The sequence below is a fragment of the Nycticebus coucang genome, chromosome 18 (assembly GCF_027406575.1).
Source record: "Nycticebus coucang isolate mNycCou1 chromosome 18, mNycCou1.pri, whole genome shotgun sequence".
Taxonomy (NCBI): Eukaryota; Metazoa; Chordata; class Mammalia; order Primates; family Lorisidae; genus Nycticebus; species Nycticebus coucang.
In genome coordinates this window covers 12,452,138-12,595,300 of record NC_069797.1, presented here as the reverse complement: position 1 = coordinate 12,595,300, position 143,163 = coordinate 12,452,138, and the positions used below count along the sequence as shown (strand labels likewise).

Here is a 143,163-nt window from a genome sequence, read left to right as displayed (position 1 = left end):
CAATCGGTTTAAACTCGCCCGCAACTGTAAGTTCAGTAGCAGCGAGACTGCAAACCGGAAAGGCCTTACCTGTGAACTGTTTTGGTGTCTTTGGACTTGGCACTCAGTTGAACTGCCTTGGGGAGAGCCTGAGCGGGAGTGCGGAGAACTTTGGCCATTGTCCAGGGCCCCAGTCTGAGCCGCTGAGCCAGACGGAGCTAATAGTGTTTGGTTGTGGGTCACAAGGAGCCATTGTGAGCGATCTGCCCTGGCAAGCTCCACCCTCAGGGTCGCAGAGAATCAGGTGGGAGCTGGTAACCCAGCAACCGAGTAGCCTAAGGATGGGGTCTGAGCTGCGTTGCAGCCCTAACTCTCAGAGGCAGAGTGAGACCAATCTTGGCACACTGGCTAAGTGGATAGCCACTTCAGAAGTGATTCCAGCGACAAGCACTTTCCTGGGAAAGCTTCTGCTCAGCAAGTTTTAAGTGGGCTGAAGAGAGATTTAGGGTGTCTACCTGCTGGGGGTTCAGAAATCAGCAGCCTCCAGTCATATCAGAACTGTGATTAACATCTCATACCCCAGAAGACCACGTGTTGCCCAGACAATATTCAATAACATATACATACTGCTTTGTTTTTGGTTGTGTTTTTTTTTGGGGGGGGGGGTTGATTGTTTTTTTGTTTATTTTGATGTTGTTGATGTTGTTTTGTTTTTAAATTTCAATCTTTTCCATACAGATCCTTTTTCTTTCTCAATTTTTCTAGTTTAATTATAATTTTCCATTGCTGCCTTTTTCAATAACTAGAACTTCATTTTTGCTAGTGTTTCTACTGCTATTATTTGGTTTTTCACCCAATTTTATCCTGTAAAGTTTTCTGTTTGCTTGTTTTGGTTTGATTTATAGCATTTTTGTCTTACCTCTCTACTTAGTGGAGGTGGGGTACTGTGTCTGATCAGGTTAGCAAAGAGCTGCTGACCTCAAGGGAACCACCCAACAGGGCACCCCCAGAAGGTGGGGTTTTCTTAAGGTTGTGTCAAAGTACCCTACTGTACACCTATATTGCTCTCTCTCCCTCTTTCTGTGCCTCTCTTCTTTTTGTCAATATTCCTTTTACCCACACACTCTCCTTTCTCTATTTTTCTTATCACTCGGTCCTCCTTTCTTTCATCCCTTTTTTGCTCTTCAACCTTCTCACCCTTCTGGTCCTGTAACCCATAGTCCACAGACACGAGAACTTAAAGAGCAAGAGGAAGTGACAGGAAAATTAGGGCAAGGAAACAGATAAAAAAAATCACTCATGAGGAAGAATCAGCAGAAAACTCCAGGCAACATGAAGAACCAGTCCAGAACAACCCCGCCAAGGGACCATGAGATAGCTACTGCAGATGATTCCACCTATAAAGAAATGTTAGGTATGACAGAAAGGGAATTTAGAATACACATGTTGAAAACAATGAAAGAAATGATGGAAACAATGAAGGAAACTGCTAATAAAGTGGAAAATAACCAAAAGGAAATCCAAAAACAGAATCAAATAAGAGATGAATGATATGAAGAATATAAAAAGGATATAGCAGAGCTGAAGGAAATGAAACAGTCAATTAGGGAACTTAAAGATGCAATGGAAAGTATCAGCAACAGGTTAGACCATGCAGAAGAAAGAATTTCAGAGGTAGAAGACAAAGTTCTTGAGATAACTCAGATAGTAAAAGAAGCAGAAAAGAAGAGAGAGAAAGCAGAACATTCACTGTCAGAATTATGGGACTTTATGAACCATTCCAACATACGAGTTATAGGAATTCCAGACGGGAAGGAGAATGCCCCAGAGGAATGGAAGCCATACTAGAGAATATTATAAAAGAAAATTTCCCAAATATCACCAAAGATTCTGACACACTGCTTTCAGAGGGCTATCGGACCCCAGGTCACCTCAACTCTAACCGAGCTTCGTCAAGACACATTGTGATGAACCTGTCCAAAGCTGCCAGGAGTAAGCGCCAGTTGACCTACAGGGGCAAATCCATCAGAGTGACCGCAGACTTCTCTAATGAAACTTTCCAAGCAAGAAGACAATGGTCATCTACCTTTAATCTACTTACACAGAACAATTTCCAGCCCAGAATTCTGTACCCTTCTAAGCTAAGCTTAAAAATTGACGGAGAAATCAAATCATTTACGGATATACAAACATTGAGGAAATTCGCCACAACAAGACCAGCTCTACAGGAAATACTTCAACCTGTTCTGCACACTGACCACCACAATGGATCAGCAGCAAAGTAAGAACTCAGAAATTAAAGGACAGAACCTAACCTCCACACTGATGCAAAAGATAAAACTAAGCAATGGACTCTCACAAAATAAGACGAATAGAATACTACCACACTTATCAATTATCTCAATAAATGTTAATGGCTTGAATTCCCCACTGAAGAGACATAGATTGGCTGACTGGATTAAAAAACACAAGCCATCCATTTGCTGTCTGCAAGAAACACACCTGGCTTCAAAAGACAAATTAAAGTTCTGAGTCAAGGGTTGGAAGACAATTTTTCAGGCAAATGGAATTCAGAAGAAAAGAGGAGTTGCAATCTTATTTTCAGATACATGTGGATTTAAAGCAACTAAAGTCAAAAAAGACAAAGATGGTCACTTTATATTGGTCAAGGGAAAAATACAACGAGAAGACATTTCAATTCTAAATATTTATGCACCCAATTTAAATGCTCCCAGATTCTTGAAACAGACCTTACTCAGTCTGAGCAATATGATATCTGATAATACCATAATAACAGGGGACTTTAACAGTCCTCTTACAGAGCTGGACAGATCCTCTAAACAGAAATTAAACAAAGATATAAGAGATTTAAATGAGACCCTAGAACAACTGTGCTTGATAGACGCATATAGAACACTCCACCCCAAAGATAAAGAATATACATTCTTCTCATCACCCCATGGAACATACTCCAAAATTGATCATATCCTGGGACACAAAACAAATATCAACAGAATCAAAAGAATTGAAATTTTACCTTGTATCTTCTCAGACCATAAGGCACTAAAGGTGGAACTCAACTCTAACAAAAAGGCTCGACCCCACACAAAGGCATGGAAATTAAACAATCTTCTGTTGAATAACAGATGGGTGCAGGAAGAAATCAAACAGGAAATCATTAACTTCCTTGAGCATAACAACAATGAAGACACAAGTTACCAAAACATGTGGGATACTGCAAAAGCAGTTTTGAGAGGAAAATTCATCGCTTTAGATGCCTATATTCGAAAAACAGAAAAAGAGCGTATCAACAATCTCACAAGAGATCTTATGGAATTGGAAAAAGAAGAACAATCTAAGCCTAAACTCAGTAGAAGAAAAGAAATATCCAAAATCAAATCGGAGATCAATATAATTGAAAACAAAAGAATCATTCAGAAAATTAATGAAACAAGGAGTTGGTTTTTTGAAAAAATAAATAAAATAGATAAACCATTGGCCAGACTAACGAGGAATAGAAAAGTAAAATCTCTAGTAACCTCAATCAGAAATGATAAAGGGGAAATAACAACTGATCCCACAGAGATACGAGAGATCATCTCTGAATACTACGAGAAACTCTATGCCCAGAAATTTGACAATGTGAAGGAAATGGATCAATATTTGGAATCACACCCTCTCCCTAGACTCAGCCAGGAAGAAATAGAGCTCCTGAACAGACCAATTTCAAGCACTGAGATCAAAGAAACAAATAAAAATCTTCCAACCAAAAAATGCCCTGGTCCAGATGGCTTCACTCCAGAATTCTATCAAACCTTCAAGGAAGAACTTATTCCTGTACTGCAGAAATTATTCCAAAGAATTGAGGAAGAAGGAATCTTCCCCCAACACATTCTATGAAGCAAACATCACCCTGATACCAAAACCAAGAAAAGACCCAACCAAAAAGGAGAATTTCAGACCAATCTCACTCATGAATATAGATGCAAAAATTCTCAACAAAATCCTAGCCAATAGATTACAGCTTATCATCAAAAAAGTCATTCATCATGATCAAGTAGGCTTCATCCCAGGGATGCAAGGCTGGTTTAACATACGCAAGTCCATAAACGTTATTCACCATATTAACAGAGGCAAAAATAAAGATCACATGATCCTCTCAATAGATGCAGAAAAAGCATTTGATAAAAACCAGCATCCTTTTCTAATTAGAACACCGAAGAGTATAGGCATAGGTGGCACATTTCTAAAACTGATTGAAGCTATCTATGACAAACCCACAGCCAATATTTTACTGAATGGAGTAAAACTGAAAGCTTTTCCTCTTAGAACTGGAACCAGACAAGGTTGTCCTCTGTCACCTTTACTATTCAACATAGTTCTGGAAGTTCTAGCCAATACAATTAGGCAAGACAAGGAAATAAAGGGAATCCAAATGGGAGCAGAGGAGGTCAAACTCTCCCTCTTTACTGATGACATGATCTTATACTTAGAGAACCCCAAAGACTCAACCACAAGACTCCTAGAAGTCATCAAAAAATACAGTAATGTTTCAGGATATAAGATCAATGTCCACAAGTCAGTAGCCTTTGTATACACCAATAACAGTCAAGATGAGAAGCTAATTAAGGACACATCTCCCTTCACCATAGTTTCAAAGAAAATGAAATACCTAGGAATATACCTAACGAAGGAGGTGAAGGACCTCTATAAAGAAAACTATGAAATCCTCAGAAAGGAAATAGCAGAGGATATTAACAAATGGAAGAACATACCATGCTCATGGATGGGAAGAATCAACATTGTTAAAATGTCTATACTTCCCAAAGCAATCTACCTATTCAATGCCATTCCTATCAAAATACCAACATCGTACTTTCAAGATTTGGAAAAAATGATTCTGCGTTTTGTATGGAACTGGAAAAAACCCCGTATAGCTAAGGCAGTTCTTTGTAACAAAAATAAAGCTGGGGACATCAGCATACCAGATTTTAGTCTGTACTACAAAGCCATAGTGCTCAAGACAGCATGGTACTGGCACAAAAACAGAGACATAGACACTTGGAATCGAATTGAAAACCAAGAAATGAAACTAACATTTTACAACCACCTAATCTTCGATAAACCAAACAAGAACATACCTTGGGGGAAAGACTCCCTAGTCAATAAATGGTATTGGGAGAACTGGATGTCTACATGTAAAAGACTGAAATTAGACCCACACTTTTCCCCACTCACAAAAATTGATTCAAGATGGATAAAGGACTTAAATTTAAGGCATGAAACAATAAAAATCCTCAGAGAAAGCATAGGAAAAACACTGGAAGATATTGGCCTGGGGAAAGACTTCATGAAGAAGACTGCCATGGCAATTGCAACAACAACAAAAATAAACAAATGGGACTTCATTAAACTGAAAAGCTTCTGTACAGCTAAGGAGACAATAACCAAAGCAAAGAGACAACCTACACAATGGGAAAGGATATTTGCATATTTTCAATCAGACAAAAGCTTGATAACTAGGATCTATAGAGAACTCAAATTAATCCACATGAAAAAAGCCAACAATCCCATATATCAATGGGCAAGAGACATGAATAGAACTTTCTCTAAAGATGACAGACGAATGGCTAACAAACACATGAAAAAATGTTCATCATCTCTATATATTAGAGAAATGCAAATCAAAACAACCCTGAGATATCATCTAACCCCAGTGAGAATGGCCCACATCACAAAATCTCAAAACTGCAGATGCTGACATGGATGTGGAGGGAACACTTTTACACTGCTGGTGGGACTGCAAACTAGTACAACCTTTCTGGAAGGAAGTATGGAGAAACCTCAAAGCACTCAAGCTAGACCTCCCATTTGATCCTGCAATCCCATTACTGGGCATCTACCCAGAAGGAAAAAAATCCTTTTATCATAAGGACACTTGTACTAGATTGTTTATTGCAGCTCAATTTACAATCGCCAAAATGTGGAAACAGCCTAAATGCCCACCAACCCAGGAATGGATTAACAAGCTGTGGTATATGTATACCATGGAATACTATTCAGCCATTAAAAAAAATGGAGACTTTACATCCTTCGTATTAACCTGGATGGAAATGGAAGACATTATTCTTAGTAAAGCATCACAAGAATGAAGAAGCATGAAACCTATGTACTCAATTTTGATAATGAGGACAATTAATGACAATTAAGGTTATGGGGGGGAAGCAGAAAGAGGGATGGAGGGAGGGGGTGGGGCCTTGGTGTGTGTCACACTTCATGGGGGCAAGACATGATTGCAAGAGGGACTTTACCTAACAATTGCAATCAGTGTAACCTGGCTGATTGTACCCTCATTGAATCCCCAACAATTAAAAAAAAAAAAAAAGTCTTAGCCATAAAAAAAAATAATAAAAAAATAATAGAACCTTCCCTCCCCCTGTGGTGATTAAGTGAGATATTGCAGGTAAGGAAAGTACTTGGCTCCAGGCCTGGAGCATAGTTAAGACACATTCAACATTGGCTATTATTAAAAGAACAAGTTTTATGTGCTTTACTCCATTAAAGATCCTTTTGAACATCTATATGTAAACACCACATAGAAGGTGGCTATAAAAACCCAGAAAACAGTCTTTGCTCTCTCAGAGCCCCAGGACAACTGAGACAATGAAAGAGTTCAGGGTCAGCTCAGTGCAGGAGCATTTAGCACAAAGGAGGAGATGACTGTGGCTGCATTCAGGCCTGTTTGCCCCTTCACATTTGTGTTACCTTATTCCTTGGTGGTGGAGGAAGGGCTGTTTTTGTAGGCTGCAGACAGCAGAGTGTCTATCATTGGCCTGATTCCTGCTTTAGTGAAGAAGCGAAAGCTGCTTTTTATTTGCCTATTACTACTACAAAATATGTTATTTTCAAGGGATAAATCACAAGACAGTTAACTTCTGCAAAAATAAGCAAGCAAAACTCAAAAAAAGAGGTTTATCTTTTTACATAATTGGCGAGAACAAAATGGATCTTGATAGCTTCAGTCATAGCTGGATCTAGGTGCTCAAATTTCAATCTCTCCCCTTTTCCTTCTCTGTTCTCTGGTGGGTTCAGGCATACACAGTAAACCCTCAGCTCATGGTTTCAGAGTAAGAGAGAGCCTCTCATGGACCAATAACTCTGGGCAGGGAAATGGAGCACCTCAGTTGCCTAGAACAGGGTCCATGCCCACCCCCAAAGCCAGGAGACTGGTGACTAGCAGCCCCACAGCACCCACAAGGGATAGATGAGAGTGCAAGGCAGATAAAACTCTTCATGTCAGTGGGAGACCCTGTGGAGAGAAAGTGTGAGCAGACACCAAGCATTCCATGGGAGCAGCTGGTGCAGCCTTTATCCTGTGTCTTATCCAACTGCACTTAAAATGGCTTATCTGTAATACTTTGAGGGCACAGCCTAATTCCTTGCATTCAACAGCTAAGCGGTTTCTAACTGCTCTTGAATCAAACCCAGTGAATGAGGATGAAGTTCTCCTGAGTAGAGCCTGTATATGGCACCAGGGTAGGAGGTCCAAGGTGGTGCCCAGTAATCCTTGTTTCCTGACCAGTAGTCACATCCTCAATCTGGCTACAATCTATGTAGGTAATAAGAAGGCAGAAATAGCTTCCCAGGCTGCATCATAAAACACATTGTGGCTCCATCTTGTTCTCTTTGAACTGCTCACTCTGGAACTGCCAGATGCTGTGCTGTAGAGATGCTCGAGCAGCTCTCTGGAGGAGTCTGTGTGGTGAGGAACTGAGGCCCCCAGCAACCAGCTCAAACAAGGTATGTGGGTACACTATCTTGGAAGTGGGTCCTGCAGCCCCACTTGAGCCGCTAGTGATGTAGCCCTGGGTGACACCCTGACTGCAACCCCAGGAAAACCCTGAGTCAGGCCACCAAGCTAAGCCAGCCCTGGATTCTTGACCCTAGGAACTATGAAATAATAAATGTTCATTGTTTGGAGCCACTACATTTTGGGATCATTTGTTTCACAGCAGTAGAAAACTAATACAGGCATTTTAGGATCTCTTCCTCACTTCACAGAGAGAGTCACTTGGTAAGTTTCTCTGCATCATTTTCAAAGCTTTTCTCAATGATCGTATTAGTTATTGATACAAAGTTTAAATGTTAGAAATGGAATCATGCTGATACCACAGGCCATTCCTACTCTCTGAAACCTGAGTTTACAGATTTAAAAAAATCATGTCTACTCTGTACTTCCCCCTCCTGTGCTAGATATGGAAGGAGTCAAAATTTGAGCAGGGAGGATGCCTTCAGAGATTTGCCTATCTTCCCCTTATTGCATATGGCACACCAATCACAGTACAATGGTAACACAGGGTGAGAGTCCCCTGGATTCTGAACCCCCACAATGTCTTCAGGCAGTCTTCTGGCTGAAGCATCATCTCTCTGGAAACTGAGCTAGAATTCAAGGAAACCCACACTAGTCTGCTGGGATCTGGGAAGGCTCAGAGAAGAGGTGGACCCCACTCCCCACGATGACTTGGGTTCACCCCAGATATCCCCACCTGGACCCCCTACTTGGTGATCAGGTCCCAACCCTGTTTTTCCAAAGAAGCCTCCCTCACTCTCCTCCCATCCCTCAGTCAGTCAGGTGCCAACACCTGGGCCCCTCCCTGGAGAGCCTTGTGCTGAGCAGTTTTTGTACCTGCTCGTCCTCCCACTGAGGATCCAGCTGTTACCATTCAACAGAAGCCTGTCTGAAACTTTCTGAAGTGCTCCATCTCCCTGCTCTCCCGTTACCAAACTCCAATCCAAGAAAGAAAGCCACAGAGTTCAATGCCTGTTCAGTGCACCAGCCAGAGCACTACAAGTGACAAAAGAAACCACTGGAGGGGTCAAGCTGCATCCTCAGTGTTCTCTGCCCCATGCCCAGCTCTGGAGGCCTCAGTGTGTAAGGTTTGTGTCTGTTCCCCCCATGTTCCTGTGAGGCAGGGCAGCAGGACAGGAAACATAAACCAGGGTACCCCAGCACCTTCCCAAATGAAACAGTGCTGTTGGGGGAGACCCATTTGAAAACCAGCAATAGTTCATGTCCATGGACTCCACCCTCAAATTCACAGAGTCAGGTCCCACCTGTCTCCTCAAGGTCAGGATCTACTTCTACTCCTAGCAGAGTATATACAGAAACAGCCCCCTTATCCTGCCTGTGCTTGCATACCCTCTGTGACAGGGCAGAAGGGTAATCCAGAAGTAATTCCTTTGTGGAATTGGTCTCTACCCCTCTGACTGCCACCCGCTGGGCCAGTGCTGCCAACATCAAATGCTGTGCTGTAGAGATGGGCCCCACACTTCCTCTTCCCTCCCTTCTTTCTCTCTTGTCCATAAGTCACCAGTGGGCAGCTAAAGCCACAGGCCATGTCTAGGGTGGTGCTGTGTTCTGTCCTCCATAGGGCGTGGAGCTCCTTTGCCAAATCCGGCACAATGATGCCGTGGTGTAAGTCCTGCTGTCTGATTTTCCCTCGTGTAAAATAGCCACCTCCTTCTTGAGGAAGGCAGGGTGGTGGGGAGTAGTGGGAGGGATGAGGTAAGTTGTACACAGATGCCTGGTTTGGAAACATTCTTGGAAAGGTCAGCACGGGGTCAAGGCACTTCCAGCTGGTCATTAACTCAAATAAACAGAATGGTGGGAAAGTCAGGTAGGACAGCAAACTACAAATAAGTAAATCATGGACAAATGTACCTCTGTGAAGTCTGACTTTCCTCTAAGGGAATTTGGAGTTATTCATAGACAATATCAGTTCCATTTCTCATCAGATTAGGATTATAGACAGCCAGAGACTCCCAGGGTCACACACAAGAGGATGCATGGCCCTTTTAAGATAAAAAATTAAGGTTCCTTGTCACAGTCTAAAATCCAAAGACAAGCAGTGGCCAGTTTTGAGCTGTCTGGTCCATAGTCAGTTGCATCAACTGGCCTGGGAGGTTTGCCACCAATGTCTGAGAAATCTTCCACAGGTGGGATCTCATCACGGAATTGTGTGTGCCCTTCCTCCCCTCAGCACCTTCCTTGGCCCAGCAGGACTGGCATGGGGCAGAGAGGTCTCCTCACCCTCACTGGGTCTCCATATCTTCCTCTTTTGTCATCAGCAAGTGCCACAGTGCTGAGGGCTCTCCCAGCTTACACAGCTGAGGAAATGGTACAATTTGCTAAAAGCCGCTTAAAGTAACCAACATTGTCTTGCCAGTTTTCCAACAGTGTCTTGCCAGTTTTATGACTGGTCTCACTGTCCCTATGCTGGCTGTCCTGCCTACATTGGACTTGGCTGGACAGAGGGAGATGTTGCTACTTGGGCCACCCCCACCCTATGGTGAGGTGTACTTGGGTTATACCCAGCTGGGAGACAGCTGGCAGGGCTTCACAGTTTGAGGACAGGAGCTAACGTAGCAGGTAGGTGGGTGGGAGGTGGGGAGGATGGTGCTCTTATCAGAAAGCAGGAGATAGATCTGGGGGCAGGTATGTCAGAGGAATGGGGCAGGGAGAATGTTGATTGTTCTTGAAAGGTCATTCCCTCTGTTGGAATTCCCAGCCAAAGCAGGAGTGCCCCTGGCCTCCGTTGACTCAGAAGGACTCGCTGTAGGAGCAGGTGTGGGGCTCAGGCTGGCTGGGCTCAGTCCTGGCCTGCTAGCTTGCTCCTGAGCATTGGGTGAGCGCTTCCAGTTTCTCAGAGAGTAATCTAAAGGCTGCCTGCATCCTGTCACCTGGAGTAAAAGGGCCTTCTAGGTCAAGATAGCTAGGGGGGGGGGGGCCCAGCTGTCTCTTGTATTCACGAGATGTTTCACTACTCAAAGTGCAGTTCCTTGGCCAACAGCTTTGTCACCTGGAAGTTTATCAGAAATGCAGAATGTTGAATTCTTCCTCAGACCTACTCAGTTAGAATCTGCCCTGCCATTGATCCAAACTGACCCATGCACTTTTACCTTTGAGCAGCAGAGCCCGGGAGTGTGAAGACCTTGGCCCAGTCTGAATGGAGGCAATGTCTAGGACCGGCATCCAGAAGTAGTTACTTTGCCAAATATGAAATTCAGAGCCAGGTCAAAGAATAATTTTTGTGATCAGAACCCTGAATCAATGTAGGTTAAATGCAGAAACACGCTTTAAGCAAAGGTGGTGGAGTGGGCTCATTTATGACCCCTTGAAAGATGTTCACATTTCAGAAATAGAATGTGACCTCTTTTGTAAATAGGATCTTTGCAGATGCAAATAAAAATCTTGAGATCATTCCTGAATTATTGAGTGTGTGGGTCCTAAATCCCATGACAAGTGCCCTTATGAGACACAGGAGAGGAGAGACACAGCGACACAGTTCAGAAGACCCCAAGGAGACAGACAGAGATCAGGTCACAGCCAAGGAATATCAGAGCCACCAGAAGCTGGAAGAGGCAGGAAGTGTCTCTCCCTGGAGCTTTCAGAGTGTGTACACCCCTGCAGAAAACTTGATTTTGGACTTCTGGCCTCCAAAACTGTGAGAAAATAAATTTGTATTATTGTAAGCCAGCAGGTTTGTGGTAATTTATCATGGCAATGATAAAAAACTAACATAGGTGGCCTGTCCAGACTATGCAAAGGAAAGGAAAGAAAACAGCCAAAAATGATTCAAGAAAGAGACGATGACCTGACCAGTCCCCAGTTACAGCAATCTTAACTTTGTTCTCAGAATTAGCTGACTTCCTCCATCCCATTTCCTTATTTCTTTTTAATGCTCAGTGAAAATCAAGAACATTTGAGACCCAAGGCAAAAGCTACTAGAATGCCTCCTCATGCTCCCAAACATAATTATTTTCTTTATTCCTAACCCTTGTTTGGAAATTATTTAAAGCAGTTTCGATGGAGTGAAACAGCGTCATATTTTAAATAAGTACCTCTTAAAAACAGACCTTCACGACTCCTTTGGCAAAGGATCCCACAATAGCTTTGTTTTCTAAGCTTAGAGGACTGTAGATCAAGTTAATTTCTTTTTTTTTCTCTTTTTTTATTAAATCATAGCTGTGTACATTGATATGATTATGGGGCATCACACACTAGCTTCATAAACCGTTTGACACATTTTCATCACACTGGTTGACATAGCCTTCCTGGCGTTTTTTCAGTTATTGGGCTAAGACACTTACATTAAGATCAAGTTAATTTAAAGCAAACATACTAGTAGTAGAAACTCGGAATGCTCTGGGGCTATTGGATAATCAGAAATCAGATCATTTCCCTTTAAAAAGTTTTCGAGAGTCACAGATTCAGGGCAGTGGTCCTCTGAAATCATTCCGGGAGCTTTAAAATACAAACGGGGCTGTTTCAGACTCCTCCCAGATGAGGTAAATCAGAATCTCTGGGGGTACCTGGAGGATCACTCCCTTGTGCAGTAGAACCCACTCCCAGGCTGTGTGGAAGCCCCTGCCCCTGACGCTGCCCCCGACGCTGCCCCCCAGTGGGCGTGGCCACGTGCGGCCAATCAGATAGGAAGGTGCAAAGGCCTGCAGGCGCCTGTGAAAATAAACTGTCAATGGGTCAGTCTCTGACCCCCCCATTGGAATGCAACTGGTTTGTTTGTTTGGGGGGGTTGTTTTCGTTTTTTCTTATTTTGAAACAGAGTCTTACTCTGTCACCCTGTGTAGAGTTCTCTTGCATCATAGCTCACAGCAACCTCAAACTCCTGAGCTCAAGCAATCCTATTCCTTCAGCTTCCCCACTACGGGCACCAGCCACTACACCTGGCTAATTTTTCTATTTTTAGTGAAAACAGGGTCTCACTCTTACTCACGCGGTCTCAAACTCCTGAATTCAAGCAATCTACCCGCCTTAGCCTCCCAGAGTGTGGGATTACAAGCGAGTGCCACCGTGGCCAGCTGGAATGTGACTGTTTTAAGAAATTCCTTTTCTACTTTAATTAGCAGAGTTGGTTTATGTTGCTTACAACTAAGCACCTTGGTTGGCTCCCTTTTTTTTTTTTTAATTTTTACATACACATGTGTTTATTAGGTTTCCATTTTTTGCCTTCACAAAGTTAAAAAGGCTTAAAATTTAATAACAATAACAATTTTTAAGATAAGACTAGAAACAAAAACCTCTTAAAGAATGAACGAAAATAAATACATTCAGAAATCAGATGATTGCTGCATCGAAATAGTAAGCAATAATAATAATGCAAAGAAAGTAACATTCACATTGTCAAATAAGAGTATGTCTATTATAGAATGCTTTGACTCTGAGATTCAATATGGAGTTATCAGTTAACTTCTTTTTTTATCTCAAAAAATAGACAACTAATATTTATAAATAAAAGTAAAAGATAATTTCAAAAAACAGATCATGCCAAATCTTATAAATGATAGAAAAAGAAGAAATACTTCAAAATCATTCTACGGTTTGGCACCCTTTATAAGCACTATTATCACTTCCATTTTACAGAGAAGGAAACAATTTCAGAGAAAGGATCAGCCACTTGATCAATGCCCTATCTACAGAGTAGCAGAGCTGCCCTCTTAACCACTCGTTAAGGTACCTGGATACATCTCAGCAATCCAGTAGTTCTGCCTCCAGCCCTAGGGTGGCTTCCCAGTTAACACCTACCCAGAAATGGAGCTGGCTGGGGCTGGGAGCAGGTTGTGCCCAGAGCCACTGGCCCCAGGGCTGGTGCTCAGGAGTCCTGAGGAGAGGATCAGGTTGGTCATGAGGGCTGTGCCATAGGCTCCCCTTCCTGAGAGTAGGAAGCTTCACTCTCAGACAGCAGGGCAAGCTCGGCTGGGAATAGCCACGGTGTGGGCCTCACTGGAGTAGCCAGTGGGAACTGATTCCCAGCCTTCACCCTTTACCTCTCCTGTGCGTGCTAAGAATGGGAATGCCACTCCTGGCTGCCAGTGCACATGCGTGGGGCACATACCTGCCTGCTGACCTTTTGGCAAGTCCAGGTTAGGGAGCTCTCCCCACCCACTCACCTCTGCAAATCACTGCCTGGCATGTGGCATGGAAGGAAGGGACCAGAAGGTAGTGCTGGCCACTCTGGGGTCCATCATAATGAGGATCATCTCCATGCCAGAGAGGTGGGTCAGAGGCCTCCACCAGGGCCCTCTGCGAACAGCATTTGAATCAGATTCACTGTTCTGGAAATTGGATACCAGGGTCCCTGAGGCCCAAGAGCAGGCGCATTGGTGAGAGGTGGCCAAGCAGCACATTTGACAGAATACTGAGACCAAAAGGAGACAAGCCAAGTGTGGTGGCCAATCAACAGATGGTTGAGATCTTCCTATTGTCACTCCTTGAAGTCCTTGAGGTGTGGTCTCTGACCAGAAGCAGCTGCAGCGGCATCTGAGAACTTGCTAGAAATGTACATTTTCAGGTTCCTGCTGTAGCAGAAGTTCTGGAGGTGGGGCTCAGCACTGCATTTTAATATGCTCCAGGAAATTTTGAAGCAGGCTCAAGTGTGAAAGGCAAATGACAGAGGTATTTAATGTTATAACAGTCCTATCTTATAGCCAAGGAAATGGAGACTCAGAAGGTTTGAGCCCTAAATTAAATAGTAGAGGGACTTAGTTAAGATTCAGGCCAAATGTGAATAACAAAAATAGAACTCCAAAGAACAAAGCACTAAACAAAATAGCTTAATTGTCCTTCATAGTCCAAGATAGTTGCTGGAGCTCCAGCCATTGTGTTCACATTGTAGGCAGCAAAAAGGAGGAAAGTTAGAAGGGTCATTCCCTATCCCTTGAAGGATACTTCCTAAAATTTTATATATGGCTTCAGCTTGTATCTTTTTGGCCACAACTTAGTCAATTGCTTTGCCTAGCAGAAAAAGAGGCTGGGAAAATAACCTCTGTGTTCCAAGTGACCATGCATGCAGGTAAACACTGGGGTTCTAGGGCTACAGAAAAACCTTGATAAGGGGGACAAGTAGGATGTCTCTGTCCCAAGGGTGCATGTTGGAATCAAACCTAAAATGGTAAACTGGTAACCATCTGAAGTCATACTTTTGTTTAAATGTTCTTTTTCTTTCCCTTTAAGAAGTCTCCCAAAGACTAAATTTTCTCCTTAGCTGCTATATCCCCAGTACCAAAGACAGTGCTTGGAATGTAGGAGATCTATATTTGTCACTGAATGTAAATTTGTAAAAAATTACATTAGTTAACATGGGTGAGAGAGCTTTTCTCAAGGCATGGCACAGTAGACATACAGAATGTGGCTGCTGCTATTTATTTAATGCAATTATCCCTCAGACTCTCAGTCTCCGTACCCCAGTCTGCCGGCAGAAACTTGTATACAAGCCCTAGTTCTTGATATGGGCCTCTCTTTGGGCTTTAACACATTAACTTCCATGTGAGTTGTATTTAACTCACGCTCGTTTTGATCCCAGGGTTTCAGAGAAAGAAATTCAATACATTTGTCATGAGTCACATACAACTCATGTGGTGTGCAGCGTAAAAATTGATTCTAGCACTGCATGGGCTGCATATAACTCATGCACAGGAAACAATAAAAAAATTCACATTAATAATAATAATTAATATATATTATTAATATAAATATATTAAGAATATATTATATTATTAATACGATAATATAATTATTATTAATATTATAAGGATAATAATAATTATCCTTTTTAGATAATTTCGTTTTCAAAGTTTTTACTCTACTTTCATAACATCGTGTTTCAAAACACTATGGCCCCAAGGAAAATAATTTTTGTCTGGTATGGCAGTCAGTGTGTTAAAAACATCACCCACTGTTCGATTGGGTCTGGAGAATGCACCAGCCACAGCTCAGGTGAGCAACTGGATTGTTAAATTCACATTCTTACTTGCTGTCCAAACCTGGAACTAGGCCTTGAGAACAAAGCAGGCTTGGGCTGCAGTGATGGGGCATCTATCCCACTGATTATCCTTTCATCTTTTCCTTAGTTAGTGCAGCCTCCCCAGGTTCTAGGAACCGCCACCTACCCCTGTTGCCTGTTTGGTTTTGTGATTGCCCCCATTTTATCTAACTGGGTCAGGCTGATGGGGCCTGGAAGGCTGTTTTCATTGGCTGCTTTCTCTCACCAAGTGGTGTACACTACCGCAGCCTCTGTAATCCAATTTCACATAAATCTTGACATTTGGACTAATGCAAGGGGAGTGGGAGAACAGACAATAACAAGTATTCTTTTGTTCAGTTACAACTGTTCCAATTACAGAAATTTCATGCAATTTTTAAAAGTGAAGCAAATCTTTTTTTTTTTTTTTTTTTTTTTGTAGAGATAGAGTCTCACTTTATGGCCCTCGGTAGAGTGCCGTGGCCTCACACAGCTCACAGCAACCTCCAACTCCTGGGCCCAAGCGATTCTCCTGCCTCAGCCTCCCGAGTAGCTGGGACTACAGGCGCCCGCCACAACGCCCAGCTATTTTTTTTTTTTTTTTTTTTTTGGTTGCAGTTTGGCCGGGGCTGGGCTTGAACCCGCCACCCTCGGTATATGGGGCCGGCGCCCTACCGACTGAGCCACAGGCGCCGCCCCATAAAGTGAAGCAAATCTTTAGAAAGACCTGTCCTTGTTTAAAAAACACAGAGAAGTCTAGGAGGGTGCATTTTATTTATTGATAATGTGAACCACAGCCATTCCTAAATCTCATTTCTTTGACCACCCTACCCCACAGGGCTATTCTGAGGAGCAAAACAGAAATGAGGTAATGTTTGCAGAAATCCTTTATGAATGGTGAAGTAATCCAACAGCCTCACCTGGCACTGTGCATTCAACACTCTACCTTGTGTCCTGTCGACAATGACCTTTTACACAAGAGCTCAAGGGCTCTTCCCTCACCTAATTCCCACTACTCATGGTCCCCTTGCCCTGCCTTCCTTTCCTTGAATGTGTCTTCTCAACATTTGCTTTGCAGCTGGAATGTCACCTCCTTGGGAAAAAAGTGTCCAGTTAATCGTTATGGTGATTCTCTACCCCAGCAGAGCACTTCTGAGGTCTTAATATTAGGAAATTACTTTCTGCATTTGTTTGCTTATTTTTCTTTCCTTCCTTCTTTTTTCTTTTCTTTTTTTTTTGTTTTTGAGACAGTCTCATTATGTCGCCTCAGTAGAGTGCTGTGATGTCACAGCTCACAGCAACCTCAAACTCTTGGGCTTAAGCAATTCTCTTGCCTCAGCTTCCCAAGTAGCTGGGACCACAGGTGCCTGCCACAACGCCCAGCTATTTATTGTTGCAGTTGTCACAGTTGTTTTAGCTGACCCAGTGTATGTGGCCGGCGCCATAACCACGGTGCTAAGGGCACCGAGCCAGTGCGCTTATTTTTCTTTCTCTTCCACACAAGGAGCATCAGTTCCATGAGCACAGGGAATGGATCCTCCTGTCACTGTCACATCCCAGGTATCTAGAACAATGTTGGGCACATGGATGTAGAGATGGATATGTGTTGATGGCAGCAGGGGATAAAGTGATTGGTTAAGAATTTGATTAATGTGTTCAGCATTACCCAAGGACCTAAAGAAATGACTAGAGCACCTGGAGTCCTAAGTACCTGGAGGCAGGTGTGTGCAGCAGTACCTAGAGTAGCTGGGGTCCCTCAGTACCTGGAGCAGGTGTGTGCAGCAGTACCTGGAGTAGCTGGGGTCCCTCAGTACCTGGAGCAGGTGTGTGCAGCAGTACCTGGAGTAGCTGGGGTCCCTCAGTACCTGGAGCAGGTGTGTGCAGCAGTACCTGGAGTAGCTGGGGTCCCTCAGTACCTGGAGCAGGTGTGTGCAGCAGTACCTGGAGTAGCTGGGGTCCCTCAGTACCTGGAGGCAGGTGTGTGCAGCAGTACCTGGAGTAGCTGGGGTCCCTCAGTACCTGGAGCAGGTGTGTGCAGCAGTACCTGGAGTAGCTGGGGTCCCTCAGTACCTGGAGCAGGTGTGTGCAGCAGTACCTGGAGTAGCTGGGGTCCCTCAGTACCTGGAGCAGGTGTGTGCAGCAGTACCTGGAGTAGCTGGGGTCCCTCAGTACCTGGAGGCAGGTGTGTGCAGCAGTACCTGGAGTAGCTGGGGTCCCTCAGTACCTGGAGGCAGGTGTGTGCAGCAGTACCTGGAGTAGCTGGGGTCCCTCAGTACCTGGAGCAGGTGTGTGCAGCAGTACCTGGAGTAGCTGGGGTCCCTCAGTACCTGGAGGCAGGTGTGTGCAGCAGTACCTGGAGTAGCTGGGGTCCCTCAGTACCTGGAGCAGGTGTGTGCAGCAGTACCTGGAGTAGCTGGGGTCCCTCAGTACCTGGAGGCAGGTGTGTGCAGCAGTACCTGGAGTAGCTGGGGTCCCTAATACCTGGTGTGTGCAGCAGTACCTGGAGTAGCTGGGGTCCCTATGTAGGGTTGTGTGAGAAATTTTGTAGCCCAGAACACTGACCAGTTAATAGGAAGAATTAGTAGTTCTCAGTAGTCAAATAACTGCCACTAATCTGGGGGTGTCAAATAGTAGGAACGGAGTGTTGAAAATCCAGTGTGGGCTAAGGGGGCACATGCTGAGGGAGACTCAGATGTGCTCCTCAGAGTGGGGCATGGGTGATACCTCAGTCAGCAGGCTCCTCTGTCACCTTGGGAGCACAGCTGTGCTCTGCCACTCTGTCCCTTTGTGCCTGGCCTACCAAGCCCTCCTCTGGGCTCTCCTCAGCAGCCTGCCCCTCAAAAGCAGCTCCCTGTCACTCTCTGCTCTGGAGCCCAGCTTTGAACAGCTGTTGCCACAGTGGAAGTCCCAGCCCTGCCCACACTCAGGCCTAGACTCTGTGTGGCCACAGCTGGCCACAGCCCAGGCTGGATACTGCCCACATCAAGTGCTCGGCAAGGCCAATCACACAGTGGGAGGAGGGGGGCGTAGAGAGCACCTGCATGGTGCTTCTATTTTAGTTAAAACGCTCTTGACATTTCTTCTTTGGCTTGTCTCCACCTCGTTCTCAGCATCATGACCCTCATGAGAGGACTCCAGGAAACCGGCCGTCAGTCTGGCTAATACAACCTTGTGTGTTCCATCTGGGTACCTTGACTGTTGCATTCAAAGGAAGCTTTGAACAACAAATGGAAACCTGGTAGGCCAAGTCCAGTGCGCAGCTTATTAAAATGTATTTAGGTTAAGGCCTATTTTTTTAAAAGCTACTTTATTAGGAAGAACATAATGGATTTATACCATGAAGATGTTTTGTAGAGAGAGGGAGGTCAACTGGCCATAGTTTTGTGATCCTGCTGTTTCATTAGGCTGCAGGCCAGCACGGTAGAGCTGTTCTCAGGGGTTGAGGGGTCAAACAGGAATTGATACTCTCCCAATGCAAAATTGACTCTGTCCGTCACTTCCAGGGGCTTCCCAGCCTGCACATCCATCCCTAAGATTCATGTGGGAGGGACAGATGTGTGGAATGAACAGAGACATGAGACAAAGACTAGTTGACCAGCACCAGCCCTACTGGCCCCATGACATGAGGGTGGCAAAGGGGTGGGAATACTCTGCTTCTAAGAGGGGGCTTTGCTGCTGCCACTTTGTCTAGACTTTCTTCCCTTTACTCTTCATCCCCCTCTAGAGGCCCTGGGTGCTCCATCAGCTGAACTGTCTCTCAACCCCTAGGAAAGCCTGTCCTTGGCAGGAGTCATGGAGGCTCAAGGCTCAAGGCCCTCTTAATCCCTGGCAGTGACACACCTCTCCTCCCTTGTCTGTAGACTACAGAGTCATCAACGAAGCTGGAAGTGGACACTGAGGACAGAAAGGTGAGCTCGTGTCAGACTCTAGGATTGTGCCAGGCAGAGCCGCTGGTCACCGTTGCCCAGCCCTCTGAACCAAGGCAGTGATCCCGCCCTCCTCGTTGCTGTGAGGACTGGGAGACAAGGTGATAAACCAGGGCAAGGTGGGTATGCAGCCTGCCCCCTTGCTGAAGACTGACGATACTTGTAAAATTCACTGCCTCTAAAGCAGGATTGAGGTCTCCTGAGAGTCAACCTGCTAACTCACTGGGTGAGTCACTGGGTGCACCCGGAGGTGGAGCTTTGGCCACAGATCTTTGGGGAAGAGCCATCTTGATCTAGAGAGATGAGAGGGCTTGTGGGTTGCTCTTCTATCAGTGTCTCACCCACAAGTGTAAAAATGGTCATATCATATTGAGACATGTGGCACCATTCAAAGTTGTAATCTCCCTGTGGGGGCTATAGGACACACATCATTGCAGAAATCAGGCGTGGATGCCTTGCTCTGTGGTTTAAGAGCTACCACCATCATCACAATCCTAATCACATCACCATTCTAATGTTTATTGAGCACTTACTGTGTGCCAGGCACAGTGCTAAGCACCTTTGGATTAATTCAGGCAGTGTCCACCAAAGCAGCTTTCTGGGCAGGTGTGGTTACTGTCATCCCACATTTGCTCATGCACGGAGGTCCCATATGTACCCAGATCACACAGCTAGTACAAGATGCAGCTGAGATTTGAACTCTGTCAAGCTTCAGGTTCTATGATTGTTTGGCCAAGACCTGGTGATGAGAATGGAGGGTCACAGTAAACATTTCTCAACTGAGGTTTCAGAATGAGCCTCCTGTGGCCCTATGCTTGGCCTCAGTCATGAATCCTAGGAAGTGTCAGTGAGGAGGGAGGGAGGCTGCATGTCCTGCTGCTTGCTGGTAGCTGCTAAACTGGTGGGAGCTTTGGGAAATCAGGGGTGATCAGTTTTCAGGTCAGTTCAGTCCAGCTTTGTGGTAGCCCTGTGCCCAGGGCTTCTCTCCCCTGTTAAGGACCACTTGCTTGGCCCCACAAACAGCATGGACAGACAGGACCCCTGGGCCACAGAAGGTCACCCCTGGGCAGCCCTCCAGACTCAGATTATTAGATCTGGTTTTCTCAAATTTCTACAGACTAAACGCAGAATGCTGTGTCTCATCCTTTGTGGTTAAAACATGCTGTACCACACACACACACACACACACACACACACACACACACACACACACACGTGTACTCACATCCCTTTTGAAAGAAGCTGTAGAACATTAAGTAACTTTTAAAAATAAAAAGCACCCATGATCCCACCACCAAGTAACTATTTCAAGGTTTAAATATTTATTACCCTATAGTTTACAGGCCATAGCCAGAAATCGAACCCAGCTTGACTCTTTTCCAAATATAGAAACTGATTTTGGATCAGTGCACTGGCTCAAACCTGTAATCCCAGCACTCTGAGAGGCCAGGGATGGTGGATTGCTGAAGCTCAGGAGTTCAGGACCACCCTGAGCAAGAGCAAGACATTGGCTCTCCTAAAAATAGAAAAACAAGGCGGGCATTGTGGTGGAAACCTGTAGGCCCAGCTATTTGGGAGGCTGAGGCAGGAGGATCACTTGAGCACAGGAATTTGAGGTTGCTGTGAGCTATGATGATGTCATAACACTCTAGTGAAACTCTATCTTTAAAAAAAAAAAAGAGGGAGAGAGACCTACTTTAAGAGCTATATGGTAGGATTTCACATGGAGAAGGAGAGATGATGCCCTTTACAGGACCTCAAACTTGCCAGACACAGACTAGTCTCATGGGAATTTTGTTCATGGACAAATCATGATTCAGTCACCAACTGAGAGTTTTGGTCACTCCTTAAAGACTGTCTATTGAACAGAAGTTAAACATCTATTGATGAATAAAGTTCATTAGGAAAAAAATAAAAATAAAAATAAAAAAGTTCATTAGGAAACTCATTGTTAATCATTAGCAATAGGCAGAAATTCCCTTAACCTGTAGTTTTTATCAAAAACCAATCTCATATGTCCAATTTAACAGTAAAGCATTCACCATATTCCCACTGAGCCAAGAATATGTCAACAACTGACACCGTCACTCACCTTTATTCAGGAGGTCTCAGCCCATCGAATGTAACAAGAAAAAGTGAGCATTGTAAACATTAAAAAGCATCAAAAGATTAAAATTCCATCAGTTATTCGTGATATAGTTGGTTATCTAGAAATTTTTTTATTGTATGTAATTGTTTTTATTCATCTTTTTTTATTAAATCATAACTGTATACATTGATATGATCATGGGGCATCATACACTCGCTTCATAGACCATTTGACACATTTTTATCACAATGGTTAACATAGCCTTTCCGGCGTTATCTCAGTTACTGTGCCAAAACATTTACATTCTACATTTACCAAGTTTCGCAAATACCCCTGTAAGATGCACCAGGTATGATCCCACCGATCCCCCTCCCTCTACCCACCGCCCCCCCCTCCCTCCCTTCCCTTTCCCACTTCCCCCTATTGTTAGGTTGTAACTGGGTTATAGCTTTCATGTGAGAGCCCCAAATTAGTTTCATAGTAGGGCTGAGTACATTGGGTACTTTTTCTTCCATTCTTGAGATACTTTACTAAGAAGAATATGTTCCAGCTCCATCCATGTAAACATGAAAGAGGTAAAGTCTCCATCTTTCTTTAAGGCTGCATAGTATTCCATGGTGTACATATACCACAATTTATTAATCCATTCGTGGATCGATGGGCACTTGGGCTTTTTCCATGACTTAGCAATTATGAATTGGGCTGCAATAAACATTCTGGTACAAATATCTTTGTTATGTTGTGATTTTTGGTCTTCTGGTTATATGCCCAGCAGAGGAATTACAGGATTGAATGGCAGATCTATTTTTAGATCTCTGAGTATTCTCCATATATCTTTCCAAAAGGAATGTATTAATTTGCATTCCCACCAGCAGTGCAGAAGTGTTCCCTTTTCTCCACATCCACGCCAACATCTCTGGTCCTGAGATTTTGTGATATAGGCTAGTCTCACTGGAGTTAGATGATATCTCAAAGTAGTTTTGATTTGCATTTCTCTGATGATTAAAGATGATGAGCATTTTTTCATATGTCTGAAGGCCGTGCGCCTGTCTTCTTCAGAGAAGTTTCTCTTCAAATCCCTTGCCCAGCCTGCGATGGGATCCCTTGTTTTTTTCTTGCTGATGCGTTTGAGTTCTCTGTGGATTCTGGTTATTAAACCTTTGTCAGAGATATACCCTGCAAATATCTTCTCCCATTCTGAGGGCTGTTTGTCTGCTTTACTTACTGTGTTCTTGGCTGTGCAGAAGCTTTTTAGTTTGAACAAGTCCCAGTAGTGTATTTTTGAAGCTGCTTCAATTGCCCGGGGGGTTCTCCTCATAAAATACTCACCCAGACCAATTTCTTCAAGGGTTTTCCCTGCATTCTCCTCTAGTATTTTTATAGTTTCATGTCTTAAGTTTAAATCTTTAATCCGATGAGAGTCTATCTTAGTTAATGATGAAAGGTGTGGGTCCAATTTCAGTCTTCTGCAGGTTGCCAGCCAGTTCACCCAGCACCATTTGTTAAATAGGGAATCTTTTCCCCACTGAATGTTTTTAATTGGCTTGTCAAAAATCAAACAGCGGTAAGTAGCTGGATTCATCTCTTGGTTCTCTATTCTGTTCCAGATATCTACTTCTCTATTTTTGTGCCAATTCCATGCTCTTTTGATCACTATCGATTTGTAGTAAAGTCTTAGGTCTGGTAGTGTGATTCCTCCTGTTTTGTTTTTATTTCTGAGTAATGTCTTGGCTATTCGAGGTTTTTTCTGATTCCATATAAAACGAAGTATTGTTTTTTCAAGATCTTTAAAATATGACAGTGGAGCTTTAATAGGGAGTGCGTTGAAATTATATATTGCTTTGGGTAGTATGGACATTTTGATAATGTTGATTCTTCCCAGCCATGAGCATGCCATGTTTTTCCATTTGTTAACATCTTCAGCTATTTCTTTTCTTAGAGTTTCATAGTTCTCTTTATAGAGATCTTTCACGTCTTTTGTTAGGTAAATTCCCAAATATTTCATCTTCTTTGGCACTACTGTGAATGGGATAGAGTCCTTAACTGCTTTTTCAACTTGGCTGTTATTGGTGTATATAAAGGCTACCAATTTGTGGATGTTGATTTTGTAACCTGAGACGCTGCTGTATTCCTTGATCACTTCTAGGAGTTTTGTAGTAGAGTCCCTAGTGTTTTCCAGATACACAATCATATCATCTGCGAAGAGCGACAGTTTGATCTCTTCTGACCCTAAATGGATACCCTTGATCGCCTTTTCTTCCCTAATTGCGGTGGCTAAAACTTCCATTACAATGTTGAAAAGCAATGGAGACAATGGGCAGCCTTGTCTGGTGCCTGATCTAAGTGGAAATGATTCCAATTTAACTCCATTCAATATGATATTGGCTGTGGGTTTGCTGTAGATGGCCTCTATAAGTTTAAGAAAAGTCCCTTCTAGACCAATTTTCTTGAGTGTTCTGATCATGAAGGGATGCTGGATATTATCAAAAGCCTTTTCTGCATCAATTGAGAGAATCATATGGTCTTTGTTTTTTAATTTGTTTATGTGCTGCATTACATTTATAGATTTACGTATATTGAACCAGCCTTGAGACCCTGGGATAAAACCAACTTGGTCATGATGTATAATTTGTTTGATGTGTTGCTGTATTCTGTTTGTTAGGATCTTGTTGAATATTTTTGCATCTATATTCATTAGTGATATTGGTCTATAATTTTCTTTTCTTGTTGGGTCTTTTCGTGGTTTGGGGATCAGGGTGATGTTTGCTTCATAGAACGTGTTGAGTAGTCTTCCTTCTTTTTCTACATTTTGGAACAGGTTGAGTAATATAGGTACTAATTCCTCTTTAAAGGTTTGGTAGAATTCTGATGTGAAACCATCTGGTCCCGGGCTTTTCTTTTTAGGGAGGTTTTGTATAGTTGATGCTATTTCTGAACTTGATATGGGTCTGTTCAACATTTCCACTTGATTCTGGTTAAGTCTTGGAAGGTGGCATGCTTCCAAGTATCGGTCAATTTCCTTCAGATTTTCATATTTCTGAGAATACAGTTTCTTGTAATATTCGTTAAGGATTTTTTGGATTTCTGACGAGTCTCTTGTTATTTCGTCTTTGTCGTTTCTGATTGATGATATTAGAGATTTTACTCTTTTTTTTCTGATTAGGTTGGCCAGAGGTTTATCTATTTTATTGATCTTTTCAAAAAACCAGCTTTTTGATTTATTGATCTGTTGTATAATTCTTTTGTTTTCAATTTCATTTAATTCTGCTCTAATTTTGGTTATTTCTTTTCTTCTACTGGGTTTGGGGTTGGAATGTTCTTCCTTTTCCAGTTGCTTGAGATGTCCCATTAAGTTGTTAACTTCCTCTCTTTCCGTTCTCTTGAGGAAGGCTTGCAGTGCTATAAATTTCCCTCTTAGAACTGCCTTTGCGGTGTCGCAGAGGTTCTGATAGTTCGTGTCTTCATTGTTGTTTTGTTCCAAAAAATTGGCGATTTCTTTCTTAATCTCATCTCTGACCCAGCTATCATTCAGCATAAGGTTATTTAACTTCCATGTTTTTGTATGAGTATGCAGATTCCTGTTGTTACTCAGCTCAAGTTTTATTCCATGGTGGTCCGAGAAGATGCATGGAATAATTTCTATTCCTTTAAATTTACTGAGGTTAGACTTGTGACCTAAAATGTGGTCAATTTTGGAGTAAGTTCCGTGGGCTGATGAGAAGTATGTGTATTCAGTTTTGTTGGGATGAAATGTTCTGTAGATGTCTGCTAAATCTAAATATTGGATGGTTAGGTTTAAATCTAAGATTTCTTTGCTCAGCTTCTTGCTGGAGGATCCATCCAACACTGCCAAAAGAGTGTTGAAATCTCTGACTATTATGGAGCTGGAGGAAATCAAGTTGTTCATGTCTGTTAGAGTTTCTCTTATAAATTGAGGTGCATTCTGGTTGGGTGCATAGATATTAATAATTGAAATCTCATTATATTGAGTATTACCCTTAACAAATATGAAGTGACCATTCTTATCCTTCCTTACTTTTGGTGGTTTAAAGCCTATTGTGTCTGAAAATAGAATGGCAACACCTGTTTTTTTCTGATTACCATTTGCCTGAAATATGGATGACCATCCTTTCACCTTGAGTCTATATTTATCTTTTAAGGTAAGATGTGACTCTTGTATGCAGCAAATATCTGGCCTGAGTTTTTGTATCCAGTCAACTAACCTGTACCTCCTTAGAGGACAGTTTAAACCATTCACATAATGGAGAATATTGATAAGTCTGGTGAAAATGGAAAATGGGGTATCGAGTTTTTCGAAAGTCCAGTGGACATTTTTAATCCTTTTGCCATTGTGGAAGTTGGAGTTTAATCAAAAGTTTCTGAGTGAGTTTACTTTTGTGGTAGAGAATTGGGCTGGTCATTATGGAGGATAGGTCTGAGTATATCCTGAAGAACTGGTTTGGTTGTGGCAAATTTCTTCAATATATGAATGTCTAATTAAAGTATTTAATTTCTCCATCATAAATGAAACTCGGTTTAGCTGGATACAGGATCCAGGGTTGAAAGTTATTTTGCTTTAGATTAAAAGTTGATGACCACCTTCTTCTGGCTTGAAGTTTCAGCAGAGAGGTCTGCAGTCATTCTAATAGTCTTTCCTTTGTAGGTAATGGATTTCTTATGTCTGGCTGCTTTCAGAATTTTCTCCTTCATATTAACTTTAGTGAAATTAATTATGATATGCCTGGGGGATGTCTTATTTGGATTGAGTTGTGCTGGGGTTCTGAAACTGTCTGCTATCTGAATTTCAGAATCTCTTGGCATGTCTGGAAAATTCTCTTTCATAATTTCGTGGAGAAGGGCCTTTGTGCCTTGCGAGGCCACTTCATCACTTTCAGGGATTCCAATGAGGCGATATTAACCTTCTTCGAATTATCCCAGAGCTCTCTGAGAGAATGATCCATTTTTGCTCTCCATTTCTCTTCATCTTTGAGAGTTTGGGAGCATTCAAAGGCTTTGTCTTCAATGTGAGAAATCCTTTCTTGCTTGCTCCACTCTGTTACTGAGGGATTCTACTGTATTTTTCAGATCTTTGAGGGCTGCAAATTCTTGCTTCAGTGTGTCAAAAATCTTTGGTGGTTTTGTCTTTAAATTTGTTAAATTCTTGAGACAACTTTTGAATTTCTCCTCGAATTTCTAATTCCAACTTTTGAATTGCTGCTCGAATTTCTAATTCCAAATTTTCCTCCATTCTATTAATCTTGTTTGCAATCCAAATTCTGAATTCGATTTCTGACATCTCAGCCAGCTGTTTATGAATGGGATCTTCAGTTACATCTGTCATATCTTTCTTTGGGGGTGTTGATCTATTCTGGTTATTCATGTTACCAGAGTTTTTCCACTGATTCTGCCCCATGATTATTTCACACCACTTGATTTTCCCCTGGAGCTTTGTTGAGGACCCGTATAGTTTTATGGCCTGAGAAACTGGGGACCTGTTTGGTGTGTTGTGGCTAAGTGGTTCTGTCTTGTTTTCAGCTGGTATCTGTTCAACCCTAGTGAAACTGTTACTCTGGGTTGAAGTCTCAGCTTTTGTTTGTATTCTTGGGGTCACAGCTCGCCTCAGCGGGGTTGATGTGCGTTCTTCAACCTTCTCTGTTGGTGCAGCTCTAATCCACCAGGTTACTTGCTAAATTTCTCATTCTCCATGGGAGCCTCTGTGGAAAGCTGGCTTCGTCAGCCATCTTGTCTCTGCCCCTCTCGAGGGACTTTTCTTAATTGGACTTTGAAGTAAAGTCCTAGAGTCTGGGAACTGGCCCAACAACCAACACGCTCAGACAACTTCTGCCAAACACCTGGCTAATTTTAGAGACCAATTCTCAATCTGGCTCAGACTAGTCTCAAACTCATGAGCTCAAGCAATCTACCTGCCTTGGCCTCTCAGAGTGCTAGGAATACAGGTGTGAGCCACCAGGCCCATCCTGAATTTATGTACTTGAGATACCTCATATGAGGAGAGTCACGCTATTTGTCTTTTTTCAGCTGATTTATTTCAATTAGCATAATGCCCCCAACGTTTGCCCACGTTGTAGCATGCAACACTGTTCTTTCCTTAAGGCTGAATAATATTCTATTACATGTATATTTTTGTTTATCCATTCATCAGTCGATGGATATTGGGTTGCTTCTACCTCGTGGCTATTGTGACTGGTGCTGCTATGAACGTAAGTGTGCAAATATCTCTTTGGGACTCTGCTTTCAACCAGAAGTAAAATTGTTACATCATCCGGTAGTTTCATTTCTCATATTTGGCAGAACCTCCATACTATCTTCCATAGTGGTTGTACCAATTTACATTCTACCAGCAAAGCAGGAGGGATCCAATTTCTCCAGATACTCACCAACACTTTTTATGTTCTGAGGGGGAGGACTGGTTGGGTTTTTTTTTTTTTTATAGTAAACATCCTAGTGGGTGTTTTGATTTGCATTTCTCTAATGATTAATGATGTTAAGCATTTTTTCATGTGTTTGTTGGCCATTTGTACATTATCTGTGGAGAAATGTCTCTTGAAGCCCTTTGCCCACTTTTAGTACATTAATGTGAGTTATATTTAAATTTCACTAGTTTTGAACAAAGGGCCTTTTTTAAATTTTTATTTATTCATTTATTTATTTATTTATTGCAGTTTTTGGCTGGGGCTGAGTTTGAACTCACCACCTCTGGCATATGGGGCCAGCGCCCTACTCCTTTGAGCCACAGGTGCCTCCCTGAAGAGAGGGTCTTGAGTAGCACATGAAACTCACATGTCTCTTGACCCATCGTAACCTGATAAAATGCTGTGGCCCAAAGGAAAAAAAAATTTTTTTAGTGTGGCAGTCATGTGTTAAATCAGTTTATTTGTTGTTGAGTTGTAGACATTTTTATGTATATTCTTGCATCCTTTTCCATAAATTATTTGCAAATAATTCCTCCCATTCCATAGGTTGCCACTGGGCAAGAATTGGCTCAAAGGCCCTAGCTTCCTACGTAATCCCCCCATCCTCATTTTTGTGTCAATCACGTCAGCTCCTCATGACAATCTGAGGTTGATTATTTCCACCATTTGGTAACTCCTTTCTCTGTCTGTTGGTCCCTTGGCATGGAAAACTCAAAGTGAACAGGTGGCAGTTACAGCTTCAAGTTCAGTGTGACCCTTACTATATCCCCCCAGTGGAAGCACCTCTTACCAGGAACAAGAACCTCCACTCCAGTAGGGCCTTGGACTGTGGGAGTAGGAACCATATATCCCAATAAATCCATTATAAGCTGAAAATATCAGAAGCCAAAATGCATTTAATACACCTAACCTACCGAGCAATCATAACATAGCCTGGCCTATCGTAAATATGCTCAGAACACCTACATTAGCCCACAACTGGCAACAGGGCACACTGTGGAGTGTTGGTTGCCTCCCATGGAGGTTGTGTGGCTGCACGGGAGCTGCTGCTAACTGCTGCTGCCTGGCATCATGAAAGTACCACACCACATATTTCCAACCCAGGAAAAGATAAAAATTCAAAATTTGAAGCATGATTTCTACTGAACACATATCACTTTTGCACCATTCTGAAGTAAAACGACAACAACAACAACTGTAAGTCCAATCATTAGAAGTGGAGTACCACCAGTATATCAAAGCATGGCTACTAGTTCCTAAGTGTACATACCCCAATAACACAACCAGGACCAGGAAAACAAGCATACAGTTAGCAAATGGCCCCAGTATGGGATGGAGTTGGGCCAGAACGCTGATTTTTCCAATCTCCTGGTGGCAGTGGCAGTGAGAACCTAAGTTCAGTGGTGAACAACCTTTGTCCAGTGCAGTCACCATGGAAAATAGCCACTGCTCCAATTAGGGGAGGATTGGATGAAAGTTTATAAGATATTCTCACAGATCCTCATGGGAGGACCCTTCTTCAGGGGCACCTGGCCTCCTTCAGCAGCTCTGAGCCTGTGACTAAGGCGGATCCGAGACCAGGCAAGTGACTGTCATTTCCCGCCATAGCAGCTGACTTCAGCCTTCTGCCCAGCAGTTCTACTTTTTTTTTTTTTATTTTTTTTATAGAGACAGAGTCTCACTTTATGGCCCTCAGTAGAGTGCCGTGGCCTCACACAGCTCACAGCAACCTCCAGCTCCTGGGCTTAAGCGATTCTCTTGCCTCAGCCTCCCGAGCAGCTGGGACTACAGGCGCCCGCCACAACGCCCGGCTATTTTTTTGTTGCAGTTCGGCCGGGGCTGGGTTTGAACCCGCCACCCTCGGCATATGGGGCCGGCGCCTTACCGACTGAGCCACAGGCGCCGCCCCAGTTCTACTTTTTGATTCTTTGATTTTGAAATTACAGATATAAGCTGAGCAACACCGTGTTGCCTTCCGTCTCTCTTGTTCCTCAGCATCCCCTGGGCTGAGGCACCCTGCCTGCCAGTTCCATCATGCTGATGACATCTATGATAACATCTCCCTTCCTCTGTGTCTCTGCCACATAATCCTCACCAATACTAGAAAGCCCACTTTCCTGGCAGCACCTCCCACTGTCAGCCTCAACTTACAAAGGACAGTCACTGCTGAGCTTCTCAGAGATGCTGGTGCCCCCTTGCCCTTTGCATTAATGAAGGGGATGCCCCCTGGGCCCTTCTGAGGACCACAGGCAGGAAACAGGGTTTCTGGTCACACATAATAGGCTCGTTTTCATATACCCATTACCCGTGCTCTCAGACCTTGCCCTCAATACTGTGCTGACAGAGTTCTAGCATCTCTGTTGGTTCCCTGTAGGTGACCAGCAGGGCCAAGCTTTGTGACATCCCATACATGTATTAGAGCCAGCTCCAAGGGACTCTTTCATGACATTGGCTCCATCCACACAGGTCTTTGTGTCATTAATTGTCTGCTGCCCAACCCAGCTTTATATTCCCACCGTACCTCCAGCTCAGCAGCCTCAGGATCCATCCCTATGTCAATTCTCCAAGCACCGCTGGAGGCTTTCTGCAGGTTCTGCCCTCCCTTCCATGTGTCAGCTACTTGTCAGAACAGGATCTCTGTTCTTTCAGAATATGCTAGCTCCCAACCGTGGCTGTCAGCCTGGTCACAGTAAAGGGCGAAAGCAGGGAGTGTTGAAGAAGATACATGTCATCTTGCAAGATGCCATCCTCAGAGGAAGTCTTTGCAGGGTCTACTGACTATGGGAAGCTGCTCCTTTCCAACAAGGTGGAAGGGGCTTCTTCAGAGAAGATCCAGAGAAATATGTTCCAACAGTCTCAGGTCTGTCCATCTGAATTTCTCTATTCCAGGTTTTGGAATTCCACTTTAGTCTCATCAGGGCCCTGACTTTCACACAGGAGACCCAGTTAGGCTGTGCTTACAGTCTCTCCTGCAGCTCCATCACCCTGGCCAGCAGATCCTGGGCCTGATTTTCAGTGCCATCTGCCCTGCAGTTGCAGGAGACAGGGGTCTCCTTAGGCACTTCCCTAGAGGTCCCTGGCTCCCACAGCATGCTTGCAGTTGTTGACTGACTGACCTGAGCCTGCCACTTAGTTTTTCAATGCAGATAACAAAAGCTATCTGACTCCACGACCACTATAATTGTCATTTTCCCTCCCCCATACCATTCCAATACCAAGGCTATCACTTAATCAGCACTTTACCTGAACTGTTCCAACCAGCCTCTGATTGGAATCTTAGTAATTGTCTTATTGTTGCAAACCAGAACTATCTCCTCCCCATCCACAACAAATACTAGCAGCCTTATTGCCATCAGTTCTAAAATCCCATCCCGGGATTCTCTTTTCTAGGGCCATGCTTGGTGCCATCTCTCTTAGCCTGAGGATTTATTTGGAAGGGTGATCCTAGAAAGTAGTAGTGAGTGATGGAGAGGGTGAAACAGAGAAGGGGAGAGCCAACACAAGGATACATTTTCACTTTGGCCATTCAATAGGAAACTAGTTTTCCATCCAGTAGATGGTCTAAGAGATTTTATGAAATGCATCACAAGAATACTTATTTAAGGGAAGACTTTGCCTAGGCGCCCCCCCCCCACCCCCACCAACTAATGTTAACTAACCTGCACTCTGGGTTGCACAAGTGTGAGCATCCTGCATGCCTGGTGCTGAGAATGTCCGAGAGTATGGAGTTGCATGGCTCAAGCTGAGCTGCTGGGTGAATGGGGCAAGGTTGTGCAAACGTGGTCACTACAGCTCTGGGTAGAATGGGGGTGGTGAGCCAAGAGGATGTGCAGCCATGCCCCAGGGGAGCTTGTATGGAGGTTGTCCTTGTTATCCAGCTTCTTTCAGTCCAGGATAAGATGTGTACATTAATATGCCCAGAAAACAGCCCAATCCTCACTGGGATAGTTCAGGGTCATGAACTCACATATTCACAGGGTACATGAAAGGAGCAGTGAGCAAAGTGGACACACACAGTGTGCGGGTTGGGGCTTGAGGGGTTCTGGGAAATTCATCCCTCATCTGAATGAGCCAGCTGCTTCTCACTTTCAGTCTACTGTTGCCATCTGGAACACCAGACTAGAACTGATGACTTAGCATTTTTAAAGAGAAGCTGGAAATTGAAATTTTTCTGTAAAATCTGTTGATTTTTTAAAAATTGAGCCAAACAGATTGTGTCTTTGGCCTAGCAGATAAGCTCCATGGGAGCAAGGGCTTGGTCTTGCCTACTGCTGCAAACCAGCAGATCTAGGGACACTCAGGAACCATCTGTCATTGGTCTTGCCTGCTGCTGCAAACCAGCAGATCTAGGGACACTCAGGAATCATCTGTCAAACTGAAATTGAACAGATATGCCCTTTGCTACAGCTAGAGCTATTGTTCTCTAAAACTTGCCTTTGTCCTTACTAATTACTTTTCTGTCTCTGTCTGTCTCTCTGCCTGCTGAACCTCATTTTCACATTTCAAAACTTAGAGTTTAATCTGGTAACTCTGGTGAGCAATACCTTGGGATACTACATGGGAATTCCAATGGCTTGGTTTGGTTTTTGGGTTTTTTTAGAGTCAGAGTCTCACTTTGTTGCACTAGGTAGAGTGCTGAACCATCACAGCTCACAGCAACCTCCAGCTCCTAGGCTTAGGCAATTCTCTTGCCTCAGCCTCCTGAGTAGCTGGGACTACAGGTGCCGGCCACAACACTCAGCTATTATTTTGTTGTTGTTGTTGTAGTTTCGCCGGGGCTGGGTTTGAACTCGCTACCCTCAGTCTAGGGGCCGGCACCCTACTCACTGAGCCACAGGTACCACCCGCAATGGCTTGGTTTTTAATTCAAAAAGAAACAAACAAAACACAAACAAACCTGCCCTTGAATGTAATTTCTACTCTTCCCTTCCTCATGTGTGGTCTTGTATTTAGACTGTAAACTCACCTGGTAGGAAGTGTGCTTAAATTTGTTTTGTACAACACATAAGGATGTGACAAGATGCCCCTCAAAGTCCTTCTCAAGTTCTGAGGGCCTCCAGAGCCCATGACGAGCGGTTTGTGTCCTGCTGCTTGCAGCCTGGTCCACACCCGTGCCTGAGAAGAGGCCCGCAGGAGGGTTTGCATCCCTCTCCAGTGCCTTCTCAAAATTAAGACTGTATTGTCTACCAAGTGTCTGAACTTCACTGAAACAATGGTAGAGAAAAGACGGCGAAAGCAAGTCTGTTTGATTCTCAACCAAAACATCAGTGGTCTGATGAGGAGGCAGGAAGGCAAGATTTTCAGAGGGGGGTGCCTGGCACCCTGCGAGCCAGAGGCGCTGAGCCCGCCTCCGGCCTGGTGCAGCACATTGGTGTGCACCGCTGTATATTTAGGTACATTTAATTTTTGAGATCTGATACCATTTCCTTTGGCAGAGAGAGATGATAAGGAACCAATAATAAATAATTTTCCCTTTTGAAAAGTTCTAAGAGACTAAAATGAGATTTCAGGACAGCTCAAAAAGTAGGAATCCCAGAGGAAGTGAAATTTGCTTCATTTCAATAAAAATGATCCTGAAAGGCCACTGCCACCACTATGACTTTTAGACATTCTGTGAAATCCTGACCTATTATTACCCTTTTATAGAAATTTTCTGTGGTTTTTTTTTTTTTCTCTTTGGCTTAGGTTTGGAGTTGTTTTTAGTGCATCCTTTTATTGACAACCACGTGGTAAATAAATGTTAGCTTACATAAGAAGCCATTTACAGCATATTGTTAAGCAAAAAAAAAAAAATTGAAAAGTATGCTCCCAAATTTATATTAAAAACACATACATATATTTAAAAAGTGGAAGAAGATAGACATCAAATGGTAAGTGTGGATATTTCTAGGGGTAATAAAGAGTTTTTATTTTCTTTTGCATTCTTTGTACTTTTCCCAAATTCCTCCATTTATTTATTTATTTATTTATTTTTGGTTAATATATTTTTTAATATTGTGTTTATAAGTGGAAAGAATTATCAAGGACATCTCTCACTCCCCTCAAGAATCCTTAAGGAAATTATCATTAAGGATACATTTGAGGGCTAGGGACAGAATGGCTCTTTTTCCCACTTAGTAAGGAGCCATCCGTTTAATTATGCTGTCAGAGACCCAAGTTCTTTCTCTATTTGTGTTCTGCCACTGTACATGTTGTAGCCTCATGATCTCAATAAGGCTACACAGCTCCGGGTATCACATCCACATTCCATCAAGAAAGAAGAGAGAAAGTAACAGCCTCAGCCATGACTATTTGTCCTTTTTCTTTTTTCTTAGAATAATAAAAGTTGTTATGGAAGCTTCACATTCAACAGATTCCTGCTGAAATATCAATGGCCAGAACTGGGTCCCAGGGCCACTCCTAGGCCAGTCCCTGACTTGGGGGTATGCAATGACCATGACTAGCTCTGCCCAGTTACATTTCATCCCCCAGAGCTGGGGGAGGGCATGAGTAGGCAATGGATGTATTTGACAAAAAAAAATAAACAGCCAAAAATGTCCCCTTTGCACTATTGGTTATTTGAGTCTCTCTTCTCCCTGTGTTCCCCTCTCCACCACAAGCTGGGCGCTGTTAGCACATACCAGCAGATTCTTTGGAAACAACTGCTGAATGCTGGCTAGGATAGGAGAAGGGGGATGGACCTCGGCACTGCTGGTGGGCTGAAAGGCCAGCGGCAGCTTCAGACAAGTGGTGTGTTTTCAAAAGGGAAAGCCTTTGAGTGACCAACAAAAACACTTAGGAGGAAAGAAGTGGGACCTTATAGGACACGCGTCTCTCTGGTTTTATTAGTTCTTCTTGTGGATTTCTTCATCACTGTGAAATAACCTCCTTCGCTTATGTGTATTCCCTTGGCATCTGATTTACTTTTTAGAGGTTTTGCCATGTGGGGTGTTGAACCAATATGCATCTAAACTTTAGCTTTGGGGAGGGGTGTTATTTTGTCATCCATATGCTTTTAGTTTCTTCAGCTGAGCCGTGCCAATCCTTGGGTCTGCTTCTGCTGCACCTGCCATCTCGTGTGACTCTTTGTTCCGATGAGATCCTGCCATTATCTTCTTTCCCAGCATCTCCATTTTAAGAGCTGCTTTCCTGGCACATTTGTTCTTTCCCACTTCTTCTTTAGGAGGTTGGTGGCTGGCCTCCTTGGCAGGGCCCACTCTGTTCAGACCAGACTCCGGGACATCTGCCCAAGAGATGAGCAGATGAAGGGCAGGCGAATACCTCGGCGAGGAAATGAATTCTTGGCTAACACCAGCAAATCTCATCATCCATATGACATTTTGTTTTTCCCACAAGATTAAAAGCTTCCTGAGTCAAACACCATTCCTTATACCCTTCGTATCCTCAGAGCACCTGATAACGTGGCCTCACGGGGAGCAGGGCTGCCATAAATATTTATTAATATCCTCATCATTTGTCACTAGAGCGGTGTTAATACTGATGACAATCTTCTCAATCTGGCTGCATATGACACTGAAACCACAGCAGAAATGCAAAAAGCTCAGGGAAGAAGATGCAATAACGTGACCTGTTTGCTCTAATTGGTCTCTGATTTCCTTTCTTTTCAGGGCTGGATAATTTGGAACCACATATGTGAATAAGACATGTGAACAACAAACATAAGAAAGAAGAGGAAACAGCCCCAAGGAGTGAGCAGGAGTCACACTTTTAACTCTTATTTACTGGGTGCCCCCAGAGCACTTAGACTTGTGTGTGACACTGCATGTATGTGGGCTCTCATCCCCAGGACACCTGGATGGGAGGTGTACCCTATTTTGTTACTGAGATACTCATGCATGTACAAGGTGATTGAAATACACAGAGCTGGCACTTGGCAGGTGTGGGTCTTATGCCTCTTCTGACCTGTCCCTAAGGGGACACAATTTATACCAGTCCTCTCTGCAACCTGAGAGTGAGTGGGAGCTGCTCAGGGCCAGTTGCCACTGTTTACCTTCAGCTGCTCTCACTGTTCTGCCAGTTGACTCTGCTCCCCAAGTCCTTTCCCGCTGGTTCATGCTGTGAGAAAACCCAGCTCTCAGCTGGGAGGCAAGTGTCTAGGTCTAGCTGCTATAACAAAATAGCAGGTACTAGGCAGTCCACCATGGGCATCAGTGCCTTTGGTGGTGTCTGGTGAGGGCTGTTTTCCTCCTCACACATGGTGCCTCTTCTCAGTGCCCTCACATGGCAGCAGAGGCAAAAGAGTTCTCTGGGGCTCTTTTATAAGGACACTTATCCCATTTGTCGTGACTCCACCCTCATGACCTAACCCCTTCCTGAGGCCCCTCCTAATATCATCATCGATTAGGATTTCAACACATGACCTTGCAGGTGATACAAACATTCAGTTAGTGGCAACTAACTTGGCTCCAACATGCAGTCCTAGGGCCAACTTGAAGTGTATTGCCGTCTCTGGGGAGTATTCAGCCCGCAGCTGGCTTTGCTCTCCTGCTTTCTGGAGTGACAGAGCTCTGTAATCACTATGAGATCATGAGGTTGGCTTCCAAGGAGTTGTCAAAAGATGACTGTGAATTCGCCATGCAGGAGGAAGCTGGTCCTTCCCCAGGCCTGGGCATGGCTCTCCCCAGATTTGCTCCTCCCTGCTGTTGTAGCAATCGTTGGCCAAGCGTTTATAAGCATTTATAACCCCCTTGCCTACCGTCACCAAGGCCATCTGAGAAATCAAGACATTTGCAAACCAGCAATGGCCTGCCAGAAATATGCTCTTTGCCCCTGCTCTGAGCCTGCTTTGAGCCCTCTCATTACTACCAGCCCTGGGTTTTTCCAAAGCAGGAAATACAACAGTAACATGCATTTGTGTTTAATTCAAAGCCAATTAAGAGGTAGGGTGGGGGACAACACAAACAGGCTAGAGATGGCATCACCCCGAAAACTGTCTGCACCCCTGGTTCCTACTCCCCTGAGGTCAGCTCCACACACCTGCTCCTGCATTAGCTATCTGGCACTGACTAGATACCCAGCTGTAAGCAAGTCATTGGCCTCTCTGGGCCTCTGCATCATCAAGCTGCAAAAGGGAAGGAGACCACATGCGGGGCCTCTCCATTCTGAAACAATCAGTCTGTTCTGCTCTGGGTCAGCCTGGAGTGCCGCTGCAGCCCCCTGCCCCCATCACCACACCTGTCTGTCAGACCTAGCAGGAAGCTAGGTCCCACACCCGGTGTGGGGTTGGGCCTGAAAGATTTCCTTCCAGATCTTAGGATCACACTGTTTATTGGAGCCAGAAGTTAGTACGTGACACTAGATTCATTCTGCCAGGTACAGTGGCCATAGGGGTTCCCATACCAAGTCCCCAAACTCTACCTTGGTCCTTTACGGGGTCCTTTGTCATCAACTCATATGCAGCATTCCCATGCAAGGGACAAAAACATCATGAGTATGCCCAGTCACACAGGTGCAAGAAGTGGGGCTGGGAGAAGGGAAGCAACTCAGATCATGACAGCTGTGTTCTCTACCTAACCCGCTTTAAAGGAGGGCAACATGGCCCAGGGAGGGGGTCCTCACTCTGCAATGCCCTGCCCACTGATGCCAGGGTTCACTCTTCTGGGCCAGCACTCATGTAAGCAAACACTGCTGGGAGGTGACAGAGCTGGCTTCTCAGCCCTTGTGACTGACTGCAAGTCCCGTCCCTTTCAGCCCTCCAGCCTATCTGTATGTCCTGTCTCACATGCTTCCCTACTGGCTGAAGCAGGTCAGAGAGAACCCACACAGAGGAGAACTGCCGGGTCCCTTCCTGGAAGACAGCTGATGAGACCAGTGAGCTGCAATAAAGAGCAAAGAACTTGGCTGCTCTGGGTTCAGAAGGAACGGAGGTGTGAGGCATCAGCAGAGAGGGTTGACCTGAGTCTTTGCTTCTTCCTCTGGCAGGTAGGGTAGTAGATATTTCAGAATTTTTTTTAAAAAGGAAGCAAGTTTATGTAAAATGCCCAGTACAAGATTGGTCAAAAACCAGCCATCATCCTCCTTGCTTCATGTGACCTTTCAGCAGGTACCTGCCCCACCAACACCCCTCTGCCAGCCCTCTGAGAACAAGATATGGTTGTAGCATGTGGGCAGAGCAGCGAGCCAGCCCTCTCAAGTCCACTGGCAAGCAGACAGATGTTACCCTGTGATTGGGCTTGGAGGTGGAGCTGGCGGGGAAAGGCCCAAGATGGGGAGGAAATGTTCATAGCTCACCTAAGTAAATTTTCAAAGACATATTATAGAGAGGGCAGGGGGCTAGGAGATAGTCTAGGTGCTACTACCACATTCCATTGGAATGTATTGCCTTCCACAGCTTTGGATATTTGAAGGCTCTCTCCTTCTGTCCCAAGAGGTCAGAAAGCTGCAGCACAGGGCTGGGCCCCAGTTAGGCACATGACACTCCAAGGCAGGGGGCGTCCCAGCCAGCCCAGTACTGGGTTACATAATCATGTTTAACTATGATTTCAAAACTGAAGTTAGTAGGCAAGAGTCAAAAGATACACAACTAATCCAATACTGTGAGACAAAGTGCTTCCAGAAAAAGGGAGAAGTGAAGAGTAAGAAATGGGAAGATAATCAGGAGAAGAAAGGTATTTTTTAAATGACAGCTTAACATAACAGGGACTTTACCTAACAAATGCAAACATTGTAACCTAATCATTTGTACCCTCATATTAATATAAAATAAAATAAAATAAAAAACACCTCAACAGGAGGTGTTAAGGTTGAGGCTTTTAGGGAGCAGATAGTAGACTGAAAAAAGCTTGGCTAACAAATAATTTGAATAAAAAGCACTTAGTAAAGAGATCAGAAAGAATATGGTGTCAGAACAATAATGAGCCATTTTAGACAAAAGCTGGTTCCTGGAATGGATTGCCTCTCATGTGCATTATATAAAAAGCTACTTGGTAATCTCAGGGCAGCTGGTGGAGGTCTGGTGAAAAATCACAAGAAGGAATAGACTACAGGAGAAAATTCTCTGATTCTGAAAGAAATAGATTTGTACGCTGAAATAACCCAAAAGAAGTGCTTCTGAAAAATGAAAGCACTAACAGAAATGAGTTGAAAAATTGGACATAATGGAGTGTCTTAGAGTAAGAAGAGGATGGTTGGAAAGAATAAAGAAAAAAAACAGATGGAGTTCTGAGAGAGAAAAAAGGCAACCCGCAGGGTGGGACCAAGCAGGTTTTTGTCTGCGGTTTCAGCAATGAATCATGGCTTCAGTGAGCTGATTCCTGGCAGACATTGCATTATGCTCGGCCTGAACAATAATTGCTGCCTATGTTTTTTTTTTAAACTCACAAAAATCAAAGTATTGTGTAGCTTTTCCACCTGCCTGAGGCTTCAGGTTATGAAAAGGATGAATCATGTGTAAGAATATAGCTTTGATGAAAAAGCCCCTAATCACACCATGACATGATCAGTTCAGTAAGACCCATGATGTCTGTCTGACGGAGAAAGGACTATTTTTGGACTTCATGTAGCAGAAATACATCACAAAATATTCACAGGAATTTGTAAGAATATTCGCAGGTATTTGTGGTTGGGCCCACTTGGAGCCTCAGAAAGTTCAGTTCTGGACGCAGCCTGGTTTTTCGCATGTGTCCTTGTAGTAGCAGCTTGTTTTCATAAGGAATGATCTTGGTGGGTTTTTAAAAATAATTTTAGAAAGTGGCAGTAATAGCTAAAGCGTAAATAGTGCTTACTGAGACAGGTACTGTTTGAAGCCCTTGACATACAGTACAGCAACCCTGGGCGGTAAGTACTAAATGATTCCATTTTGCAGATGAGAAGAGGGATTCAGGAAGGTTGAATAACTTGTCCCAGGTCAGACAGCCAGAAAGGAGCAGAGCCTGGGTCTTGTGTACCAAACCCCACATACCTGCCACTGTATTTGCCAAATGTTCATATTTTTCCTATTTGCTTCAAGTTCTCTTATAACATGAAAGAAAGAAAACACTACACAGAGAGCCGCTGGTTACACTCTCATTCCCTGTCCCCGGCCCGTCCCACAAGTGTGAGGTGTAATCTTTAGTTCCTTCTTGAGACACTCTTATGTGCTGTATCTATGAACAACACACAGTGTTGCTTTCGTGTTTCAACACTTTTATAAGTAGCATCGTACTCTTAATCCTTTGTGTCACTAGCTCTTTCTCCATTTCTACCAGGATGATTGTGAGCTCTGTCTATAAGCATCTCACTACACCATCCCGTTTGGTAGCTGGCTAATAAACACTTGAAATGTGGTCAACTCAAGCAGAGATGTGCTATCAGTGTCAAACACACACTGGATTTCAAAGCCAGTGTGAAAACCAGCAAAAAGCTAACAGTCAATCATTGTTAATACTGATTACATGTTGAAATTATGATATTTTAGATATATTGTGCTAAGTAATAGCACCTGTTTATTTATTTATTTTGTAGAGACAGAGTGTCACTTTATCATCCTTGGTAGAGTGCCGTGGCGTCACAGCTCACAGCAACCTCCAACTCCTCGGCTTAGGTGATTCTCCCTTCCTCAGCCTCCCAAGTAGCTGGGACTACAGGCACCTGCCACAACGCCCTGCTATTTTTTGTTGCAGTTTGACCGGGGCTGGGTTTGAACCCGCCACCCTTGGTATATGGGGCCACGGCCCTACTCACTGAGCCACAGGTGCCGTCCTTCACCTGTTTATTTTTTTAATTAGCTACTCAAAAACTGAAAGGAGAAAACTGAAAGGATGTGTGTGGCTCAGAAGCTCAGATGAGTGGCTCAATGTTATACTCCCACCAGGGGGCCTCATTCCTCTTAACTGCTGTCTGGGTCTTATTAATCGTGAAGGAGGAAGCCCCAAATCTAGAAAATAAGAATTAACACTTGCTGAGTAGATAGTACTAAGTGCTTTACATACAGCACTCTCCCCTTCAAGGGAGGTCAATCAATTGGTCAATGTCAGGCAGCTTCAAAGAGGCTGAGCTGGGACTGAACTCAGGCAGGCTGGCTCCAGAGCCTGACTTTGTAACTACTAATTGGACTAGACAAGGCCCTACAGGAAACAGTAAATCTGCCTAAGAAAGTAATGACAATATAGCTTAACTTGGTGAAGTCTCTTAACAGTGGTTCTCAACCTTCCTAATGCCGCGACCCTTTAATACAGCTCCTCATGTTGTGGTGACTGTATTAAAGGGTCGCGGCATTAGGAAGGTTGAGAACCACTGCTCTAACACATGAAGTGTGACAATTAAGTTCAAGAACTTGCCAAACAATGTAGTAAGGTATAACCTTGGTGTATCAGTGTCTCACAGCTGTGTTCGTGGTGACATGTGGCTTGGTGTATCAATGTCTTGCTGAGTGGTATTCATTATTGTTGTGTTTTCTTTTTTTCTTCTAGAGACAGAGTTTCACTTTATCACCCTTGGTAGAGTGCCGTGGCGTCACACAGCTCACAGTAACCTCCAACTCCTGGGCTTAGGCGATTCTCCTGCCTCAGCCTGCCGAGTAGCTGGGACTACAGGCGCCCGCCGCAACGCCCGGCTATTTTTTTTTTTTTTTTGGTTGCAGTTTGGCCGGGGCTGGGTTTGAACCCGCCACCCTCGGTATATGAGGCTGGTGCCCTGCTCACTGAGCCACAGGCGCCGCCCTATTGTTGTGTTTTCTAATGGCCATTCCAGAAAAAGAGTTCCAAAATTGCTTTGAAGGATAAACTAGGCACTGGCATTTGTGCATAGCTTCCCACCTTCTACTTGGAAGGTGACCATAGTGATATTCAGCAATGAGATGAGTTTTTTCTAGGATGAGTTTGCTAACTTAATTGTCAAACCTTGTATATTCTCTGTACACATCAATGGAGCCTTTTTTGACTTTTAACGGTGCAGTTATAAACACACATTTGTTGTGGCGATTTCAACTTTAATGAAACCAGCACAGGCAATATTTTCTGACACCTGCTTGCAACATTAAAGTCAGCCTTACTGTTTGCCACTAATTATATTAACTATTTTTAGGGCAAACTGTCAATGTACCATACTTGTTAATGCTTCCTACATTTCAATTTGTTTTCTTTAGCTATACCTATCTATACTTGAAGTGGTTTTTTTTTTCCCTGAGATAGCCTCATTATTCTGCCAACAATAAAGTTGGGGATTTTAATTAAATTGTAAAACACACTGCCCAGGGGAGATAACATGCAATTGCCATAGGGATATTGTTGATGAATATTGGATTGCTTTTTGAATTCTGAATAAAAACCTACTTAAAATTGTGAATCATAAAGTTACAGAACTGATAGGGATTCAAAGTATCCTTAGTGTTGGTTAAGACCACAAAATTGGTGTAAGGTAAAATGTGTGACCCTGGGGCCAGTATCTTAACCATTGTAATCCTCAGTTTCCTCATCTTAATGGGAATTATAATATCCATTTTCTAGAGTTGTTTTGTGGATTAAATGAGATAGTGACCGTAACTCTGTTCTTTATATCTACTTTTCTTCCATGGTAGTATGGTAGTTAACTACAATTATTACTATTATACTATCATTCTTTCTCCAGGTGATTCCAGGGGCATACAGTCTCTCCAAGCACATCTGGCACTATTCCAACAAGTCTTCTCCATTCTCTACCAGGACTCTTGAACTCTTCCTTTAAATGGAAAAGTCCATGGTTAAAAGGTAGAAAATGCTGCACCCCCTCCCTCTCTTTGCTCTCCATCTGGGAGTACAGGGCAATTCTTGCTGAAGAGAGCCATGCCAAGGCCCACTACTACAGTGGACCCTCCAACATTCACCTCCCTCTCCTGCCCTGCTCCCCAGAGGTCTGCTCCGCATGCCTCTCTCAACTCACCTGAAAATATCAGCACAGCTGCTTTCTCTGGGATCCCTGCTTCCCACTCCTGCCCTGAGGGCTCCTGTTGATCTTGCCACCTGATGGTGGGCTTTCTTCTCTTTTCTTCTGTTCATGGTGCTGTACTAAAGAAGAACCGGCCAGCTCTGCCAGTTGATAGCTTTCCTAGCTCATGTCCCCTACTCCCTAGGTAAGTTTAGGATAGGTGTCCCCACTGCCAGAAATTTACTACACAGCCCCTATGTCATAATTGTTTTGAAAAGCATAATCATAAACTCCCTTGTTTGGCCTGGGTCCAACATGACTTTTCAAGCTCAGCCACGTATGTGAAGTTAGAACACAGTTTAGTGTTGACCCTGAACTAAATGAGATTTTAGAGGTGAGGAATAAGGAACTAGCCCAAAGGTATGGAGAACACCTGAAGTTGGCCTTTTTGTAGGATATGGCGTTCATTCCTGGAACAAATCCCCTCTACCTTGCACTGAAAATGAGTACCTCTTCCCCACCAACCACACACACACGCATTTAGCCCAGCACCTGCCATCCCGCAGATGCGGACTAAATGTTTGTTGAGTGTAATTATTAATTCCTCCCTCTACAGCCGGGAGCAACTTGGAGGGACAAGTGTCCCTGGGGCTCAGCACCAGATCTCACACTAGGGGCTCTTTTGAGGTTTGCTGCTCTCCTCCTGAAAGCCCGCGTGGCGCAGGAGCTGGAGGTTCTCAGCGAGCGGGGAGCCCAAGCCTCACTCACACAGGCGCTGAAAGCGCAGTCTACGCTCCCGCAGCCCAGGGGGTTCTCAGCCAGACTTCAGCCGTCTGGGCCGAGCTGCGCCTTATTTATTTCAAGACTTCCTATTAGTTGCTGTGGAGCCTTTTTCGTCAATGAATAGGAGTAAGAAGACATTTCTGAAATAAATATCTTATTTCTCACTATTGAATAATTTAATCTTGACTCACAACCAAATCCAGGCCACACCAACCCACCCACCAGCCCATTACCTAGCAACAGCATGCCCGGCCCCAGCCCTCCTCCCGCGTTTCTGCCCCGGTGCGCATGCTCAGAGCCTTTATCTAGGTCCCACCCCCGCCGGCGCGCGGTGGTGACGTTGAGTCAGCGACGCATTCGACTGGTCGACCCCTGGAGGCCTGGTTGATTTGACTAGCAGAGAGAGTCCGCCATGGCTTCCGCTGGTGTGGCCACTGGGCGACAAGCCGAAGACGCTTTGCCGCCGTCGTCTGAGCCGCTGCCTGACACCAAATCGCTGCCGCCTCCTCAGCCGCCGCCACCTGTCGCTGCGCCTCAACCTCAGCAGTCGTCCCGGCCTCAGTCACCCGCCCTCGTGAGGGAGGAAGAGAATTACTCCTTTTTACCTTTGGTTCACAACATAATCAAATGGTAAGTGCCTGAGAGAGGACCAGTCATCATACTCCCTCTCGCTTTCCGTCTCATCCGTTTCAGAGCTGCCAGAGGTCTGGGGCACGCTCCCATTTCACAAGCTGGAAGATTGAGACCCAGAGGGGAGGAGACCTTTCCCAAAACCACAGGACAGTCTGTAAGTTCAACAAACGCTTTGGGGCCCCGAGTGTTGCGATATTCTTTAAAATGAAGCCAACTTAAGAGACTCAGTGCACAGACTCTATTGTCCAGCTGCTCGAGTGTGCATCCCTGAGCCTCAGTTTCCTCACCTTGGTTCCTTTTTACAGCAGATCACTGTTAAGTGCTATCGCACGTACACCGGGGAGCTAACTCCCCACCCCCACCCCCAAGAGCTGACCAGTTAGAATGGGAAAAAGACAATCTGGAATAACCTATAATTCAAGAGATTGAAAGAAATGGAATGGTAATGGGAAATATTGGAAGAGACAAGAATACAGAAGTTCCCCCAAATGCTTAGAGCCCCATGTACTAACTTCCTTCTAACATGGTATAGTCTTAAAGGAAGTGGTTGTCCTTTTGGCCCTCATTCAGCTAGGTATAAAATCTCATGCTTGTAATTTTTTGGTTTTTTTTTTTTTTTTTTTTTTTTTTTTTTGAGATAGAGGCTCACTCTGTATCCCTGGATAGAGTGTATTGGCATGATTACAACTCACAGCGACATGAAACACCTGAGCTCAAGTGATCCTTCTGCCTCAGACTCCCAAGTAGCTGGGACTACAGGTGACCACCATGACTCGTGCCTAGTTTTTCTTTCTTTTTTTTTTTGAGACAGTCTTACTATGTCACCCTCAGTAGAGTGCTATGATGTCACAGTTCACAGCAACTTCCAACTCTTGGGCTTAAATGATTCTCTTGCCTCAGTCTCCCAAGAAGCTGGGACTACAGGTGCTTGCCACAACGACTGGTTAAAGTAAATTAAAAGAAAATTACCATTCCAGTCACATTCAAGTGAATATTAATGTTCTCTTTGATATTTTGCTCAAATGAAATTCCTACTCAACACCAAAGTCTTGATTCTTAATGGCCCAGCTTTTCAGTTTGGATAAACTGGAATCCTGCTGCCCTGCTGCTGCTTTTCTTTTTAAGTGATTGCAAAGCCTTTGTTCTCACATTACACCCTGACTTCATTTGGCTTCACTTGGTGTGAAAATACTGTCCCTAGAGTAAGGCTGACTCTGTTCTGTGTTCATTAGCCCATGATAATAATCACAAACAAATGCAAATGCAGACTTTGCAATTCCAGGGCTGTGCTGGATTTTAAAGGTGTTGTCTGGATTAACTCCGATATACTGGTCTTAAGAAAATGTGGAAAAACGAAAGCACGAAACATGCACATTCACAAAGACAAGTCTTGGATCCTCGAGAGTATACTCTTGAGCCCATAGTTGGTTTGGACTGGCCTTATAAACGGGGCAGTAAGTTAGAGAGAACAGGCTTTGGACAGTCCTAGATTCAAAATGTGTACTATCATTTGCCTTAAAAACTTGGTAAATACTTAACCTTAACAACCTATAATCTTCTTGTCTCTAATATATTAATAATGGACTTCAAAAGATGGTTCAAATTATAGTTCTGTTAACGTACTGGCTAGGTGACCTTGGAAAGTTAACATAGCTTCTCTTAGCTACTTTTTCTCTTATAAAATAGAAATAATGATAAAGTCATTGGATTGTTGGGAGGTGTACTCAAGAGCGTATCTGTGAAAGATTGTGTGGATCACATGTGCTTTTCTGTTCCCTCTGAGAGGGGTATGCAGGAATTTTTTTTTTAAAAAATCACAACGGAGGACTGAGTGCAGTAACTCACACCTGTAATCCTAGCACTCTAGGAAGCCAAAGCAGGAGGAGTTTAGGTGTTGGAGACCAGCCAGAGCAAGAGTGAGACCCTATCTCTACTAAAAATAGAAAAATTAGCCCAGTGTTATAATGGGAGCCTGTAGTGCCAGGTACTTGGGAGGCTGAGGTAGGAGGATTGCATGAGCCCAAGAGTTTGAGGTTGCAGTGAGCTAGGTTGAACTGCCATCTAGCCTAGGGCAACAGAGTGATCCTGTCTCAAGAAAAATGTAAATGTAAATAAAACTTCTAAAAAAGAATGGCGCCAACAATGAATCTTAAATTAAGAGAAGGAGGGAGGAAGGATGCTGTAGGAACAACAGAGGTAAAGACATGGAGCATCAACTCATGAGGGTCAACTCAGCTTGATGATACTGAGCATAAATCGAAGGTGTGAAGAGGGAGACAGGAAGGGAAGGCTGGGGAGGAGGGAAAACACAGATACAAAGGGTAGCTCTTTCTCTTGGGGAGGAATGGGGAGCTAGTTAAACTTAAAGGCTGGAGAGCCCATTAAGACAATGCCCTGAGGCAAGCCTGGCAAGAGGAGATGAGGGCTGAGACCCTGTTCAGTCCCCTGGAGTGATTCTTCCAGGCCCTAGATCTCTTCCTCTCCTGTAACTCCCCCTTCTTTTGTTTGTTTACCCCTTTCCTAAGAGATGAATGAAGAAGTAAAACCTGAAGTAGTGAATTCCGCCTTTCCTGTTTTCATAAAGAATTCAGAATTCCCTACTTCATTAAGGTTTTAAAAATATTATTTAATAAAAGTAGCCATTACAAATTCAGATGTAAAGCCAAGTATAAAATGGAAAAAGGGTTCTTGCCTTTCGGCCGGAGACACCATCTTCCAGTAATTCACCAAAATGATAAAAACAAAGGGAAAGAGGAGAGGCACCCAATACATGTTCTCTAGGCCTTTTAGAAAACATGGAGTAGTTCTTTTGGCCACATATATGCCAATCTATAAGGAAGGTGACATTGGGCGGTGCCTGTGGCTCAGTCGGTAAGGCGCCGGCCCCATATACCAAGGGTGGCGGTTCAAACCCGGCCCCGTTGAACTGCAACAAAAAAATAGCCGGGCATTGTGACGGGCACCTGTGGTCCCAGCTACTCGGGAGGCTGAGGCAAGAGAATCGCTTAAGCCCAGGAGTTGGAGGTTGCTGTGAGCTGTGTGAGACCACGGCACTCTACCGAGGGCCATAAAGTGAGACTCTGTCTCTACAAAAAAAAAAAAAAAAAAAGAAGGTGACATTATAGACATCAAAGGAATGGGTACTGTTCAAAAAGGCATGCCACACAAATGTTACCATGGCAAAACTGGAAGGGTCTACAATATTACCCAGCATACTATTGGGATTGTTGTAAACAAGTTAAGAGCAAGATTCTTGCCAAGAGGATTAATGTTCGTATTGAGCATATTAAGCTTAAGAGCCAAGATAGCTTCCTGAAATACGTGAAGGAAAGATCAGAAAAAGAAGGAAGCCAAAGAGAAAGGTACCTGGTTTCAGCTGAAGCACCAGCCTGAAGCTCACTTCAGAGAAGCTCACTTTGTGAGAACCAACAGAAAGGAGCCTGAGCTCCTGGAACCCATTGCCTATGAATTCATGGCATAATAGGTCTACAGCATAGCACGCAGGATAACCAGGAGACCCCCATCTAACAGTAATATAAGGTGCTGAATCCTATTCCCCATGAATTCATGGCTTAATAGTCATACAAAGCTTTGTCACATTCAATGGCAAGGCGCCTCCCTGAGCTACTTGAACCTTTTCCCTATGAATTCATGGCATAATAGGTATTAAAAATAAAAGCCTACTACTGTAAGAAAAGAGGATTCTTTCCCCCAAGTCTGCTCACCATTAGTAGCCACTGTTAATACTTTCTTCAGTTTCCTTCCAGGAATAATACATGCATGTCTTTGTAAAAAATTATATAAATTTAAATTTTATAAATGAAAAACAAGAAAATTACACAAATTGACATCATGTTATACTTTGCTTTTTTCACTACTTAGTCTTTTTGGGACACCTTTCCATACTGTATATGAAGATCTGCCTCGTTAAGGAGGTTGCAGAGAATTGCCTCTTATGGATGCACATAATTTATGTAACTAGTTTGTTTATGGACTGTTGGGTGTTTTTCTAATTTTTGCTTTTACCAGCAGTGTTGGAGTAAGCATCCTTGTATTTGAGTAAGTTTATGATGAGGTAAACCCTTAGCAGTGAATTGCTAGAGGGTACATGTATCTTTTATTTTGATAGCTGTTGCTAAATTTAGAGCACTGTCTTTTTAGTTCCTCCAAAATTAAGTCCTGTAGACTAGACTGTTTCAGTTAACCTGAAAAAAATCTATTAACCTAAAATGACCTATAAATCTGCCACCCAGAATATATAAAAAAAAAGTTGTAGATGGATTCTCTTGGAATCCATAAATATAAAACAGAAAGTGAGCCTCTCCCTCCTTTCCTCCCAGCTCCCTCCCTTGACTCCGAACTGCATAATATTGCACCTTATGAATGTACTGTCATTTACCTAAACAGTTCCCTGTTCAAGGACATTTCTCTGTTGCAGTCAGTGCTATCTTGGTGAACTCTTGGGAGTCTCAGAAGGATACATTTCTAGCAGTAGGATATGTGAATTTAAAATTTTGATCACTATTAGCAAATTCAGAAAGAATGCACCAATTTATACTTTCACCAACATGTGTCTTTCCCCATATTTTTGCAATCACTATTAAACTTTTAACCTTGGCTAGTCTGATAGGTCAGAAGATAAATTGATCTGTGTCTTTTATTCCATTGAGTAAAGCATCTGTTCATACGCAATTTGATGTATCATTTGTACTTCTTCCCAATAGAATGTTCATTTTTCTATTATGTCATTCTTTTTATGAACTTGTTACACAGTGAGGAAATGGTGTTTTGTATGTCAAAAATACAAGTTGTGGCTTTTTTTTCTTCATTGTTCATGGTCATGATAATTGTTTTATTCATTCAGAATCATGTAATTGCACAGTCAAATTAAGTTTTTCCTTTACAGCTTCTGAGTTTTGGTCCTACTTAGGGCTTTCCACTCTAAAATTATAGATATTGAGCCCTTTTTCCTAGGACTTTTGTGGTTCCATTTTTTACTTTTTAATTCTTTGATATTTGTGGAATTTACTTTGGTAAAAAGAGTAGGTGGTACCAGCTTTTCCCCTAGTTAGCCACATCTTCCCACTGCTGTTTTATTGAATCTTCACTGCGTGCCCTGCTTGAGTTGCTGCCTTTTTCGTACACTGAATTCCCATGTGTTTTGCTTCCGGACTCTCTGTTCTTCTCCAATGCCAAACTATTTTAGTTCTTGTATCTTCATGATAAATTTTGTTGTCTTTTAAGCCTAGTTGTCTTCGTCTTGCTTTTAGTTAGTAGAACATTTTTTCTTTAATCTGTTTCTTTATTTCTAAGTCTGTTGATACCACTCACTGGCCAAGTCTTCTATCCTAGCTTTTTATAATCACTACTTACTTAGCTTCTTTGCCTTCATACTTTCCTCTCTCTAATTCATCCTGTGCATGTTATCAGATCAATTTTTCTCTGCCTCCTGTTCTCCCCAAATTGAGCCCAAACTTTTAACCCTCCATTCAAGGGTCTCTGCAGATGATGTTCAAGTTCCCTGCCTGACCCATCTAACACAAAGCCCAGAGAAGAACCTTCTGTTGCAAGTTCCTTTGGGTGGGTGAAGTCTTCCAGGCTGGTGGGCCCACCAGCCTTCTGCTAGGAGTGCCCACAGAAGTGCAGCATGGAGAGCTCTTCGAGCCAGAGCCTCCCCTGGGCTCCAGGGCCCTGTCTCGCTGGATAGCCCCAGCAAGGACAGTGCTGCATGGAGTTGGAGCCCATTTCTTCTCTCCTCATGTCTTTCCCGTGGGTGAATGATTAAGACTACACATTTGTTATTTTTAAGGAGTGAGGAAAGGGAAAAGAAAAATCTCATTTTTATGCCTATCAGAAATACAAACCATAACTCTTTGAGACCTTTCTTGGTGTATGTAGAAGCTACATTATAAAAGTACATATGTACTAAAGGAGGAATGAAATGAGGTCTGCTACACAGGAAAAGCTATCATTTTTTTCCTTCACACTTAGTGATCTAACCAGAGGCTGGAACTGAGTGTCCCAGCCTAGGCATTCTGAATTGTGGTGGTTACTGCCCTGCTTTTTTTTATGTTTTGGCCCACATAGAACCTTCTGTCAGTATGGATACTTTCAAACAATTTTTTAAATTAAATGTTTCAATTCTTTTAGTTGCCTTGGGGCACTAGGTAGAGAGGAGCCCTCCTTGCCACCACAGAGGCAGCTGAGTGCTGAGCACACCATGCTGTCCTGTACCCTTTGAGCTTGGCCATGCTGCTTCAAAGAGTCAGCGTGTTGAAGCAGGTCAACAAGATCGCTTTCATGGGAACAGGGTGTTACCAGATGGCTGCTTCCCACATATGTGTCTATTTTCATCTGCCTGGTCCTCCACACCAGCTGAGGCCTGTTCCTGGGTTGTACAGGATATGGCCCACAAAGAGCCCACATCGGCTCCTAAGGGTGGTCTGCATGCGGTAATGCAACCCTCTGTCCTTAATTTCCTTCCTCCTCTGTTACATCCCAGGGAAAAGGATGGTGCCCACAGGAGGGGCATGTCGTAGATTGTGGAGGAAGCATTGTAAGACTGCTCAGCAGCTTCTTCACTCCCCTGTCTCTGCCTTTCCTTCTGTTCCGTGTAACTTGCCAAGCTTCTGCTGGGCCCCACCAGGCAGGTCCTGAAGGCAGGCCTCCATCTTAGTCTGCAGTTCCTCAGGGTGCCTGAAAAATTTACACAGGGAGGATTTAGACCTGTCTACTTGGGAAGGCTAGAGGCAGTTTGGTGCTTCTGGGAGGTATTGTCTTGGGGTGGGAGCCATCTGGGATTTTAAAGCAGCTAGTAACCTGCTCAGACTTGGGTTTCTGAAGGCAGGTGGGGCAGAAGGTTTAGGAGGAGAGGAAAATCTGTTTCCACAGAAAGGCAGTGCAGTAGTGAGGTGGCAGTGGGTGGACAGGAGAGGTCTGGAGGAGGTGGATGGAGTTGACAGGACTGGTAGCTGGGAGAATAGGAGGCATACAGGAGTAAGTCTGGGAGGACAGCCTTCTAGCACGTCAGAGGCAGCCAGTGAGTCTACTCCAGACATTTGCCACCTCCCCTTGGTAACTGTGGGAAGGAGGGAGCTGAAATTCAGGACTGAGGACTGGCTAGGGAAATGTTCTCAGCTTTCAGAGGCAGGAGTGCATGAATGGTCCTAGGCCATGTCTTTTCAAACTCCCTTTAGTAGCAGAGCCTTTTGTCACTATTCCCTAAAAAGAATGTTCTTCACATGTCCCTTAGAACAGATGGAAGCAAGGGTATGAGGTTCAAAGCCTCTTTCCCAAAGGCCTCTCAGGTCAGGGCAGAATTGGAACAGAGATGTGGAGATAGCTAATAGATAAGTAATAGCCAGTGTTGGCCATGGTCACGTGGAATGTATGTCAGTGCAGGGTTTTTGGAGGGCATTTTGGTGATATCTGTCAAAAATGTAAATATATATAACATTTGACCCAAAATTCCCACTCCTAGGGAATTACCAAAATACTTGCATAAAGTGCATACAGATAAACTGTGTATAAAATGTTCCTTGTCATTCTGATAAATGGCAAATATTCCAAATACCCATGAACAGCCAAATAATTTAGCTGTATAATCATATATGTATTAACATGGAAGAAATCCCAGGTGGGTATGGTTCCATTTCTGTTAAGTAACAAAACTGTATTTGTATGTTATTGTATATTTCAAGGCTGTCTGAAACAGTATACACCACATATTGAAGGTTTTATCTCTAGGACATGGAATTAAAGGGACTTTTCTAAGCCTTGGATGTCTTGTCATCTTTGAATTTTTTTCCTCAAACACTTATCACTAATTTAAAAAAATTGGGGGGGGATAGAAGAGAGCCACTGGAGTTAGTGCAACGGGAGGAGAGACTAGGGGCAGAGGAGAAGGCTGGGAAGGGCCAGTCCCAGGGAAAGTCAGCTAGACAGAGTGGGGTGTGAGGCAAGGGGGTCAAAAGTTTTGAGGAGAAAGAAATGGGAAACCAAGTCAAATGTCACTGAGAGGTCAAAAGAAATGACTGTCAGGGTTGGGAGGAGGTGGGGATCAGGGGATTCTTATTGCTTCAAAGTTACCAGTGCACATACCACACAGTTGCTGGCCAGTTTGCATCTGTACTCAGTTGTCCACACTTAGAAAAAATAAAGAAAATTGAGGCATGATTCTCAGACCCACTCACCTAAACCCTGTGTAGTTTGCCCATGAGTCTGGTGACACAGATAGAAATGTCTGTCATCCAAGTGAGGGGTGCTCTGAGGATCACCCCTAGCAATAGTGTTTTTGTTCAAAAGCAGGGTAGGTGGGCCAAAAGTGTGTAGACATTGCTTGTTTGTACAATTTTCATCCTTGACCTAGTCACATTTTTTTCCTTCCTTCTAAAATTGGCTGATGACTAACATTGAACACAAAGCCAGGCCCATTTAGAGCCCTCTGCCTTTATTCACTCAGTATTTGGGTTTGTCCCTTTTCTTTTGGCTTGAATATTTCAGTCATTCTGGCTTCACCGGTGCCCCCTTGTTTCACAGTGTGTTTTAAAGAGCGTGTTTTCCTCGCTCCGGGAGTTCTGTTTACCAGTTGGGGTGGTTGAAGAGCTTGCACAGGGGCCTCTCTGTGGGCTGCGAGGCCCCCTTTCATCTCAGCTCCCCTCCAGGCAGCTTTTCAAATGCTCCTTTTTTATTAGGTGAAGATCATCTCCTTTCCAGAAAGTTCACCAGGTGAAGAATGAGCAACCCTTGAGATGTGAGAGTTTTCAGAAATGAGCGTTTTAAATATGGCCCACTTTTAATAGTCAGAATTAACTTTTCTTTGGGGCCATGTTATGTTTGCGTCAAGAACTAGATTATCAAACTTTCTTCCAAATTTCCGTTTTTTGTATATTTTGCTTTTACTGTATCTTTTCAGAGGATATGAATCCATTTTCTTAAAACTATACTTTAATTTTAAAACCTCCTTGGGACTTAAATTCATAAGAATGTGTTATCATACATGCTGTCTAGGTATGATGATTTCACAAGTCCAGATGGTTTCTGTCCACATTTGTAGATCAGGGCTAAACTGAAAAGAACTAAAATAAGAGATGTTCCTTATTTGCTTCCCTCCAAATATTTTCATTTCTCATGAATACCAATTATTCCTCCTAGAAACCGAGATAAGGTATATTATTAATTACATCTCTAAGTTAAGAGCATCAAATGACAGGAAATGGTTGGCTAGCTATTGGTTCCTAAAATAAATGACTGTTCGGATCTTCCCTCTGAGTTTAGAGATGTTAATAAACAGCAAGCAGGCCCTCGTGGCGGTCGGGTCTGCTGGGCGGGAGATGTAACTGATGGATCTCCAGGGAGATGGGTTTTCTGTCTACGTAACCAGATGAAAACTAAATGTGAATTAGCATTATCTGTGTTGAAACATCCCACCAGGGATGAACATTTATAAACGAAATAAGTGATCACTCACAGTTTTTTACTAACCTCAATGGCTACTTTTAGAACAGCTTACTGGATTGGCTTTTATAGTCTCAGCTGCTGCTTTTCAAAAGCTCATCCAGGTAAGCAACTCAGAGCTATTTCCTTAATCTTGGGTGAGGTTTTTTGTTCTTGTTTTTAATTTGGTAGTGAGGGGGGAGCATGGATCTCTACGTAGCTAATAATAGTTGTGAGATGAAGTGAATGATCTGCTTTGAAAATGAGCTTGACCTGAAGGCAAGGAGTTTACTTTGAGTATGGTGGGAGAGAGTCTGTACCTATTGAAAATTTTCCAATAGCTTGTAACTAATTTAAAATTTGTGAACAGCTCTGTGGAAATTAGTCTATGTTAACAGGCTCAAGCAAGCATCAAAACATCAGGTAAAGTTATCTTTCTCTTGCTAGTTTTAAAAGTCTCCTATTTGGCCTGGAAATTGCTCAAATTAGACAAAATGTCGTATTTCAGCAAGTTTTGTTCGGCATTTGTCACCTAATGTTGGCATTGGTTTGTGCATATTATTCAGCACACATTTATGAATGCAATTGCTGAGGATTTTTTCAACAAATATATCTTGAGTGCCTGCAGTGTCCAATGCACTGGGCCAAGGATAGAAGGACATCTGTGACAAGGCAGACAGTTCCCACCTTTGTGGAATAACAGTTGATTGTACTAAAGAACAGAGTTTTAAGTGTCCCTTCCTGTGCGAGTGTGTCAGGCACTCGGTTCTCTTGGGTTATAGCTGCCTATGAAGGAAGTGGTCCCTGCCTTCTGGAGGTACATAGTCTAGTCAGGGGCAGGCATATCAAACACAGCATTCTTAAAGATACTATAGGAGTGATGGCTGGTTCTAGAGAGTGTACTAGGGAAATGAGATGTGGATCCCAGTGTGAATGCTAATGACTGCCTTCTGCCCCCTGCAGCATGGACAAAGACAGCCCAGACATTCACCAGGACCTCAATGCCCTCAAATCCAAGTTCCAGGAGATGCGAAAGCTCATCAGCACCATGCCTGGCATCCACCTGAGCCCCGAGCAGCAGCAGCTGCTGCTGCACAGCCTCAGGGAGCAAGTCAGGACCAAGAATGAACTTCTGCAAAAGTATAAGAGTCTCTGCATGTTTGAAATCCCCAAGGAGTAGAGTGAGGCTGACTTCAGGAATGCCTAAGAAAGAAGGGAGTGGCAAACATCTTCCCACCCCAGTGCTCCCTTGGAGTATGGTTCCTTTAGACCCCAGCTGTGAACCTCAGAGCCAGCAGGCTGCTTGGTCAGCATTGACTGTAGGGAGCCAACAAACTAGGCTCCTTTGGGGCTCCCTTGTGTCTAGATGCTTGACAACTTGAGTCCCTGCTGGTGGCAGTCGGAATGTTCGTGGAGGCTGGGAAGTGTGGAGGACTCTGCCCTGCCTCTGGGGAGGAGCCTCTGCTGTGTGTGTGCCCTCACTGGCAGAGCTGAAGAGCACAGTGGGAAAGGAGGCAGCTCGAAGCTTCCTTCTCTCCCTCTCCTCCCACCCCCAGTATGCTCAGAGTGTACCAGGTACATATTGTTCCTATTAACTCCAGTTTCATGAAACATTTGCATAGAATTCACTGAATGAATTAGGCCTGCACTCATATGGGGTGCATTTCATATGATAAAAGAAGGCTGTGAGAGAATGAACATTGTTTTGAAAGGTCAGAGGGGGACTTTTTCTCCTGAAACAGTTTGGTTCCTTTTATGTTTTAGCCAGTGAATTGAACTGTATCCATGGGGAGTATCAGCCCAGAGCCCTGCCAGGCAGCCCCCACTTCCAGGTTCCCTACCTCCTCCAGGTTCTGATATTCAGCTCATGTTCCCTTCATCTCCTGTCATCTTTGATTAGTGCCCAAGAATGGCCAAACCACTTCATATCCACAATGCTTCCTGGATTTGGTGAGATGCTGTCTTTCTGTGCAGGTTCAAGCCAGTTTTCCAGCGAATAGATCTTCCCTCTTCTGGCATTTTAGTTTCACATCGACCTGGTTTCTGGTTTAAAAAAGTATTCCCCCCCTCCGGCCTTCTCACTTAAGAGTCAGTAACATTTACTGCACTGTAAAGGGTTCATGATGCACTTTTTGTTTAGAGAAAAGGCCTGTCTAAGTAATAGTTCAGAATGGTCCCTCGGCAGGGTGAAGTAGACCTGGAAGTTGCCCAGCCAAGTTCTAGCTCTTCAATGTTTATAAACTGCCCTTGTTCTCTCCCAGCTTTTCTGATTTCTTCTAGATAGGACATTTTATTTGTGTGCTGTCCCCTTGACTGTCAAATTGAGATAAGAGCAGTTCTTCCCTTGCCTCTTAAGGATAAAGTGAGAAGTAACTGAATATTGTTTGCGTCTAGAAACAAGCACATAACCTGTGCTGACCAGTCCAGGGGCTTAGCAGCTGCCTGCCAACTGACCTCGTTGGCAGGAGTATTGGTTGGAGATGTTTTTAGCAGAGTTCCAGTGGTGGTGACCTGCAGCCACCTGTCAGAAAGAGTCTGGTGTATTAGGAAGAAGTGTGTGTGAAGGAGATTAGATTTCAGTGGCTTTGGGCAGAAAAGCAGACTCTGAATTTAAGTGGATAGTCACCTTTTAGACCAGTTCTATCTTGGGATTATTACTTAACTGAATCAGTTATTTTCATGAAATTTCAGAGTAGTGGGCAAGCCACTCTTAAGGCTCTGCCCAAATACCATGAAACACAAAGCACATAAAAATACAAGACCATCAAGGTCTTTCTGCAGTGCAAGACTGAAATGGAGAAAGCCTCCTCACAGAGGCAGAGAGAGATAGGACCTTTCCTGTGTTCCAGTGTTTTGAATTGTGACATTTTCCAATTGTATAAAATTATACAATTGTAATCTTATATAATTAAAAGAACTTACACTCTGCTCTCTGGATGCCATGGTTTTTGTACTGAAAAATTCACAGCAGGACAGCTCTCAGGTTCCTCTCATTGCTCAGGCACAGAGGGGAGCTTCTGCTCCTTTCCTGCACCCCAGTACACACAAGCGACACCAGCACTGTCCCCAAGGGCAGTTTGCCAAATGGCTCATCCCTGTGCCTGCCTGTGGTAAGCCCCTTGGGCTGTTGGGATGCATGCCTTTTGGTGATTTAAGGAAGTTCAGTCCTGTAGGGAGTTGCCCTCACTAAAGAAAATTGAAATTCCTTCCCAGTGTTGAATGTCTTTCACAGGGCTGATCACCATCTCAGAGCCACCAATTGGATTACTGGGTGGCAGGCGCTGTGCTACTTTGACTACTTTTCAAACATCACAGTCCTCACAGCAACCCATGCAGACAGTGTTCTCTGTATTCCTCCATGGAGAATTTGGGGCCTGATGAGTAGGGCCTGCCCAAGTTTGCAGTTACTAGTGGCAGGTAAAGCTGGTCCCACTGAGAGGGAGACAGCAAGGTGAAGAGGGCGCTGGAGCTCACGCTGGGGGTGGCGGGCAAAGGCCATGGGAATTGGATTTCAGCATCTCCAGACAGTGAATGTGGCAACTCAGGCTCCATTTCCCTAATTGTGAAAGCAGGGCCTGAGTGACATCTTTCTGTAGCCTGGGCCCACTCTGAGTCTAGTGACAAAATGTCCAAAAGTTCCAGTGGCCCTTATACTAATGGGGAAATAGGAATGTCCTTTCAGAAAATAAGGCCCCCGTGTGAATTAGCCTAGAAAACTAAACAGGTTGATGGCCAGAAAGATTTCAGCTTTAGGGAGGACCCTAAGATCCAGCAAGCCTACCCTGAATAGGAGGACTTAGTCTGCACCTGGAGCATCTCCCCAGCCATTTTTCCTGTGGTGGCTGAAGCTATTTTCAGCTGCCAGGGTTATATTCCTGTTCTAGGGAAGGTGAATTCTAATTCCACGGAAGCAGAAACCCAGCCTCCTCCCTTCTCAGCATTTCTAAACACAAAAACCAGTCTTCCATTTTAAATTATTTTATTTTAAAAAACCAACAATAACTTTAAAGACCTCACACACACACACAAACAGTATAAACACCTGGAAAAGATTTTGTTCATGTCCACGTTGACACCAGAACTACTATTAAAGTGCAGGTTTTATGTTTTGTTTCCCTTTATGCAATTTCACTCACACACATGTAAACAAGTCACTTGGTATGATTTGACCCACACCCCCTTTAGTTTCCGGAGGGTAAGGGCTTGCCAGCTATCATGGCAACCCAGAATCACAGATGAGATAATGCCCAGCTGTCCTGACCCTCAAGCAGGACAGTTTCTTGAAGCCTAGCAGTGGCTAATCCACTCCATAGGGTCCCTTCCTACTCTCATGCTTAGGTTTTCGCGAGAAATAAGTCCACGCTTTGCTGAGCCTTTGCCCCCCAAGTCGCGGAGGTGGTGGGCACCGATGGGGGAGATGGGGAGGAGACCCAGTCCTAGCCAGTTTTCTTTCCTTCCAGAGCAGATGACTGTCGCTTGTCCATTCGGTGGCGCTTCCCCGGGTCGCTGGGAGGGAAGATGCATGCGCTCGCTGCGCGGACCGGGGCACATAGGACTGGCGGACGGACTTGACTTTTAAACAGAAAAGGTCGTCAGACTGTGTCGCCAGCGCGGCAGCGGCTCCTAGCTGATGACGCAGCGCTCCTTGTCCTTGGCCTGGGAGCCACCCTGGGCCTTTTCACGGATGTACAGGAGGTCGCTGTGCACGCTGGGCCTGCGCGCAAAGGGCGCCACAATGCCAAAGGCGTCTCCCAGGTCGCGTCCGCCACCGCAGCTGCTGCCAGCCCGCAGCAGCTTCTTGTTCCGCAGCGCCTTCTTGTGCAGCACGTCGCAGTACTGCACCGAGACCTTGCGGTGCAGGTCGGGGCTCATCTCGCTCGGCAGCTTGGCCATGGCAAAGAGCGCGCGGAACATCTGGTCCAGGCTGCTGTTCTTCTTAGCTGAGATCTCAAAGTATGCGCAGCGCTGGGGGTCATCGCCCACCAGCTGCTCGATCTCGCGCTGCTCCACCTCGCGGTAGAAGTCCCGGTCACCCTTATTGCCGCAAATGACCAGGGGCACGTCCACGTCCTCCTTGGTTTTGTTCTTAAGGCAAGACTTGGTGTCGAGGATCTGCTGCTTGAGCCTCTGCACCTCCTCGAAGGAGTCGCGGTTGTCCAGGCTGAACACCAGGATGAAAACGTCTCCTGCAGGGGCATAGGGAGCAAAAAAGGAATGGGTGAGGGAGGCTGCCTGGCGGACAAGCCGGGTTGACTCTGGGGCCGCCGGGGCTCCAGCTGCCGCGTGGGGCGCGCGGGGCGCGGGCCTCTCCAGACGCCAAAGGCAAAACTCCCGCCCTCCCACGATAGTAAGGCTCGATCTCCCATCCCGCTCACCTGTGAGGATGGAGAGGCGCCGCATGGCGGGGAATGGGTGGTTGCCCGACGTGTCCAGGATGTCGAGCTGGTAGACCTCGCCGCGGATGGAGTATAACTTACGGTGGAAGTCCTCGATGGTGGGCGTGTAGGCGTCCTCGAAGCGGCCCGTGAGAAAGCGCGACACGATGGCGGTCTTACCCACCTTGGACGAGCCGAGGATGACCATGCGGTAGCAGTTCTTGGCCGGGATGCTCAGCTCCGAGTCACTCGGGCACATCTTCTTGATCATCGCAGACAGTTTCATTGGGCAGAGGGGCCGCGGGGGTGAACGCCGGACCGAAAGAAGTGCGGAGGGCACGCGAGTGAGCAGCCGGAGGGATCTGCGCCAGCTGTGCTCTATTCAGGCTCCGGAACACCGACCTCCGCACACAGACCACTAACTCCGGTAGGTCTGCCCGGCTGCCGCGCTTATATTCAGCCTGCGCGGCGTTCCCGCCCCGCCCCACCATGCGTCACGCCCCTGGCCCCGCCCCGCCCCGCCCCCACGTCCGCCTCTCGGCACCCGCCGGACGCGGAATCCAGGGTCGGGTCGACACTAAGCGCCAACTTCGCTTTCCCTCTGCACCCAGCTCAGCGGCCGCAGGGGCGTCAGAGTTCTGGTCTGGGCTGTGCCTCTGATCCTCTGTGACTTCGGGCAAAGACCCCCGTTCTCGCAACACGCCCGCACCTACACTTACTTCACTTTGTTTCTCTGTGTCCCCAGAGAATAACCATAGTAATCCAATAACGGCAGTGCCGTTTGCTGGGAGATTGAGAGGACCGTATCTCTGCCAGACCTCCGCACAGAGCCCGCCCCGGCCTCCAGCCGCTGGCGCCCCCAGGCCGGCGCTAGTTCCCGGTAAGCCACTGCCCGGCCGCGCTCCGGCCGCCAGAGGGCAGCAGACGCTCCGCCCCAGCGCAGCGCGTAGGGTTGCAGGCGAAGGGCTGCAGGCAGGACCTGGAGGGACCGGGCACAGGCCTTGGGGCTTCCAGCAGGAGTATTCTCCCACCCCTGTGCTCTTATGCAGGCTTCAGCCTGCTCCTTTCTTTCAACCAGAAATGCTCTGTGCCGTGGTGGGCTCTGCAGCCACGGGGCCGCCCCCATCCTTTTCCTGTTGCCAGCTCCTAAAGGGTCCTCTTTGGCCAGGCCTAGGCCAGGGTCCCCACCCCTCTGCCCCAGCATCTTGGGCGTTTACATCCTCGTTTTCATAGTTGAGGGGGCTGGCACTCAAAGCCAGAGTGAGCCCTTGAAGGCTCAGGGAGCACACCATTCTGGAGGACGGAGATTCGGGTTTTGTGACTGGATGATCAAGTGCAAACTCCTAGGAGCCCAAGGCCTGGTAAACACAGGAGTAAATGACCCATGAGGCCTGGGCGGGGGTGCTCAGCAGAAAACCAGGTTGACTAGTAACCAGGAGTGCGTGGTTGCTGCTGGACACAGTAGGTGTCTGGTGCCAGCTAGCCCCACTGAGCCCAGTCAGGGTGCAGAGCTGCTCCTGGCTGTGACAGTGTCTTGCTTTGGCATGTCTGATTTTAGGAGAAACCCAGAGAGCCATTAGCTGCGCCAGCCACCCAGGCCATGGTGCTCTGTGGGCAGTGTCGTGAGTGCCAGTGCCCATCTGTTTGGGTGTTTACAGAGGGCTTGTGGGATCTCATTAACCTGAAAGGCTCTCAAAGGGCATCTCATTGACCCGTCCACTGGTAACCCAGGATTACAGCCAAATTGCACAAGTGCCCAGGGCCACCATGAGCCTGGGAGAATGCCACTTGGGTGCCAGATTCTGTTCTAAGTGATGCCACCTTTCCCAGGCAACCTGGAGGGGTGGGAGCTATTACTCTCCCCATTTTATAGAAAGAACTGAGTCAGAGGGAAGTGACTTGCTTGGGATCTCACGGCTAGTTACTGTTGGGCTGAGGCTTGAACCCCAGCCTGCTGGCTCTCGGCCTACTTCCTCCCTTCCCTTGCTGCGTTCCCTTGCCATACTCCAAGGTGCTTGCTGCACAGTCTCTGCCTCTCTCTCAGGCCTCACGTTTACTGTCAGATACGTCAAACACACACATCACATAGTGAACACCCAAGGGCTCACGAGCCAGATCTAAGCTACATCAGTAGCTCCAGGCCTGGCTCTGATCCCTGGTAGAATTTATGCAGGAGTCGTCTGACAGGCTGGCAGGTACTGGGACCTCACCATTCTTGGTTCTTGCCCCATTGACACTCTCTTCCCCCCCTTCCCTGTCCATCTGAGGCAAGTGTCTGCCTGAATCTGTGGGAGGAAGCTGAGCCCCTGCCCCTACACAGGGCTGCAGAAAGGGCCCAGAGGGTGCAAGAGGGAGGTTATTCGAGGCAGGGGTCTGCAACACCCCCAGACTGAGTGACACATTCCTCCACCTCCAACAAGGTAGACCCCACACAGCCATTCCTTCCAGGCCTCTGTTCCCAGGAGGGTCAGTTTGATACCAAGTAGAGGGCCGGCCGGTGCCAGGGCCATGTGCAGGCCTGCTTCCTGCCACTGCTGGGCCTGCAGCCAGCAGGGTGTCTCCATGTTGCCCACGTACACAATAGGCACGTGCTATTGCGCAGCAGGTAATTCTGTGTCCTGTGTGTTTGGGGCAGGAGGCAACATGCACCACTTAGAGGCTATGAGCCTGACTACAGATCTGACTTGCAGCATAGCAACTTTCCTGCACAGAATGGAATGGAAATTTTAAAATATTTGACCAAACGTTGGGGGTGGCCCCTCAGGCAGGAAATGTTGGCTACACAGTTGGGTCTAGAGGCAAAAAGCATTAAGAAGTTTCTTGTAAGTTGGGTCTTAGGAGTGTGCTGGGTAGGGCCCATCAGGGCTCTGCATGGTTGTGTCCTGAGTTGGACCCCACACAGAGTCCAGAAGCAGACCTTCCTAGGACAGGGACTAAGAATGCCAATGGGCCCAGGTGCCACTGAGCCAGCCTGGGCCTGTCCCTCCTAGCTCCTTGCACAGGACGTTCTGAGGCTTATTTTTGTCCTATGTGACCCTGGCCTTTGGCCATCTCCTGAAGAGAGGAAAGGGGCTAACCAGAGATGGCTTTTCCTCCCCTTCACCAACAAGCTCCCTTCCTCAAGCTGAGCTCCTATCTGGTAGTTTCCTCATCAGTGATGAACTCTGTTCTGAAAGATCACAGCAGACCCTTCCAGCAGAGGCCTGCTCAGCCCAGAGTCCCTGTGCATGGTTCAGGATACTTGGAGCTTTGTAGGCCTGACCAGGCCATCAGTCAGAGGCAGCAGCATGTCCTCAAAGGCTGCGTGTGCAGAGAGTGAGCTCCCTAACCCTAGGGGTAGGCAAGCGGAGAGGCAGAGATTAAAGCATTAGATAAAGTCAGATTAGATGCCTCTTGTTGTCCCTCAAGAGACAATGTCCCTGAGACATTCTGAATTCTAGAAACCAAAGACAAAGCCTTGGAGAGCTCCATGGGCAACGAGGGTGGCACTGTTGCTATGTGCATGAGGCAGACATGGTGGGACCATGAGCAGATGAGGGCTGAAGCTCCAGAAGCTGTGTGCGGGGTGGAGTTGGCCCTCCTCACAGTCTCCTGACTAGAACTGAAGGAAAGGCTGATCTGTGTCCTTGGAGGGCTTAGCCCTGCAGGGGAAGGCTGGTGCCAGGTGGGGAAGCTAGACTTGTCCACAGGGCTCTGTGCTTAGCTTGCCCAGCAGACCATGAGGGGTGTTTGGCCCAGGGAGTGTGAGGAGTTGGGTGCTGGGGCCTAGGTCCTCTCACCCACTTGAAGAAGCCCTCCTGAACTGGTCACTAGGCCTCTCTGCTGCCAAACAGGAGATGGCACCAGCCTACATGGTAGTCATGAGATAGCAGTCTCTCTGGCCCACAGCCACCCTGTCCCCTTCCTCTCAAGTATTGCAAGTCAGATTTAGGGAGATAATTGAGCCCCTCACTGCCCCCTCACTGTCCCCAGACACAGCAATTTCCCTAGCACATGTCAGCCTTTGAGGTGAAAAGAGATGAACATCAGACCAAGCAGCAGGGAAGACACATGGGGCTTTCCTGACACCCCTCAGGTCACCCCATAAAAGTTATTCTGTCTCCAAGGCCAACTCATCTGGGCTGGACCTGGCAGCCTGGGCTTCAGAGCAACATGAGTGTCATGGCCAAACATCCTGCAAATGCATAAGTGTCCAGAGGCCCCCAACCCCTTCTCCTGCCCCGTAAGGGTGCCCATGGTTGACACTGCTTAGTTGTTCAGAGGCGCTCCTTTGGGGCACTCTGAGCTTGTTCTCACCCCAGGGCCTTTACACATGCCATACTCCTATGCCTGAGGACTCTTCCTTCAGTTTGCTCCCTTTTGCATTTGGTCTTGACTCAAACATCCTAACCTCATAAAGTCCCCCCACCACTACCACTGTGGCTAAAATAAATTGTACTTCCATAATTATGTCTCTTTCAAAACTTTTGGTGTACTGTTTTTTACTATCAGATCATTTCCTGGTTAATACTATTCAAACTGCTGAGTTTTTCTTTAATATTGAGGATGTATTAGTTTGAATCATAATAATACTATTTTTATAGTTAGAAATGGTCAATCACAGCATTGGCAATTTTTTTTTTTTTTGAGACAGAGTCTCATCCTGTCACCCTCAGTGGAATGTCATGGTGTCACAGCTCACAGCAACCTCCAACTCCTGGGCTTAGGCAATTCTCTTGCCTCAGCCTCCCGAGTAGCTAGCACTACAAGCGCCCGCCGCAAAACCCAGCTATTTTTTGTTGCAGTTTGGGGCCAGGTTCAAACCCGCCACCCTCAGTATATGGGGCTGGCGCCCTACCCACTGAGCCACAGGCACTGTGCTCAGCATTGGCAATTTTAGTTGCTTCAATCTGATATAACTTATCAGGCACATGGGGCTTGATCAACGCTGAGGGGAAGTGCAAAAAGGGGAAGTATAGCTTTAAGAAAGTTCCTATGTGTACACCTGCTGGACAGCACCAGAACCAAGTGTGGGGCTGTTTCTGGCTCCTGAGGATCCCTGTTCTCCCCCTGCCCCCAACTAAGCCAATCCTCATCACTACAGGCTGCACTGCTTTATGTCTGTGAGATCTGGCCACGTGTTACCAGCCACTCATTACTGGCCACACAGTCCTTGCTACAGATAGCACCTTATGTGAACAAACCACAATGTATGTGTTCACTGTCCTGCTGGTGGCCGCTGAGGCTGCTGGGAAGCCATGTGATCTGTGTCCCTGAGCACCACTTTTGTAAGGAACCCAGAGGGGAAATTACCATTTGGCTCCAGTGAGATGTGAGATCTGGGCCCAGGATCTTTGTAAATGTCCAATCAGGCCCAAGGCCTTGGACCACTGGGTGTCTGGGTAGGGCCAGCCCCTAGACACTATCCCATGCAGCCTCCTGGGCATGAGTGAGGAGCCCAGGAGCCAGAGGAAGGAGTGGTCAGCCTGAGGTCACCAAAGGAAGTAGGGGGGCTGGAACAGGCACAGGCCTCTCCCCATGGAGCCCCAATCCCCACAGGTCCTTTGGGAAGCCCCTTGCTAGACTTCAGGGCCAACAGAGACCCTGAGAGAGATGCTGGCCAAGGCTGAAGAGCTGAGGGCCTCTGACATCTGCAAGACAGGGCTCCCTGACAAGCCCCAGTCAGGGTCTGGGAGTTCTGGAGATGATGTGTGGCCCAGCCACCAGCAGAAGAACCAGGGTCAGCATGTAACATGGCAGCACTGGGGCTAGGAAGAGTGAGGGGTTCCCTTCTAACTCTGGAGCCCCAGTGGTAACTCCTGACCCCACATTCCTGGTCACTGCCTGGCATGTGGCCTGCCTTCATCCCCTTGGATGGCACTCCTAGGGACATATAGGGTGCCCACTGTGTGCCCAGCCACCTGGTGGCATGAGGCTGTTCGGCAACTCTTAGGGAACGATAGTGTTCCTGCCCACCACAGACTGGGGTGATGAAGGACGTGACGACACACATCCACCTCATGTTGGCCAATGCTGACTGCCTCGCCCACAGAAGACGCAGCAGAGGGGTGTCCTGGGAGTGCCAGGGTGGGGGGTAAGGGCAGGTGACAGGATGCCAAGTTGCCTGGGAGTGAAGCCATGGTCACAGCCAGGCACATCGCTAATGCCTTCCGAGTAAGTCCCTTGTCTAGAAGCCTGGACATTGGAGTCCACCCCTCAGCACTGTGAGGCTTCAGTGCACAACAGGGCCAGGCAGCCTGGCATGAGAGCCCTTGGAGGGGCCCCTCCCCTCCCCTGCTCTTCCCTATGGATAGATAGATGCCTGGAGGGGATGCTGGAGTCAGGTGGCCTTTATTGGTGAGTTGGAGACATTGTGGGACAGCAGGGAAGAGGGGTTCAGTGGCCACATGGTGACACGTCCAGGGACCCCAAGGCAGCAGATGTCAAGGCACTGGAGCAGCCCATGCCAAGCATGAGGCCTGAGCAGCAGCTCGATGCCATCCTCCCCCGGGCAGGGCCTGGTGCCTGGGGTAGGCAGAAGGCCAGCCAGGCCTTTGGTGAAGCTGCTACAGCCCGGTCAGCTTCTCTTGTGGGACCTGGAAGCTTTCTGCCGGTAGATCTCAGTGGTGAATGGTCTACAGGGCAGCGGGAGAGGCTTCTGTCAGCTGGTCCTGGGCACAGGCCCCTCCCCACACCAAAGCCCTGCCCCAGGTCCTGCCCAATGAGCACAGACACCCCCTAAGGGTGAGGGTGTCCAGGTGGGGTGGATCCCTTCATCCACCAGAGATGCTGGGTGCTGCCGACTTGGAGGGTTCAGAGAGTGGGAGGGAACCAAGGAGTGGCCAGGCTATAGCTGGGTCTCACAGGCCCCACGTGTGTCCACTCTAAGCTGCTGCTGCCTCTAATCTGTGACCCTGGTGTGTCCTATCTGATGGCAGCCCGGCTGAGCCTACCCTGGCTATAGGGAGAGGTTCTGAGGGAGAGGCAGCCACACCCCTGCCCATGACAACCCCTACTCACTCCTCATATAGGACAGCAACCACGTAGGTGAGGGCCACCACCGCTGTCAGCAGAAGACCTGTGGGGCTGGCGTGCCTGTGGAAGACAGGCAAAGGTCACGGGTCCACATGGAGCCAAGGCCTCTCAGGGCCACTAGGAGCCCCTGCTATCCCTGGCAGAGTGTGCAGCAGCCCAGAGGCTGGACAGAGCACCTGCTGCAAGCTGTCCACCAGTGACCACCTGACTCTGCCACACAGCGAGAACCAGCAGCGTGTTAGTGATGGCACTAGAGAGTCTGAGTGCATCTGCCTCCGGTTTCCAGAAATAGCTTCTGTCCAGCTGCCCCCTCTCCCCCGCCCAACCTATTTCTATCATTACCTCTGATCCCACTGCTCCCACGGGGGCTGGACTGCCACATACACATCAGCTGGGAGGAGGGAGTCAGTGCGCAGGCAGGAGTGAGGGCAGGCCTGGGGCATGGAGAGAGGGAGCAGGGGAGCAGAGGGAGGGCAGGCAGAGGGAGTAAGGGGGCAGAGGGAGAACGGGCAGGCCTGGGGTGGGGCAGAGGGAGGGTGGGCAGGCCTGGGGTGTGGACAGAGGGGGCCCAGCCAGGCCTGGGGTGTGAGCCCTTCTCAGCTGCCCAGGCCATCTCTATACTACATGGCCCCTCCCCAGTCAGACCTATGCAGGAGCTCCAGGTGGTGGGGGATCAAGATAAAGGGGCTAGAGGACACCTAGAAACCCTGCAGGGACTCTCAGGCCTGCCTACTGCCTGCCCTCCACTCCAGAACCTCACACTGGCCTATCTGTCTGTCTGGGAGCTCTACAAGAAGGCAGGATAGACACAGAACAGTGAGGCCCAAGCCCAGGCTCTAGTCCCAGACCTGGTGTCCATTAGCAACCACTGTGGGTGCCGGGGGGGACAGGACTGCCACACAACACAAAGCAGGAGCCCCACCTGCCCTCATAGACTGGCTGTCACCTCTGCCGACTGCCCCCAGCACCAGGCTCATACCATGCAACCTGCCTGGGTGCTTGGGTTTTAGGAAGGCCCTGTCCCTGGGATCCTGGCAGGAGGGAGCCAGATGTGCTGTGAGGCACCTGGGAGAAACCCTGCTGGGTCAGCGTCTGGCCAGGTAATGGCTCATCTCTAATGACTCTCAGACCAGGGCACCACTCCTCAGCATGCGGCTGATGCTCCAGAGGGGCCTTGCAGGTACCATGCGATCCTGACAGCCATGGCTTAGCAGCCCTGAGCCTGGGATTGACACTCACTCCTGAGCAACAGGCACTGCTGGGGACACAGAGGGGACCTATTTGTGAACTATGCTCCTGGAGAGATGGACAACTAAACCATTGAGGATGAGGGACCGGGCAGGTCTACCTGGAGAAGGGGACATCAAGTTGGGTTTGGAAGAACTAGGGGTAGAGGTGGGGGGATTCCAGGTAGAGGAGGGGCTTGGGTGCTGGCTGCAGAAGGACCTGGGTGGAGGGGAGTTCAGTTCAGTTTGGGTCGCGCTGTGAGTCCCAGGTGAGTCTGGGACACACAGTCTAACTCCACTGAGTCCAGGGGGAGGGGCCAGCCTAGAAGGCAGGTGAGATGGACAGTTTACAGGCTGAGCTCTCAGGGCTGGAGACTGCCTGGTCTGGATGTGGGGTGGGAAAGGGAGGACCCTAGCCAGATCTCCAAGTCCCCTTTTCATAGTCCCAGGACTGTGGTGAGCGATCTCAGCTCTGGGTGTGGGATCCTAATATCCCACCATTTTAGAGTCACTCCTATTTGTTGGCCTTACAAGCCCTTGGGGCTGTGGGAACACCTGTAACATTTTAGGCAAGTGGCTTTCAATAGTTAAATAAAAGCGGCAGAATACTTTCTACCAAAAACTCTTCTATGGAAGAAAATGACTAAACCAGACCTGCTGGGATGAGAGGTGTGGTATAACACCCAGGGCAGCTCCCTGCCTCCTTCACTGCAGGGCTTCTGCCACATCCCTGTACCCCCATCAGAGCCCATACCCAGCCGAGGCCAATAGCAGCGCCAGACCCACTCCCTCCCAGCAGTGGAGGCCCCTCTGTGTGAGGGGGTGGGGCCCTCAACACAGGCCATGTTGCTCAGACTGGGCTGCCAGGGGCACAGGGGCTTCCATCAATGGTTGGCTCTGGGCCCCAGGCAGCCAGCAGATGGCTCAGGGCTTCCCCAGCTCTGATGTTCCAGCACAGGGGCAGCCTCAAATGCTTTTTACATTTTTAAATGATTAAAAGAAAAAAGAAATCAAAAGAATTTTTCACAATACATGAAAATGATCTGAAATGCAATTTCAGTGCTCTCAAACTGAGCTGCCTTTGTGCTTGACAGGCACTGCTTTCACACTGCAGGAGCAGAGCTGGGTGCTATGACCTGCTTATGGCCTCAGGCCTAAGCTCCCTGGCCTTTTAAGAGAGAGTTAGCCAGCCCCTGTGCTAGGATGCTGTTTGTGTCAACCTAGATAAAACCTGCTGAGAGGAAGCCCAGGATACCCTTGGCCTGCATGAACAACATGTTCCTCTTTTCTCTCTCCCAGGGCCCAGCCCCCAGGACTGTGCTGGGCCAGGCACCCTGGGAGGTGGCCACCAGGGTGACAGCCGTGCTGGTACTCACATGATGGCCCAGCCCAGGTAGTTGGCTGTGCTTCCCCAGTACATGGGGTTGTCCAGGATGTTGAAGGGGAATGTGGTCACTCTTGCCTCCTTGAGGATCCCAAAGTAATCACCTATAGATAAGAAAGGGCAGGTCAGGAGGGTCACTCAAGCCAGTCATCCCCTTGGCTACACCATTACTAAGGGAGGCCTCCAGAATCACCTGTGATGAGACCTGCAGGTGACACAGGCTCTGCCCTCCCGGCAGGCTCAGCAGCATATAGTCCTAGGGCACCCAGCAGGCATGGAGACCCCTCAGGGGGCTTGGGTCCCCCTGCTACCACCTCTTGACCTCTTGGCTACAGTCACGCTGGCTTCCTCTGCTTCCTGCCTCTGTATCTTTGCACACAAGGTCCTTCCCTTGTGATGCCCTTCCCTACTCTCTGTACAGAGATCTCCTCGCCCTTTGTTTTGTTGTGCCCTTAGGAGACCCTTCCTGACCCTCAGCTAAAGCAGCCTGCCTGCCTGTCACTCCCCCTGCCCCAGTGAGCTCGTCTCCCTCTAGGGGTCTGTGCTTCCTCCGGGGCCAGCTAGTGGCTTAGGGTTGCTCCACACCTCAGGCCGCATGGCCCTGGCTTCAGGTCCTGTCTGCCACATGCAGGGAGGTTGGCCCTGATATCACTGATTTCCCACCTGCAGCCCAGAGGAGCTGGACACGGTAGAGAGTGTGGCCATCAGACATCTGATCCCAGAAAGGCCAACAGTCCACCCACTTGCCTCATGGTCACAAGCCCCCTTGAAGGCTGCTCTGAGTAGTAAGAAATGGCTAAGGGGTCACGGATAGTGTCTGACACAGGCCCACACACAGTGGCCGCCACGAGCATGGTACAGTTGTCCAATAAAGGACACCACCAGTGCACCCTTCCCAGGCATCCTCTCCTCAGGAGGATAATGGAGCTTCATCAGAGGCAGAAAGTAGGGCAGCCACCCAACAATGGAAGAACATACAGAGGGGCTAGCAGGGCTGCGTCACTATCTGGAACAAAGGGGACAGGGCCTGCAGGACACCAGGACCCCAGGAGGCTCTTTCTTCTCAGGAAACAGGAAATGGGTGCAGGGCCTAGGGGCAGATGGCACAGAAACCCAATTTTGGCTTACTCATAGAGGGAAGTGGCCCCATTGCCCTACATCTAATGTGCTTCCAAGCCAGTGGGGGACAGTGCCGAGGCTGCAGTCCCTGGCATTTGTAGGCTCCCCCAACTCTGCCTGCACAGAGCCTGCTGGAGACACCTTCCCCCAGCACCTCTCCCTGCCACCCCTCCACTCAGGTTCAGCACCCTGAGCCCCACCTATGGTCTGACTCCATCAGTCCAGCTTCTTCCTGGCTGGGACCCCTCCATGGCTCCCAGCTTCCCAGGACAAAGCCTCAGCTCCTTGCATGGCCTCCAGCCAGGCCACGGCCTTTCCCCACCTGTGTTCCAAGGCTTTTGCCTCCTTCCCACCTGCCCACACCTGTCCAATTGCCAGATCCAGGCACTCCAGATGGCCCCTTCCCTGACCAACCCTGTGACTGTCTCAAGGCCCCTTAGGGCCAGGGCCAGAAGACAAAAGCTCAGTGCCCTAGAGTTAGAGGAGCTATTAGGCCCCAGCCTCCCATTCCAACCAAGGATAAGCAAGGCCTGGAGGAGGGAAAATGCCCCGACTGAGCCCAAAGTTAGGAGTAGGGCCAGGGGACAGCCCTCAGTGCTCCCCACATCACAAACAGCCAGGCAGCAACACAAGGTGCTGCCCCTCCCATGGACCCCAGGTCCTGCTCAGGTCGCCCCAGCCCTCAGGTTCTTACCTAGGAAGGTTCCTGTGAAACCCAGAGCGAAGAAGCTGGAGAGCACAAACATGACACCCACTCCCAGAAGCACCAGGCCCAGGCCGTAGGCCGTGGGGTTATCCAGGCTCTCCACCCTGGGCTGGCTCAGCATGGCCTGCGTGAAGCTGCAAGCAGAGGAAGGGACAGACAGACCTGTCACTGTATGGGAGGAGGCCCCACCTCTTTCACCCCCAGGGTGCCCTAGAGAGTAGCTAGCTCAGTGCCTCCAGGACCAGGCAGAACAGGAGTGAGTGAAGCAGCTATAGGTGGGACCCAGGCCACCTGGCAGCACTGACCTGCCCTCGCTGCCACCAACGAGGGGCCCACAGCTGACATACTTTTTGAATTTTCAAAAGGAGCCAGTCAACCTGACTTGCATGCCCAGCCACCCACGCCCTGGGCACCCAATGTGAGGTTTAAGGTACTTCAGAGGCCCTCTGTGTCCTCCTCCACATCCCGTCAGGCTCCCTTGGGATCAAGCCATTGACCAAAAGGGGTGACTATGGCAGCACATGCATGAGTTTGGAGGCTCAGGTTCTTTGGTTCCCAAAGCCCGAGGGCCTGGGGCCAGCAGGACACAGGGGCTGGGCACGTGTAACGGGTCTGGGCAGCAGATGAGAACACACTCAGAGGATATGTGTGCGAGTGAGTGTGTGTGCCAAAAGTGCATGCCCACTCTCCCCACAGTCTCGGCACTCAGAAGAGACATGAAGATCTGCTCCCTCTTGCAGATTACACTCATTCTATACCAGGCACTTCCCAGCAAGGGAAGCTCACCACCCACCCATCCACCCATTCACTCATCCATCCATCCATCCATCCATCCATCTACCTACCCACCCATCCATCCATCTATCTATCATACAGCCATCCACCCACCCATCCATCCACCCACCCATCCATCCGTCCATCCATCCATCCATCCACCCACCTACCCACCCATCCATCCATCTATCATACAGCCATCCACCCACCCATCCATCTGTCCATCCATCCATCCATCCACCCACCTACCCACCCATCCATCCATCTATCTATCATACAGCCATCCACCCACCCATTCATCCACTCATCCATCCACCCACCTACCCACCCATTCATCCATCCATCCATCATACAACCATCCACCCACCCACTCATCCACTCATCCATCCACCCATCCATCCATCTACCTACCAACCCATCCATCCATGTCTATCATACAGCCATCCACCCACCCATCCATCCACTCATCCATCCATCCATCTATCCATCATACAACTATCCACCCACCTACCCACCCATTCATCCATCCATCATACGGTCATCCACCCACTTACCTGCCCTCTCATCCATCCATCCATCCATCATACAGCCATCCACCCACCTACCCACGATCCACCCACCCATTCATCCATCAGTCTATCCTCTATCCACCCACAGAACCATCCATACATTGGTTCACTCATCCATCACAAAGTATCTTTGTTTGCCAGCCTCTCTCAAACAGATCAAATTTACCATTTTCATTCACCCATAAGTAAATTCAGAATGTTGTAAAAACTATCCTCACATTGAGCTAAAGACAGACACATCTTTCTGCCTCCCTAAAACTCTTTGTACAAGTAGACCAACAGCTCCTAGGGACAGAAGCTGTACTTGTTCCCCAGCACTTAGCCCACAGGATGGGCGTCTTATGAGTGTTCATCACTGCAGAGAAAGCAGCAGCTGCCTTCCCCCAGCCCTGGAGTTTAGAGCAGAGTCAGGAAGGAAGGAGGGGAAAGGGCCTGTGGACAAATAGCCGATGGGACCCTGTGGGCAGAGGCTGCATGATGACCTGTCAAACAGTGTCAGGGCAAACCTGGCCACCAGTCACACTGACCAAACCCCAGATCTCTACCCCCACCCTCCTCCCTAACTCCTCCTGCAGTGTCACTTATAGTTTCAGGCTCAGAGTCCTGGGCTGCCATCAAGCCAGGCCTCATGTGCACCCAGCACTGTGCCTCTGGGTACCCCTGTGACCCTCTACCCTGCACACATGCCATGGAGGCCCTTGAGCTTTGGCACCAAGCCTCAGCACCCCACACTCTCTGCCTGCAGATGGGTGTGGCTCACCTGCAGGCCCCTGGCCCCTGGACTACCATTGCACTGGGGACAATGCAGCAGAAAGTATGTGTGTGGGTGTGGACGGGAAGAACATCCAGAAAAAGGGAGAGTAGGTCTGCAAACCTTTAAGCTGGAGCACAGTGCAAGGCAGGGGATGGCGGGAGGGAGCCTGTAAAGCAGAGACCTCAGCAGCAGGATCCAGTTTGAAATGTGCCATGAGAGAAGCAAAAGGGGGGATCAGGCAGGCTGCAGTAAGAGTCATAATAGCATGTGAGTACTGGGGCCAGGGCCAGGTCTGAGGAGGCTAGAGGGTCGCTGTGGAGGGGGACCCTGTGGCCATTACAAGTACTACCCCCTCCTGCCCTAGCAGCAGAGAACGGGGCCAAGGCCCACCACCAGGCCTCAGGTTCAGGTTTCTCTGCCAGAATCCATCTGCATCACTCCAGCAGGCAGCAGATGGAAGGGAACCTTCTCAACTAACATGACTGAGCCTGAAGCCCAGCATGTTTCTGGGTCCAGCTTCCCTGGGGGGACAGATTAGTAGAAAACGGATTGGCTGGAAGCAGATTCCTGATGAGGGGCAGATCTGGGGCCAGGGACAGGACAGCCTAGGCCCCAACTAGGGCAGTTTGGCTGCCCCAGACCTGACCCCACCCCAGACTGCAACCCTCCTCCCTCCCCACCATGGCTCCATCCCTGGGCTGGCCTATCTCCTTTTCCATTCCCTTCTCCATGACGACTAGGCTCCCTGCTAAGTGCTCTCTGGGACTTTTACTCCAAGAGTCAGCAGAAACACTGGACTGGCTCCTCCCTGATGTTCAAACAGTGCCCTCACTCAGCTGCGTCACCCTATGATTCCCAACTCCGGGTTTACTGGAATTGCTCAGACCCAATTAGGTGGCTGCACTGTTCCAACTCCTCCGGTAAGCCAGGAAAGCGCAGTCCATTCCACGGGGAAAATTAGCAGAGGGATAAGTAGCTCTGTGGCCCCAGGCCCCTCACAGAATGAAGTAACAGAGGCAATTTCCTCTGGAAATATTCAGCACTGGTGAGGGGAGACGTGTGCATTTGCTTCAGGTTCTTTTCTGAAGACTTGGATTGAGCTTTCGGTTACCAGTGTGACTTGACAGTCTGCGCTGTGCCCTTAAGTCCCAGAAATCCTGGGGGGAGGTGGCAGGGGACACTGCCATCTGCACAGTCCCTGCCTTGCCCTTAGTTGGAGGGGTCCAGGATATACACGGCCATAGGCAGTATCCACTGCCCCACAGTGGCTGCCCCGCTGCCCCACCAAACACTGCCTGACTCAGTCATCCGAGGGCATCTCCACGCCACTGTCCTCAGCAGGTGCAGCCTGGCCATCATTCATGTGTGTTCTCCTGCCTCACTCTTACAGCCACTTGCTCTGTACATTTCATCTCAGACAGAGCAATTCTACTCAGAAATTAGTCAACTGATGGGTTTATTTTTTTCTAATACATACTAAAATAAACATGTAACTACTAAAATAACAAAAAAAGTTCATCTGTGTAACTCCCGAAAGTCATCAAGGGACCTGAATTTCAGGCCAAAGTCTGTGCATTTGAACAAGTCGCCACCATTTCAAAATGTTTCCAAATTCCACTGACAGCTTAGGGAGCCTGTTTTGTTTTATAAACCAGGAAACCAGTGTGTTGGAGGCAGGATGGGAAAGGGCCAGTGGCTTCTCCTGCCTGCCATGACCTGGAGACAGCAGTGAAGGACAATAGGCAGCTCCATCTGCTGGGGACCTGGGGACCTGGGATCCCAGCTGACTCCTGGCTCTTCCCAGACTTGGTATGTGCATTTGGGGGCAGGAGAGACTGCTCTTCCATCTTCCCAGCTGCAAGGCTCAGCCACTGGCCTGGCAGAGAAGCTTGCTCCACCTGGGCCCCCAGCTGCTCACCCTGCTGATCTGCAGCCCCCCTGGCCCCCCGAGACCCACAGGTGGGCCCAAATGTGGGACCCATCCACAGCGCCCTGGCCCAAGCAGGGGATGGCAGGGCTGTATGCACCAAGGGTGTGTGCACAGACCCCCATTGCTCCACAGCTCAGGCCTCAGGCCTCCACTGGCCTCCACCCAAAGCACCCTCTACTTCCGCATGCTTTGAATCCCACCTCTGACCAAGGCCCTCTCCTCTCCCTTCTGATATGGCCCCAGGGCAAGTGCGGGCTGCCCTCTTGTGAGGGGTTTCATAGATGAAATTCAGGTCCCAATCAGTAGACCCGGAGTCTATCAGAAGGGGGATGGCCCTCAGTGGGCCTTTCAAAGACAGTCTGCAGGACAGAGAGACTAGACCAACAGAGGTGTCTCCTGCTGTGGGGATGGCCACGAGGCATGGAGCTATGGTAGGAGGAATTGTGTCCTGCCAGCAAACTGCCAGTGGGTGTGGGGAGGACAGCACCCTACCCCTAACCCTTGCAGAAGGACTCGCAGCCCCAACCAACACCTTGACTTCAGCTTTGGGTGGCCCTGAGCAAAGACCCCAGCCCATGGGCCTAAAATTGTCACATAGAAAGTTCGTGTGATTTTAAGCTGCTAAATTTGTGGGAATTTGTTCCACAGCAATAAAAAAACTAATACACTTTCCTCCCCAGTCCACAAAAATGCTATTTGTTCTGTAAAAATCCAGACCAGAAATCCAGAAAAATACCATTTCTCTGGGTACACTGGCCTGCACGGCACCCGAACTCTCATTGCTCTGTCTGACTGTCCCCTCTGCCCATCCCTTCCTCCTTTGTGCATCCACTGGATCCCCAGACTGTTCTGACCACATCCCAGAGCAGTTGCAGCTGGGCCCTGGGGACACATGGCTGCAGGGACAGAGTGCCACATGTGCACTGACCTCCTCCATGTCTGGCTGCTTCACAGTCACTAAGCAGCTTTGGAAAACACAGACTTCCTAGGGGGGCTGAACACATGAACTCCCGCTCACCTGCTCCCCAGCCCAGCCTGGGAGCACCTCCATGTTGAGGATGGTGCCTGATTGCTGGTACCAGAGCTTCTGAACCATTAAACAGATACCTGAGAGTTGGACTCAGTGGACCAGAGGGAGCCCTAGGGACCACAATTCCAGCAAGATCCTAGGCTATTGTGAAATGCACTGGAACACAACCCATCAGTGGCTGGGGAATGGCCCTGGAGCCTCTCTGATGCCCTAATCACCCCAGCTACATCCCCTCCTGTTGCTGCTATCAGGACAGAACATGGCCAGGCAGGAGAATGGGCTGCAGCACAGCCCTGCGGAGCCCCACCAGCCCTGCCCACATTAGAGGGCAGTAGCTTTAGGCTACCCACCTCCGGCTGAGGCTGGCTGTGCCAGGGAGTGGCCGCGGGGAAGGGGCCCAGACAGATGCCCTCTGAGCCCATCAGCCTCCCCTCACTCACACTTGACAGACAGAGCAAACAGGTCTGTGCTAATTGCCCACTCGGGTCTGGACTCAGCACCATTTACCTGCAGATAAGGACAGCTCATCCTGCCTGGGCCCTCCCAGACCACCTGCGGGTGCACAGCTGATACAAACCAGCTAACACAGTGGCCTGCTCTCACACCCCGCAGGAGACACCAGTGACTGCTGGGCCCTGGCCTCACACCTGCCAGGAGCTGCCGAATGCTCCCCTTGGACTTGGTTCAAACCTGTACACGTTTCCTGCCCACCACCCCTATTTCTGCTGGGCACAGAGAGACTTGTGAACACAGTCCTAGCCCCTGGAGATGTGGTCTCACAGGGAGATGAGAACAACACATCGGAAACATTCAGAACAGGTAGATCCACAGGGAAGGAAGGCAGATTGGTGTCTGCCAGGGGCAGGGGGCAAAGAGGGTGCTGGCTGCTTTGTGAGTTAAGGATAACAACAAAGTTCTAGAATTTAGGGACAGTTCTAGAACTTTGTTGTTAGACAGGAGTGGCGGCTGCACAACATTGGGAATGTACTAAATGTCACTGAATTGTAAACCTTAAAATAGTTAAAATGGCAAACTTCATGTTATATGTATTTTACCATGCAAAAATGAATACCCACTTCTAGATATTGTTTGGAACAATGTCTGGGAAGGGGAGATCAGGAGCCACAGGCTGCTGCAGGAGCTGGTCCTGGGGGTATCCTCTCACCAGCCCCGCCCCAAAGCCCATTGGCCCCAATGGTCCCCTTGTCCCTGGCCCATGATGACAGTGGCTGAAGAGGGAAAAACTAGACTGGGCTGGAGGAGAGGGCTGAGGCAGAGGCCAGGTCAGGGGAGGGAGGAGGGACACTTGAGGTACACAGGGCATACCCGCTGCCTTTTCATCCAAAGGGTAAGAATAAGAAGAGAAAACCAGTCCTGTGGCTGCCCATGAGCACCCCTTCTCTCCTCCCCAAAACCCCCTGGGGTGGCTGGGCCAGCAAGAGAATAGTCATGGACCTGCCAGCTGGGCAGACCCCATGTCAGGGCCGACACAACATGGAAAGGTCTGGAGATCAGAAAAAGTCAGGAGCACCATCTGTAAGACACTGGACACAAGTCACCTTCCCCAGCTACCCAGGAAGCTTCCCAAGAGCCCAGTGGGAGTGGAGAGTGACCTAGAGCCCCAGAGCAGCGAGTAGGGGCAGCCCATGCTGCATGGCGGACAGGGGGTCAAGCAAGGATGCCATGGTTTGATTCTCATCTAGCAAAACCACCCTTGTACTGTTTGGAGGCTGGGTCTGAGCCAGGAGCCACTGAGGAGAGGGCTGCGCTTCTGTAGTGAGTGAGAGGAAAGAAGGGGGGGGTCTCCAGGGGGCACAGGGTAGACCAGGCTGTGAAGTGGTGGGAAGCAGTCGAGGATGCCTCCGAGGTTTCTGGATTGAGTTCCCCATTGCAGGTGGGCTGGGGCAGGAATCAGAATTCAATGGAGACACAGAAGCCCTAAGGAAAGGGCTGACAGAGGGGCTCAGGCAAGCCAGGGGGCTGGGTTTGCCCTTGGCCCACCACACACCAGCCTGGGGCTCCTCTGATGAACTTGAATGCCCAGCCTGCAAGGGCAGTAGGGATAGTCTGGGCCCTGAGGAAACCTATCCTAGCTGCCCATACCTGGCAGACAACTTGTGGCACTGACTGGTATTTCAAGGCAATCACTTGGTCAGGCCTAGCTAGTGGAGCCCCAGCACTCTGGAGGGTGGAAGTGATAAAATAGCTCTGCTTAGCCCCTACCCTCTCTAGCCCTTTGCCCATCCTCGGCCTAACCTCTCCTGCAGGGAAGCACAAGCATCTGGACCCAGGGGCCATCCCAAGTAAGGAGAGATACTCCCTAGTGGCTTGAGAGAAGGCAGGAACAAGGATGAGGGCCACTCCCCACCCCATATAGATGTCCCACTCACATGAGCCTGGCCTGGGTGGCCCTGGTATCATGACTACTGCATTCGTCTGGCCCAAATGGACTAAATCCCTTCTACCCAGTCCACTGCCTATTCTCCTGCCCTTGTCAGGGCTCAGTGAGCTGTAAAGCCTCAAGCAAATTGTTGCTTCCTGCTAAGTCTCACTCTCTTCATCTGTACAATAGGACTCTTCCCTATCTGGAGAGCCTGGTAGCTGGTCAACTTGCAGGCCTTGCAGGCCTTGCAGGCCCCAAGCCCCTCACCCTGTTGTGGGAAGTTCTCACAGCATTCATCCCAGGACCCTGAGACGCTGAGATCCCCAGGCCCAGAGATAATGGGCAGTTCCTCAAAGGGCTGAGAAACAGAGGCCAGAAGCTGGAGGCAAGTGGGGAAGGCTACTTCAGCAGGTCTGGCCCCTCATACTGCCTCCAACAGCCAGACTGGCAAGGGCACCTTGCTGGGTTAGGTGTCTCTGGAGCAGAATTCCCCATGTGCCACCACCCTTGGTCTCAGGTGCGGGACACTCCGCCATGGCACGGCCTATACTTACCAGTGCGAGCGAAGGAGGTTCAGGAGCAGAATGGAGCCACCCAAGGCGTAGCAGGCCAGGTGTGGGGAGCTGAAGGCCCTGCTCAGCTTCCGGGTTTTGTGTTCCCATCTCGCAACCTGCATGGCGGGCAGAGAGCAAGAGTGAGTGAGAGGTGAAGTGCTGGGGTGAGTCCAGGGCAGGGCATGGGGCAGGCCTCCCACTAGGTTTCCAAGCTCTGAAGCCCCAGCTTCCAAGGAAGGAGAATGACAGAGGAGCAACTGCCTCAGGCAAAGGCATGCCTTAGAGCAATTCCACTAGCATTTCCCACCTGTGCTTAGTTCAGTCTGGACAGGACCTTCTGGAAGCAGCCCTTCAGCCAAACAGAACCACAAGCCCACAGGAGGAAAAAGATACATGGCCACCAAGCCTTGTCTCTGAGTTGAGGTCTGATGTCATGCCTGCCTTGGAACCACAGGGTCCCAGAAGGCCACTGCAGGCAGTGAGAGACAAGGACTGCCAATGGACACCCCGGAAACTGTGGAAGCATGCAGAAGAGTATGGGAGCGTGCAGAAACGTGTGGGAGTGTGCAGAAGCCTGTGGGAGTGTGCAGAAGTGTGCAGGAGCATGCAGAGCATGTGGGAGCGTGCAGAAGCGTGCCGCAGCCCAGCCCCAGGCCCCATTCCTGCTCCAATTGAGGACTCACAAGGTGTATACCCAAGGGGCACAATGAAGGAAGGGGATCGCCTCACTCTCACCCCAAACTCTGCCTAAGAGCTGTCCCAAAGCATAGATTTCACAGGCGTAATTGTTAGCCACAGAGCACTTTTATTTTTTCAATCTAAAAGCATTAGGAATCTCTACATTCAACTGCTAATGGGGAGAAAGAAGCCCTTCCTGCCTGTCTATGCTTCCTGCACATCCAGTCAGCTGGCTGCTGCTTGGCATGTAGATAAATAGATTCATCTCAGGAAGGAAGGAGAGGAAAGGAAGGCAGGGAGGGTGCAGAAAAGCAAATACAGAGTCTGGGAGTCGCTTGTGGGGCTCTGATATGAATCCTTGCACATGTGTGCCTGTGCATGGGGACAGATCTGGGAGTCCTGTGGGGGAACTGGGCTGTGGGGCCATTAAAGCCTGCCCTACCCAGCCTGTCTTCCCAAATGGACCTACCTTTCTGGGCAGAGAGATTAGCAGTGATTTGCCCCAAGGCCACTGACTCCCTGCCAGTCTGGCACGTTCTCGGAACCCCTTGGCAGTAGCAGGCTGGGGGATGTTACAGGAAGGAGAAGACAGGGAGGCAGCTCTGGGCCTTCCCCATCTCCGCTGGCACCTCTGCCCCAGGCTCCCAGAAGTGTGCAAGCCCTTTATCCCAGTCTAGGCAGGTGAAATAAGGCAGGAGGGCTGGGGGAAGGGGAGGCTGTGCAAAGGTGCTGGGAATGGTGTGTGTGGAGGGGTGCGGGAGGGTCCCAACACCCAGCAGCCTGCAGGAGGCACCTTGGGGCCCAGGGCTATTCACTTAACACTCCTCAGGCTACTTTGTGGTTTATTTTTTTAACTTTTAATATAAAACTCAAAGTGACTTTTAGTGGTGCAACGATCACCTTTATCTAAGTCTAGAACATTTCCTTCACCCAAGTAGGAAGTCTGTCCCCATTAGCACTCACCCAGTTTCCACCTCTCCCAGTCCCAGGCAAACCATAACCCACTTTCTGGATCTATGCTTTCGCTTACTCTGGACACTACATAGCAACAGAGCCCTGTGATATGCAGTCTGTCCTGTTTGACTGCTTTCCCTTCACATCAGGGTTTAGGGTCCATCCACAGCACCGCACCTGGGTGAGTCAGTCCTTCTCACGGCTGAGGATTATTCCATCATGGAAAGACACTGAGTTTCCCCTAGCCATCCCGCAGTGGACAGACACTGGGACTGTTCCTGCCTTCTGGCCATTATGAACAGCGCTGCTATGATCAACCTTGCACAAGGTTTTTTTGGCCATGTGTTTTCATTTTTCTTGGGTAAATATCTAAAACTGGAATTTCTGAGTCATAGGATAAATCTGTTTTTAATTTTTTGAAGAACTGCTTATCTTCCAGAGAGGATGGGCCACTTTGTGTTCCCCCAACCATGCACAAAAATTCTGACTTCTCCACGTCCTCCCCAGCACATGCTGGTTCCACAGTAAAATGACAGCTGTTCCAGTGGGTGCAGAGTAGTGGCTGGGGTTTCAATTTGCACTTCTGTGACTGATGGTGTCGCGTCTTCATGCATTTACTGGCCACATGTGTGCCTTCTTTGGACAATACCTATCCCTTGACCATTTTTAACTTGAGTTTATTGTCTTTTTGTTGTTGAATTGTGTACATTCTTCTGGTTTTTGTTTTGTTTTATTTTTTTGAGACAGAGTCTCACTCTGTCATCCTCAGTACAGCACTCAGTAGAGTGTTGTGGCATTGTAGCTCACAGCAACCTCAGAATCTTGAGCTCACCTGTGCACTTCAGCCAATTTGGGGCTGAGCATGGGGCTGCAGGTGCCATGGGCTATGCATATATCCTTCCTTCCTTTTCTTTCTCTTTCCTTCTTTTTTTCCTTCCTTCCTTCTTTTTTTTTTTTTTCCCCCCACAAATCTCTCCCACAGGGTTAACCTTAGATCAGAAGAGATAAGACATGGGCCAGTAGAGGAAAGAGGAACATGGGGATGGGGCAGAGATCCAGGGACACCAATCCAGCCTTGACTGCACCAGCCGACTGCACATCATAGGCAAATCACTCAGCTGCCCCCACTCCAGTCAAGTCAACTGTAAAATACAAACCCACTTCCCAGTCTGCTAGAAGAACAGGTGACAGATAAAAACATCTTGGTTTGGCCATTCAGTGCAGGGTGTACAAGAACGACCTGTTTCTCCCTCGGGCCACAGCTGTGAACAGGAACTGTGCCTGATTTACTTCTGGGCCCTGCTCAGATGGAGAAGTCTCTGTCTCTGACACATACCCCACCAGGCTGGCCAGGATCCACACTTTTTGTTGGTACTTTCCAGGGCTCTATTCTTGGTGTCCGTAGAGACTGCACCCTTGGATTCAGAAAGAGGTCACAACTGGTAGCCCAAGATATGTTTTGGTTAAACTCACAGCATTAAAAAGAAATTGATCCAAAAATTAAACACTTGGAGTTTTTTACATAAAACCTGCAGTCTGCACTGAGCTCGCAGCCCTGCAAGGTCTCCGGTGGCCCAGTTGTGCAGTGAGGCCGGAGAAGCAGGAGCCCCCTTCTGGGACTAGACCCTTTCCTGGAGACATCCTATTTGCCTTTCAAATTTCCTACATGTCCTTGAAGGGAGGGCCACTGATTTTTGAAATGCCCCATTTGAAGTGAGACCCAGGTGCCTCCACATTCATTGAAGAACTAACTTGAGCATCCAGGGTGGTGCAGGCAGGACAAGTGAGCTCAACCCTCCACTTGCTACCTGGGCAGGTTACTCCCCTCTCTCTCCCTCAGTTTCCTGCAATGCCCAACAGGTCAGCAGTGAGGATGGAAAGAGTCCCTGCCTGTGAGTTGCCCAGAGCACGTGTCTGGAGTGCGGCAACTCAGACGCAGATGTCCGCTTGTTTTTCTTTTGGTGTGAACAAATGGGTGGGAGTTGAGGGACATGAAGAAGCTAGTTTGTTGGCCTGACAGGCAACTGCACAGCTGATGAAGAAAGCTGGTTGCAAAGCAGTGTCCCTGGAGAGAGGACAGATAGACCCATGCCACACTGGGCCAGCTTGTGCCTTGGAAGCTCCTCCTCTCTGCTCTGTGGATAATCTACTAGAGCCTGGATACAGTCACAAGTCCCACGTGAATTCCACAGGCAGCAGCCAGACCCCACCAGCCTGTCTACGCCACTTGGCACAGGCATTGGGAGGTCTGTGAACGCCCCAGAACTGCCACAAAGGGCTAAGTGCTTCATATGTGTAACTCCCCCTGGGCAGGAGCCAGTGTCTCAATGAGCTCCTGCAGCTGTCCCAGCCCCTCTGCCTACCTGACTCCTCATTCCTGCCTTGGCCCCTCAGCGGCCAGGCCCTCACTCCTCGGAGCCCCACCACACTCTCCCACACACACGGCCTGTCAGTTCACAGATAGCGCCTCTGCGCTGGACCCAGCATGGGGCTGCCGCTCCAGGAGGGGCTCGGGAATGATGAACAATGAACCAACAGCGGGAGCGCCAAGGTCTCCTCTGACCACCTCCTCTTGGCATCTGCCCACCCAGCAGCCACTGAGGGCTGGGTGGATGTGAGCTCCATGAAGAGCGGGGGCCTCTGGCTCCAGGGTGCAGCACAGCTACAAGGGCAAAGCCCTTTCCCATGTGGGGAAGGATGACCTGTGAGTGACACCACAGGCTCTTAAAGGGACAGGGACCTGGGGGCTGCCGCACCTGGCCATCTACTACCCATTCCCAGTGAAAAGCTCAGGGCTCTTCTGGCAGCAGGAGGCAGGATCTGGATCCCTCTGGCCCATTAAAGCCAACAGAAATGGCTGAGGCTGCCAAGGCCACACACTGCGAAAGCTCAGTACTTATCTGCTTCTCCAGATACCTGTAGGTGCTGCCCAGGCCTGGGTGGACAGTGTAAGGATGGCTCATCTGGGGCTGTTTCCTTCCTAGTCTGAGAGCAAGATCACTGTGACAGTCAAGCACTCGTATGCACACAGCCAAGTGCTGTCTGAGAGGCACACACCAGACAGGGTCTCTGTGCAGGGAGCAGGGGAGCTCAGCAGAGCCCAGTGCTGGTGGCCTGGACCAGCCTGCGAGGGGTGTCTGAGAGGCCAGCTCTCCCAGGCCTCATGTGCCCTCATCCCCCACCCCTCGCATACACACCAGCCCAGCCAGCCACCATGACCTTGCTCATGCCTACCCTTCCCCACACCCAGCTTCACCCTGTCCTGGCTCCTTGAATAGGTCTGCCCTAGTGTGCCCTCTCCCATAGCACATGGCTCGAATACGCTTTCACGTAATGCAGCCTGCCTATGGCCTCCAGTGGTCACTGGTCATCACCTCCTCACCTCCAGCAGCCTAGGCAATGAATCAAAGTCCACAATTTCCCTGGAGTGAGTCACATCCCCACACTTGCTTCACACCTTAGTGGGCTGTGGCACTGACCCCATAGTGCTCCCTGAAGTGCTCTGGCCCAAGTTCTGGCTCCAGCACTACCTGGAACATCCTCCAAAGTTGGAACCAACCCCAGTGTCTGTTGGCAGAAGACCCCTGCTGACAGGCTGGCTGAATGAAGGACTTCACAGAGAAAGGAAGGTGGAAGATTTCCTGGCATAAGCTCCAGGATATGTTGTTATGTAAAAAGCAGGTGCAGGAGATGTGCACCCAACCTGCTGTGTAGAAAGTGGGGAGGAGATACACACACAGCACTTGCTGTATCTCCAAAAAAGGAACAACGTCTAAACCAAAAGCCAATCGAATGTATTACTTATAGCTGAGGTATTACCTATGTTACCCATAGGGGACAGATGCCAGACATTTGTGAATGTTCTTTGTTTTATAAGTCTGACTATGTTTTACATAATTAAGAATAAGAAAAAAGAAACTGTTAAAAATCCAAAACCTAAATAAAGGACCCTAACTGCACATCAAGTTGTTGGTGAAAGCACATGTAAGAATTGTTTTAAGTGCTTTTAAAACATCATATTTTGATTAATCCTCCTTTCTACAACATAGCCTAAGGACAAAAGAGAACCAGAAAGAAATTCTAAACTGTACCCAGTAAGCCTATTGTTAGTAATAAAATAGTTAACAATATAGACATTGTTATTTTGACTATACTTAAGTTAATTACATTAACATATTTAGGAGCTAAGCTTCCCATATTAAGGGAAAATCAATATAAAAAATGAAATTAAAAGGTTAAACAAAACTTTTGGAATGGAAATCAGTATGAACTCATGATTTATTTTTATTCTAAAAAATTCATTTTTTCTAGTTCTAGCTACTTAAAGAGACCTAGAACAATGATCACCTCAATGCAATGAATGACCCTAGCATCCAAATTGGGGTCTCCAAATATAATTTTCCAACAAAAGCAACCAGAGCACCTTGGTCAAAGGGCTGATTCCAGTCTAGTACAAAGAAACACGTCCGATACTGAGCCTGAGAATGAAATCTGTCAAAGATTAAGTGGAAATCTCAATATAATACTAAAGGAAACATAGAGGGTCCCCAGCTGGCTGCAAGAGGCATACTGAACAACAGAAGGAGGTATGTCAAAAACACACCCCACACACACAGATCATTAATCTCTGTGCAGGCTACCAGGACACTGACACGTTATTCTGAAAATCGGTAGGAGGAATGAGAGAATTAAAATGTCATAATTTCTCAACTCGTAATGAAATAAAGGACCCAGGCAACACTCACCAGAGACTGGAAACCCATCAGAGAAAGGCTGGTGAACTTGGCATTGGGGGTTAGCCTTATCCCACCAAAGCTACTGGTTAATCTCAGTGTCACTGACAGTGGGGCTTCCTGGTGTGACACAACAAGAAACAGATGTATGAGGGTGAATAGCAGAAAACTGCCATTTCTGTAGGGAAAATAACAAATATTTGCAATTTCATAAATTTCAACCAAGCACACAGCACATTCGATAGATATTTGTTCAAAAAAGGTCAAACCCCTATATCTAACTATCAGTTTACATGAAACAGATGAAAACAGAGGAAGATATTTTGAAATACCACAAGGATACAGTCACTGAAATCCAGAAAATTGTACTGAACAAATAAATGACTTGGTTTCTTCAATAAATAAATGAAACAGGAAGAAGGGACTAAAGGGACTTAAAACTTATATCAACCAAATGCAATGTGTAGACCCTATTTGAATCCTGATACAGACCCACCAATTACCAGAAGATATTCTGGGACAATTGGAAACCTGGACATGGGCTGAGTATTAAGTGATATTAAGACATTATTGTTAATCTTTCTACTTCTAGCCAAGATGGATGGAGTTTACCTTCTGTGGTATAGTGAAATATATAGTTAGTCTCCAATCTGTTTCCTGACAACAACTCTTAAAATCCTTGGAGTCTCAGAAGTGATGTCCTTTTTGGTGCTAATGATCAGTGGCAGCAGCCCCTAAGCAGCTTTAGGATGGGGGTTGGTCACCAGGAAGACCAAGGCTAGGTTAAATTGATCACCAGTGGCTAATGGTTTAATTGATCTGTCTGTATAATGAACTGCCATAAAAAATCCAAAGGACAGTCATAGCTTTCATATGAAAGCTATAACCCAATTATAACCTAAGAATATGGGGAAGGGGGAGAGGGAAGGAAGGGGAGGGGGGAGGATGGGCGGAGGGAGGGTGATTGGTGGGACCACACCTACGGTGCATCTTACAAGGTTACATGTGAAACTTACTAAATGTAGAATGTAAATGTCTCAACATAATAACTAAGAAAATGCCAGGAAGGCTATATTAACAAGTGTGATGAAAATATGTCAAATGGTATATAAAACCAGTGTATGGTGCCCCATGATTGCATTAATGTACACAGCTATGATATAATAATAAATAAATAAATAATTTAAAAAATCCAAAAGACGGGATTCTGGTAGCTTCTGGACAGCAGAACATGTGGAGCCTCCTGGAGGGTAGTGCACCCTTGGTGGGCTGGGAAGCCCTGCACTGCTCCCCCACCCCTCACCCTATCTGTCTCTCCATCTGAGTCCTTTGTAATTGCCTTTAAAATAAAGTAGTAAACATAAACCTTTCCCTGAATTCTGTGGAAGATTCTAGCAATTAATCAAATCTAAAGAGGGAGGCATGGGAACCCCAACTTGAACTTGGTCAGTCAGAAGTTCTGGAGGCCTAGACTTGAGACTGGTGGGCAGTGGGGGCTGTCTTACGGGACTGAACCCTTAGCCTGTGGCATCTGCTGTCACCTCCAGGCAGATGGTATCAGAAAGGCTTGCTTGCTTGGTGCTGGGGAAACACACACACACACACACACACACACTTGGTCACAGGAGTGTTCTGTGTTGATTATTGTTACTGTGAATAGAAAAAGCATTTTGAGTTTGGGTGTGAGGTTTTTTCTATAATACACTCACCCTTTCACTTGAAATAAATAAAAATCAGACAAATACATACAAAACAATGGCTTTCAAGACAGTGTACCCAAAGGAATGAAGAACGTAATTTTAATCCCACCACATCAATCACCACGGTAAGTACTGGCCCAAACATCCCAATTAAAAGATATTGTTAGGTAAAATTAAAAAGTCAGGGCTAATAAGAAATATACTCATAAAAACACAAATAGGTTAAAAGCAAAAGGAGGTCAGAAGACACACCATGCTGATGTGAGAAGCCAGGCGTGGTGAGACAATATTAACACAAGGCAAAGTGGGTTTCAGAGAAAAAATCATTACTAGAGACAAAGAAAAATTTATAATGATAAAAGAATCAATTAACCCAAAGGACATAACAATCTGAGACAATATTTATATACCAAACATCAGAGCTCAAAAGTATAAGTAAAACTGATAAAACTATAAGAAGAAATCAAAAAAACTTTGATGACAGTCGCAGATATCAACATCCCTCTCTCAATTATTGATAGAACAAGTAGAAAAACAGAGGGATACAGATTTGAATACTGTCAACCAATCTGGCTACTGACATTTATAAAATCACCCAACAACAGCAGAAAACACATCAGTTCAAGTGCATGCAGGACATTTGCCAAGGCGGACCATATTCTGGGTCATTAAACAAATTACAATGAATTCAAAAGAATCCAAATTATACAAAATATGTTCTCTGACCACAATAGAATTTATTAGAAATTAATAACAGAAAGATCTCTGAACAAAATCCCCAAATAATAGGAAACTAAGCAACACATTTCTAAATAATCAAGTCATGGGAAAAAGAAGAAATCAAAAGGGAAATTAGAAGGATTTTGAATTGGCTGGAAATGAAAATACAGCATTATCAAAATTGGTGAGATACTGCTATAGAAATACTTAGGGGATATTTACAGCCCTGAACATTTATATTTAAAAAAAGAAGAAAGGTCTCGAATCAGTGGTCTCAGCTTCTACATTAAGAAACTAGATAAAGAAGAAAAAATGAAACCCCAAGTAAGCCAGAGAAAATTTGGAGCATAAATCAATGAAACAGGAAAAGCAATAGAGAAAAAAAATCAATGAGACCAAGAACCATTTCTTTTCTCTTTTTTTTTTTTTTTTTTTTGAGACAGAGCCTCAAGCTGTCACCCTGCGTAGAGTACCATAGGATCACAGCTCACAGCAACCTCCAACTCCTGGGCTTAAGCAATTCTTCTGCCTCAGCTTCCCAAGTAGCTGGAACTACAGGCGCCTGCCACAACACCCAGCTATTTTTTGGTTGCAGCCGTCATTGTTGTTTGGTGGGCCCAGGCTGGATTCAAACCCGCCAGCTCGGGTGTATGTGGCTGGTGCCTTAGCCACTTGAGCCACAGGCGCTGAGCCCCAAGAACCATTTCTTTAGAAGATTAATAAAATTGATAAACCTCTATCCAGACTGATCAAGAAAAAAAGAACAGATTCAAATTCTCAATATCAAGAATGAGATATCACCACCGAGCCTGCAAATGTTAAAAGGACAATGAATGAATATTATAAACAACTTGATACCAATTTGGTGAATTCTATCAGATATTTAAAGAAGAAATAATACCAATTAGATACAAACTCTCCTAAAAACCTGAAAAGGGAATACTTCCCAACTAATTCAATGAGACAGCATTATTTGATACCAACATCAAAGGTATTACAAGCAAAGAAAACTATAGACAAATGGCCCTTATGAACATAGATGTAAAAAGTCTGATAAAATTTTAGCAAATTAGCAAATAGAATCCAACAATACATTAAAAGAAGCCCAGCATGATGACTCACATCTGTAATCCTAGCACTTTGAGAGGTTAAGGCAGGAGAACTGCCTAAAGCCAGGAGTTTAAGACCAGCCTGGGCAACATAACAAGACCCCATCTCTACAAAAAGTAAAAAACATTAGTGGGGTGGGGCAGGGTGGCATGGACCTGTAGTTCTAGCTACTCAGGAGGCTGAGACCGGAGGATTGCCTGAGTCTAGGAATTTAAGGTTGCTGTGAGCTATGATGATGCCACCATACTCTAGCATGGGCAACAGAATGAGACCTTGTCTCAAAAAATAAATAAATAAATAATAAAAGGGTACTGCGTCACAACCAAGGGTTTATTACCTCTGGAATGGAAGCTTAGTTTAACATTTAAAAACTAATCTTTGTAATTCACCACATGAACAAATGAAGTAAGAAAAACATTAGAATAATCATAGCAGACATAAAAGAGCATTTGACAAAATCCAATGTATATTTCAGATAAAAATTCTTAGCACACTAAGAATACAAAAAACCTCCTCATCTCAATAAAACAAAAATCTATGAAAAACCTGCAACATCATACTTAAGGGCTGTAAAATATATACATACACTGTAAGATTAGAGAAATATGTTCACTTGTGGTTGTACTCAACATTGAGCTCCAGGTTCTACTTAATTCAATAGAGTAAGGAAAAGAAATAAGATGAGAAGAGAGAAGTTTTTAAAACTCTTCTCTTCAAAAGACATTATTCATAGAATGAAAAGGTAAACCACAGAATCTGCAAAGCATGTATTTCATAAGGAACTTATATCCAAAATATATAAAGAACTCTCAGAACTTGAGAACAGAAACCTCCATTTCTTTAATGGGTAGAAAAACCCACAGCTTACATCATACTTAATGGTGACAGACTGGATGCTTTCCCTCTAAGTTCAGGAACAAGACAAGGAAAGGATGGTCACTCCTGTCACAACTATTTAACTTTGTACTGGAGGTTCAAGCCAAGGCAATTAGGCAAGAAAATGAAATAAAGGCACTCAGGTTGAAAATAAAAATATAAAACTAACTCTATCCATAAATGACACAATCTTGTATATAAAAAGTAAAGTCTGGGGAATCCACTAAAGAAACTATTAGAATTAATAAGTAAGTTCAGCAGAGTTCAAGATATAAGATCTATATACCAAAGTCAATTGTATTTCTATACACTTGGAACAAACAATGTTAAAGTGAAGATCAATAAAATAATTCTATTTACAATTCTATTTAAAAACAAATACTTAGGAATAAATACAACAAAAGTGCAATGAGGTATGCAGCACTTTTTCTAAGATGAGTTCACAAACTTAACTGTCAGGCCTCATATAGCAGTTCTCTTTGTGATAGTCAAAAACTGGAAATATCGCAAATGTCCAGAACAAAGGTGATAACTCTAAGACACTTTTTGTTTGAAGAAATAAAGAGCTAAATAAATGAACAGACACCCCGTATGCACAGATCAGACTTGTCACAATAGCCAACGCTACACAGATAGATCTGGAGACTCAGTGCAATCACAATCAGATTTCAGCTGGCTTCTATGTATAAATTGACAAGCTGATCCTAACATTTATATGTGAATTCAAGAGTCCCAAAATAGCCAAAACAATCCTTAAAAAAATACAAAGTTGGAAGACTCACACTTCCTGATTTCAAACTTACTACAAAGCAATGGTAACCAAGCTGTATGGTACCATCCTAGAAGCGACATACAGACCAAAGGAATAGCATAGAGAGTCCACCAAAACAAATGAACAGGGAAAGAATAATCTTTCCAAGAAATAGAGCTAAAACAACTGGATATCCACATGCAAATGAATTGCATCCACCACATGCAAAATGAAGGTGGATCCTTACCTCACATCATACATAACAATTAACCTAAAATGGACCAAAGATCTAAATGAGTTAAAACCATAAGACTCTTAGAAGGAAACACAGGAATAAAGCTTCATAACCTTGAATTTAGCAATGATTTCTCAAAATCACAAGCAACAAAAGGAAATAAATAAATAATTTGGCTTCATGAAAAATTTAAACTTTTGAGGGACTTTACCTAACAATTGCAGTCAGTGTAACCTGGCTTATTGTACCCTCAATGAATCCCCAACAATAAAAAAAAAAAAAAAGAAAAGAAAAATTTAAACTTTTGTGCTTCAAAGGATACTATCATGAAAATACAACCCAGAGAATGGGAGAACAGATTAATAAATTATGTAACTGATAAGGGACTTGTATCCAGAATATAGAAAGGATTCTTATGAATCAATAATAAAAAAATAAATACACACTCATCAGAATAGCTAAAAGTAACAAGACTGACCATACCAAGGGCTGACGAGAAGTAAAGCAGCTGAACTCACTCCCTTCTGCTCAGAATGAAGAATAGTACAATCACTTCCAAAAGATGGTACAATCACTTCCAAAAGCAGTTTGGTGGCCGGGCCTAGTGTCAGGCTTGTAACCCCAGCACTCTGGGAGGCCAAGGTGGGAGGATTCCTTAAGCTCACAAGTTTGATATCAGCCTGAGCAAGAGTGAGACCCTATCTCTACCCAAAACAGAAAAACTAGCTAAGTGTTATATCAGGTAACTGCATGTCAACTACTCAGAGAGTTCAAAGCAAGAGGATCACTTGAACCCAGGAGTTTGAGTTTGCTGTGAGCTCTGATGCCATAGCACTCTAGCCTGGGGAAAAGTGAGACTCTGTCTCAAAAAACAAAAATAAAAATAAACAAAAAACAAAAGGAGTTTGGCAATTTCTTAGAGTGTTAAACACCCATCTATCCAATAACCCCACCATTCCACTCCTAGTATTTACTCAAGACAGACCAACCACAGTTGTCCATGCAAACATTTGAACATGGATGTTTACAATGGCCGACAAGTTCACAAACTTGCCGCTGTGCACTCACGTTGGCAGCACTGTACAAACAACTCAGTAAGTTTTCATAATCTTGGTATGTCAGTGTCTCACAGCTGTGTTCATGCTGACATGCGGCAGTGTCTTGCTGAGTGGCATTCACTATTGTTTGTTTTTGTGTGTCATCACAAGAATGCTGGTGCTTACATTAGGGCAATGAACAAACATTCATAAATTTCTTGTTCAATTTGGCAAAAGTGTAAGTGAAATCAGGGACATGTTAGTCCAAGTTTATAAGGATAATGCTAAGAAGAAAACAGCAGTGCAGAAATGGATTAAATGATTTTCTGAGAGGAGAAAAAAAGTAATAAGAGAGGTCAAGATGGCCAATAATGAGCAGAACTGACAAAAACACTGCAAAAACTTGTCAAATTATACGTCAAAATCATTGGCTGACTATGAGAAGCATAGCAAACCAAGTAAACATCAATAGAGAAACAGGAAAATCTTAACTGATAATCTTAGCCAACTCATGGCTCTTGCATCATGACAATGCACCAGCTCACACAGCACTGTCTGTGAGGGAATTTTTAGCCAGTAAATAAATAACTGTATTAGAACACCCTCCCTACTCACCTCATCTGGCCCCCAGTGACTTCTTTCTTTACCTCCAAATAAAGGAAATATTGAAAATATTGAAAAGAAGACATTCTGATGACATTCAAGATATCAAGGGTAATATGATGACAGCTCTGAAGGCCATTCCAGAAAGAGCTCCAAAATTACTTTGAAGGCTCAGCTAGGCACTGGCCGGAGTACACACTTTGAAGGTGACCATAGTGATGTTCCACAGTGAGGCGTGTAGCAATTTTTCTCAGATGAGTTCACGAACTTAATTGTCAGGCTTTGTATGGCAGCTTTATTTGCAACAGTCAAACTCTGGCAACAGCCCAAATGTCCATTATCCAGTGAAACTGTAAACAGACTACAATATATCCATAAGATGTAATGCTACTAAGCCATCAAAAGGAACTATAAGACATGCAACAATATCAATCACTATGCAGAGTGAGAGAAGCTGGATAGGAATCATCCCACTGCGTGATTTCATCTACACCAAATTCCTGTCGATGCAAACTGATGCTTGGTGACAGACAGCAGATCAGCAGCCATCTGGGCTGGGCGGAGGCAAGAAGGGGAGATGGAGAAGTCATGACCAGGGTGGTGGGTATGTACACACCATTAACTGACAAGATGGCTTCCTGGCTTTGACACAGCTCTGTGCTCAAATGGGCATAGTCTGTTGTAAGCTATTCCTCAGTAAGGCTGTCTAAAAATGAAATTATTAATTTTGCTGAATATGGTAATGTATTATGATCTTTTTAAAAAGTCCTTAACTATTAGAGATACATGCTATATTTCATACTTACATGAAATATTTATAGATCAAATAATATGATGTCTGCATTTGCTTTAAAACACTCCAGCAAAAGGGAGGGGGAGGTGGCACAGAAGACAGATGAAACGCGTGACACACTGCAAGATAATTCTTAAAACTGGAAAATGGGTGCGGAGTCATTATACTCTTCTAACTTTGTGTACGTTGGACATTTTCCATCTTACAAAGGCAAAAGCAATCTGGCTCCGCTGTTTATCAGCTGTGTGAGCTTGGGCAGGTCCCCAGCTTCCCTTGGGTTCTACAGGGGTCATGGTCCAGGGTCTGGCTGAATAACTGGAGAGGCTGCCATGACACCACAACCTCCAGCACGCAGCCTCCTTGTCTGCAGCATTAGGGCCATGACAACCACAGCATATGTGACATCAGCTGACGTTGACACAGCATTCACCACATGCCAGGCTCTGGGTGAGGACCTCTGTACATCTTGCCACTCCATCTGTATGGCAGCCCCGCCAGGGACATAAGAGGAGGTGCCCATTTTACAGAAGGCCTCACTATGAGTAAACACAAGTCAAACGCAGGTCTGGCCTCACTTACACCTGGCTGGGCCCAGCTCTGTCCAGAGGCTCTATGCCAAGCCCCTGCCAAGCCTTGTCCATCAGCTCCATCACACCCCAGCATCTTCTGGACCACTCCTCACCCATCAAGATGCCCCCAAAGAGGCCCTGGTGGTGTCCAGGAAGCACTGTGTGGCCTGCACATCCTGCAGCTGAACCCAGACACCAAACCCAAACCCCAGAGGCTTTCTGTCCTTGGCCTCACCCAATAAACTCAGGCCAAGTTCAAAGACCTCCTCTGCCCAACCCAGGTCACCTAGGAGAGCCAGAACTTCTACCCAAAAGCATTGTGGGACAGATTCCCAACTTTGCCTCCCAGGGACACTTGTCAACTGTGTCAAGAATTCAGCACCCACTGCAAGAACAGATCAGTGAGGGCAAGTTCCTGGAACCACCCGGAAGCTGGATCCTGTGGGATTCAGCAGAGAGATGGCACAGAACCTTCCTAGCCCAGCAGGAAAGCCTATGCTGCTCACTTCCTGCCACCCTCCCTCGTGAGGGCCTTTCACACCCCACGGCCATCTGCCAGATGAGACTTGATGCCGCACGCTCCCTGCGACAGCTGCAAGGGCCCAGCAGCCCTGTGGGACCCTGTATGGCCAGGAGTGGGAAACAGGCTGAGTGGCTGTCACTCATGGTGCTGTCTCGGCCTTGCCTGAGTGGCCATCACAGGCCCATACCCCCAACCCCCTGGGAAATCCACTGCTAGAACCTGCCCTTTGAGGTCAAAGAGTGCAAGGTCCATCTTGGCAGCCTCAGATGCCCTTCACAGGAAAGGATGGGTTGGGAGTCTGCCACGTGCTTCACTGATGGGCCCCAGACAAGAGATTCAGGCTGGATGATGACAATACGTCTGGCTTCATTCCCTGCATCCATCCATTCAAGACCCTGGTCACACAGGTGGCCATGCCCTGAACACCGAGCTGGTGCAGCCCCAGAAAGAAGGAAGGGGTGGACATTCCAGGAGACCACGGGCTCTGGCACAAGCTCCGTTTGGTCTGCCTGGCTGCCAGGCATACCCGCCACACCTGTTTTCCCGGGCCTAGTCTTTCAGCTGCCCCTTTCCTTGCTGCTGAGACTCCCACCACAAAGGGGACAGATCCTGTCCCTACAAGTCTGGAGTGGCCACAGCCCAGGGGAAGAAACCAGTTCCCACAGAAGGCTGCAGCTCCAGCCAACACGCTGCCCTCACCTGCGCCCTGCGCAGGCCAGGACCAACAGCCTTCCCTGTTCCAGCCCCAGGCAGGATTCCTACACACCACCCACCTGTCTGTGAGTTCCACTCTGCCTGTGGCCACCTCTTCCATCCCTGATATTTGTCTTTTGGGAGAACACAGGTGGTGACATAAGACAGGGTGGGAGAAAACAAAGGATATTCTTCGATCCTACAGACCAGGGAGGGCAAGTTCCTGGAACCACTCCTGGGATCTGGCCCAGGCATGGTTAGCAATCAAGCCCTCTGCAATGTCCCCCAGGCAATCTAGACCTCGGGGCAAGTGGGGATCAGACTGCCTGGCCCAGACCCTCATTCTGTGGCTTCCTAGCAGTGCAACCTTGCATAAGTCATCTGCTCTCCCTGAGCCTTGATCTCCTTGGGAAGGAGATTTAAGGGAGCTGTCCTTTCTGCCACCCTTCTAGTTTGGAAGATAGTCACAGAGCTGTGACTTGGGTGGGAGGGTCAGGGCAGGAGGCAGCAGGGAGCAGTTTACTGGCAGGAACCCTCAGGAAGGGCAGGGCCTGGCTATTAGGACCCACAGCAAGCCCTGTCCTCACTGTGTGACCTGGTCTCCCCCTCCCCACAGCAGCAGCCAATCTGGGGCCTGGGGTTCAGCTCTCAGATTCTCCAACCCCACGATGATAGAGGGTGCTGAAGAGATGGGACCCAGACAGGGAAGCAGGGAAGTCACTCAGGCAACACATGCCATGGCTTTGGGTGCTGCCTCAGTCCTCACTTAAGCAAATCAAATACATATTTAAAAATTAACTTAATAAATACACTGAAGGGGAAGGGAGAGGTAATTGTTTTCTCAATTCTGAGATTCATTTAAATATGTGGGCTTTCCTACTGCATTTACAATGTTTGACTTGGGCATAGCTTCTTTTAGATTTTTTCTTTTAAATAAAGCAAGGTCCACCTGTACAAAGTAACTGGAAAAATAACCTAGGAGTGACTCTTCAACTATTAACCAAGTATAGTACAAAACCCAGTCAGCCTTCTTTAGTCAATATTTACATGGACTTCAGCCCACCTAGAAGAGGAAATTTGAAAATATTTGGTGAGCAGTGGAGTGGTTGTCTGGCTACACAGGCTACAAGCAGCTGGGCTTGGGTTTCCCAGCTGGCCCTTTATGGGTATTCCGGGTGGGGCAGAGGGAGAGACATTCTCACTATCATGCTAGTGGCACTACTGTCAGCCAGTTTGGGGATGTTTTATAATTTTTTTTTAAATATTAGTATATTTTACAAGTGAGAACATCTTAGAACTTTTTTAGGTCAAATTTATTGAGGTAAAATTCACACAGTAAAAATGTACTCTTTTTATCATATAGGTCTGTGGGTTTTGACAAATTCATACCACCACCAAAGCAAGCTAGAAAGTGCGTCCAGCTGCTAGAAGGCTCCCCAGGCAGCTCACCACCCGGCACCCCAGCCTGTGCTGTGCATGTGGTTTATTTCCCTAGTGTGTCAAAGAAAGGGGATCACACCAGCTGTGGCCTTATTCACCTGGCATGTACGCTGCCTCTTCAATGCACCCAGGGTGTAGTGTATATATGGATGCCCTAGCTGACAGATGCCTGAATTTGCTATTGTAGGTTTTGTGTGGCTGTGCCCTTTCATTTCTCTTAGTACTGCTAGGCTATCAGCTAAGCACATGTCCAGTTGTCTTCCCACACAGTCAGCAGGCCTAAACCGGCTCACAAGGCCGCTGAGCAGAGGAGCCACCTCCGTCATCCTGGAGCACAGGGACCCAGGCACGGCTTCACAGCTGAGAGGTAGCAGGGCATTGGCCTGTAAGACTCTATGGCTGCCTATCATTCCCCTCTCTGCCAGAGGTCATGCCCTACCCACACACCACTGCCCAAGCCCCTTAGGAGGGTAGGCAGGAGGGGTCCTGGAGGCTGGTGACAGGGACCCCAAAATGTTGCCACATTCTCCAGCATTATATTCACGGGGATTAGGAGGGGCCCTGCAGGAGTGCAGAGGCAGGGAAAGGGGAACAAAGGCTAGGGCTTTATGGGGACAAAGACCCCTCATGGAGGACAGAATCTGAGCTGAACCTGGAAAGCAGCCCACAAAGGGTAGAACCTGAATAATGCAGTGGAGACAGCAGGGTCAGAGCATGGGCAGGGGATGGGCATGGGAGCCAGCAGGAGGACTCACAGGAGATAGGAGGAGTGCAGCAGAGGCCCCAGCCCAGCCCCATACCTCTCTCTGCAGAGTGAATGCCATGGGGACTTGTAGTCTGCTACAGCCCTGCCCAGAACACCAGGTCCAGACACTCTGGGCTGAGCACCGCACACTGGGGTTGGGTGGCTGGACCACAAGAAACCTGGCATTGTGTCCTAGGAGGGGCCAAGTAGCTGAGCCCCAGGAAGAGCTGGGGACTGGGGAGCACCGGCCAGGCCTCGACCACCAGACCTCCCAGAGCAGCATCTACAGGTGCTGGGATGCAAGGCCCCAGTCTGCTCCCACCCTCCCAATGTCCCCTCTCCACCCAGCACAGCCCACTCTTCCTCACCCCCCACCCCATCCTCCAGTGACATGCCTGCCTCTGAGAGCACCTGACACTCTGTACATATGTCACTGGGGAACAAACGGGTCTCCCCAAGTGCTCCCCTCTGAGCACCGCAAGGCATACAATAGGCACTCAATAAAAGCTCACTGATGACAAATGCACGATGAGCAAAGAGTGAAGCCACTGCCTTGTATTTATCTGGCCCTTCCCTCTTTCCATGTGCACCAACTGTGGCTCTCAGCTTTGGTGCCCAGGCACCCTGGCTAGCTGAGGGCTTGGCTGAATCAGGGCACAGGATCACTGCAGGGATTCTGGGGCCACAGGCATAACCACAAGTTCCCACCTACTGGTGGGAGCACTGCTGACCTCAGTAGAGTTGTGCTCAGTCCCACTGCTGTATGGAGGAACCTGGCCGCGCATTAGAGACAATCCCAACCTCCCAGAACCCTGCCAGGAAGACATCCTTCCTACTCTGACAAGTGTGAAAGTGTCTAGGGGCCTCCAGTGAGCTGAGGTGCCTGACTCAGAGCCCTGTCTCTTTCCACTCTCCCAGCTCCACTTGTCCCCACAGCACAGGCTGCCCAGTGTCCAGGGAGCAGGGTGCACAGAGCACTCTGCAGCTCACCAGGGACAGGGCTCACAGCTGCTGAGGGCCTCACAGCACCTGTCCCCACAGTGTGGTTCCCAGAGCAGAGGGCATGTGAGAAGCCCCAGGACCACCCACTACAGCTGGAGACCTGGGCAGCTTGGACACTGTGGGGCTTCATCCCCTGGCCCCAGCTCTGGTGCGTCAGAGGCCACTCACTGAACTTGAATCATCTGCCCAGAGCTGGGGCTGCTGCAGGGGCCAGAAGCAGTAGTGGGCGTGGATTTCTCAAGGCTTCTAGAAGTAAATATTTGACGTCCATTTTGGTTTTTTTTGTTTTTTTTGTTTTTTTGTTACAGAGCCTCAAGCTGTCGCCCTGGATAGAGTACCGTAGTATCACAGCTCACAGCAACCTCAAACTCCTGGACTCAAGCAATTCTCCTGCCTCCGCCTCCCAAGTAGCTGGGACTACAGGCACCCACCACAACGCCCAGCTATTTTTTGGTTGCAGCCGTCAGTTGTTTGGCAGGCCTGGGCTGGATTCGAACCCACCAGCTCAGGTGTATGTGGCTGGCACCTTAGCCGCTTAAGCCACAGGCACCAAGCCTTGACGTCCATTTTGAAGGCAAGAATTCTAGGCTTCAGAGAGATAAAGCAACCCGCCCAAAGACACACAGCTCCTTAGAGATGGGGGGTGGGGGACTGTGGCCCATCCAGCTGTGGCCTGGGCTGCTATCTGGGTCCACAGCGGGAAAAGTTTCCTCTGGAGCTCCCTGCCTAGAGAGGGTCAGGCTGCCAGCCCTGGCCCCAAGGCCAACCAGACAGGCCATGGCCACATGGGCCTGACACCCAGGCATCCACCACCCATCTGCCCAGCACTGCCTCTAAGAAAAGGTCCTTCAGGGCCAGTGAAGCCCTCTGAATATCCATGCCCAAGCCAGAGGGACACAGCTAATCTTGTTAATTCTTCAGGCAAGCTCCTGAGCAGAGTGGTTTGCCTAATTGAGCTCCACTGGAGCTAATCCAGAAACAGGGCCTGAGTGGTCTCTGGGGACTGGCTCAGGACAAAGGGTGCCTGCTGAGGTAACCCCAGATGAGCGTGCTCCCTGCCCTCAGCTCACCACGGCCTCCTGGGATTTTACCTCCTGCCACCTCCAACAACCCACCGACTGAGGCTCTCCACCCTCCCAGCACCGTGGGGCTGAGAGGCCTATCTCTTGGGTCATCAGAGAGTGAGCTGAACCGCAGCAAAGACACAAACAGACCCAGAGCAGAGTCTCTGTGTTTTGATGGCATCATCTTTCATGCAGGAAAGACAGGAATGGTTTGAACCTTCCGGTAATGACAGCGACCAGTGTTGGATTTTACATAATCTCCTGAGTGTCCGGGGCTTTCTCACACCCACAAGTCTACCTGTTCCTCACTGGGCTCTACATGGCAGCCAGGACAGAGAAGGAACCCCCGCTTCCAGGGTAGCTGGCTTAGGGTAGCCTGTGGGACCTAGGGAATCCCCGCCCCCCCGCCCCCCCGGGTGCCATGTGGAGGCCCACAGAGCAGGAGGTGGTGATGACACTGGGTCTTGAGTACCTGAAGCTGGAAAGGGTCTGGGGATGTCTGCTCCTCTCCGGCTGCCCCCACAGAGGCTTCCTCAAGCTTCAGAACCAATCACTCACAGCTGGGGCAGCTGTGACCCCGAGACACTGTTGATCAGAGCCTGCACCGTGTCCAGAGCCCAGGAACTGCTGAGGGCCTGCATGCCACCCCACAGGGTGTGAAGGGCCTCACGCTTACATGACCACTGAGCTCCTCTTGCAGAGATGCCATCCGCTCTGCTGTGGTGGCTCCTGTGTGTGGCCATGACTGCCCCACACTCTCCTCCGTTTGTTTCCCTCAGGCATACGCATCGCCATGGTATGGTGGCCCTTCTGTGGCCAGGGCTCAGGCCAGGGAGCTCCTGTAGCACCTGACACCATCAGAGCACAGCTGTAGCAACTGTCATGAAGGCAGGAAAGGCCTTCAAGGCCCATTCATGTAATAAAGGGCAAAATTCAGCTTATGCCTTTTTTGACCCAAAATGGAAGCCCTGAGCTTGACCACACGTGTGATTCGCTACATGATTTTCATTTACCCAGAACAACTCAAGCCACCATGCAGGGGAGGGAACCCCAAGACAGAGCCCTGGTTTGAGGCCTCTGAGTGGCACAGCCTTGCTAGCAGTCTGGATGTGGCTGGGTGGGCTGGTGGCACTGGGTGGGGCACCAAGGGAGCTGAGCACCTACTGTGTGCATGGCACTTCCCGTGCACTCTCACAGAATTCTTCCAACCACCCATGAGGGAGGAAATTCATTTTTTTTTTTTTTTTTTTTTGTAGAGACGGAGTTTCACTTTATGGCCCTCGGTAGAGTGCCGTGGCCTCACACAGCTTACAGCAACCTCCAACTCCTGGGCTTAAGCGATTCTCTTGCCTCAGCCTTCCGAGCAGCTGGGACTACAGGCGCCCGCCACAACGCCCGGCTATTTTTTGTTGTTGTTGTTGCAGTTCGGCCAGGGCTGGGTTTGAACCCGCCACCCTTGGTATATGGGGCCGGCACCCCACCAACTGAGCCACAGGCGCCGCCCGGGAGGAAATTCATTTTATTTAAAAGGAACTTTCATTTCCTTTTACAAGGAAACATGCCCCAAGCCCACTTCCACGAGCCCACTGGAGCAGCCAGTCTGCTTCCTCGGGTCCCCCTGGCAGCGGGGCACATCCAGTGACTCAGTCCTTCATTCCATTCCAGAACAAACCCTACCCTTGCCTGCTTCCAAACTTTTGCTCAGAATGTTCTCTTTTGTGATGATGAAGTTGTGCTGAGGTAGGAAATGTCCTTAGTTTTAGAGATGCTACGATGAAGTGCTACAGGGACAGGTCACAGTGACCATGATGTCAGCAGGAGGATGTCCTGGAATCCAGGTGCTGGTGCCTGGAGGTTCATTCATTACTCTTCTGTATATTTGAAATCTGTCAATTTAAGAAAAAAAAAGTCCCCTTCTGCCTGCGAAACCGATTTCCTTCCTTTCCTGTCTCTTCCTGCCAAGATCTCCTTCTTCTCCTGGTGCCAACCCTCTTCCACCTTCTGTCCCCTGGATAATCCCCTGGGCCACTGTGCCTGGCCTCACTCCCTGTACACAGCATCTTCTGAGCCTGCAGACTCTTCTGCACCTGTGGACTCTTGGGGAGGGCTGCACCCTCCACACCTGTCTGCACCTCTCCCAGATGCTGCACAGACATGCTGGCTAAATCTAGGGTCACTTCTGCATTTGCAGTGGCCCAGGCAAGAGGACAGTGTCATCAGAGGTCAGCAAAGCCATCACTAACAGGGGAAGATGAGAAATGGTGGCACCTGTGGAGAAGAGTGTGTGCTGGCTGCATGAGCCTACAGGACGCACACTCCTGTGTCCCAGCCAGCCAGCCCACACTCTCTGGGTCCTGGTGGTGGCCAGGTGGCCCTGAACCCACCAAGTGCAGATTCAAATATCATGGGACCCTCCCAGGAGCCATGGGGCTTTCTCCACTATATTCTCAGAAGCAGGCACCAAAGTGGTACCAGCCTCTCACAGCCAGGCCAGGGAGCTGTGTGTATGATCAGGTTTAAGCAACTCTCATTCTGACATTTGCTAAGTCTGCTGAGAACATGGAGAAAAAAATGAGGGGAAGGTAGGGACAGGGCTGTGTATAATGGCCTTGTGCACCTGTCTGCCTCGCCCCCAGGCCTACATCCTGGGGCAGGCTGGCCTATGGCCAAGGAGAGGCCAGCACAGAGTGGGTCCTTGTGTGGCCCAAGAGGGCTTGACATTTGGAGTAAAGCCACAAAATCCCAGTGGAAATAACTGAGCAGGCAAGGAGCTCCAAGATGCTACCTCCCACCTGCTCAGGTAGAGCGGACTATTCAAACCATTACAGCCATAGGCCCACTAACTGCAGGACCTCTGACCCTCTCCAGGCATGCATCTATTCTTTGGACAGCTGAGGAGTGGTCACCAGGTCGCTAGGAACAGGCCAGGCACGGCCTCTGTGGTCAGGAGGCTTTCTGTCTGTGTGGCATGGACTCCACATGATGATGTCAGAGATGTGCTCACCACAGAACAGGAGCCAGGAGAATAAATGATTCGGGGTGGGGTCAGTCAGGGAGGGGGGACCTTCACAGAGACACCCTGCAGAGCACAGAGAAGGAACCCGCACTGCAGGGGAAATCCTGGGTGCAGCCCAGCCTGTGGCCAGCGGCTGCTCCTCCTCCTCCTGTTGGGGGCAACCCTACTGTGCCCCACCTGGGGTATCTCCACCCTCTTGTGCTCTGAGGGCAGGAGCCCCAGGCCCTGAAGCTGTCTGGGCTTCAAAGGAGGAGAACCAATAGCAGGTTCCCCTCAGACTGTGTGTTTATTTTTTTATTTTTTTTATTTTTGAGACAGAGTCTTACTATGTCACCCTCGGTAGAGTGCCATGGCGTCACAGCTCACAGCAACCTTAAACTCTTGGGCTTAAGTGATTCTCTTGCCTCAGCCTCCCAAGTAGCTGGGACTACAGGCGCTTGCCAAAATGCCCAGCTATTTTTTGTTGCCATTTAGCTGGCCTGACCCAGGTTGGAACCAGCCAGCCTGGGTGTATGTGGCTGCAATATACTCAAGGGGTAAGCATCCAAGAGGAAGGGACAGCATACACAGGCGAGGTGGTAGAGGCCAGGGCCTGGGCTCCAGTGGACCCCTGTGGGGCAGAGATTGCAAAGGCTCTAGCAGACTGGAGATCATCTCACCCCAGCCCTCAAGGGACCAGAGACTCCTCGAGGGGTTAGAATGTCAAGTGTATAGCTGGGTGCGGTGGCCTACACCTATAACCCTAACACTCTGGGAGGCCAAGGCAGGAGGATTAGTTGAGCTCAGGAGTTCGAGACCAGCCTAAGCAAGCGCAAGACCCTGTCTCTATTTCACATTTTAAAAATCTTTAAAAAAAAAAAGGGGGGGGGGGGCGTGGAGAAGAACATCAAATCTGTGGCCAAACTCGTACTAGCATGCATGAGGACTTTGTGGCAGAGACAGGCATGACAACTGTCTGGGCCATCAGCATGCCCACAGTCCTGGTTTGCCTTCAGAAGGCACACAGCCAGGCTATGGCTCCCATACCAGGAGACCAGGCTGTGAGACACACCCAGAGACAAGCAGCCATGGCATTTTAAAAGTAATCTTTTCTTTTAAAATAGTTTTAAAGACAGCACAAGGCAGCCCTCTATGCCTCCACCAGTTCTCTGCAGCTAATACCTTACACAACCATTGGCCATTTGTTCCACCTACAGCAGTGACAATCTGTCAATTCCTTGGGCAAAGGCAGTGCTTCTTTGCTGGGACTAAGGGTCCCTCAGCTTTCCAGCTGGCAGAGAGCGGCACACCCCGGACAGGGCCGCGAGGCCATGGCATCTGCACACACCAGGCAACCATGGGCGGGGCAGTGTTACAGGGAGGGCGCACACCCTGCCTACCACAGGAGGAGCATGAAAAGACAGGACTGCTGACGGGGAGCTGTCTTGCTTCACAGAGTAGTGTGACTGTCCCTGAAAACACTGAACGCCCAGAGTACAGCATGATGGGCACGGGGACTCTCTCTCTTCTGGCTAGTACAGCCTGGGTTCAAAATACCATGTTCTGTGCTAATTGTTCCCCTACTGAATGATTCTTCTGACTCTCTGAGGACAGGGACATCCGTGTTCTTGTTACCCAAACAGAGGAAGGAGACAGAACAACACAATCTCTGCCTGTTCCAGGGGCCAGTCTGCTCGGTTTCTCTGGGGACAATCTTGTATAGCTTTTCCAGACTACTGATCAAGTTAGGCTTTAACGAGGGGCCGTCTTTGGCTTTGCAGACACAACAGCTGCAGACACAGGTCACAAGCACAAGCCACCCTGGCCTGTCTGCTTCAGGACATTGGATCTTAGCTCTTCACAAACACATGTCCCTCCCTGCAACTCTGTCACAGTCTCGCCCACAGCAGTTCCAGGTCCCGAGGTAAGGTATAGCCTCACTTAACAACAGCAACAGGTCCTCAGAAACTGTGACTTTATTAAGGAGAAACAACATACAACGAAACCAATTTACCATGGGTTAACTGACATAAACAAGAGCTAAGTCCCATAGGACACATTGATCACAAAAACATCACACATCAAAAGAAAGACCTGAAACACTTCTAATATGAAATATTGAAATATGCATGAGTTATATACGCATTTAAGACAGATTGATTTTAAAAAAACAAGTTAAGATTAGCCAGGCATGATAGATAACGCCTATAATCCCTGCACTTTGAGAGGCAGGAGAATTATTTGCTTGAGGCAAGGTGTCTGAGACCAGCTGGGCAACACAGCAAGATCCCATCTCTACAAAATATTTTAAAAATTAGCCTGGCATTGTGGCATGCACCTGCAGGTCCAGCTACTTGGGAGGCTGAAGCAGGAGGATCGCTTGAGCTCAAGAGTTTGAGATTGCTGTGAGCTGTGAGCTGTGATGGCACCACTGCCATCCAGTCTGGACAACAGAAAAAAAAAAAAATCACTATTTACTGAACTTTTAGTGAGTCGGTGGGTGACAGCAGTCATCCTGGTGGTGGGTTAAATCAAGGAATAAATGTTGGTACAGTGAAACCTCATAGTTCAAACGCAAACAAGAACCAATGTGGCAGGTTCACTGAGCACTTTAGGGCCACATTGCCTATAGTTCTGCATTTATATTATTATCATAGACCTAAAAAATTTTTAACTGACAATAATTCATATTCATCCACTGATTGATCATTCCAGTTCAGTAGCTTGAGCGGAAAGAACACATCCCAGAAGCTCAGGGCACCAGGCAGGAAGCAGCGCGGTGAGGATGCTATCCCACAGGGCACACACAGGCTGGCACCGAATGTGCACATCACTGAATGTGCACATCTTTGGGATGTGAGAGGAAACCAGAAGACCCAGAGAAAACTCAGGCAGACATGGAAACATGCAAACCCCACATAGTGGGCCTGGCCAAGAATCGGTGCTTTTCTCCTGGATGTTGTAATGAAACGTCATTATTTGAGAACTTACGATAGATCCTGCGTGTGCCTGCCTACATGCCAACATGGTGTAATTGAGCACTGTTTATGGTTAGAAACAACCCAATAGCCATCAGTGAGAGGATGGGTACATAAGTCCCAGGAAGTCCACACAGGGGAAATTACAGCTACAAAAAGGACAAAGATCCCCACATGCGTCAGAGAATGATTTCTAAAACCCACGGAGAGCGAGCAGTATGTTTTACTTAAGTGTTAATTAGAACAGGCTCTAGCACTTAGGAGCTGCTACCCTGTTTCCCCGAAAATAAGACATCCTCCGAAAATAAGACCTACTTACAGGAAAGATAAGACGTCCCCTGAAAATAAGACCTAGCGCATCTTTGGGAGCACACCTTAAAATAAGACACTGTCTTATTTTCAGGGAAACAGGGTAGTAAATGCTAGTTACTATTACTGTGATAAGATCACATAGCACGACACGCAGAAGACACTGCCACACATGAGTAAAGGGAGACGTCTCTATCCACAGAGATACTTCCATGCAGAGAATAGCTCAGGGAGGGACCCCGCGAAACTGGAAAGGGACTCAGAGAAAGAGTCAAAAGAAACATCTTCACTCTGTGCCTTTTGGTGCTGTTGGAACTTTTATCACATGTGAACCACCACTTAAAAATTAAAAATTTTAAACATAATTACTGTAGAGGTAGCTCAAAACAACAACAAAATATCTCTGTCCTTGTGACAGACCAGACTGTCCTCCTCCAAGGCCCAGCTGGTTTCTGCAGGGCTGCACACCCAAGACGAGGGCACACGTGAAAGCCCAGATGAGGTGGGTCTCGCCAGTCCTGCCACAGGCTGACTTGTTTCACTTCACCTACAATTCTAACATATCTGATCACATGGCTGTCCCATACAGCAGATAAGAAGCAGCAAAACAGGAGGGGTGAGACAAAGTGCCAGGCACCGTGAGCAGCAAGATGAAAGGGCTCAGGGAAGGGCCAGAGATATGGACAAGCCTGGGACCCTGAGAGGCGCAGCCCCCAGGGCTGCTGCGCAGGGCACAAGGGCAGCAGAGTCCAGAAGCCCAAGTGGTGCTCTGGTCAGTGACACCTCGTCACCTCAACACAGCTAGACCAAGGAGGGCAGGGAACCTATGTGAGGCTGACAATGATCACCAAAAGAAAAACACGGAACAGGAAGAAACAACTTTGGGCATTTTAAGTTTCACCAAAAACTGTAAAATCCCCTCATACAAAACAGATGCCTCACAGAGGGTCTGGGATAAACGGGTTCTTGCCTGCCCATTCGGGATGCTCGTTGTTAACGATGAGGACCTTGCCCAAAATGGCCACCACTGTCCCCTCCGCACCCCCACCCCTGCAGGTGAGGCACTGCTCCTCACCCACTCAAGCTTCAGCCAACTCGGGGCAGCCAGGGAGCACCCTGGGCTGGTGGGTGAGGGTTTAGGTGCCACAGAGACCTTCAGGCAGCAGAAATCAGCCAAAGTGGGCTGCCGGGCAACACCCCTCCCCTCACAGAGATGTGCTCCATCCCTTGCTTTCCTTTTCTTTCCTTTTTAAAAAATTATCCTGGTACTGCTTTGACATGGAGGCCCAAGGTCTAAAATTAGGCCACTCAATCTCACACCTGACTTTCCATGCTCTGGGGGCCAGAGGTGTCTCATTTCTGACAGTGGAAGAGGTGTGAAATCCCCACTCAGGGAACAGCGTCTTCTGAACATGCTGCTCCCTGTACCCCAGCCTCTAGGCCAGCAGCCTGGACCAAGGCCCTGTGGGTCTGCTCTCACCTACGGGCCCCAGCTCCTCACTCACCTCCCAAAAAACCCAATCACAACTTTTTCTTCATGGAAACCAGTGTGCAAGTTTCCATTAGGTGTGAAGACACTGGCAGGCAGGGGGATTAGAAAGGCTTGTACATCCTCACACACAGTGTCCTCAGAGATATGTTATGTGGCCTGGAAGTATTAATGTCACTGCCTCCTTCCCTGTGGGCCAGGCTGCAGAGTCAGAGGCAAGGCCCAAGAATGAGGTGCCAGGGCCCCTACAGCCCTCAGAGGCACACAATGTACCCAGAAGGGACAAGATGCCCCTCCTTCCCAGTGCAGGCCTTGCTGGCTAGGATGCCAAGTACCCACACACCTCAGGTGTTCTGTTTTCTCCTCTGTAACTATCCCTGTTCCCTGGGGCAGCCTCGAGGACCCCACAAGGAATCAAGAAGGCAACAACACTCACAGTCATCCAGGTCTCCTGGTGGTGCCATGGGCACCTAGGTCCAAGTGACCCCTCAACTTAAACTGTGCCTGGCCCTTCACTCTGGAGTCCCCCTAACTTTGTACCCTTTAAGGCCACAGAAGCTCCCATGTGTGGCCTCCTCCCAGGAGGGCTACTTCCAGGGACCTTCCTCAGGTCCTCCTCAGCAGGGGAGGCCCAAGGCTCCTTCTAACTCTGCACTCTATGTGGAATGCTGAGTTAACTCTAGAAACCTTAAGGGATAACTCCACTCGCTCTCACTCTATTTCCTTCATGGACTTGAAAGCCACCATGTCCCAGCCCCAGCAAGTGATGCTCTCAACTTGAGGGGGCCGCTCACCCTCCCTCCTACAAGCAGACACCTAGCAAGGGGTGGGGTGGGGGCTCCTCCAAGCCAGATGATGAGGAGGCATCTCTGGGAGAGGGCACTGGTCCTGCAACCGGGACTGTAAGCAAGAGCCAGCTGGGGAGAGCTGGGAGAGGCAGGCAGAGGCCAGGCCAGTAGAGGCCTGGTAGCCAGGTCCTACTGCCTATAGCAACCGGCGCCTTCATCACCTCCTCCCTCTCTCCTCTCGTCTGTTTCTCTGGCAAACACACTTTGCGCAGGTGTTTGGCTTTTAGCCTAAAGGAGACACATTAGAGACATTCTCCCCTGGCCCCCCCACCACTGCCACAACAGTGGCAGAGGTTGGTGGTAGACGTCAGTGGTGGGAGGTCAGCCTCTGTCCTTTGGTAAACACAAGGAAGAAAGATGCCTAAGTCTCGGTGTTCGCAGACCTCCCACAACCTGTTCCAGAGCCAGCTAAGCTGCTGTGGCCCCAGAGACCCTCGAGCTTAGCAGGCAGGTGCTGGGCCAGCAGAGAGGCAGCTGGCCTCCCTGGTCTGACCATATAGCCAATGTGAGCTACGAGCCGCAAGGGTGAACTGCAAAAGCCGAGTCATAGGAGCCCTGTCCCTGCACAGTCTCATTAGCAACAACCAGAGGAATGTCTTCAGGCTTTTAAAAAGTCCCCACAGCTCAGAAGGGAAAGGGGACATTGAAGACTATGCACAGCCTCGATGCTCTCCAGCAATGGGGGACCAGGGCAGCCACATATACATTTACAAAGGTACTAATGGACATGCTCTAAACCCTGCCCAAGGACCACCTTGATAAATTCCCCCAATCACCTTATGAGCAGGTACTCTGAGCATGCCTGTTTCACAGAACAAGAAACCGGGGCACAGGGTGGAACGGTATGCTGAAACCCCACTCTACACAGCACCGTACCCCCACTGGCCCTGAGGAAGAAAGGTAGAGCAGAGGATGAGGGAGGTGTGGGAGCTGCATGGGACAGAGCAGACACACCTTCTCTGGCAACCAGGCTCTCCACAGACCCCCACCCAGCTCCAGAGCAGCCCCAGCAGCACAGCACAGGCTCCCTCCTGTCACAGGTATACAACCCTGGACAAGTGCCCTCCACCTTTTCCGAAAGGTGAGGAGGAACTTTGCAGAACTGCCACCTTCTAGGCCTGCATCACAACAGGAGAGGTGCCATGTGCATGGGCACCTGGGCCAGGCCTGGCCCCTCCAAGGCCTGTCATGGGGCTTGGGTTCTGCTTACAGAGCACCCTGGCTGCTCTGAAGACTGATCCAGTCACATCAGCTCTGATGCTGATGTGTCCACACTGAGTGCAGATGCCCGTCACAGGGTCCAGGAGCCCAGCCAGCCCCTGCACTGCCCCCACACTGCAGAAATAAACAATCATCCTGCATGGCTGAAGCTAAATGTGCTTTGTTACCTCCTGTGCTCAGAAAGTGGGCACCTGGGGGAAGGTGGAGAGCAACCCACTCAGAAAGCCAGGGATGGGGCTCCTCTTGCTCTCTCTGCCTGCAGATAGTGGGGAGGCTAGACTGTGTCGCTCCTGTCACAGCTGATGCCTCAAAGTGCCAGCACCACACTCTATGAGAAGCAGAACACAGCTCCGTCTGGAGAGAAGAGCCCCACACCGTGTGAGGCGTCCACACCTCAGGGCTCCCCCAGACTGTCACCTCCTGAGAACAGGGCCAGGTCCTGCTCAGATGGCCCTCTAGAACTCAGGAGCAGGAGCAGCCTGGTGAGGCTGCTATTGTCAGGAGTCCATCCCACTGCCCAAGAAAGAAAGGCCTGGCCCAGGTGCCCAGCAAGCTGGTCACAGCCATTGGAACATCCTTGGCTGAGCCTTCCTGTTGGGGGGATGCCGTGGCCTATGGACACCCACATGGAGCTGCTGGAAGCCTCCTTCCACCCCTGAGAGACCAAGGCGCCACTCAAAGCTATGGGAATGGGGAAGGTGGTGAAGGTGCTGCGTGTACTGGGAAGAACCCTGGGGCGGGAACTGTGCTATCAGAATGGGGTTGCCTGCAGAGGCCTGGGCTCTCGCATGCCAAGGGCTGCTGCCTGTCAGTGGGAAAGCCAAGAGCAAGATGCTGAAAAGAGTGGAGAGTCCCAGGTCTGAGCAGATCCCAAGGGCCCTAATAGAGACATGAGTTGCCTCCGATGCTTTGGATCTCTCTCCCCTGCTGAGGTGCTCCCCCCAGGGATCCAGCCCCCAGTCGGGGGGCTGCCTGGTATCTCCTTCTCCCTCTCCTTGAACCCTTGCTTCCCCAGAGCATCTACCCTGCCCCAGCCCTTCGGTCCTGCCAGCCCCACCACAGCCTGTCCCCGTTCAGGGACAAAACCCCACTCCCTCAGCAGGGGACCTGTGTGGAGCCCACACCTCTGACTGCCCTGAGCTGGGCTCTGCTGGCCATTTTTCTTGGTCCCTTACTTCATTATGAAAAGGATGTGACATACAAAAATAAACAGATAGGAACATGAATGAAAGATGCCGTGGCAAAGAAAGCCCTGGGGGAGAGTCAGGGACTTGCTGAGAAGCCCCTCGGCCTCAGGAGCCCCCAGCTTGCTCTGGGACCAGGCAGTCACAGATGTGTGAGCAGATCACAGCAGACTGTGGGGCAGAAGGCTCCAGAGTCTGCTTCTGGGTCATTTTTCAACCTATAGCTCCTAGAACAGCGCTGCACAAGGTGAACCTCAGGGAGGTTTGCTGAATGAGTAAGGATCCAAGAGGGACAGTAGTGGGACAGGCCCAAGCCAGCATAGTGGAGCAGAGGCTAGAGACAACAGGCCACTCTCCCAATTCTGGCAGAAGCAGGTGTCCAGGATTGGCAGGTGTTCTTGTGAGGCCTGAGGATGACAGTCCTGGGGAAAGGGGTAATGGCTCTTGGGGCCGACGGGATACCAAGCTGAGCTGGGAACCAGCCCTGCCTCTCCTGAAGGCTTGCTGAGGGGCAACTGGCATCTCTGTGTGATGGCCAGAGAAGGTCAGGGACTAAGTGGGGCAGCCACTGGCAGCAAGGAAAGAACAATGCTTGGCAGGCTGGGTCTGGCCTCCCACTGCAGTACAGCACCAGGGGCAGGAGAGGGGCCGGCTGACACCAAGGAGAGGGCAGCAGAGTCCACTAGAGCCCAGCCTGGCACCAGGCTCATGATGGCTTCTGACCCTCCGTAGGCCTCAGGTCCTTTATGAGCAGCATAGCAAAGCCCTTTCTAGCTGCTACCCCTCCAAGAGACAGCCCTCACCATCCAACAGAAAGCAACACTCCAAGGACAGGCCACCCTGCGTGCTCAGTGGGCCCCCCCCGCCCACAACCCCCAGGGAGCAGGTGGAAACCCTTCTTAGCAAGAGTGATTACAAAGCTGGGCATAGCCCTTCACTATTTCCAAAATGCCTCCCAAACCTGTTCATTCCTCTGCATTCCAACCATGGCTGCAGGAAGAGCATCATAAAATCCAAATCAGATCTTACCTCTGCCTATTATCACCCTTCACAGCCTTGATAAGGCAGCTGTTACTCTCATTCTCATTTTTACAAACAAGGAAACTAAGTCCCAGGGGCCTTGTGTGCCTGCCTAGGTTCCAGAACCAGCAAGTGCAGGCGAGGCTGCCCCACCCTTCTTCGGCAGCCCAGTTCACACTGCAGGACTTCAGGGAAAGAGGCCCTGGGGAAGGCATCAGGCAGCAGGGCCCAAGGGGAGACCAAGCTAAGACTTTTCATGCAGGCTCTGTCTACTAAGTCAGAAGAGGTAACTGAGACTCAGAGAGACTAAGTGACCTGCTCAAGGCAGGCAGAATCAGAAGCCAAGCAGCCTAAGGCTATGCCTGCCCCTCAGTGGTCTGCAGACACAGGAGCCTGCCCGGAGGATGGGCTGGAGCCTGAGTGCATGTGGGGAGGGATAGAAGTCCTCTCAGTCAGGTGCCATCCAGTGCTACGTTCCCTGAAACATACCTATGAGTCTTCAGAGGTGCGAAAGGCTGGTGGGGCCGAGATGCAGGGCTGTCGTAAAGGGCAGGAGTCCAGGGGAGCACAGGGGTCCTGGGGGCTCTGGACTAGGGTGGGCACTCATGGCTATTGGTGAGTCCCAGGAAACCCTGGGCAGAGTGGAACCAGAGAACAGGGTGGCAACAGAAATGTGGGAACAGAACAGGCCCACAAGACAGCCTGACCTCTAGTTTACAAATGGGGAAAGCCAGCCTCAGAACAGTGAAACAGCTCCAAGTCTATCAGTGGTGTGACTGGGCCTAGATCACACTGAGTGCTCCTTGATGGGTCACACAGGTACCTGTGAAGGCAGACAGGGTGGCCTCCAGGTGCACAGGGTATGGCAGGGAAAAGTGCCCCAGAGGCAGGAAGAGCTGCCTTGCTGCCCCACCCACCTGGGAGGCTGCCCGCTCTCCCATTCAGCTGGGGATACACGTGGAGAGGTTATCGCAGGAGATGGAGGTGCAGGTGGACAGATTACCTGCCCAAAGGCATACTAAGGAGCAGCAGAGGCTGAGTAGGGCCCTTAGCCCGGCTCTCTTTACCATATTGGGCCCTGGGGGATTCAGAGAAAAACCTGGGGGTTGGGCAGAAGCCCTTGGGGTGAGGCATTTAGAACAGCATCCATGTGGACATCTGGACCTTCTAACCAAGTGAGCCCTTGGGGAAAACCTCCACCTACCCAAAGCACAGCACAGTGGGCAGCTGGAGGGCCCACAGGGCTGCCAGTCCACCCTGTCTGTCTATACCAGACGCCCACTGTCTGGGCTGCAGGTACAACTATGGCCAGTCTCCTTTCCTGCCACTTCTCTACCCCCCTACTCCACCCTGCCATCACCTACACACAGCCCTGAGCTGCCCTTTAACTGACTGTCTCCTGTGCCCTAGGAGCCCTGATCCTGAGCCCAACCTGGCACACATATGGGACTCAGCAGCCATGTGCAGGGAGCCTGACAGTGCCCTCCCTTCCCTTCTCTCATTCATTCCTCTGGACATCACAGTCAAACCCTATTTGCCCCCAGGGTCCAGGGGCCTCATCTGGTCAGCAGGCCCCAGGTATACCCCATTCACCAAATATTTGCTGGGCACTGTGGGACAGGACCCAGAGAACGACAGCCACTCCCAGCTCACCCTTATCAAGCTCTGACTGTCGGCACTGCCTGTGTGCTGCTCATGGAGCATGTCGTGAATCCCCACAAAACCCTGGAGGGTAGGGCCCAGGGTTAACCCTTTTCTCAAGTGAGGAAACTCAGGCATAGAGTTGAGCATGGTGAGTGGCCACAACGGGAACCCAGGTGGTCAGGGACCCCACCCTAAAGATTAGGCAGGGGTCAACAACAAAATCACAGGACAGTTCCACAATAAGGTGAGGTGGATGGTAAGGCTGAGGTGACAGGAGGGGAGAGACGCCTAACAACCACTGAGCCATATCCAGGCGCCCTCTTGCCATGATCCTCCCCACCCCTTGAAATAGTCTGCCAGGCAACCACTGCTGGGACTACTTCATAGATGAGAAACTGAGGCTCAGAGAAGCCAGAAGTCTTGTACAGCACCCTCCTGCTATAAAGGCAGGACAGGCCCACATGTTCAGAGGCTCTGTGAGAAGGTGCATGAGCTTCTGCCGATGGTGAGGAGGACAGCCTCCATGAAGCTTGAGGATGTAGAGGCCCCACTTCCACATGGCTGCCTCACGTGGCCACACCACGTGCACCCCACCCACAGGAAGTCTCACGTGCAGTCATAATATTGACATAGGCAGGGCACATACCAGCCAGGAAGCTGGGCTGTCGACAAGTTGGGGCAGGGCACACGCAGGCACCCCTGGCTCCAGCAGGGAGGGCCCCGGGCCAGATCTAGGACAGGTGCTCAGAGGGCCTCTCCTGCCAGCAGGGCCCCAGCACCCGGACCTCTCTGAGCCAGGCCCTGCTGCCACTTGAGGCTATTTTTCCATTCTTCCAGTGTGACATGCCTGTACACCAGGTGGGAGGAGAGGGGGCCTGAAGCATAAGGGCAGGCACCCGCCACCAGGCCAGCTCTGTGCTGTGACCAGGGCAAGTCTAGCCACCTCTCTGGTCCTCAGCTGCTGCTTCTATAAAATCTGGGGTTGACCCCTGAGAAGCCTGGCAAATCAAATCCAAAGTTCTGCATATGCTGTGTCCCAGTCCTAGCTCTGGGGACAATGAGGATGATGAAGCACAGTAGCAACCTGGGAGTGGTAACAATAACCATAACACTGAGATCACAAGGACACTCTGTGGGAGGCTGCCCTTCACAACAGGCTGTAGCCTGCAATCCGCCCGCCCTCGAAGTCTGGTGGGGAAGACAAAAGCACCCCTGCACCCCAGGCTGTGGCCTCTCAGACCTTTGGCCTCTTCATCTGCAGCACGTCCAAGATCCCCACGTACCTGAGAAGTACAGCCTTTGACAATCAGCCCTCTCACAGAAACACTCCCTTTTCCAAAGTCTTCTGGTTCTGAGGGAAGGAAGACCCCTGCCTTAGATACCTTGTAACTAGGGCAGCCCAGCTGAGGCTCCCAGGGCTGTGTCAGAGAGTGCCAGGGCACCTGGAGAGCAGGAACCAGGACAGGGGGCCCTGCAGATGAGTGGCAGACTCTCTGAGAGCAGCCCCAGCCACTCTGAAAATGAGCACAGTGCTTTCACCGCCTGCAGCCAGTCCAGAGCACCTCTACCTCCCAAGAAGTGGGGAGAGGGGGGCTGCAGGAGGCTCCCCAGACTCAGAGCACATGCCTACCCTAGCTAGGCCCCCTTGTCCTGGACCCTGGCATCTCCCAGGCCCCTGCAGAGCCTCTAGGCCAGGCAAAAAGTGGGGCTTAGAGAGTTGGGCTCTGCCCCTCCTAGACTGTGTGAGCTTCTGGACAGACTCCTGTCCTACAAGGATGTTGCTGGTGTCAGCTATCTTGGGGGCAGGTGGGAGGCCCAGAGCCCATACCAGGCCTCAACCCACCCCTCAGTCCTCTAACACCCACACAGGGAGGTGCCATGGCTGAGCTCCTCTCCCCACAGAATTCTCCACCTGTACATAAAGGGAGGAGGCCCAGAATCCTGCAGGGAGAGGCAGGCACCCTTAAGGAGAAAGGTGATACAAACTCATCAGACCAGGGGATCAGGAGCCACAGTCATGTGATCCTGCACTGTGCTGAGAGCCACAACTCTTGCCATTGCCTATCTGGGGCATGACTACGCTGCTGCTATGGAGGTGGGCAGATGGGGATAGCAGGTGAGGGGACAGATGTGTGCCGAGGACTCCTGCAAACCTGAAGCTGGCTGGCCCTCTTCTACACCAAGCTCCTTAGCTAATTCTAACATAAGGCACACTGTTCTCATTTTGGACAGGAGAAACCAAATGCCTTTCCAAGAGTGCACCTGGCAGGTTTGAGTGATCCTGGGCTCCTGCACCTCCTTGCCAGGAGGCAGCAACTGATTGTCCAGCCTGGGCCTAGGCACTGTCACCGTCCTCCTTACACAGTCCTCCTCAGCCAGTGCTGACCCCACCTAGCTCCACAGCTCCCCAGGGCCACCTCAGGGCTCATCTTCCAGGAAAGATGAGGGCATCCTTTCATCAATCTGATCCTTCAACACTGGGCTGGACCCTGGCCATCCAAAGGCACCCTCAGACTCTGTACCCAGCTTCCAAGAGCTCTTTGTTTAGGGAGGAAATGAAACATACAATCCACAGCCCTGCGGTGGCGCTCAGGGAGGCAGAAGGATGGCTCTGCCATGTCTGCGCAGGGTAAGGGTCAGGGAAGGCCAGCCAAAGGAGGACCCAGGCAGCAGGAATGGGGCAGAGGAGGCTCAACTAGGAAAAGGGAACAGAATGTACAAAGGCAGCAGGCACAGGAGACCATATCTGCAGGATGGAGGGGGCAGGTGGCCAGAGCTCTGAGAGATAGTCACAGACATGCTCCATAGCAGAGGGTTCCAGTCAGGAATAAGCCCCTCCAGCTACACCACCAAAACTGAAGCTACAGAAAACTGTAGCCAGCCACTATAGAAAGGTCAGGTAGGGACCCAATCTGCTGGGAATACCTAAGACAAAGTAAAGTAATGAAGTTGGTCCCCTCCCCCGTGTGGGATCTTCAGGTCACCTGCACCAGACCAGGCAGCCAGGAGCCCACCCAGTGCCTTTCAGCTATGCTGCTCCACTCACTGACAGCATTTAACATTTAACAGTGCTGTAAAACTAGAACCAAAAATGAACCTTCCAGGGAAGATGGACTTGAAGCCTACCCTCCTTCACAACCCCGCATGGGCTTCCTGAGAACTCCGTGACTGCATCCCTCCAACTCACATGGAGACCCAGCTCAGGGGATTCTGCCTGCCTTGGGGAAAGAACACTCCCCTCCTCTCTTTGTCACGCCCAGCCACCCTGCACAGGCTGTGAGCAGACCCAGTTCGAGACACCTCATCCTACACTTCATTATCCTGTTTCTTGAATACCATGATTCTAAAGTTAGCCCTGGCCAATGGCCTGTGAAGCAAAGCTGCTGCCCAGCAGGGCCACCATTCAGGAGCTAAGCCCCCATATCCACAGACTGGCTCAGCCAAAAAAAAAAAAAATCCTATACTCCCATGTCCATGTTCCCCTGGAACATCTTGCACTAGAGCCAAGGTTAGAAGTCCAGGGATATGAGTGGAGACAGACACTCTCTGGAGACAGACAAGGAGCTGACTGTCCCCAGCCATGGAGCTGAAGCTATACATGCCACCACTTCTGTAGGAATTCAGCTGTGAGTGGGAGAGCTGGAGCTGAGAGTTCCATGGTCTCAGGCGACATTGGTCTGAAAGGACAAGAGCCCTGTCCTCCCAAAGCCAAGGTCCCAGTCAGCCTGGGTGCCAGCTGGCTCCACTCAGATAAGAACCTCTTATGTCACAGGCTGCAGCATTCCCACAAGTGCCAGAGGGCTCTGGCAGGAGACAATGCCCTCTGGGCCAGAGACATAGGCTCAGAGTCCAGTGGGTATACAGCCCTGCCTGGGAGCCAGGTCTCTAAGCCAGGTGGGAGCAAGGGTCTCAGGCAGCCTAGTGTCTCTGCCCTCACCTGGGCCCACGTGGTGAGAGGCACACATACTGACACACTCACACTCTGTCACACACACATGCTAACATGCTCTCACATGCTCTCACACATGCTCTCTCACACATACACTTTCACACACACTCACGCTCTCATTCTCACAGACACACTCTCACACATGTTCACAATCACTGCTCACTCACACATACACACTGCTCACTCACACACACATTCACACACACAAGCTCAAACGCACACATGCTCACACTCTCACACAAGCTCACACACATACTCTCACACAAATGCTCACTCACATACATTCACACAGTCACACTCACACTCATACACATTCTCTCATGCTCACACCCACTCTAACACATTCTAATACACATGCTCACACTCACCTCACACTCTCACACACAAAGCAGCCTCTAGCAATCACACCGATGCTATCACCCAGGGCCTCCTTCGTAAGCCCCAGGCCCACCTGTCCCCTTCTCTCTACACACACCCCTTTCTTCGGCCTCCTGCCCACCCACTCCACCACTCCTAGAAAGCCAACTCCCCTTTGCCCGCCATCACCTCCAACCCCTCTCTCCCCACCTGTTACCTGGATATGTTCTCCTCTCCAGTTGTGAGCTTTATTTTTAACCAAATGCTGATTTTTCTGTTTCACAGCTGATATACAATCTGACCTTGCTAACCTAGTTCTAAGAAGGTACGATAACAAACCCACACAGGGCCACCCCTGAGCCAGGACTCGGAAGAGCAAGGAAACCCCAGCATTTCAGAGCCGGACCAGACCTGAGGCTTGTTCATACTTTACAGATGGGAAAGCAAGGCCCAGAGAGGGGATATGGGTGACGATGGGAGGTGGGGGTGGACTTGGCCAATCCCAGCAGCACCTGCAAAGTTAGCCTTCTCAGTATCTGGTGGAGTCTCCTGGGGCCCCCAGAAAGTATAGAATGCTATCTGGGGGACCGAAACAGAGGCTGAGGCAGTGACAGAAAGTGCACACTAACGATGTGGTGGGTGCAGGAGCTGCAGGCAGGCAAGGGGTGACCAGGACAGTAGGGGCACAGTGATGGCTATGCAGAGGTGCACCACACCCCATCCTCCTCCTCATCACCTCTCCCCTGCTCACTGTCACCTCCTCCTCCTTCCTCTCACCTCCTCCTCTCTCCTGTCACCTCCTCCTCCCTCCTGTCACCTCCTTCTCTCTCCTGTCACCTCCTGTTCTCTCCTCTCACCTCCTCCTCCCTCCTGTCACCTCCTCCTCCCTCCTGTCACCTCCTTCTCTCTCCTGTCACCTTCTGTTCTCTCCTCTCACCTCCTCCTCCCTCCTGTCACCTCCTCTTCCCTCCTGTCACCTCCTGTTCTCTCCTCTCACCTCCTCCTCCCTCCTGTCACCTCCTCCTCCCTCCTGTCACCTCCTCCTTTCTCCTCTCACCTCCTCCTCTCTCTTGTCACCGCCTCCTCACTCCTGTCACCTCCTCCTCCCTCCTGTCACCGCCTCCTCCCTCCTGTCACCTCCTTTCTCCTGTCACCTCCTCCCTAATGTCACCTCCTCCTCTCTCCTGTCACATCCTCCTCCCTCCTGTCACCTCCTCCTTTCTCCTGTCACCTCCTCCCTAATGTCACCTCCTCCTCTCTCCTGTCACCTCCTCCTCCCTCCTGTCACCTCCTCCTTTCTCCTCTCACCTCCTCCTCTCTCTTGTCACCGCCTCCTCACTACTGTCACCTCCTCCTCCCTCCTGTCACCTCCTGTTCTCTCCTCTCACCTCCTCCTCCCTCCTGTCACCTCCTTTCTCCTCTCACCTCCTCACTAATGTCACCTCCTCCTCTCTCCTGTCACTTCCTCCTCCCTCCTGTCACCTCCTCCTTTCTCCTGTCACCTCCTCCCTAATGTCACCTCCTCCTCTCTCCTGTCACCTCCTCCTCCCTCCTGTCACCTCCTCCTCCCTCCTGTCACCTCCTCCTTTCTCCTGTCACCTCCTCCCTAATGTCACCTCCTCCTCTCTCCTGTCACCTCCTCCTCCCTCCTGTCACCTCCTCCTCCCTCCTGTCACCTCCTCCTTTCTCCTGTCACCTCCTCCCTAATGTCACCTCCTCCTCTCTCCTATCACCTCCTCCTCCCTCCTGTCACCTCCTCCTCTCTCCTGTCACCTCCTCCTCCCTCCTATCACCTCCTCCTTTCTCCTGTCACCTCCTCCCTAATGTCACCTCCTCCTCTCTCCTGTCACCTCCTCCTCCCTCCTGTCACCTCCTCCTCTCTGTCACCTCCTCCACCCTCCATGCCATCTCCTCCTCTCTCCTGTCACCTCCTCCTCCCTCCTGTCACCTCCTCCTCTCTCCTGTCACCTCCTCCACCCTCCATGCCATCTCCTCCTCTCTCCTGTCACCTCCTCCTCCCTCCTGTCACCTCCTCCTCTCTCCTGTCACCTCCTCCTCTCTCCTGTCACCTCCTCCTCTCTCCTGTCACCTCCTCCTCCCTCCTGTCACCTCCTCCTCCTTCCTCTCACCTCCTCCTTTCTCCTGTCACCTCCTCCCTAATGTCACCTCCTCCTCTCTCCTGTCACCTCCTCCCTCCTGTCACCTCCTCCTCTCTCCTCCTCCCTCCTGTCACCTCCTCCTCTCTCCTGTCACCTCCTCCACCCTCCATGCCATCTTCTCCTCTCTCCTGTCACCTCCTCCTCTCTCCTGTCACCTCCTCCCTAATGTCACCTCCTCCTCTCTCCTGCCATCTCCTCCTCGCTCCTGTCACCTCCTCCTCTCTCCTGTCACCTCCTCCCTAATGTCACCTCCTCCTCTCTCCTGCCATCTCCTCCTCTCTCCTGTCACCTCCTCCTCCCTCCTATCACCTCCTCCTCCCTCCTGTCACCTCCTCCTCTCTCCTGTCACCTCCTCCACCCTCCATGCCATCTTCTCCTCTCTCCTGTCACCTCCTCCTCTCTCCTGTCACCTCCTCCTCTCTCCTGTCACCTCCTCCTTTCTCCTGTCACCTCCTCCCTGCTGTCACCTCCTCCTCCCTCCTGCCAACTCCTGTTCTCTCCTGTCACCTCCTCCTTTCTCCTGTCACCTCCTCCTTTCTCCTGTCACCTCCTCCTCCCTCCTGTCTTCTCCTGTCATCTCCTCCCTCCTGTCACCTCCTCCTCCCTCATGTCACCTCCTCCACCCTCCATGCCATCTCCTCCTCCCTCCTGCCACCTCCTGTTCTCTCCTGTCACCTCCTCCTTTCTCCTGTCACCTCCTGTTTTCTCCTGTCACTTCCTCCACCCTCCATGCCATCTCCTCCTCCCTCCTGTCACCTCCTCCTCCCTCCTGTCACCTCCTCCTTTCTCCTGTCACCTCCTGTTCTCTCCTGTCACCTCCTCCACCCTCATGCCATCTCCTCCTCTCTCCTGTCACCTCCTCCTCCCTGCTGTCACCTCCTCCTCCCTCTTGTCACCTCCACCCCCTCCCGGGAGCCAGTAGTAGCCCACCTCACCTTGCTCACAGTGCCAACTACCATCCAGCTGCCACCAGCCCAGGGGCTCCAGGATCCAGACTCTAGCACATCACATACTCCCTACTGTGGAAAGTGTAGGCCCAGCACAGAGAGCAGACTTCCAACCCCAGAGAGGAAAAGCCGCCTCTTCCCCAACTAGCTCTCGAGATGAGGGTGACCACTGTCCTGGTCTGCCCAGGTCTCTGGAAACTTCCAGAGATGCAGGACTCTGAGGTTAAGTCTCTCTCTGGCCCATGAGACAGGTCAGCATTCTGACACAGACACAGGAGTCCTCAGCAGGGTCAAGGTGAGGGCTGTGATTTGGTGGGGCCATGAGAACTGGGATGCCTGTCAGCATGACCCAACAAACACCATCCCCCATGAGCACACATACAGGCGCTATCCAGTCACTAATGGCAATCTCACCTCCTCCTCACTGGGTCAGTTCACAGGCAGCAGCACTGTGGAGAGGGGACTTTAAGGGGAGAGACTTCCACAGAACCTGCAGATGGGCATTGGGTTTCCCAGAGTGAAGGCCTGTGGGTGAGGTCGGGCACTAGGGGAGAAGAGGAAGCGGGAGGGCTGTGCTGGGATTATAAGGGGCAGAGGTCCCTGGGAAGCACCCTCCCAAGGTTGGAGGAGTCTGGCTTGTCCTGTTAGTCCTGCTGTCCTGGCAGGACTCCTGACAACACCCTTCCCTCCCACAGAGTCCCAACAAGGCAGGTAAATCAGCCAGGACAGCCTGCCTAGAAACCCCTCTAGGTTAGCCGTGCTGTCCACACACACCAGTCTGTCTCCAGCAGTTCTGGGATTTGTTACAAGTAACTGGTCTTCAACAAGAATTAAGAAAGTCAAGTGTGTGCACAGTTTACTTTGTGAACAAAAGCAGAGCTCAAGGCTGCTCTGACTTGCTCAGGAGCCAAGACATGGAGATCTGGGAGTGACACAGGGCACCTTGCCCAGCTTTACCGGGGAGCCAGGAATCATGGAGCTTGCTACAAATGGACACTGCATTTTACTTCCCGGTGGTTCCTTTTCTTTTCACAAAGTCAGGGTATGCGTACGTACAGGTCATGAATGTGGATGAGCCTTGACCACCGGATGCCACAGCAGAAAACCAGTCAAGAGCCCAGTCAGCATTCACACAGCCCATGGACAGTGCCTGGATGCCTGCCTCTGCAAGCATGGCACTGCCACCAAGCACTGATATGCAGAAATGCTCTACCCTCCTCAACACAAAAGGTTGGCCAACAGCTGCTATCCTACCCAGAGCACATCTCAACGCTGGGCTGGGGGTACAGGAGCAAAATGGGCACCCACTTCAACCCTATTGGGATTCTCTGTCTAACAGCATGGAGCAAACGGTGACCCAGGGTGGTGAGCTGTACCCCTCAGGGAACACAGGCCACACACAGTAACCACTCAGACAACCTGGGCAAACTGTGTCCATTGGGGGACATCTAGCGATGTATGCAAGCAGCTTGGACTACCTGGGTTCGGGATACTGCTGACACCTAGTGGGCAGTGGGGAGGGGGCAGGGAGATTGTTGGACATCACGCAGGGCACAGGATGGCCCCAGATGTCAGCAGCCCTTACCCAGAGAGAACAGGGCAGGGAGGAGGCCTGACGAGGCTACCGTGGAGTCCTAGACAAGAGACCAGATCACCCAGAGAAGGGCAGGACAGGAATGGTAAAGAGCAAAGTGAGAGGGCACCTGCAGGAAAGCATTCAGGGCCAAGCAAAGAGCTCCCATCTCCTTATAGAAAGTGTGAGGCCTCTGAGCACAGCCCCCAGGAGTGGCCACAGAGGACAGCACAAGTCTGGCTATAGGCAGCTCTGGCTGACAGCAGAAGGTCTGCAGCCCAGTTGGGGCCATGTTAAGACGTGGAGTCTGCAAGCACAGAGGCAGGGGAGAGAAGGGACTCAAGGCCACAAGGCTGCAAGGCTGGACCTCTGCCCTGGCCCCTAAAGAGGCGGCCTTCTTCAGGGAGACAGGAAAGGAATAGCAAATCATGGAGCCTTGGCCCAGGACCCCACAGGTGGGGCCACAGTGCTTAGACCCAAGCTCCTGGAGTCTGACCTCTGTCAGTCCCTCTGTAGCACCTGGTTTTTGTATCCTGAGTTTCATTACAAACATTATCTGTGCTCTAGGAGGACAGAAACCATTCAGTGGCTTTCCAAGCACGCGTACAATGCCTGCACATAGTAGGTTCTCAGTGAGCGCCTGTCCAATAAGTGGACAACAGGCAGAGGAAAGGAATTCATAAGAACAGCAGAAGAGGCTGGAAGAGCAGCATGGCGTTCATGGAGCCACTTTCCAAGCTAGAAGAGCAGTGTGGGATGCAAGGAGCCACTTTCCAGGCTGGAAGAGCGGCATGGTACGCAGGGAGCCACTTTCCAGGTTGAGCAATGTCGGCCACATAATGTTCCCCTAAAGACCCCAAAAGAGAAGGCAGAAGCCTCCTTGTGGCTGGGCAAGGAAGAGGAGCTGTAAGGAGGAACCAGGGCTCTGACAAAAAGAAGCGTAGGAGGGGCTCACTCTCAGCACCTATGACATGTCACCTCTCATGGGCCTCTCAGCTCTTCCTGACCACTCCTCCCACCTCCAGGGGGCTCCAATCCAGCCACCACCTTGGGCACCTGCTATGCTGACCTCCAGCCCTGCCCCTGCCTTCTCTCCTCTGTCCTCAGTGCAGTAACCTTGAAAACCTGGCCCAGATCCAGACCATGCCCCTCCTGCAGTGGCTCCCGGCTCACAGCCCATCACAGGGGCAGCCTGTACAGCCTGCACCACCGACCCCAGCCACCTCTTCTTCCTGCCCCTCCATTCCCCCTCTGCCAGTCTCCAGCCTATAACTGTCCTTTGAAATCAAGGAAGATACTCTTACCCAAAGACTTTTGTACTTGCTTCTTCCTCTAAGAATTCTCTTCTTTAGACACCTGAGGCCCTTCCTATGCGAGAGAGTCAGGTTTCTGGTCAAAGGTCGCCCACCAGGGAGGCGTTCCCAGAGCACCCTCTTGCCCTCCCTTCTGGTCACCAACCCAGTGCTGCATGCTCACATGTGGCCCACCCAGAGCGCCAGGCCAGAGCCTGCACAGTAGGCTGCCAAAACATACTTGAAGAATGAGTGAATGAACCTCTGCCAGCCCCAAGGAGGACAGGAACAGCATGTGCCGTGTAGGCACTGACACACCACAGCGCAGCAGGCAGGGCACCTGAGCACAGTGAGTGCCAGCAGACATGGCCCACCCCTCTGCCACAGGCTCCACACTCTCCATTCAGCAAAACTATAAATGCAAAGAAGAAAAAATACAGCATGTTGACATAGCATTAGCACTGTCTTGAGTATCAGTGATCTAGAAATGATTTAAAGTATACAGAAGGATGTGCATCAGTTATGTGCAAATACTACGCCATTTTCTATCAGGGACTTAAGCATCCACTGATTCTGGTATCCCCAGGGGTCCTGGAACTAATTCCCTGCAGACATCAAGGGACAACAGCACTGCCAATTACTAAAATGTAATAAATGTTCCCCAAGAGCTTCCGCAGGTGCATGCTTTCCTGCCGCTCAGGCTGGGCTTCCTGTCCCCAGCAGCACACAGCTGGGCCCAGACCCTCCTCCACCCCGCCCCCGCATGCCCTGCCCTCACCACAGCCCACTGAACCACAATGCATTCCTGTAGCTTTTCCTTCTGAAATGATTTTGAAAAGCTCACTCTCTTCCCTACTAATGACCACAGACAGTTCCAGTGAATACTTTCAAAATGAGACAAATTGAAAACTTATGACCAAACAAACCCTTGTTTTTCTTCTTTTTAGTTTTTGTGTTCTTTTTTTTTTTGAGACAGAGTCTCACTATGTCACCCTCAGTAGAGTACCATGGTGTCCTAGCTCACAGCAACCTCCAACTCCTGGTCTTAAGCAATTCTCTTGCCTCGGCCTCCCGAGTACCTGGGACAACAGAAGCCCGCCACAATGCCCAGCTATTTTTTTGTTGTTGTTGTTGTAGTTGTCATTGTGGTTTAGCAGGCCCGGACTGGGTTTGAACTCACCATCCTGGGTGCATGGGGCTGGCGCCCTAACCACTGCCCTATGGGCGCTGAGCCCAAACAAACCCTTGTGACAAAGACACAGGCTCAATTGCCAGTCTCCCACATCTCACTACATTTTCTCCCAGTTTTGGAAGTCCCCATCGGCCGTGGCCAGGCTTCAGAATGAAGTGCACAAAAACACTCAGCTGGAGGCCAACATGAGCTTTGCATAAAGACAAGTGTCCCCGGGACCTCCGTGGGCAGACCCATGTGCTGGCCAAGGCCAGGCCTGCAGGGAGCAGAAGACAGGGTCCCAGCAGCTGCAGGGCTATGGGCAGGAGAGAACTCAGCACACTCCAGCACCCGTGAGCAACCCTGCCATCTCTCCCCACAGGAATCTGTGGCCTTTGAATGCCCTGGTCTTGGTTCCTGTGGCTGCTATCATAAATTACCACAAATTTAGGGGGTTAAAACAACAGAAATGTATTCTCTCACACAGTTCTGAAAACCAGAAATCCAAGAGCAGTTATCACTGGGACAAAAGCAGGCATCAGCAGGTCACACCCCTCCCCAGGCTCTGGGAGAGAATGTTCCCAGCCTCAAGGAAGCTGGTGACCTTCCTTGGCTTGTGGCCTCCTCACTCCAGCATCTGCCTGGGGTCACATGGTCACTTCGTCTGTGTTATCAAATCTCCCCGCCTCCCTTTTCTTGTGAGGACACGTGACAGCATTCAGGGCCCACCTGGATAACCCGGGCAGCCTCAGCTTCATCACACCAGCAAAGACCTTTTGTGTGTGTGCTGAAACAAATCACCACAAGGGGAGCTTCACAGGTGCCAGTGACCAGGAGATGGACATCTTCAGGGCCATTCTGCAGTCTCTCTCACACACACCCTCTTTACCTTTCTGACATATAGGGCATGTGCACAGTGGGAGGGAGGTGCACAGGCTGGCAGTGGGGAGCGAGACGAAAGCCCTGGATGCAGCCCTGGCTGGGGAAGCAGTGCAGGGAAGTCAATGTTGCCGCAAGCCAGCGTGGCTGAGAGCACAGGTGCTTCCCAGCCTGGCCACACACCCAGAGGCCAGGGCTTCTTGGGGGCATGGAGTGACAGGAGGCCTGTGTTTGGACACACAACCTCCCTCTCTGCAGTCCCCTCCTCTGTAGTCCCCAGGTATGAGGGTAGGCCCCACATGTTCAGGACAGCAGGGACAGCACATTCCTTGGCACATGGCCTCTATGAGATGAGCGGGCCCACCCCCACCCACCACCTCTCTCCCCAGATAAAGAAAAGACCCAAGACATAAACCAGATAAAAAACATGTCCTGTTCTGTCCTGAGACCAAGGGCTCACCTTAAATGAAAACAGGCTGGAACAGAGTGTTGCTGACGCTGATCTTGGCCTTATTCTGCAGATTAGCCTCAAGGGTGATCACAGGGCCATTGAGCTCTGCAGCAGTGCACCAGAGAAGCCTGGGCACACTGGGCCAGAACCCCAAGGGCTTCACCTCAGTCCTGGGCACAAGGGTGTACCTCAGGGAGAGCGGCAGCAGGCGCTATGGCCTCCCACACCTTCCTCAAAGGGTCCAGAGCCCACTCCCCCCGCAACAATGAGCACAGGCTGCCAAGTGTTCCCTGTGCCCATCACCAAGCTGGGGACACTCTGGCCTCTCCTGCTTGCAGTCCCTGTCGGTGTGTTCTAACCCATGCACACCCCGGTGCCAGGTGTGAGCAAGCTGCTTTGCAAGAAGCCCACATGGGAAGCCCACAGCACAAACTGGGGTGATTCACAAGCAAATGCCTTGACTGTGTGATGTGGCAGAAAGCCCTATTCCTGGGCAGTGTACTTCACCAGCAAGAAGATGGCGGGTGACAGCAGTGTCGACATGGTATGTGAGCAAGGAGCAACAGCAGCCTTATAGGAGGTGGGGGACCTTTCTGCTGAAGGCTCCGGTGACACCTGTCCCATACTGACGTCAGTCCCAGGCAGTCCAGGGAGAGGATGGAGGAATCTAGCACTCCATGGGCAACCAGCGCCAGACGCAGGAGGGAAGAGCAGAGCTATCTGTCTATCTAGCCTGTGGTGGTGGTGATTCCCCTACACATGGGACTCACCCAGTGGTGGGATACTCCCAGCTGGACAGCGTCCCATGTGAGGGCACTTACCACGTTCCAGAAGAGTGGATTGAAAGCGATGGCGAGGACAGCTGCCACAAAGCTGGGATCCAAGGGGTCCACGTAACCCAGCAGCCGGGTCATAATGCAGATGTCTGCCTGTGGGGACAGTGCCAGCATCAGCAGGAGGTCCGCCCCCAGATGGTCAGGACCTCCAGCCCCTAGAACTTGGAGACAAAGTTACTCTCTGGGAACACACTGGGAAGCTCAGGAACACACAAGTTCAGCAAAGGTTACTACAGTGTAGTCTCATAAAACTGAAGATAAAAAGCTGAAACCTAATCAGCTGTGTCGTCCCTGTCGGGAGGGTGGTAGGACTGGCGGCCACAGAAGCAAGTGTGTGTGGATGCTGGCCAAGGAACACATGCCTCTGAAGACAGGCACCCAGAACCCACAAAAGGAGAGACACCAGACCTGAGTGTGACTGGGACCCTTGGGAACGGGGGTTCTTAGAGAGCCCAGAGAACACCAGTGAAGATGTTCAGCTTCAGTGGTGAGGCAAATTGTAACAGTGGAGTGGGCCTCTCCCCACCAAAGCCTGCACAGGATGTTCCTGAGCTGAAGGGGTGCGTGCTCACACCCTGGTCAAACCACCCACTCTGACAACTGGGAGAACAGTCAGGAGCAATGAGAAACCACCGAGGATGCAGAAAGCAAACACGGCCTGCCCCCGCCACTCAGCCATACTAAAGGGACAAGGTCAGTGCCATAGCATGCCATGTTCGGGGGAGCAGAACACCACATGGGAACAAGCTGCAGGATTTGAAGCCTATGCATGCATTTTTGGAAAATGCAAAACAAGGTATATTAAATACTCTACATGTTCACTTGAAAAAGACTAGAATGTAACACACCAAACTCATGACACTGGTCACCTTAGCGTCGCAGGGCATTCAGCAGCAGCCCACCTGCCTCCCACCACAGGGGATAACTCCACCCCAGTGTGACAATTAAGAAATCCCCAGACACTCTCAAATATCCCTGGGAGCAAAGTTCCCTGCACTGAGATCCTCCCTCTAAAGGCAGAGAGGATAGGAAAAGACGACTGAAGTTGCTCAGGAAATTCCACCCAAACATATGACTACTTAGTATAAAGAATGTTTTGAATTAAGGCCCTCAGAGATTAACTGGCCATCAGAAAAGGCTTTCCCTCTATCTGCATAAACCCGAATGACCTTGAGATCAAAGGGGACAATTGACGTCTCTTCCTTTTCTGCTATCTCTGTATGTTGCAGGAAAGAAGATCAAGAATGCTAGTTAATTCACAGGCCAATCTGTTTCCCCCGATCTATTCCTCCTCCCTAGCAATACCCTCCCTTCTAAAAGGAGTGTATAAAAATATGTAACTTGGGGGTGGCGCCTGTGGCTCAGTGAGTAGGGCACCGGCCCCATATGTCGAGGGTGGCAGGTTCAAACCCAGCCCCGGCCAAACTGCAACAAAAAATAGCTGGGCGTTGTGGCGGGCGCCTGTAGTCCCAGCTGCTCGGGAGGCTGAGGCAACAGAATCGCGTAAGCCCAAGAGTTAGAGGTTGCTGTGAGCCATGTGCCGCCACGGCACTCTTCCCGAGGGTGGTGGTACAGTGAGACTCTGTCTCTACAAAAAAAAAAAATTATCTAACTTGGGCAGCGCCCATACATAGCTCAGTGGTTAGGGCGCCAACCACATACACTGAGGCTGACAGGTTCGAACCAGCCAGGGCCATCTAAAAGAACAATGAGAACTGCAACAAAAAAAATAGCTGGGCATTGTGACAGCCACCTGTGGTCCCAGCTACTTGGGAGGCTGAGGCAAGAGAATCACTTGAACCCAGGAATTTGAGGTTGCTGTGAGCTATGACACCACGGCACTCTACCCAGGGTGACAGCTTCAGATTCTGTCTCAGAAAAATCAAAAAATAATAATAAATAAATAAATAAAATAAAAATATCTATCTTGATTGACACATCGGGTAATCACTCGAGTGATTCTCCCCTTGCACATGGTATTTGGAAATAAGCATATCTTTCATTAATCTGCCTTAATTGTGAGTTGATCTTTCAGTGAACTTCCAGGGGAAAGAGCAAGTTTCCCCTCACCCCTACAACACTTTCAACATTTATTTCTTTCTTTAAAAAAGAAGAGGCACCTCTGACAAGTTCAGGTAGTATTTATTGAGTCCTTGTATTCCTCTCTAAACTTATCTTTATTTTCCATTTCAGAAGGTTTTATAAATATTGCTTATAAAATGCACTGAAAAATATTGTGGTGTCCCTCCACATGCTGTATAAAATAAAAATAATGCTAAATTGTAAAATAAATGTAAAGTACAGCAGAGCTGTGATTTTTCTCATAAGGCCTACTCTGATGACATTTTGTTTTTTTCATTTGCAGATATAGTAAATTTTTTTCAAAGAGTGCTTTTGTCTACCACTTTTGGGGGAGAGGGTACAGGAGAAAAGATGCTCCAGATCTGCCCAGAGGTCACCCAGCCCAGCCAGTCTTATCTTCAGTTTGATGATAACCTTTATAAGCAACTCATGAATGCAAGGTCCCATCCAGAGGCAGGCTAGTGGGGAAGGGAGAGCAAGCTGGCCACATCCCGTCATTGTCAGTTGTGTTGATGTGAACAGCAGACTAGCCTCCTACCTCCTGGTTCCCTACTGAACCCCCAGCCAAAACCTTGCCAAGCCGCAGCCACTCCCCATCTTATTCCATCATCCCATTACCAATCATCCTTTCTGTCTTTCGCCCTTGTACACAACCACTTACTCCACTCGCTCCCCCAGGGCACAAAAAAGAACCTCCAGCCTTCAAACAGACCTCTCCCTGTGCAGCCTCACCTGCTGGCTGTCCTGCACACCAGGCCTCACCTATGCACACACAGGTCCCCCAGCCCAGCACTCCAATAGGGGGAGTCACATCTGCTTCGAAGGGCAGACCTTCCACAGCCTGGTGGTCTCTCACCAGCTTCCCTTTCCGCCTCATCCCAATCACCCACATAAATGCTTTCACTTAGGCTTCTGCACATATCTGAAATACCCTTTCTCCCTGCACTCCACTGGCAAACTCATTCATCCTGCAGGACCCAGCTGGAGCAGCTCCCCTACCTCTCCCCATGACCTCTCACCTGCGTCCTTACTACATGCCCACAGTCACCTAGTTAGCCATCCCTGTCTCGTAACAGCTCTTTTAGGCTAGGGACCATTTTTCATGGTTCTTTGTGTCTCCCGTGCCCACCCCACTGCCTTGCATGAAAAGTAAACCCCGGGTGAGTGAACGTGGTCCTCATTTCATCATGAGTAAGACCTAAGGACTTAGAGGTTGTCTCTAAGGCACTCTGGGGACTCTGGTCTCCTCCAGTCTGGCTTTGGAAGCAGGCAGAGAATTACAGCAGCCCTGTGGGGACTCTGCAAGCAGGTGGGGAGCCAGACTGGCCACAACCAAAAGATCCCTCAGACCTCTTACACACACACACACACACACACACACACAGGCCCTCTTGCAAAGCCCCAGGGCCCTGATTTACCAGCCTACCAGATTCTGTGCTTCATAAATACGTATTCTCATAGTACCTTTTAGGCGGAGAAATCAAACAATGCTCTACAGTCACTGGCAGGAGAGATGGCCAACCAGGAAGCAGGCAGAGCTTCCCAAGTTTCCTAGGAACCAGGTGGTCAGTCTGGGGGGCCCTGTCAGCGTGAAGTTGAGCCCCTGAGGCGTGCAGCTAGGTAGAGGGTGTGTGTCAGGGTCTAAAAGGAATCTGTCACCCTCAATCCCACAGACACCACTCTCCTCACTCAGCTACTCCAAGCACCAGCCCCGTCAGCCAGCCTCCCTACAGCTCCTAGGACAGGATAACAGGAACTACCCCCTGAATTGTCACAGACAGTCCTATGTGCCAGTTTTTAAAATGACGGTTCCCACAGGAGTTTATGTGGCAATTCCACAAAGATTTTATTGAGCCAAAACATCTTTTCAAGGTGAGTTTTGCAGGAGACCACCTCCTTCTAAGCCAGAACTGTATTCCCACATTCTCTGGCCCATCAACACAGTAAGGGATCAAAACAAGCAGCAGTTGGGCTGTGCAGTGGGCGCACTAAGCAGAAAGAGAAGAAAAGTAAAACGTCTTCTCTCCTGATGAAGCCAGAACAGCAGCCCACAAGACGGGGTTCTAAGAAGCTGGGCTGAAGCAGTGCAGTTGACCCAGCTGGCTGAGCTCACATTCTTTCCCACCCCATCCCCTGATTATCTAGTTAAGGTTTCACCATGGTTGTGAGGGTGTTTATCTCAGGAGACTCTGAGGAGGTCGTGACTGTGATATCGGTAGAGTAAAGGTTACTTTGGTGATTCTCTTAGATATGTTGTTAAACATTTTGCATTTTCAGAAGGGAGACTACTTGGATGTTACTTCCTATCAGATAAAGTTAAAATTTTCTAGGTTGGTTTCCTTGTATTTCATTATAAAAATTATAAAAAAGCAAGTATCCAATGTATTCAATACTAATACATGTCCACACAAGAGAAAAATTCAATTCAATTCAAGTTGGGAGGAAATGGAGGCGGGGCCAGGAGGAGGGAGGGGGATTGGTATGCTCCCATCTAATGGGCACAATATATGGGTGTACAACAAACTTAACTACAATAGGGAATTTACCCAACAAACACAAACATTGTAACCGAATTGTACCTTCATATTAACCTGAAATTTAAAAAAATAACATATCCATATCTATATATAGATATATGGATTGTAACTGAGGCAGATCAGAATTGAGAGACTTCTCTCCTTGTTCTCCAGAACTGCTGGCCTTCTGACAATAAAGCTTGTTCAAACCTAATCCCTATCTCTGCATATTGGTTGGACAGTGAAAGGCAGCTGGACTCTCTTTGTCTGGTAACACCAAGAGTCTCCCACAAACTCCAAGGGGCGGACCCAGCCATTGTCACCACCTTCCTTTTACAGACAAGCAGAGGGAGGCCAGTGGCTAACCGAGGGTTATGACCCACCCAAAGTTGATGGTGCCTCCCAGGGGACCCTTGGGACTCTACCAATCCCAGGTGCTGAGGGACCTATGCCAGGCTCCAGCCAAGCACACAGCCCACTCAGTCTTGGCCTATGGAGTTGGCGGCAGACCAGCCTAGTACGACAATTGCTGGCTTGGTTTTGGCCTGTGGCAGTCAGTGGCGGCCCAGACTAGTGTGCCGCGTGTGAAAGTGACCAGCTCCCTGGTGTGCCTGAGACTTCCTGGGCAAGCCCTCTGTCCCAGGTAGCCCAGGGCTTTGCCCTGGACACTGGGCTCCTGCCACCGGGGCTAGCAGGCCCCTGACCCTGAGCCAAGAGGGGAGGGAGGGAGTGACAGAGGACAGAGTCCCACCAGCTGGGAAAGGGGGAAGCAAGAGAGGTCATGGCGTAGAAAACCTTCAAACTACCCAAAAGGGAGTAGCTTGGGGAGTGAAGTGGGGCCCTACTGGGAAGAAGCAGAGACCAGGGTTCAGTGGAGTGTGGGCACCAGCAGAGCATACCTCAGACTCTCATTCCACCCACACCTAAGGTCATTGCAGGGGGTACATTTCTCTCCCAGAAAATGATACTAAAGGATGGAAAGATCTGCTAGGGAACTCTCCCCTATTTCCCCAGCACCCTGGGGGAAACACTGCCCTTTTCAGTCTTTAAAAGACTGAAGAATTCAACTCAAATGCACAGCATCCACTCAGGAGGCCCTTGGGGGGGTGGGGGGGGCCTGAGACAAACAACAGGACCTGGCCTAAGGGCTTCCCTGCTGCTAGTTACCAGAGACCTCAGACCTTGTCTCTTGCAATTCTCTCAGCCACCCTAAAAGAAAAGTCCTACTTTGCAGATAGGAGCATAGCCTTGGGAGCCCAGGCAGTGGGGAGCAGAGCCAGCCTCTGCCCCGAAGAAGTGGACCTAGATGGAGACCCCGAACCCCGCCCCAGCAGGCAAGGATACAAACTAGTGCTTCTGGACCCTGAACACTCACAAAGGGACCAAGGAATAAGCTCCTTTCATCTTTTGTGGGAGCTGAGGTGAAAGGGAAACTGAGGCAGTGAAAGAGTTACTGACATTGGCTGAACGTGGCAGGAATAGACATCCTCCGGGGCTCCCAGCTAGGGTTGAACTGGTCAAAACTAGAAGTAGGCCCCCTCAGTCCTCCTTCTCCCAGGTCCCAGTGCCCTCGGGTCAACCTGTCTCAGGGAGGGCAGGGACCCATCAGGTAACCGGCCCCTTGAGGAGGGTTTGTGTTGGGTTTGTGTTGCCTGGAGAAGTTGCTTAGCAGGAAAGAATGACTGACACTCAGAGAGGACTCCACGTGGCAGAGTCAAACCCCTACCCGTGCCCTGCTCCCCACCTGAGAGACATGAGGGTCCCCTCCTGACTGCTATCATCATCTAAAACCTTTCAGGAGCACAGACCTTCCTCCTGGAATTTTATCAGCAGAAAAGAAACAAAAATCACGTCCCACAAGAGCAGAGCAGCTCCTGAGGCCTCACACCTGGTTCTGCCTCTCAGGGTCAAATCTCCTGGGGAACCTGCACGCCTGGGGGTCGCCTTGGCTGAAGGGGTTCCCACCCCCAACCCCAGCCTCATTCACATGGCAGAATTGGCTTTCAGCTTCCCAGTAATCCTAGGAATGGAATCTGCCCCCCAAGGCTACAGGCTGCAGAGGCCTCAGAATCTGACTGAGGGAGAGGAGTTACCCACCACAACCAGCAGGAAACTGCTGAGCTCCAGGAACCACATGGGTCACAGGGTCACCGATGAATGGGCTCAGCTACTGGCACCCCAAAGAGTTGGTAAGGAAGAGGCTCATAGAGCATCTTCACTGCACTGAGGGATGTAAGGACTCCTGGGAGCAACGTTCTCTGTCAGAGAATGAGCTGCAGCAGGTCAACAGGACCTAGGTGCATGTCACATTGTGACACCCAAACAAACAGCAGGCCTGGAGAGGCAAAGTCACATCGATCGCAAGCCACACACACCAAACGGTAGGAGGACAGGGACTAGGGGTGGCTGGAGAGGGGACAGGGTCCTGCAGGCCCCACCCCCACTCCACAGTCTGCCTTGGGATCATAGCCCCTACCCCTCCCAGAGCTGCGCTAGGCCTGGCATCATCAGCTGATGTGGGCAACATTCATCTGGGGCAACTTTGGCTCTAATGGTTAGAGCCTCATGCCTAGCACAAAGACATGAGTAAAATGTGCCAAATCTTTTTCCCCTAAGCTGCTCACTTTCTGGGAGGAGCCAAGGAAGCAGCTTCCAGACCCTATTTTTTCTACACTCAGGGCCACCTGGCTCTGCAGGACCCTGGGTTTTGGTAGCCACACTGGGCTGGGAGCAGAGCTTCTCCACCCTGGGGGGGCCATGGCAAACCCAGGTTTCCCTCCAGTGGAATGGGGAGGGGGGATGGTTAATGAGACTGATCCCCATGTCATCCTCCAGACAGAGATGAGGCCAAGTGTAAAAGTGCAGGTGCACAGGGCTACCACTGAGGTGGCCTATCTCTTTACTCTGCTTGCTTAATATCAACTAATAAAGGCCCATCTCATCCTCTCACTTTCTGGAAGAGCCCTCCCAGGAAGATGCTCACCCTAGCAAAGAGCCAGAGAGGGGACACCGACCCTGATGCTGGAACTGGAGGCCAGGCAACCCCTGGACAGCACAGACCATCTTTGAATGGCACAAGGGGACAATGATCTCTAATATAACAAATGGCAGAACACAATTTTTGGAAAGAAACATTGCTTGGAAGTGTTTCTAAATCCCACAGCAACCCAAACTGGCCTTTTAGGCAGGTGGAGTCACCCCCTCCCTCGTTCCTTCATCAGTCAGCACACAAGTCCTGTGCCGTGTGCAGGAAACTCAGATGACTCGTGTGTTTCCCACTTGGTTTCCTCTACCATGGGTCACCTACTAGCATTCCCCTGCTCAGTCCTGAACATCACACCTTTTTCTTCCCTTTCACCTCTCAGAGCCCAGGACAGAACCCACAGGCTGTGTGGCTGAGCATACGGATCTAAACACAGGGTGCAGCAGACAGGAACAGTTAGATGGCCAGTGCCACTCTGGGACAGACAGAGATGCCCGTGTAACCTTGGGCGATTCACCTCAACTCCAAGCTTTGGCTCCCAGTTTGTGAAGTGGGAATGATGGTGGCACCTTCTCCACAGGAGGATGAAATGAGATAATAGACAGAGATCACCTGGCATGGTGTATGAGGCACAGCAGAGCTGGATAGATGCCGGCCATTAAGACCATGCCACTAATCCCTACAACATCCCTGTGAGGTGAACCACCTTTCAGATTAAAAAGTTAGGCCAAAACATGCAGCAAAAGCTGACAGAACTAAAAAGTGAAATAGACAAATTCACAGTTCTAATTAGGGTCCTCAACACTGTCCTGTCAGAAGTTGATAGAAAAAGTAGGCAGAAAATCAGTAAAGACAGAGCTGGCCTGAAAAACGCCATCAACCAACTGTATCTAACTGACATTTGCAGAAAACAGCAGATTGCACATTGTTCTTACATGTACGTGGAATAGTCACTAAGTAGGCCACCTTTGGGGGGGCCGTAAAACAAACCTTAAAAGAACAAAAGCACACAAAGTAAGTTCTTGAACTGGCACAGAATTAAACTAGAAATCAGTGACAGACATTCTTAAAGAATATATACATGGATTAAACAGGAAAAGTCAAGGGAAATTAGAAAGCACTTCGAAGTGAATAAGAGTGAGAACATAACAAGAACAGTGGGACTCTGGCAAAGCAGGACTACGCTTACACTGGTGATAAAGAACAGGTGAAATCAGTAATATAAGCTTTGCCCTTAAGAAATTAGAAAAAGGAAAAAAAAGAAATAAGAAAAAGAAATTAAACTCAATGCAGGCAGGAGTAAAAAAATTAAAGGTAAGAGCAAAAGTCAATCAAATTGAAAAAAAGAAAAGATCACACTCGAAGAAAAATTTTATTTCAATAAAATTGATAAACCTCTAGCCACATTGATCAAGAAACAGAGAAGACACAAATTACCAATATCAGAAGTGAGAGGGCCTTTCTACTGGCCTCACAAACATTAAAAATGTAAGGGAATACTATGAACAACCTTATGACCACAAATTTAACAACTTTTTTTTTTTGAGACAGAGTCTCACTATGTTGTCCTCAGTAGAGTGCTGTGGCATCACAGCTCACAGCAACCTTCAACTCTTGGGCTTAAGTGATTTTCTTGCCTCAGCCTCCCAAGTAGCTGGGACTACAGGTGCCCACCACAATGCCCAGCTATTTTTCGGTTGTAGTTGTCACTGGTGTTTAGCGAGCCCAGGCCAGGTTCCAACCCACCAGCTCCATTGTATACATACAGGAGGGAGGGAACACTTCCCAACTCACTTTATGAAGTCAGCATTACCTAAACTTTAAAACCACACAAGGACATTATATGAGAAAACTGTAAACCGATATTCCTCATAAAAAATTAGCCATAAAAATCCTCAATGAAAATAATGGCAAATCAAATCCCGAAAAATATACAAAGGAGAATACACCAAGTGGGAGTCACCCCAGAAATTCAGAGCTGGTTCAACATTCAAAACATTAATGTAATTCACCCTATTAACAGCCCCGGGAGGAAAAACCGTACCCTCGTGTCAGCAGAAGCAGAGGAAACACAATCCAAGAGTTTGCATGTCTAGTCCAATGTTACCATAAGCCTGAGCCCCTGGTCAGTGTTAACTGATTCAAAAATTATGAAAGACAAAATTGAGGTCCTTGAAAACATCACAAAACAAGTCATCTAATATAATAGCCTGATGTTTAACTAAGGTGATAAAATAGAAAGATTTCTAAAAACATTTTTGTGTAGCAGGCAAGCATCCTTCTCTGAAAGACAGTTAAGACACCCGGTATCTGCCATGGGGTTTCACCTCCAGTGGTTTACTATCCACATTGCCCGGGAACCCTGCAACCAGAGAGATCTGTCCCCCATCTGGTCTATCAGCTTCCCGAACACAGGGGCTTTGCCTCTTGAAGACATCCTCTGGGGAGCTGCACTCTCCACTCCCATCTCATCCTAGTCTTCACCACAGTCCCATTACTATCCCCTCTACACACCAAGAAACTGAAATGTACTTATCAACACCTATACGAAATTAGTGACATCATTGGCTATCTGCTCACCTGAGAGTGAGTCCCTGTGGAAGAGGGACCTGACACCTGTACTTGAAAGGGGGCTGCATGGACTGTGGGTCTTGGGGACCTCAATGTGCTCTGCCAGTCTGGGTGCTCCAAGAAGCCAGCAACCCTAGGTCCCCTGGAGCCATCTTCTGACTGCTGAAGGTGCCCCTGCCTGTGGACAGCAAGTCACAGACCCTGTGCCCATCCACCTGCCAGCCAGCTTGCTTCATACAGCTGCCCAGTTGAGGAGCGAGGCTCCAGAATCCCATACCAGGGAGGCCACAGAGAGGCAAGAAAAGTCTTGGTCAATGAGGCTACAGCAGGCATACTCCTTGCTCCAGTGGGTCATACTTTTAAGTCAAAAACAAAAACAAGATTCCAGACCAGCTGAAGCAGGCCCAGAAAAGAGCTGGGTGAAGGCAAGGCACCCAGCAGTGGCAATGTTCAATAAATATAGTATACCAGCCACAGGTATACTATACTAATTTCTCCTGTGGAGAGCCACAGGATGAAATTATACTTCAGATCCACATATTGATAATAATAAAATATTTTGTTAAAATTATCTTTTATGGGGCTAGGCACAGTGACTCATGCCTGTAATCCCAACACTTGGGAGGCTAAGGCAGGTGGGGCGGATTGCCCTGAGCTCATATGTTCAAGACAAACCTGAGCAAGAGCAAGACCCTGTCTCAAAAAAATAGCCAGGCATTGTGGCCAGCGCCTGTATTCCCAGCTACTCAGGAGGCTGAGGCAAGAGGATCACTTAAGCCCAAGAGTTTGAGGTTGCTGTGAGTTATGATACTACAGCACTCTACCAAGGGTGACAAAGTGAGACTCTATCTCCAAAAAAAAAGAAAAATTATTTTTTGTTTCTTTCTATTTTCCCTTTCTTTTTACTATTTTTTTTTTTTTGACAGACTCTCACTCTGTCACCCTGGGTAGAGTACCCTCCTATCAACCTAGCTCACAGCAACCTCAAATTCCTGGGTTCAAGCAATCCTCCTGCCTCAGCCTCCCAAGTAGCTGGGACTACAGCTACCCACCACAATGTCCAGCTAATTTTTCTATTTTTAGTAGACATGAGGTCTTGCTCTTGCCCAGGCTGGTCTCAAACTTCTGAGCTCAAGAGATTCTCCCACCTCCACCTCCCAGAGTTGTAGGATTACAGGCATGAGCCACCACGCCCAGCCTCTTTTGACTAATTTAATGTGGCAAATAGAAAAGTTTAAATTACCTATGTGACACACAATGTTTCCATTAGACAACACAGGACTTGCACTCTAGATTCTGAAATTTAGATGTCTACAAGGTGGAGAAAAACCTTGAAACTCTCTTGGGCCAGGGACTAACATTTTTTTTTCCAGTAGTAAGACAGGATTTAATTAGACAGAAAGGAATACAGGAGTAAAAATGACCAGAGCTTCTGGCTAAGGGGAAGACCCAAGTCAGAAGTCTCCCTGAGACTAACATATTTTAAAACCAGAGCTTTTGGATTTCATCTGGAGACGCCATCTTCCAGTAATTCACCAAAATGACAAATACAAAGGGAGAAAGGAGAGGCACCCAATACATGTTCTCTAGGCCTTTTAGAAAACATGGAGTTGTTCCTTTGGCCACATATATGCGAATCTATAAGAAAGGTGACATTATAGACATCAAGGGAATGGGTACTGTTCAAAAAGGCATGCCACACAAATGTCACTATGGCAAAACTGGAAGAGTCTACAATGTTACCCAGCATGCCGCTGGCATTGTTGTAAACAAACAAGGGCAAGATCCTTGCCAAGAGGATTAATGTTCATATTAAGCATATTAAGCACTCTAAGAGCCGAGATAGCTTCCTGAAATGTGTGAAGGAAAATGATCAGAAAAAGTAGGAAGCCAAAGAGAAAGGTACCTGGGTTCAACTGAAGCGCCAGCCTGCGCCACCCAGAGAAGCCCACTTTGTGAGAACTAACGGAAAGGAGCCTGAGCTCCTGGAACCCATACCCTATGAATTCATGGCATAATAAGCATATAACATAGCACACAGGAGTACTAGTGGACCCATGTTTTTAGGTGCAAGAACCTATTTATTCCCCATGAGCTCATGGCATAACAGGTGTACAGCATAGCACACAGGATAACCAATAGACCCCATGTAACAGTGATACAGGTGCTAGAACCTATTTCTCATGAATTCAAAAGTCAATCAACCCTTTGTCACATTCAATAGCAAGGTGCCTCCCTGAGCTACTAGAACCTCTTCCCTATGAATTCATGGCATGGTAGATAAAAATAATAGCGTAAAAATGTTTCTTGTTCATTCACTAAAAGTGTGATATTTTTTTCCCCAAAGAAGTATTAAAGCAAATTTTAATGTGTCCCCCCTCCCAAAAAAAAAACAGAGCTTTTGGATTCAGGAGGGAAGAGAGCTCTCACATTAAAACCAACACTTAATGCTGTATGTTGTGCCTTTTGTTTTGTTTTAAGAAGAATCCCTTGACGACAGGAAGCTTAACTGCACCAAGGGCAGCAGTAGGAAAACAGAATGTTAGTCAACAAGGGTCACCCTGACCTGGCCCCCAGCTCCAGCTCTCTCCAGCTGCACAGCACCATCAAGCTCTGGAGGGAAAGTAGAAACACACCCCCTTAACCCTGCTCACTGGCTGAGCCTCTCACTCTTGCTTCTGAGGCTAGAACATAGGCCTTGCTTTAACTGCCCTTGGGCAGGCTTCCTAGCTGGAACTTGGGGGACAATGCCCCTTGCATTCTGTCGTGGCTCCAAGTTCCTCCATCCCAGAGTTACAAGCGACCCACCCTTCCACAAGGACTTTTCTCTCCAGGAAGCATCTTACCCCTAAGCCAGACCTGGCATTTCTGGTGCCCTTTCCACCTGTGATTCACAGCAGTGGGAAACATGACCCACAGCTCTGCCATTGCCCATGTGGGAGGAGAGATGCTCCTATGGCCATTGCCCATATGTCCTCCAGGGGCAGCCCTGGGGCTGTGGTGACCTACTATCTTGATCCGGGTAGTTATCACAGATAGGTTCATGTGGGTGGTGAAAGGCAGGAGCTGTACACAAGAGACCCATCACTCATCTGAGCAGATGTTGTACTTCACTGAGAAGTTTACTAAAATAAGAACAATCTTCCTGTCTTCTGCTGCACACCCACTCAGTCAACCTCACTTTGTGCTGCACTCCTTTGGGGCCAGCTGCCAGCCTTATCTGCTTATCCCCCTCAAGGCCTAAGTACTGGGGAATCTTGCCTTACTGGTTTATCACTCAGCTGTCAGGTCACCTCCCTTAGAGGTTGAGATTTTAATCCCACCTGGCCACCAGTCACTCTAAAACAATGAAAGTTGAATCCCTTCAGAGATCTATATTTCCAGGCCTATCTCCTCCCTCAGTAGTTAAAAGCTTAGTGAGAACAGACCCCTAACTCTCCTGACACCCGGGACTGTATCAGTGAATGAATAAATGTAACCAGGAGTAAATAAGGGAATGAATGAAATGGATTAGAGGCTGCCTCAGGCAGAGATGTTCTATCTTTCTGACTCCATGAAAAGTGGGTGATGAAAAAAGTGGATGAAGAATCTAAGCAGGAGCTTTGACAAGAAGGGAAAGTGCAGAAGAGAGCAAAATCCACTGGAACTGGAAGCCTGGGGAGATGCCTGGAAAGTGACTTTTGCAGGCAGCCAGGTCCTCAAGCCACAAGGCCCATCCCACCCATCTGAGGCAGCAGTGGGTGGTGGGCTGCAGCTTGCTCAGGGCCAGCCAGTGGAGGAGCCCGGATCCCGGGCTCCACGTCCACACGCTCTCTCCATCCGCACAACACACTCCCAAATATGCATGCACACGCTCAGTCACATTCATACTCGAGGTCACACACACTCTCAGAGCAATTCTGACCACACCATCCCAGAAATTCACACATAAGATCCCAGACACACAAAATCACAGAGACACACATTCTCACAGACGCACACATACAGCCTACTTCTAGGACCCCCTCTTTCCGGGCCAAACGCAGTAAGAGGTTTCCACACCAGCCCACGCTCTGCACACGCCGCCCCGCCCCTTACCACGCCCTGCCCTGTTGCCTGGTAACGGGTGTCCCCGCCCACCGTCGTTGGAGGCGGTGCTGGCCCGCAAAACCCATTTGCCTTCTCGGTCTCCCCGTTTCCACAGCACCCTGGCGGAGCAGTACCTTACTGAAATCAATATTGCCGGGGCCTCCGCAGCAGTCGGGCCCGGCCACCGAGCTGGGCATAGGCTCGGCTCCCCGGGCCCCAGATCCTTTCACCCGGGGGCGGGGGCGCCTCAGGAGGGACCACGCGGGTTCCTCGTGCAGCCACTGGCCACCTGAACCGGCCCCATAGTGTCGGGGAAGCGCAGCTGGCCGGGGCGCTTTCCTGGTGACCCCAACTTCTCCCGGCCTTCTGGGAAATGTAGTTCCCCGTCCCCGAGAAGCGTCACATTTCTCGGACTCGCGACAGCGTCTTAAGGAGCTGAGAACTACAAATCCCAGTGTCTTTCGCGACACAGCCTGCGGGTTCTGAGGCGGCCATGCGGCTTCCCGCTCCGTCCCTTTAGTCCCCAGCCTCTGTACCCGACCCCTCAACTGACCTAGTGTCCCTGTCCTTGGCCGGCGGCGGAGGGGCTAGAGGCCAGCAGCCGCGGATCGTGGATATAAGTAGCTTTACAAGCAGTCCCCTGCGGACTTAGACTTTGGCCCAGACCACACCCACCTCTCCCCGCCCGGCTCTGAAATTCTATTTCGCCCGGCGGCTGTGCTGGCGGTTCGCAGCCGGCAGCCCCCCGCCTCCAGGCTGTTTCGCTCAGCAAAAGACCCCTCCTTCCCTGGCTCTTTTCTTCGTTCTTTCACTTGAGAGTATTTGCTGAACGCGTCTGTGTGCTGAGGAGTCTGTAAGGAGCGACACAAAGTCTTTGCCTTCGCTGGGCATAAAAGACAAAGACGTGAATAAAGAATTATAATTTGAATAAGTACTACGATGGGAAAAACTGGGGACTAGGTCGAACGGTATAGTGGGGACACTGCCTTAGAATATTTAGGGAAGGTGCCAGACATGCCCAGTGTCGGGACAGGGCAGACTAGGAAGGAGGGGGGATGGCGTGTGCAAAGGCCAGGAGATGGAGCAGCCATAGACGGACTTCAGGAATTGAGAGAAACACTAGCGCGCTATGGATCTGTGATGGAAGAGGCAAATGGGAGAGAATAGTTTAGATGGTTGGGTCCCAAGAAAAGCCCTTTTGTAGCTGCGGGTTACATAATATGGGGAAGGACACGCACAGGGTCCAAGATGTGCTTAGTCACCAGCTTGCTGGAGCCTAGGCAGGACTTACGTTATGTCAGCTGCTTTCCTCATACTGGACAGCCCAATCTTCACCATAGTGTTAGGACCAAGTAGGCAGATTGAGGAGACAGAAAGGACGCTGGCTTTGAAGAATGCACTAGCTCTATGACAGATCATTTTTCTCAAAAGTAAAAAGTAGATACAAGTTAATAAAACTCATTACCCAAGGGCCACACATGGAGGCTCCCACCTGCAATCCTAGCACTCTAGGAGGCCAAGACAGGTAAATCGTTTGAGCTCAAGAATTTGAGACCAGCCTGAGCGAGAGTGAAACCCCATCTCTACTAAAAATAGAAAAAATTAGCTGAGCTTTGTATTGGGTGCCTGTAGTCCCAGTTACTCAAGAGGCTGAAGCGGGAGGCTTGAGCCCAGGAGTTTGAGGTTGTTGTGAGCTAAGCTGAAGTCATGGCACTGTAGTATGACCAACAGAATGAGATTCTGTCTCAAGAAAAATAAAAAAAATTCATTACCCCAGAACTGACCCCCATGAGAAACATTGGCCACCACCAGGGGTGGATAGACAGGCTGGTTCTTTGATCCTCTGATCACTGTTACAGGTGTCAGGAGCCTTTCGCAGCTCAGACTGTCTATTCGGGACCTGCTGGAGTCAGAATAATTTCCAGGGAGCTCCACAGCAGGTGGGCTTCTAGCTAACATTACCTTCTACCCCAACACACGTCCACATTCCACTTCACCAAAGCCCCAGTGTTCTGCTGGCCCACTGGTCACTCCTGTTGTTTTATTAAGCCAAGAAAATGAATTTTTATGTTTGCTTTATCTGGGAACAAAGAAAGGCAAACATCAGAGGTCACACCAGAACTGATGCAATCCACCCTTACCTTCCCCCACTCCCTACCACTCTCCCTCTGTGAAAAGCAAGAAGCCAGACTTGCAGCATGAAAACATTTGGGTCAAAAATAATCTCCTGCCAAAGATATTTTGGCAGAAATCCTTGCCTGGGCCATTTGAAATCTTCCAGGTCTGAGAGCCTGCAGAGAAATCATCAAGGTCTGAGAGCTTGCAGAGAAATCTTCTAGGCCAGAAGAAATATTTCTTCTGTAACATCCCTGGCAAATGGAAAGAACTGTCACTCCACTAGGTTTACTACCTTTTGAGGCGGCCTGCTTGACTGTTGGACAAGGGTGTCCATTCATGATACCAGACAACCGAAAGTCACCCTTCCCTGAGCTTTAATAAGTAGAGCTTCTTTCTACACTAGAGCTGCTTTCTACCCTCAGGATTATCTCTGTTTTCCCCTTGATAGCTCTTCAGATATGAGAACAACTCCCAGCCCGCTCCAAGACAAACCTCCAGAGGCCTCTTTGGCCAAAGCTTTGCATTCACCACCCCCTATCCCCTGGTACCGCATCAGGCTGGA

The 143,163-nt window shown here is 48.7% G+C and overlaps 3 protein-coding genes across 7 annotated transcripts; 1 reads left to right on the top strand and 2 right to left on the bottom strand.

Moving 5' to 3' along the window:
* Window positions 1–44,203: 44,203 nt before the first annotated feature.
* Window positions 44,204–56,845, top strand: MED9 (mediator complex subunit 9). Its single transcript, XM_053568462.1, has 2 exons — window positions 44,204–44,479; window positions 54,881–56,845. The coding sequence occupies exons 1-2, from the start codon at window positions 44,262–44,264 to the stop codon at window positions 55,095–55,097; spliced, it is 435 nt and encodes a 144-aa protein (XP_053424437.1). The 5' UTR covers window positions 44,204–44,261; the 3' UTR covers window positions 55,098–56,845.
* A 1,040-nt stretch (window positions 56,846–57,885) lies between these two features.
* On the bottom strand, window positions 57,886–63,912 carry RASD1 (ras related dexamethasone induced 1). Of its 2 annotated transcripts, XM_053568457.1 has the most exons (3): window positions 61,530–63,912; window positions 59,293–61,480; window positions 57,886–59,103 (listed from the first exon to the last, which is right to left on the bottom strand). In XM_053568457.1, the coding sequence occupies exons 2-3, from the start codon at window positions 59,576–59,578 to the stop codon at window positions 58,541–58,543; spliced, it is 849 nt and encodes a 282-aa protein (XP_053424432.1). In that variant the 5' UTR covers window positions 59,579–61,480; window positions 61,530–63,912; the 3' UTR covers window positions 57,886–58,540. The 2 variants fall into 2 exon arrangements, with proteins under 2 accessions (XP_053424432.1, XP_053424430.1); XM_053568455.1 differs by having other exon boundaries at window positions 57,886–61,480.
* A 1,694-nt stretch (window positions 63,913–65,606) lies between these two features.
* Window positions 65,607–142,490, bottom strand: PEMT (phosphatidylethanolamine N-methyltransferase). Of its 4 annotated transcripts, none has more exons than XM_053568461.1 (7): window positions 142,446–142,490; window positions 126,249–126,356; window positions 78,736–78,851; window positions 70,730–70,875; window positions 68,909–69,020; window positions 66,292–66,366; window positions 65,607–65,906 (listed from the first exon to the last, which is right to left on the bottom strand). In XM_053568461.1, exons 2-7 carry the CDS (start codon window positions 126,339–126,341, stop codon window positions 65,849–65,851), a joined length of 600 nt encoding a protein of 199 aa, XP_053424436.1. In that variant the 5' UTR covers window positions 126,342–126,356; window positions 142,446–142,490; the 3' UTR covers window positions 65,607–65,848. The 4 variants fall into 4 exon arrangements, with proteins under 4 accessions (XP_053424436.1, XP_053424435.1, XP_053424433.1 ...); XM_053568460.1 differs by lacking the exon at window positions 142,446–142,490 and adding an exon at window positions 141,037–141,171; XM_053568458.1 differs by lacking the exon at window positions 142,446–142,490 and adding an exon at window positions 140,618–140,807.
* Between the last annotated feature and the right edge of the window lie 673 nt (window positions 142,491–143,163).

Excerpts from the sequence above, each read along its gene's own strand:
- MED9 (XM_053568462.1), top strand. The coding sequence starts at position 44,262 with ATGGCTTCCGCTGGTGTGGCCACTGGGCGACAAGCCGAAGACGCTTTG. Across the intron at positions 44,480-54,880 it reads GTTCACAACATAATCAAATG|CATGGACAAAGACAGCCCAG; the intron begins GTAAGTGCCTGA and ends TGCCCCCTGCAG.
- RASD1 (XM_053568455.1), bottom strand. The coding sequence starts at position 59,578 with ATGAAACTGTCTGCGATGATCAAGAAGATGTGCCCGAGTGACTCGGAG.
- PEMT (XM_053568458.1), bottom strand. The coding sequence starts at position 140,680 with ATGCCCAGCTCGGTGGCCGGGCCCGACTGCTGCGGAGGCCCCGGCAAT. Across the intron at positions 78,852-126,248 it reads ATCCACTCTTCTGGAACGTG|GTTGCGAGATGGGAACACAA; the intron begins GTAAGTGCCCTC and ends CCCGCCATGCAG. Across the intron at positions 70,876-78,735 it reads AACCTCCTTCGCTCGCACTG|CTTCACGCAGGCCATGCTGA; the intron begins GTAAGTATAGGC and ends CTCTGCTTGCAG.